This window comes from Vicugna pacos, unplaced genomic scaffold, assembly GCF_048564905.1.
Source record: "Vicugna pacos unplaced genomic scaffold, VicPac4 scaffold_19, whole genome shotgun sequence".
Classification (NCBI taxonomy): Eukaryota; Metazoa; Chordata; class Mammalia; order Artiodactyla; family Camelidae; genus Vicugna; species Vicugna pacos.
In genome coordinates, this window is record NW_027328740.1 from 19402802 (window position 1) to 19546505 (window position 143704).

Below are 143704 nucleotides of genomic sequence, written 5' to 3' on the forward strand. Positions count from 1 at the left end.
GAGTGGGGCTGCACATCTCTCCCACACCTAAGAATGTGTTCTGGAATTCTGAGTGCAGGGAAGTTCCTCCAACTGACAGCAGCGCCTGGGTTCTAATTGAATCCCTTTGCTTGTCTTCCCTGATGGAAAGCCTAGGCGGGAGTGCGGGGGAAAGTGTGGTTTGGGCTCCAAAACCAAGTATTGGCGATGACCTCTCTATGGTTTGTGGAGGTGTTTAAACTACATCCCTAACCTGGGAACACCTGTGCCCCCATAAAGATCCGTGGAGTCTGTTTCCACACCTCCAGCACACACACGAACACTTGCACAGTTATCCTGAGAGTGGGCAGCCTCCTCCAACTGAGAGCAGGGCCTTGGTTCTTATAAAATCGCTTAACTTGTCTACCCTGTTTGGTTGCCTGATACGGAGTGCTGGGGAAAGGGTGGGTTGGGCTCTAAATCCAAGTATTAGCGAGTGCTTCTCCATGGGATTTGGGGGTTATTAACCAAAAGCCCACAACATGGGAATACCTGTGCTCCTTGAAAAAAGCGTGGACTCTGTATCCCCACCACCAGAACACACATGAAGAAGTTTTCTGCTATCCTGAGTGTGGGCTGGCAATTTCAGGTGACAGAAGCGGCTGGGTTCTAATAGAATCCCTTAGCTTGTAATCCCTGAGTGTTTCCCTAGGACTGACTCTGAGAGAAACCTGGGGGTTGGGCTTTGAGGCCAAATAGTAGCGAGTGTCCCCGATGGACTGAGGAAGTATTTAGATGAATTCTCCATAAAGGGAAACACCTGAGCACCCATTCATCTGCGTGGAGTGGGGCTTCAAATCTCCCCACCACACAAGGTTGCGTTCCAGTATCCTGAGGGTGGGGTAGTTCCTCCAACTGACATCAGGGTCTTGGTTTGAATAGAATCCCTTTGCTTGTCTTCCCTGATGGTTTGCCTAGGCCAGTGTGTGGTTGAAAGTGGGATTTGGGATCTAAAACTAAGTATTAGCGTGTGCCTCTCCATGGGTAGTGGAGATGTTTAAACTACAAAACACAACTTGGGAATTACTGTGACCCCTGAAAAATGCGTGTGCTCTGTTTCCCCACGTCCAGCACACACAGGAAGAAGTGTTCTGGGTTTGTGAGTGTGGGGAGGTTCCTCCAACAGACTGCAGCACCTGGGTTGTAATAGAATCCCTTAGCTTGACTTCCCTAAGTGTTTTCCTAGGCCTAGCAGTAAGCGATGGTGGGGGATGGGCTCTAAAGCCAAGTATTAGCGAGTGCATCTCTGTGGGTAGTGGAGGGTTTTAAACTACTTCCCCAACCTTGGAACACCTGTGCCCCATAAAGATGCGTGGAATCTTTTTCCCCACCTCCAGCACACACACGGAGACGTGCTCAGGTATCCTGATTGTGGGGAGGCACCTCCAAATGACAGCAGCGCCTGGGTTCTAAAAGAATCCCTTAGCTTGTCTTCCCTGATGGCATGCCTAGGCTGGAGAGTGGGGGAAAGTGGGGGTTGGGCTCTAAACCAAGGATAAGCGAGAGCCTATCCATGGGATGTGGGTTTTTAACCTACAACCCACAACCATGGAATAAATGTGCCCCCTGAAAGATGCTTTGACTGTTTCCCTACATCCAGCACACACACGAAGAAGTGTTCTGGTATTCTGAGTGTGGGGAAGTTCCTCAAACTGACAGCAGCACCTGGATTCTATTAGTATCCCTTAGCTTCTGTTCCCTGAGTGTTCTTTTAGGCCAGGCCATGAGGGAAAGCTGGGGGTTGGGCTTGGAGGCCACGTAGCAGTGAGTGCCCCCTGATCCATTGAGGAAGTACTTAGAGGACTTCTCCCTAAAGGGAACACCTTTTCCTGCATTCATCTGGGTGCAGTGGGGCTGCACATCTCTCCCACACCTAAGAATGTGTTCTGGAATTCTGAGTGCAGGGAAGTTCCTCCAACTGACAGCAGTGCCTGGGTTCTAATTGAATCCCTTTGCTTGTCTTCCCTGATGGAAAGCCTAGGCGGGAGTGCGGGGGAAAGTGTGGTTTGGGCTCCAAAACCAAGTATTTGCGATGACCTCTCTATGGTTTGTGGAGGTGTTTAAACTACATCCCTAACCTGGGAACACCTGTGCCCCCATAAAGATCCGTGGAGTCTGTTTCCACACCTCCAGCACACACACGAACACTTGCACAGTTATCCTGAGAGTGGGCAGCCTCCTCCAACTGAGAGCAGGGCCTTGGTTCTTATAAAATCGCTTAACTTGTCTACCCTGTTTGGTTGCCTGATATGGAGTGCTGGGGAAAGGGTGGGTTGGGCTCTAAATCCAAGTATTAGCGAGTGCTTCTCCATGGGATTTGGAGGTTATTAACCAAAAGCCCACAACATGGGAATACCTGTGCTCCTTGAAAAAAGCGTGGACTCTGTATCCCCACCACCAGAACACACATGAAGAAGTTTTCTGCTATCCTGAGTGTGGGCTGGCAATTTCAGGTGACAGAAGCGGCTGGGTTCTAATAGAATCCCTTAGCTTGTAATCCCTGAGTGTTTCCCTAGGACTGACTCTGAGAGAAACCTGGGGGTTGGGCTTTGAGGCCAAATAGTAGCGAGTGTCCCCGATGGACTGAGGAAGTATTTAGATGAATTCTCCATAAAGGGAAACACCTGAGCACCCATTCATCTGCGTGGAGTGGGGCTTCAAATCTCCCCACCACACAAGGTTGCGTTCCAGTATCCTGAGGGTGGGGTAGTTCCTCCAACTGACATCAGGGTCTTGGTTTGAATAGAATCCCTTTGCTTGTCTTCCCTGATGGTTTGCCTAGGCCAGTGTGTGGTTGAAAGTGGGATTTGGGATCTAAAACTAAGTATTAGCGTGTGCCTCTCCATGGGTAGTGGAGATGTTTAAACTACAAAACACAACTTGGGAATTACTGTGACCCCTGAAAAATGCGTGTGCTATGTTTCCCCACGTCCAGCACACACAGGAAGAAGTGTTCTGGGTTTGTGAGTGTGGGGAGGTTCCTCCAACAGACTGCAGCACCTGGGTTGTAATAGAATCCCTTAGCTTGACTTCCCTAAGTGTTTTCCTAGGCCTAGCAGTAAGCGATGGTGGGGGATGGGCTCTAAAGCCAAGTATTAGCGAGTGCATCTCTGTGGGTAGTGGAGGGTTTTAAACTACTTCCCCAACCTTGGAACACCTGTGCCCCATAAAGATGCGTGGAATCTGTTTCCCCACCTCCAGCACACACACGGAGACGTGCTCAGGTATCCTGATTGTGGGGAGGCACCTCCAAATGACAGCAGCGCCTGGGTTCTAAAAGAATCCCTTAGCTTGTCTTCCCTGATGGCATGCCTAGGCTGGAGAGTGGGGGAAAGTGGGGGTTGGGCTCTAAACCAAGGATAAGCGAGAGCCTATCCATGGGATGTGGGTTTTTAACCTACAACCCACAACCATGGAATAAATGTGCCCCCTGAAAGATGCTTTGACTGTTTCCCTACATCCAGCACACACACGAAGAAGTGTTCTGGTATTCTGAGTGTGGGGAAGTTCCTCAAACTGACAGCAGCACCTGGATTCTATTAGTATCCCTTAGCTTCTGTTCCCTGAGTGTTCTTTTAGGCCAGGCCATGAGGGAAAGCTGGGGGTTGGGCTTGGAGGCCACGTAGCAGTGAGTGCCCCCTGATCCATTGAGGAAGTACTTAGAGGACTTCTCCCTAAAGGGAACACCTATTCCTGCATTCATCTGGGTGCAGTGGGGCTGCACATCTCTCCCACACCTAAGAATGTGTTCTGGAATTCTGAGTGCAGGGAAGTTCCTCCAACTGACAGCAGTGCCTGGGTTCTAATTGAATCCCTTTGCTTGTCTTCCCTGATGGAAAGCCTAGGCGGGAGTGCGGGGGAAAGTGTGGTTTGGGCTCCAAAACCAAGTATTTGCGATGACCTCTCTATGGTTTGTGGAGGTGTTTAAACTACATCCCTAACCTGGGAACACCTGTGCCCCCATAAAGATCCGTGGAGTCTGTTTCCACACCTCCAGCACACACACGAACACTTGCACAGTTATCCTGAGAGTGGGCAGCCTCCTCCAACTGAGAGCAGGGCCTTGGTTCTTATAAAATCGCTTAACTTGTCTACCCTGTTTGGTTGCCTGATACGGAGTGCTGGGGAAAGGGTGGGTTGGGCTCTAAATCCAAGTATTAGCGAGTGCTTCTCCATGGGATTTGGAGGTTATTAACCAAAAGCCCACAACATGGGAATACCTGTGCTCCTTGAAAAAAGCGTGGACTCTGTATCCCCACCACCAGAACACACATGAAGAAGTTTTCTGCTATCCTGAGTGTGGGCTGGCAATTTCAGGTGACAGAAGCGGCTGGGTTCTAATAGAATCCCTTAGCTTGTAATCCCTGAGTGTTTCCCTAGGACTGACTCTGAGAGAAACCTGGGGGTTGGGCTTTGAGGCCAAATAGTAGCGAGTGTCCCCGATGGACTGAGGAAGTATTTAGATGATTTCTCCATAAAGGGAAACACCTGAGCACCCATTCATCTGCGTGGAGTGGGGCTTCAAATCTCCCCACCACACAAGGTTGGGTTCCACTATCCTGAGGGTGGGGTAGTTCCTCCAACTGACATCAGCGTCTTGGTTTTAATAGAATCCCTTTGCTTGTCTTCCCTGATGGTTTGCCTAGGCCAGTGTGTGGTTGAAAGTGGGATTTGGGATCTAAAACTAAGTATTAGCGTGTGCCTCTCCATGGGTAGTGGAGATGTTTAAACTACAACCCACAACTTGGGAATTACTGTGACTACTGAAAAATGCGTGTGGTATGTTTCCCCACGTCCAGCACACACAGGAAGAAGTGTTCTGGGGTTCTGAGTGTGGGGAGGTTCCTCCAACAGACTGCAGCACCTGGGTTGTAGCAGAATCCCTTAGCTTGACTTCCCTAAGTGTTTTCCTAGGCCTAGCAGTAAGCGATAGTGGGGGATGGGCTCTAAAGCCAAGTATTAGCGAGTGCATCTCTGTGGGTAGTGGAGGGTTTTAAACTCATTCCCCAACCTTGGAACACCTGTGCCCCATCAAGATGCGTGGAATCTGTTTCCCCACCTCCAGCACACACATGGAGACGTGCTCAGGTATCCTGATTGTGGGGAGGCACCTCCAAATGACAGCAGCGCCTGGGTTCTAAAATAATCCCTTAGCTTGTCTTCCCTGATGGCATGCCTAGGCTGGAGAGTGGGGGAAAGTGGGGGTTGGGCTCTAAACCAAGGATAAGCGAGAGCCTATCCATGGGATGTGGGTTTTTAACCTACAACCCACAACCATGGAATAAATGTGCCCCCTGAAAGATGCTTTGACTGTTTCCCTACATCCAGCACACACACGAAGAAGTGTTCTGGTATTCTGAGTGTGGGGAAGTTCCTCAAACTGACAGCAGCACCTGGATTCTATTAGTATCCCTTAGCTTCTGTTCCCTGAGTGTTCTTTTAGGCCAGGCCATGAGGGAAAGCTGGGGGTTGGGCTTGGAGGCCACGTAGCAGTGAGTGCCCCCTGATCCATTGAGGAAGTACTTAGAGGACTTCTCCCTAAAGGGAACACCTATTCCTGCATTCATCTGGGTGCAGTGGGGCTGCACATCTCTCCCACACCTAAGAATGTGTTCTGGAATTCTGAGTGCAGGGAAGTTCCTCCAACTGACAGCAGTGCCTGGGTTCTAATTGAATCCCTTTGCTTGTCTTCCCTGATGGAAAGCCTAGGCGGGAGTGCGGGGGAAAGTGTGGTTTGGGCTCCAAAACCAAGTATTTGCGATGACCTCTCTATGGTTTGTGGAGGTGTTTAAACTACATCCCTAACCTGGGAACACCTGTGCCCCCATAAAGATCCGTGGAGTCTGTTTCCACACCTCCAGCACACACACGAACACTTGCACAGTTATCCTGAGAGTGGGCAGCCTCCTCCAACTGAGAGCAGGGCCTTGGTTCTTATAAAATCGCTTAACTTGTCTACCCTGTTTGGTTGCCTGATACGGAGTGCTGGGGAAAGGGTGGGTTGGGCTCTAAATCCAAGTATTAGCGAGTGCTTCTCCATGGGATTTGGAGGTTATTAACCAAAAGCCCACAACATGGGAATACCTGTGCTCCTTGAAAAAAGCGTGGACTCTGTATCCCCACCACCAGAACACACATGAAGAAGTTTTCTGCTATCCTGAGTGTGGGCTGGCAATTTCAGGTGACAGAAGCGGCTGGGTTCTAATAGAATCCCTTAGCTTGTAATCCCTGAGTGTTTCCCTAGGACTGACTCTGAGAGAAACCTGGGGGTTGGGCTTTGAGGCCAAATAGTAGCGAGTGTCCCCGATGGACTGAGGAAGTATTTAGATGAATTCTCCATAAAGGGAAACACCTGAGCACCCATTCATCTGCGTGGAGTGGGGCTTCAAATCTCCCCACCACACAAGGTTGGGTTCCAGTATCCTGAGGGTGGGGTAGTTCCTCCAACTGACATCAGCGTCTTGGTTTGAATAGAATCCCTTTGCTTGTCTTCCCTGATGGTTTGCCTAGGCCAGTGTGTGGTTGAAAGTGGGATTTGGGATCTAAAACTAAGTATTAGCGTGTGCCTCTCCATGGGTAGTGGAGATGTTTAAACTACAACCCACAACTTGGGAATTACTGTGACCCCTGAAAAATGCGTGTGCTATGTTTCCCCACGTCCAGCACACACAGGAAGAAGTGTTCTGGGGTTCTGAGTGTGGGGAGGTTCCTCCAACAGACTGCAGCACCTGGGTTGTAATAGAATCCCTTAGCTTGACTTCCCTAAGTGTTTTCCTAGGCCTAGCAGTAAGCGATAGTGGGGGATGGGCTCTAAAGCCAACTATTAGCGAGTGCATCTCTGTGGGTAGTGGAGGGTTTTAAACTACTTCCCCAACCTTGGAACACCTGTGCCCCATCAAGATGCGTGGAATCTGTTTCCCCACCTCCAGCACACACACGGAGACGTGCTCAGGTATCCTGATTGTGGGGAGGCTCCTCCAAATGACAGCAGCACCTGGGTTCTAAAAGAATCCCTTAGCTTGTCTTCCCTGATGGCATGCCTAGGCTGGAGAGTGGGGGAAAGTGGGGGTTGGGCTCTAAACCAAGGATAAGCGAGAGCCTATCCATGGGATGTGGGTTTTTAACCTACAACCCACAACCATGGAATAAATGTGCCCCCTGAAAGATGCTTTGACTGTTTCCCTACATCCAGCACACACACGAAGAAGTGTTCTGGTATTCTGAGTGTGGGGAAGTTCCTCAAACTGACAGCAGCACCTGGATTCTATTAGTATCCCTTAGCTTCTGTTCCCTGAGTGTTCTTTTAGGCCAGGCCATGAGGGAAAGCTGGGGGTTGGGCTTGGAGGCCACGTAGCAGTGAGTGCCCCCTGATCCATTGAGGAAGTACTTAGAGGACTTCTCCCTAAAGGGAACACCTATTCCTGCATTCATCTGGGTGCAGTGGGGCTGCACATCTCTCCCACACCTAAGAATGTGTTCTGGAATTCTGAGTGCAGGGAAGTTCCTCCAACTGACAGCAGTGCCTGGGTTCTAATTGAATCCCTTTGCTTGTCTTCCCTGATGGAAAGCCTAGGCGGGAGTGCGGGGGAAAGTGTGGTTTGGGCTCCAAAACCAAGTATTTGCGATGACCTCTCTATGGTTTGTGGAGGTGTTTAAACTACATCCCTAACCTGGGAACACCTGTGCCCCCATAAAGATCCGTGGAGTCTGTTTCCACACCTCCAGCACACACACGAACACTTGCACAGTTATCCTGAGAGTGGGCAGCCTCCTCCAACTGAGAGCAGGGCCTTGGTTCTTATAAAATCGCTTAACTTGTCTACCCTGTTTGGTTGCCTGATACGGAGTGCTGGGGAAAGGGTGGGTTGGGCTCTAAATCCAAGTATTAGCGAGTGCTTCTCCATGGGATTTGGAGGTTATTAACCAAAAGCCCACAACATGGGAATACCTGTGCTCCTTGAAAAAAGCGTGGACTCTGTATCCCCACCACCAGAACACACATGAAGAAGTTTTCTGCTATCCTGAGTGTGGGCTGGCAATTTCAGGTGACAGAAGCGGCTGGGTTCTAATAGAATCCCTTAGCTTGTAATCCCTGAGTGTTTCCCTAGGACTGACTCTGAGAGAAACCTGGGGGTTGGGCTTTGAGGCCAAATAGTAGCGAGTGTCCCCGATGGACTGAGGAAGTATTTAGATGAATTCTCCATAAAGGGAAACACCTGAGCACCCATTCATCTGCGTGGAGTGGGGCTTCAAATCTCCCCACCACACAAGGTTGGGTTCCAGTATCCTGAGGGTGGGGTAGTTCCTCCAACTGACATCAGCGTCTTGGTTTGAATAGAATCCCTTTGCTTGTCTTCCCTGATGGTTTGCCTAGGCCAGTGTGTGGTTGAAAGTGGGATTTGGGATCTAAAACTAAGTATTAGCGTGTGCCTCTCCATGGGTAGTGGAGATGTTTAAACTACAACCCACAACTTGGGAATTACTGTGACCCCTGAAAAATGCGTGTGCTATGTTTCCCCACGTCCAGCACACACAGGAAGAAGTGTTCTGGGGTTCTGAGTGTGGGGAGGTTCCTCCAACAGACTGCAGCACCTGGGTTGTAATAGAATCCCTTAGCTTGACTTCCCTAAGTGTTTTCCTAGGCCTAGCAGTAAGCGATAGTGGGGGATGGGCTCTAAAGCCAACTATTAGCGAGTGCATCTCTGTGGGTAGTGGAGGGTTTTAAACTACTTCCCCAACCTTGGAACACCTGTGCCCCATCAAGATGCGTGGAATCTGTTTCCCCACCTCCAGCACACACACGGAGACGTGCTCAGGTATCCTGATTGTGGGGAGGCTCCTCCAAATGACAGCAGCACCTGGGTTCTAAAAGAATCCCTTAGCTTGTCTTCCCTGATGGCATGCCTAGGCTGGAGTGTGGGGGAAAGTGTGGGTTGGGCTCTTAACCATGTATTAGCGAGAGCCTATCCATGGGATGTGGGTTTTTAACCTACAACCCACAACCATGGAATAAATGTGCCCCCTGAAAGATGCTTTGACTGTTTCCCTACATCCAGCACACACACGAAGATGTGTTCTGGTATTCTGAGTTTGGGGAAAATCCTCAAACTGACAGCAGCACCTGGATTCTATTAGTATCCCTTAGCTTCTGTTCCCTGAGTGTTTTCTTAGACCAGGCCATGAGGGAAAGCTGGGGGTAGGGCTTGGAGTCCACGTAGCACTGAGTGCACCCTGATCCATTGAGGAAGTACTTAGAGGACTTCTCCCTAAAGGGAACACCTTTTCCTGCATTCATCTGGGTGCAATGGGGCTGCACATCTCTCCCACACCTAAGAATGTGTTCTGGAATTCTGAGTGCAGGGAAGTTCCTCCAACTGACAGCAGCGCCTGGGTTCTAATTGAATCCCTTTGCTTGTCTTCCCTGATGGAAAGCCTAGGCGGGAGTGCGTGGGAAAGGGTGGTTTGGGCTCCAAAACCAAGTTTTTGCGATGACCTCTCTATGGTTTGTGGAGGTGTTTAAACTACATCCCTAACCTGGGAACACCTGTGCCCCCATAAAGATCCGTGGAGTCTGTTTCCACACCTCCAGCACACACACGAACACTTGCACAGTTATCCTGAGAGTGGGCAGCCTCCTCCAACTGAGAGCAGGGCCTTGGTTCTTATAAAATCGCTTAACTTGTCTACCCTGTTTGGTTGCCTGATACGGAGTGCTGGGGAAAGGGTGGGTTGGGCTCTAAATCCAAGTATTAGCGAGTGCTTCTCCATGGGATTTGGAGGTTATTAACCAAAAGCCCACAACATGGGAATACCTGTGCTCCTTGAAAAAAGCGTGGACTCTGTATCCCCACCACCAGAACACACATGAAGAAGTTTTCTGCTATCCTGAGTGTGGGCTGGCAATTTCAGGTGACAGAAGCGGCTGGGTTCTAATAGAATCCCTTAGCTTGTAATCCCTGAGTGTTTCCCTAGGACTGACTCTGAGAGAAACCTGGGGGTTGGGCTTTGAGGCCAAATAGTAGCGAGTGTCCCCGATGGACTGAGGAAGTATTTAGATGAATTCTCCATAAAGGGAAACACCTGAGCACCCATTCATCTGCGTGGAGTGGGGCTTCAAATCTCCCCACCACACAAGGTTGGGTTCCAGTATCCTGAGGGTGGGGTAGTTCCTCCAACTGACATCAGCGTCTTGGTTTGAATAGAATCCCTTTGCTTGTCTTCCCTGATGGTTTGCCTAGGCCAGTGTGTGGTTGAAAGTGGGATTTGGGATCTAAAACTAAGTATTAGCGTGTGCCTCTCCATGGGTAGTGGAGATGTTTAAACTACAACCCACAACTTGGGAATTACTGTGACCCCTGAAAAATGCGTGTGCTATGTTTCCCCACGTCCAGCACACACAGGAAGAAGTGTTCTGGGGTTCTGAGTGTGGGGAGGTTCCTCCAACAGACTGCAGCACCTGGGTTGTAATAGAATCCCTTAGCTTGACTTCCCTAAGTGTTTTCCTAGGCCTAGCAGTAAGCGATAGTGGGGGATGGGCTCTAAAGCCAACTATTAGCGAGTGCATCTCTGTGGGTAGTGGAGGGTTTTAAACTACTTCCCCAACCTTGGAACACCTGTGCCCCATCAAGATGCGTGGAATCTGTTTCCCCACCTCCAGCACACACACGGAGACGTGCTCAGGTATCCTGATTGTGGGGAGGCTCCTCCAAATGACAGCAGCACCTGGGTTCTAAAAGAATCCCTTAGCTTGTCTTCCCTGATGGCATGCCTAGGCTGGAGTGTGGGGGAAAGTGTGGGTTGGGCTCTTAACCATGTATTAGCGAGAGCCTATCCATGGGATGTGGGTTTTTAACCTACAACCCACAACCATGGAATAAATGTGCCCCCTGAAAGATGCTTTGACTGTTTCCCTACATCCAGCACACACACGAAGATGTGTTCTGGTATTCTGAGTTTGGGGAAAATCCTCAAACTGACAGCAGCACCTGGATTCTATTAGTATCCCTTAGCTTCTGTTCCCTGAGTGTTTTCTTAGACCAGGCCATGAGGGAAAGCTGGGGGTAGGGCTTGGAGTCCACGTAGCACTGAGTGCACCCTGATCCATTGAGGAAGTACTTAGAGGACTTCTCCCTAAAGGGAACACCTTTTCCTGCATTCATCTGGGTGCAATGGGGCTGCACATCTCTCCCACACCTAAGAATGTGTTCTGGAATTCTGAGTGCAGGGAAGTTCCTCCAACTGACAGCAGCGCCTGGGTTCTAATTGAATCCCTTTGCTTGTCTTCCCTGATGGAAAGCCTAGGCGGGAGTGCGTGGGAAAGGGTGGTTTGGGCTCCAAAACCAAGTTTTTGCGATGACCTCTCTATGGTTTGTAGAGGTGTTTAAATTACATCCCTAACCTGGGAACACCTGTGCCCCCATAAAGATCTGTGGAGTCTGTTTCCACACCTGCAGCACACACACGAACACTTGCACAGTTATCCTGAGAGTGGGCAGCCTCCTCCAACTGAGAGCAGGGCCTTGGTTCTTATAATATCGCTTAACTTGTCTACCCTGTTTGGTTGCCTGATACGGAGTGCTGGGGAAAGGGTGGGTTGGGCTCTAAATCCAAGTATTAGCGAGTGCTTCTCCATGGGATTTGGAGGTTATTAACCAAAAGCCCACAACATGGGAATACCTGAGCTCCTTGAAAAAAGCGTGGACTCTGTATCCCCACCACCAGAACACACATGAAGAAGTTTTCTGCTATCCTGAGTGTGGGCTGGCAATTTCAGGTGACAGAAGCGGCTGGGTTCTAATAGAATCCCTTAGCTTGTAATCCCTGAGTGTTTCCCTAGGACTGACTCTGAGAGAAACCTGGGGGTTGGGCTTTGAGGCCAAATAGTAGCGAGTGTCCCCGATGGACTGAGGAAGTATTTAGATGAATTCTCCATAAAGGGAAACACCTGAGCACCCATTCATTTGCGTGGAGTGGGGCTTCAAATCTCCCCACCACACAAGGTTGGGTTCCAGTATCCTGAGGGTGGGGTAGTTCCTCCAACTGACATCAGCGTCTTGGTTTGAATAGAATCCCTTTGCTTGTCTTCCCTGATGGTTTGCCTAGGCCAGTGTGTGGTTGAAAGTGGGATTTGGGATCTAAAACTAAGTATTAGCGTGTGCCTCTCCATGGGTAGTGGAGATGTTTAAACTACAACCCACAACTTGGGAATTACTGTGACCCCTGAAAAATGCGTGTGCTATGTTTCCCCACGTCCAGCACACACAGGAAGAAGTGTTCTGGGGTTGTGAGTGTGGGAAGTTCCTCCAACAGACAGCAGCACCTGGGTTGTAATTGAATCCCTTCGCTTGACTTCCCTAAGTGTTTTCCTAGGCCTAGCAGTAAGCGATAGTGGGGGATGGGCTCTAAAGCCAAGTATTAGCGAGTGCATCTCTGTGGGTAGTGGAGGGTTTTAAACTACTTCCCCAACCTTGGAACACCTGTGCCCCATAAAGATGCGTGGAATCTGTTTCCCCACCTCCAGCACACACACGGAGACGTGCTCAGGTATCCTGATTGTGGGGAGGCTCCTCCAAATGACAGCAGCGCCTGGGTTCTAAAATAATCCCTTAGCGTGTCTTCCCTGATGGCATGCCTAGGCTGGAGAGTGGGGGAAAGTGGGGGTTGGGCTCTAAACCAAGGATAAGCGAGAGCCTATCCATGGGATGTGGGTTTTTAACCTACAACCCACAACCATGGAATAAATGTGCCCCCTGAAAGATGCTTTGACTGTTTCCCTACATCCAGCACACACACGAAGATGTGTTCTGGTATTCTGAGTGTGGGGAAGTTCCTCAAACTGACAGCAGCACCTGGATTCTATTAGTATCCCTTAGTTTCTGTTCCCTGAATGTTCTTTTAGGCCAGGCCATGAGGGAAAGCTGGAGGTTGGGCTTGGAGGCCACGTAGCAGTGAGTGGCCCCTGATCCATTGAGGAAGTACTTAGAGGACTTCTCCGTAAAGGGAACACATTTTCCTGCATTCATCTGGGTGCAGTGGGGCTGCACAATTCTCCCACACCTAAGAATGTATTCTGGAATTCTGAGTGCAAGGAAGTTCCTCCAACTGACAGCAGCGCCTGGGTTCTAATTGAATCCCTTTGCTTGTCTTCCCTGATGGAAAGCCTAGGCGGGAGTGCGGGGGAAAGTGTGGTTTGGGCTCCAAAACCAAGTATTTGCGATGACCTCTCTATGGTTTGTGGAGGTGTTTAATTTACATCCCTAACCTGGGAACACCTGTGCCCCCATAAAGATCCGTGGAGTCTGTTTCCACACCTCCAGCACACACACGAACACTTGCACAGTTATCCTGAGAGTGGGCAGCCTCCTCCAACTGAGAGCAGGGCCTTGGTTCATATAAAATCTCTTAACTTGTCTACCCTGTTTGTTTGCCTGATACGGAGTGCTGGGGAAAGGGTGGTTTGGGCTCTAAATCCAAGTATTAGCGAGTGCTTCTCCATGGGATTTGGAGGTTATTAACCAAAAGCCCACAACATGGGAATACCTGAGCTCCTTGAAAAAAGCGTGGACTCTGTATCCCCACCACCAGAACACACATGAAGAAGTTTTCTGCTATCCTGAGTGTGGGCTGGCAATTTCAGGTGACAGAAGCGGCTGGGTTCTAATAGAATCCCTTAGCTTGTAATCCCTGAGTGTTTCCCTAGGACTGACTCTGAGAGAAACCTGGGGGTTGGGCTTTGAGGCCAAATAGTAGCGAGTGTCCCCGATGGACTGAGGAAGTATTTAGATGAATTCTCTATAAAGGGAAACACCTGAGCACCCATTCATTTGCGTGGAGTGGGGCTTCAAATCTCCCCACCACACAAGGTTGGGTTCCAGTATCCTGAGGGTGGGGTAGTTCCTCCAACTGACATCAGCGTCTTGGTTTGAATAGAATCCCTTTGCTTGTCTTCCCTGATGGTTTGCCTAGGCCAGTGTGTGGTTGAAAGTGGGATTTGGGATCTAAAACTAAGTATTAGCGTGTGCCTCTCCATGGGTAGTGGAGATGTTTAAACTACAACCCACAACTTGGGAATTACTGTGACCCCTGAAAAATGCGTGTGCTATGTTTCCCCACGTCCAGCACACACAGGAAGAAGTGTTCTGGGGTTGTGAGTGTGGGAAGTTCCTTCAAATGACAGCAGCACCTGGGTTGTAATAGAATCCCTTCGCTTGACTTCCCTAAGTGATTTCCTAGGCCTAGCAGTAAGCGATGGTGGGGGATGGGCTCTAAAGCCAAGTATTAGCGAGTGCATCTCTGTGGGTAGTGGAGGGTTATAAAATACTTCCCCAACCTTGGAACACCTGTGCCCCATAAAGATGCGTGGAATCTGTTTCCCCACCTCCAGCACACACACGGAGACGTGCTCAGGTATCCTGATTGTGGGGAGGCTCCTCCAAATGACAGCAGCGCCTGGGTTCTAAAAGAATCCCTTAGCTTGTCTTCCCTGATGGCATGCCTAGGCTGGAGAGTGGGGGAAAGTGGGGGTTGGGCTCTAAACCAAGGATTAGCGAGAGCCTATCCATGGGATGTGGGTTTTTAACCTACAACCCACAACCATGGAATAAATGTGCCCCCTGAAAGATGCTTTGACTGTTTCCCTACATCCAGCACACACACGAAGATGTGTTCTTGTATTCTGAGTGTGGGGAAGTTCCTCAAACTGACAGCAGCACCTGGATTCTATTAGTATCCCTTAGCTTCTGTTCCCTGAGTGTTCTTTTAGGCCAGGCCATGAGGGAAAGCTGGGGGTTGGGCTTGGAGGCCACGTAGCAGTGAGTGCCCCCTGATCCATTGAGGAAGTACTTAGAGGACTTCTCCCTAAAGGGAACACCTTTTCCTGCATTCATCTGGGTGCAGTGGGGCTGCACAACTCTCCCACACCTAAGAATGTGTTCTGGAATTCTGAGTGCAGGGAAGTTCCTCCAACTGACAGCAGCGCCTGGGTTCTAATTGAATCCCTTTGCTTGTCTTCCCTGATGGAAAGCCTAGGCGGGAGTGCGGGGGAAAGTGTGGTTTGGGCTCCGAAACCAAGTATTTGCGATGACCTCTCTATGGTTTGTGGAGGTGTTTAAACTACATCCCTAACCTGGGAACACCTGTGCCCCCATAAAGATCCGTGGAGTCTGTTTCCACACCTCCAGCACACACACGAACACTTGCACAGTTATCCTGAGAGTGGGCAGCCTCCTCCAACTGAGAGCAGAGCCTTGGTTCATATAAAATCTCTTAACTTGTCTACCCTGTTTGGTTGCCTGATACGGAGTGCTGGGGAAAGGTTGGGTTGGGCTCTAAATCCAAGTATTAGCGAGTGCTTCTCCATGGGATTTGGAGGTTATTAACCAAAAGCCCACAACATGGGAATACCTGTGCTCCTTGAAAAAAGCGTGGACTCTGTATCCCCACCACCAGAACACACATGAAGAAGTTTTCTGCTATCCTGAGTGTGGGCTGGCAATTTCAGGTGACAGAAGCGGCTGGGTTCTAATAGAATCCCTTAGCTTGTAATCCCTGAGTGTTTCCCTAGGACTGACTCTGAGAGAAACCTGGGGGTTGGGCTTTGAGGCCAAATAGTAGCGAGTGTCCCCGATGGACTGAGGAAGTATTTAGATGAATTCTCCATAAAGGGAAACACCTGAGCACCCATTCATCTGCGTGGAGTGGGGCTTCAAATCTCCCCACCACACAAGGTTGGGTTCCAGTATCCTGAGGGTGGGGTAGTTCCTCATATTGAAATCAGCGTCTTGGTTTGAATAGAATCCCTTTGCTTGTCTTCCCTGATGGTTTGCCTAGGCCAGTGTGTGGTTGAAAGTGGGATTTGGGATCTAAAACTAAGTATTAGCGTGTGCCTCTCCATGGGTAGTGGAGATGTTTAAACTACAACCCACAACTTGGGAATTACTGTGACCCCTGAAAAATGCGTGTGCTATGTTTCCCCACGTCCAGCACACACAGGAAGAAGTGTTCTGGGGTTGTGAGTGTGGGGAGGTTCCTCCAACAGACAGCAGCACCTGGGTTGTAATTGAATCCCTTCGCTTGACTTCCCTAAGTGTTTTCCTAGGCCTAGCAGTAAGCGATGGTGGGGGATGGGCTCTAAAGCCAAGTATTAGCGAGTGCATCTCTGTGGGTAGTGGAGGGTTTTAAACTACTTCCCCAACCTTGGAACACCTGTGCCCCATCAAGATGCGTGGAATCTGTTTCCCCACCTCCAGCACACACACGGAGACGTGCTCAGGTATCCTGATTGTGGGGAGGCTCCTCCAAATGACAGCAGCGCCTGGGTTCTAAAAGAATCCCTTAGCTTGTCTTCCCTGATGGCATGCCTAGGCTGGAGAGTGGGGGAAAGTGGGGGTTGGGCTCTAAACCAAGTATAAGCGAGAGCCTATCCATGGGATGTGGGTTTTTAACCTACAACCCCCAACCATGGAATAAATGTGCCCCCTGAAAGATGCTTTGACTGTTTCCCTACATCCAGCACACACACGAAGATGTGTTCTTCTATTCTGAGTGTGGGGAAGTTCCTCAAACTGACAGCAGCACCTGGATTCTATTAGTATCCCTTAGCTTCTGTTCCCTGAGTGTTCTCTTAGACCAGGACATGAGGGAAAGCTGGGGGTTGGGCTTGGAGGCCACGTAGCAGTGAGTGCCCCCTGATCCATTGAGGAAGTACTTAGAGGACTTCTCCCTAAAGGGAACACCTTTTCCTGCATTCATCTGGGTGCAGTTTGGCTGCACATCTCTCCCACACCTAAGAATGTGTTCTGGAATTCTGAGTGCAGGGAAGGTCCTCCAACTGACAGCAGCGCCTGGGTTCTAATTGAATCCCTTTGCATGTCTTCCCTGATGGAAAGCCTAGGCGGGAGTGCGGGGGAATGTGTGGTTTCGGCTCCAAAACCAAGTATTGGCGATGACCTCTCTATGGTTTGTGGAGGTGTTTATACTACATCCCTAACCTGGGAACACCTGTGCCCCCATAAAGATCCGTGGAGTCTGTTTCCACACCTCCAGCACACACACGAACACTTGCACAGTTATCCTGAGAGTGGGCAGCCTCCTCCAACTGAGAGAAGGGCCTTGGTTCTTATAAAATCGCTTAACTTGTCTACCCTGTTTGGTTGCCTGATACGGAGTGCTGGGGAAAGGGTGGGTTGGGCTCTAAATCCAAGTATTAGCGAGTGCTTCTCCATGGGATTTGGAGGTTATTAACCAAAAGCCCACAACATGGGAATACCTGTGCTCCTTGAAAAAAGCGTGGACTCTGTATCCCCACCACCAGAACACACATGAAGAAGTTTTCTGCTATCCTGAGTGTGGGCTGGCAATTTCAGGTGACAGAAGCGGCTGGGTTCTAATAGAATCCCTTAGCTTGTAATCCCTGAGTGTTTCCCTAGGACTGACTCTGAGAGAAACCTGGGGGTTGGGCTTTGAGGCCAAATAGTAGCGAGTGTCCCCGATGGACTGAGGAAGTATTTAGATGAATTCTCCATAAAGGGAAACACCTGAGCACCCATTCATCTGCGTGGAGTGGGGCTTCAAATCTCCCCACCACACAAGGTTGGGTTCCAGTATCCTGAGGGTGGGGTAGTTCCTCCAACTGACATCAGCGTCTTGGTTTGAATAGAATCCCTTTGCTTGTCTTCCCTGATGGTTTGCCTAGGCCAGTGTGTGGTTGAAAGTGGGATTTGGGATCTAAAACTAAGTATTAGCGTGTGCCTCTCCATGGGTAGTGGAGATGTTTAAACTACAACCCACAACTTGGGAATTACTGTGACCCCTGAAAAATGCGTGTGCTATGTTTCCCCACGTCCAGCACACACAGGAAGTAGTGTTCTAGGGTTCTGAGTGTGGGGAGGTTCCTCCAACAGACAGCAGCACCTGGGTTGTAATAGAATCCCTTAGCTTGACTTCCCTAAGTGTTTTCCTAGGCCTAGCAGTAAGCGATGGTGGGGGATGGGCTCTAAAGCCAAGTATTAGCGAGTGCATCTCTGTGGGTAGTGGAGGGTTTTAAACTACTTCCCCAAACTTGGATCACCTGTGCCCCATAAAGATGCGTGGAATCTGTTTCCCCACCTCCAGCACACACACGGAGACGTGCTCAGGTATCCTGATTGTGGGGAGGCTCCTCCAAATGACAGCAGCGCCTGGGTTCTAAAAGAATCCCTTAGCTTGTCTTCCCTGATGGCATGCCTAGGCTGGAGAGTGGGGGAAAGTGGGGGTTGGGCTCTAAAACAAGTATAAGCGAGAGCCTATCCATGGGATGTGGGTTTTTAACCTACAACCCACAACCATGGAATAAATGTGCCCCCTGAAAGATGCTTTGACTGTTTCCCTACATCCAGCACATACACGAAGATGTGTTCTTGTATTCTGAGTGTGGGGAAGTTCCTCAAACTGACAGCAGCACCTGGATACTATTAGTATCCCTTAGCTTCTGTTCCCTGAGTGTTCTTTTAGGCCAGGCCATGAGGGAAAGCTGGGGGTTGGGCTTGGAGGCCACGTAGCAGTGAGTGCCCCATGATCCATTGAGGAAGTACTTAGAGGACTTGTCCCTAAAGGGAACACCTTTTCCTGCATTCATCTGGGTGCAGTGGGGCTGCACATCTCTCCAACTCCTAAGAATGTGTTCTGGAATTCTGAGTGCAGGGAAGTTCCTCCAACTGACAGCAGCGCCTGGGTTCTAATTGAATCCCTTTGCTTGTCTTCCCTGATGGAAATCCTAGTCGGGAGTGCGGGGGAAAGTGTGGTTTGGGCTCCAAAACCAAGTATTTGCGATGACCTCTCTATGGTTTGTGGAGGTGTTTATACTACATCCCTAACCTGGGAACACCTGTGCCCCCATAAAGATCCGTGGAGTCTGTTTCCACACCTCCAGCACACACACGAACACTTGCACAGTTATCCTGAGAGTGGGCAGCCTCCTCCAACTGAGAGCAGGGCCTTGGTTCTTATAAAATCGCTTAACTTGTCTACCCTGTTTGGTTGCCTGATACGGAGTGCTGGGGAAAGGGTGGGTTGGGCTCTAAATCCAAGTATTAGCGAGTGCTTCTCCATGGGATTTGGAGGTTATTAACCAAAAGCCCACAACATGGGAATACCTGTGCTCCTTGAAAAAAGCGTGGACTCTGTATCCCCACCACCAGAACACACATGAAGAAGTTTTCTGCTATCCTGAGTGTGGGCTGGCAATTTCAGGTGACAGAAGCGGCTGGGTTCTAATAGAATCCCTTAGCTTGTAATCCCTGAGTGTTTCCCTAGGACTGACTCTGAGAGAAACCTGGGGGTTGGGCTTTGAGGCCAAATAGTAGCGAGTGTCCCCGATGGACTGAGGAAGTATTTAGATGAATTCTCCATAAAGGGAAACACCTGAGCACCCATTCATCTGCGTGGAGTGGGGCTTCAAATCTCCCCACCACACAAGGTTGGGTTCCAGTATCCTGAGGGTGGGGTAGTTCCTCCAACTGACATCAGCGTCTTGGTATGAATAGAATCCCTTTGCATGTCTTCCCTGATGGTTTGCCTAGGCCAGTGTGTGGTTGAAAGTGGGATTTGGGATCTAAAACTAAGTATTAGCGTGTGCCTCTCCATGGGTAGTGGAGATGTTTAAACTACAACCCACAACTTGGGAATTACTGTGACCCCTGAAAAATGCGTGTGCTATGTTTCCCCACGTCCAGCACACACAGGAAGAAGTGTTCTGGGGTTCTGAGTGTGGGGAGGTTCCTCCAACAGACTGCAGCACCTGGGTTGTAATAGAATCCCTTAGCTTGACTTCCCTAAGTGTTTTCCTAGGCCTAGCAGTAAGCGATAGTGGGGGATGGGCTCTAAAGCCAAGTATTAGCGAGTGCATCTCTGTGGGTAGTGGAGGGTTTTAAACTACTTCCCCAACCTTGGAACACCTGTGCCCCATCAAGATGCGTGGAATCTGTTTCCCCACCTCCAGCACACACACGGAGACGTGCTCAGGTATCCTGATTGTGGGGAGGCTCCTCCAAATGACAGCAGCACCTGGGTTCTAAAAGAATCCCTTAGCTTGTCTTCCCTGATGGCATGCCTAGGCTGGAGTGTGGGGGAAAGTGTGGGTTGGGCTCTTAACCATGTATTAGCGAGAGCCTATCCATGGGATGTGGGTTTTTAACCTACAACCCACAACCATGGAATAAATGTGCCCCCTGAAAGATGCTTTGACTGTTTCCCTACATCCAGCACACACACGAAGATGTGTTCTTGTATTCTGAGTTTGGGGAAGATCCTCAAACTGACAGCAGCACCTGGATTCTATTAGTATCCCTTAGCTTCTGTTCCCTGAGTGTTTTCTTAGACCAGGCCATGAGGGAAAGCTGGGGGTAGGGCTTGGAGTCCACGTAGCACTGAGTGCACCCTGATCCATTGAGGAAGTACTTAGAGGACTTCTCCCTAAAGGGAACACCTTTTCCTGCATTCATCTGGGTGCAATGGGGCTGCACATCTCTCCCACACCTAAGAATGTGTTCTGGAATTCTGAGTGCAGGGAAGTTCCTCCAACTGACAGCAGCGCCTGGGTTCTAATTGAATCCCTTTGCTTGTCTTCCCTGATGGAAAGCCTAGGCGGGAGTGCGTGGGAAAGGGTGGTTTGGGCTCCAAAACCAAGTTTTTGCGATGACCTCTCTATGGTTTGTAGAGGTGTTTAAATTACATCCCTAACCTGGGAACACCTGTGCCCCCATAAAGATCTGTGGAGTCTGTTTCCACACCTGCAGCACACACACGAACACTTGCACAGTTATCCTGAGAGTGGGCAGCCTCCTCCAACTGAGAGCAGGGCCTTGGTTCTTATAATATCGCTTAACTTGTCTACCCTGTTTGGTTGCCTGATACGGAGTGCTGGGGAAAGGGTGGGTTGGGCTCTAAATCCAAGTATTAGCGAGTGCTTCTCCATGGGATTTGGAGGTTATTAACCAAAAGCCCACAACATGGGAATACCTGAGCTCCTTGAAAAAAGCGTGGACTCTGTATCCCCACCACCAGAACACACATGAAGAAGCTTTCTGCTATCCTGAGTGTGGGCTGGCAATTTCAGGTGACAGAAGCGGCTGGGTTCTAATAGAATCCCTTAGCTTGTAATCCCTGAGTGTTTCCCTAGGACTGACTCTGAGAGAAACCTGGGGGTTGGGCTTTGAGGCCAAATAGTAGCGAGTGTCCCCGATGGACTGAGGAAGTATTTAGATGAATTCTCCATAAAGGGAAACACCTGAGCACCCATTCATTTGCGTGGAGTGGGGCTTCAAATCTCCCCACCACACAAGGTTGGGTTCCAGTATCCTGAGGGTGGGGTAGTTCCTCCAACTGACATCAGCGTCTTGGTTTGAATAGAATCCCTTTGCTTGTCTTCCCTGATGGTTTGCCTAGGCCAGTGTGTGGTTGAAAGTGGGATTTGGGATCTAAAACTAAGTATTAGCGTGTGCCTCTCCATGGGTAGTGGAGATGTTTAAACTACAACCCACAACTTGGGAATTACTGTGACCCCTGAAAAATGCGTGTGCTATGTTTCCCCACGTCCAGCACACACAGGAAGAAGTGTTCTGGGGTTGTGAGTGTGGGAAGTTCCTCCAACAGACAGCAGCACCTGGGTTGTAATTGAATCCCTTAGCTTGACTTCCCTAAGTGTTTTCCTAGGCCTAGCAGTAAGCGATAGTGGGGGATGGGCTCTAAAGCCAAGTATTAGCGAGTGCATCTCTGTGGGTAGTGGAGGGTTTTAAACTACTTCCCCAACCTTGGAACACCTGTGCCCCATAAAGATGCGTGGAATCTGTTTCCCCACCTCCAGCACACACACGGAGACGTGCTCAGGTATCCTGATTGTGGGGAGGCTCCTCCAAATGACAGCAGCGCCTGGGTTCTAAAATAATCCCTTAGCGTGTCTTCCCTGATGGCATGCCTAGGCTGGAGAGTGGGGGAAAGTGGGGGTTGGGCTCTAAACCAAGGATAAGCGAGAGCCTATCCATGGGATGTGGGTTTTTAACCTACAACCCACAACCATGGAATAAATGTGCCCCCTGAAAGATGCTTTGACTGTTTCCCTACATCCAGCACACACACGAAGATGTGTTCTGGTATTCTGAGTGTGGGGAAGTTCCTCAAACTGACAGCAGCACCTGGATTCTATTAGTATCCCTTAGTTTCTGTTCCCTGAATGTTCTTTTAGGCCAGGCCATGAGGGAAAGCTGGAGGTTGGGCTTGGAGGCCACGTAGCAGTGAGTGGCCCCTGATCCATTGAGGAAGTACTTAGAGGACTTCTCCGTAAAGGGAACACATTTTCCTGCATTCATCTGGGTGCAGTGGGGCTGCACAATTCTCCCACACCTAAGAATGTATTCTGGAATTCTGAGTGCAAGGAAGTTCCTCCAACTGACAGCAGCGCCTGGGTTCTAATTGAATCCCTTTGCTTGTCTTCCCTGATGGAAAGCCTAGGCGGGAGTGCGGGGGAAAGTGTGGTTTGGGCTCCAAAACCAAGTATTTGCGATGACCTCTCTATGGTTTGTGGAGGTGTTTAATTTACATCCCTAACCTGGGAACACCTGTGCCCCCATAAAGATCCGTGGAGTCTGTTTCCACACCTCCAGCACACACACGAACACTTGCACAGTTATCCTGAGAGTGGGCAGCCTCCTCCAACTGAGAGCAGGGCCTTGGTTCATATAAAATCTCTTAACTTGTCTACCCTGTTTGTTTGCCTGATACGGAGTGCTGGGGAAAGGGTGGTTTGGGCTCTAAATCCAAGTATTAGCGAGTGCTTCTCCATGGGATTTGGAGGTTATTAACCAAAAGCCCACAACATGGGAATACCTGAGCTCCTTGAAAAAAGCGTGGACTCTGTATCCCCACCACCAGAACACACATGAAGAAGTTTTCTGCTATCCTGAGTGTGGGCTGGCAATTTCAGGTGACAGAAGCGGCTGGGTTCTAATAGAATCCCTTAGCTTGTAATCCCTGAGTGTTTCCCTAGGACTGACTCTGAGAGAAACCTGGGGGTTGGGCTTTGAGGCCAAATAGTAGCGAGTGTCCCCGATGGACTGAGGAAGTATTTAGATGAATTCTCTATAAAGGGAAACACCTGAGCACCCATTCATTTGCGTGGAGTGGGGCTTCAAATCTCCCCACCACACAAGGTTGGGTTCCAGTATCCTGAGGGTGGGGTAGTTCCTCCAACTGACATCAGCGTCTTGGTTTGAATAGAATCCCTTTGCTTGTCTTCCCTGATGGTTTGCCTAGGCCAGTGTGTGGTTGAAAGTGGGATTTGGGATCTAAAACTAAGTATTAGCGTGTGCCTCTCCATGGGTAGTGGAGATGTTTAAACTACAACCCACAACTTGGGAATTACTGTGACCCCTGAAAAATGCGTGTGCTATGTTTCCCCACGTCCAGCACACACAGGAAGAAGTGTTCTGGGGTTGTGAGTGTGGGAAGTTCCTTCAAATGACAGCAGCACCTGGGTTGTAATAGAATCCCTTCGCTTGACTTCCCTAAGTGATTTCCTAGGCCTAGCAGTACGCGATGGTGGGGGATGGGCTCTAAAGCCAAGTATTAGCGAGTGCATCTCTGTGGGTAGTGGAGGGTTATAAAATACTTCCCCAACCTTGGAACACCTGTGCCCCATAAAGATGCGTGGAATCTGTTTCCCCACCTCCAGCACACACACGGAGACGTGCTCAGGTATCCTGATTGTGGGGAGGCTCCTCCAAATGACAGCAGCGCCTGGGTTCTAAAAGAATCCCTTAGCTTGTCTTCCCTGATGGCATGCCTAGGCTGGAGAGTGGGGGAAAGTGGGGGTTGGGCTCTAAACCAAGTATAAGCGAGAGCCTATCCATGGGATGTGGGTTTTTAACCTACAACCCACAACCATGGAATAAATGTGCCCCCTGAAAGATGCTTTGACTGTTTCCCTACATCCAGCACACACACGAAGATGTGTTCTTGTATTCTGAGTGTGGGGAAGTTCCTCAAACTGACAGCAGCACCTGGATTCTATTAGTATCCCTTAGCTTCTGTTCCCTGAGTGTTCTTTTAGGCCAGGCCATGAGGGAAAGCTGGGGGTTGGGCTTGGAGGCCACGTAGCAGTGAGTGCCCCCTGATCCATTGAGGAAGTACTTAGAGGACTTCTCCCTAAAGGGAACACCTTTTCCTGCATTCATCTGGGTGCAGTGGGGCTGCACAACTCTCCCACACCTAAGAATGTGTTCTGGAATTCTGAGTGCAGGGAAGTTCCTCCAACTGACAGCAGCGCCTGGGTTCTAATTGAATCCCTTTGCTTGTCTTCCCTGATGGAAAGCCTAGGCGGGAGTGCGGGGGAAAGTGTGGTTTGGGCTCCGAAACCAAGTATTTGCGATGACCTCTCTATGGTTTGTGGAGGTGTTTAAACTACATCCCTAACCTGGGAACACCTGTGCCCCCATAAAGATCCGTGGAGTCTGTTTCCACACCTCCAGCACACACACGAACACTTGCACAGTTATCCTGAGAGTGGGCAGCCTCCTCCAACTGAGAGCAGAGCCTTGGTTCATATAAAATCTCTTAACTTGTCTACCCTGTTTGGTTGCCTGATACGGAGTGCTGGGGAAAGGTTGGGTTGGGCTCTAAATCCAAGTATTAGCGAGTGCTTCTCCATGGGATTTGGAGGTTATTAACCAAAAGCCCACAACATGGGAATACCTGTGCTCCTTGAAAAAAGCGTGGACTCTGTATCCCCACCACCAGAACACACATGAAGAAGTTTTCTGCTATCCTGAGTGTGGGCTGGCAATTTCAGGTGACAGAAGCGGCTGGGTTCTAATAGAATCCCTTAGCTTGTAATCCCTGAGTGTTTCCCTAGGACTGACTCTGAGAGAAACCTGGGGGTTGGGCTTTGAGGCCAAATAGTAGCGAGTGTCCCCGATGGACTGAGGAAGTATTTAGATGAATTCTCCATAAAGGGAAACACCTGAGCACCCATTCATCTGCGTGGAGTGGGGCTTCAAATCTCCCCACCACACAAGGTTGGGTTCCAGTATCCTGAGGGTGGGGTAGTTCCTCCAACTGACATCAGCGTCTTGGTTTTAATAGAATCCCTTTGCTTGTCTTCCCTGATGGTTTGCCTAGGCCAGTGTGTGGTTGAAAGTGGGATTTGGGATCTAAAACTAAGTATTAGCGTGTGCCTCTCCATGGGTAGTGGAGATGTTTAAACTACAACCCACAACTTGGGAATTACTGTGACCCCTGAAAAATGCGTGTGCTATGTTTCCCCACGTCCAGCACACACAGGAAGTAGTGTTCTAGGGTTCTGAGTGTGGGGAGGTTCCTCCAACAGACAGCAGCACCTGGGTTGTAATAGAATCCCTTAGCTTGACTTCCCTAAGTGTTTTCCTAGGCCTAGCAGTAAGCGATGGTGGGGGATGGGCTCTAAAGCCAAGTATTAGCGAGTGCATCTCTGTGGGTAGTGGAGGGTTTTAAACTACTTCCCCAAACTTGGATCACCTGTGCCCCATAAAGATGCGTGGAATCTGTTTCCCCACCTCCAGCACACACACGGAGACGTGCTCAGGTATCCTGATTGTGGGGAGGCTCCTCCAAATGACAGCAGCGCCTGGGTTCTAAAAGAATCCCTTAGCTTGTCTTCCCTGATGGCATGCCTAGGCTGGAGAGTGGGGGAAAGTGGGGGTTGGGCTCTAAAACAAGTATAAGCGAGAGCCTATCCATGGGATGTGGGTTTTTAACCTACAACCCACAACCATGGAATAAATGTGCCCCCTGAAAGATGCTTTGACTGTTTCCCTACATCCAGCACATACACGAAGATGTGTTCTTGTATTCTGAGTGTGGGGAAGTTCCTCAAACTGACAGCAGCACCTGGATACTATTAGTATCCCTTAGCTTCTGTTCCCTGAGTGTTCTTTTAGGCCAGGCCATGAGGGAAAGCTGGGGGTTGGGCTTGGAGGCCACGTAGCAGTGAGTGCCCCATGATCCATTGAGGAAGTACTTAGAGGACTTGTCCCTAAAGGGAACACCTTTTCCTGCATTCATCTGGGTGCAGTGGGGCTGCACATCTCTCCAACTCCTAAGAATGTGTTCTGGAATTCTGAGTGCAGGGAAGTTCCTCCAACTGACAGCAGCGCCTGGGTTCTAATTGAATCCCTTTGCTTGTCTTCCCTGATGGAAAGCCTAGTCGGGAGTGCGGGGGAAAGTGTGGTTTGGGCTCCAAAACCAAGTATTTGCGATGACCTCTCTATGGTTTGTGGAGGTGTTTATACTACATCCCTAACCTGGGAACACCTGTGCCCCCATAAAGATCCGTGGAGTCTGTTTCCACACCTCCAGCACACACACGAACACTTGCACAGTTATCCTGAGAGTGGGCAGCCTCCTCCAACTGAGAGCAGGGCCTTGGTTCTTATAAAATCGCTTAACTTGTCTACCCTGTTTGGTTGCCTGATACGGAGTGCTGGGGAAAGGGTGGGTTGGGCTCTAAATCCAAGTATTAGCGAGTGCTTCTCCATGGGATTTGGAGGTTATTAACCAAAAGCCCACAACATGGGAATACCTGTGCTCCTTGAAAAAAGCGTGGACTCTGTATCCCCACCACCAGAACACACATGAAGAAGTTTTCTGCTATCCTGAGTGTGGGCTGGCAATTTCAGGTGACAGAAGCGGCTGGGTTCTAATAGAATCCCTTAGCTTGTAATCCCTGAGTGTTTCCCTAGGACTGACTCTGAGAGAAACCTGGGGGTTGGGCTTTGAGGCCAAATAGTAGCGAGTGTCCCCGATGGACTGAGGAAGTATTTAGATGAATTCTCCATAAAGGGAAACACCTGAGCACCCATTCATCTGCGTGGAGTGGGGCTTCAAATCTCCCCACCACACAAGGTTGGGTTCCAGTATCCTGAGGGTGGGGTAGTTCCTCCAACTGACATCAGCGTCTTGGTTTGAATAGAATCCCTTTGCTTGTCTTCCCTGATGGTTTGCCTAGGCCAGTGTGTGGTTGAAAGTGGGATTAGGGATCTAAAACTAAGTATTAGCGTGTGCCGTTCTATGGGTAGTGGAGATGTTTAAACTACAACCCACAACTTGGGAATTACTGTGACCCCTGAAAAATGCGTGTGCTATGTTTCCCCACGTCCAGCACACACAGGAAGATGTGTTCTGGGGTTCTGAGAGTGGGGAGGTTCCTCCAACAGACAGCAGCACCTGGGTTGTAATAGAATCCCTTAACTTCACTTCCCTAAGTGTATTCCTAGGCCTAGCAGTAAGCGATGGTGGGGGATGGGCTCTAAAGCCAAGTATTAGCGAGTGCATATCTGTGGGTAGTGGAGTGTTTTAAACAAATTCCCCAGCCTTGGAACACCTGTGCCCCATAAAGATGCGTGGAATCTCTTTCCCCACCTCCAGCACACACACGGAGACGTGCTCAGGTATCCTGATTGTGGGGAGGCTCCTCCAAATGACAGCAGCGCCTGGGTTCTAAAAGAATCCCTTAGCTTGTCTTCCCTGATGGCATGCCTAGGCTGGAGAGTGGGGGAAAGTGGGGGTTGGGCTCTAAACCAAGTATAAGCGAGAGCCTATCCATGGGATGTGGGTTTTTAACCTACAACCCACAACCATGGAATAAATGTGCCCCCTGAAAGATGCTTTGACTGTTTCCCTACATCCAGCACACACACGAAGATGTGTTCTTGTATTCTGAGTGTGGGGATGTTCCTCAAACTGACAGCAGCACCTGGATTCTATTCGTATCCCTTAGCTTCTTTTCCCTGAGTGTTCTCTTAGACCAGGCCATGAGGGAAAGCTGGGGGATGGGCTTGGAGGCCACGTAGCAGTGAGTGCCCCCTGATCCATTGAGGAAGTACTTAGAGGACTTGTCCCTAAAGGGAACACCTTTTTCTGCATTCATCTGGGTGCAGTGGGGCTGCACACATCTCCCACACCTAAGAATGTGTTCTGGAATTCTGAGTGCAGGGAAGTTCCTCCAACTGACAGCAGCGCCTGGGTTCTAATTGAATCCCTTTGCTTGTCTTCCCTGATGGAAAGCCCAGGCGGGAGTGCGGGGGAAAGTGTGGTTTGGGCTCCAAAACCAAGTATTGGCGATGACCTCTCTATGGTTTGTGGAGGTGTTTAAACTACATCCCTAACCTGGGAACACCTGTGCCCCCATAAAGATCCGTGGAGTCTGTTTCCACACCTCCAGCACACACACGAACACTTGCACAGTTATCCTGAGAGTGGGCAGCCTCCTCCAACTGAGAGCAGGGCCTTGGTTCTTATAAAATCGCTTAACTTGTCTACCCTGTTTGGTTGCCTGATACGGAGTGCTAGGGAAAGGGTGGGTTGGGCTCTAAATCCAAGTATTAGCGAGTGCTTCTCCATGGGATTTGGAGGTTATTAACCAAAAGCCCACAACATGGGAATACCTGTGCTCCTTGAAAAAAGCGTGGACTCTGTATCCCCACCACCAGAACACACATGAAGAAGTTTTCTGCTATCCTGAGTGTGGGCTGGCAATTTCAGGTGACAGAAGCGGCTGGGTCCTAATAGAATCCCTTAGCTTGTAATCCCTGAGTGTTTCCCTAGGACTGACTCTGAGAGAAACCTGGGGGTTGGGCTTTGAGGCCAAATAGTAGCGAGTGTCCCCGATGGACTGAGGAAGTATTTAGATGAATTCTCCATAAAGGGAAACACCTGAGCACCCATTCATCTGCGTGGAGTGGGGCTTCAAATCTCCCCACCACACAAGGTTGGGTTCCAGTATCCTGAGGGTGGGGTAGTTCCTCCAACTGACATCAGCGTCTTGGTTTTAATAGAATCCCTTTGCTTGTCTTCCCTGATGGTTTGCATAGGCCAGTGTGTGGTTGAAAGTGGGATTTGGAATCTAAAACTAAGTATTAGCGTGTGCCTCTCCATGGGTAGTGGAGATGTTTAAACTACAACCCACAACTTGGGAATTACTGTGACCCCTGAAAAATGCGTGTGCTATGTTTCCCCACGTCCAGCACACACAGGAAGAAGTGTTCTGGGGTTGTGAGTGTGGGGAGTTTCTTCCAACAGACAGCAGCACCTGGGTTGTAATAGAATCCCTTAGCTTGACTTCCCTAAGTGTTTTCCTAGGCCTAGCAGTAAGCGATGGTGGGGGATGGGCTCTAAAGCCAAGTATTAGCGAGTGCATCTCTGTGTGTAGTGGAGGGTTTTAAACTACTTCCCGAACCTTGGAACACCTGTGCCACATAAAGATGCGTGGAAACTGTTTATCCACCTCCAGCACACACACGGAGACGTGCTCAGGTATCCTGATTGTGGGGAGGCTCCTCCAAATGACAGCAGCACCTGGGTTCTAAAAGAATCCCTTAGCTTGTCTTCCCTGATGGCATGCCTAGGCTGGAGAGTGGGGGAAAGTGGGGGTTGGGCTCTTAACCATGTATTAGCGAGAGCCTATCCATGGGATGTGGGTTTTTAACCTACAACCCACAACCATGGAATAAATGTGCCCCCTGAAAGATGCTTTGACTGTTTCCCTACATCCAGCACACACACGAAGATGTTTTCTGGTATTCTGAGTGTGGGGAAGATCCTCAAACTGACAGCAGCACCTGGATTCTATTAGTATCCCTTAGCTTCTGTTCCCTGAGTGTTTTCTTAGACCAGGCCATGAGGGAAAGCTGGGGGTTGGGCTTGGAGGCCACGTAGCAGTGAGTGCCCCCTGATCCATTGAGGAAGTACTTAGAGGACTTCTCCCTAAAGGGAACACCTTTTCCTGCATTCATCTGGGTGCAATGGGGCTGCACAACTCTCCCACACCTAAGAATGTGTTCTGGAATTCTGAGTGCAGGGAAGTTCCTCCAACTGACAGCAGCGCCTGGGTTCTAATTGAATCCCTTTGCTTGTCTTCCCTGATGGAAAGCCTAGGCGGGAGTGCGGGGGAAAGTTTGGTTTGGGCTCCAAAACCAAGTATTTGCGATGACCTCTCTATGGTTTGTAGAGGTGTTTAAATTACATCCCTAACCTGGGAACACCTGTGCCCCCATAAAGATCTGTGGAGTCTGTTTCCACACCTCCAGCACACACACGAACACTTGCACAGTTATCCTGAGAGTGGGCAGCCTCCTCCAACTGAGAGCAGGTCCTTGGTTCTTATAAAATCGCTTAACTTGTCTACCCTGTTTGGTTGCCTGATATGGAGTGCTGGGTAAAGGGTGGGTTGGGCTCTAAATCCAAGTATTACCGAGTGCTTCTCCATGGGATTTGGAGGTTATTAACCAAAAGCCCACAACATGGGAATTCCTGTGCTCCTTGAAAAAAGCGTGGACTCTGTATCCCCACCACCAGAACACACATGAAGAAGTTTTCTGCTATCCTGAGTGTGGGCTGGCAATTTCAGGTGACAGAAGCGGCTGGGTTCTAATAGAATCCCTTAGCTTGTAATCCCTGAGTGTTTCCCTAGGACTGACTCTGAGAGAAACCTGGGGGTTGGGCTTTGAGGCCAAATAGTAGCGAGTGTCCCCGAAGGACTGAGGAAGTATTTAGATGAATTCTCCATAAAGGGAAACACCTGAGCACCCATTCATCTGCGTGGAGTGGGGCTTCAAATCTCCCCACCACACAAGGTTGGGTTCCAGTATCCTGAGGGTGGGGTAGTTCCTCCAACTGACATCAGCGTCTTGGTTTTAAAAGAATCCCTTTGCTTGTCTTCCCTGATGGTTTGCCTAGGCCAGTGTGTGGTTGAAAGTGGGATTTGGGATCTAAAACTAAGTATTAGCGTGTGCCTCTCCATGGGTAGTGGAGATGTTTAAACAACAACCCACAACTTGGGAATTACTGTGACCCCTGAAAAATGCGTGTGCTAGGTTTCCCCACGTCCAGCACACACATTAAGAAGTGTTCTGGGGTTGTGAGTGTGGGGAGGTTCCTCCAACAGACAGCAGCACCTGGGTTGTAATAGAATCCCTTCGCTTGACTTCCCTAAGTGTTTTCCTAGGCCTAGCAGTAAGCGATGGTGAGGGATGGGCTCTAAAGCCAAGTATTAGCGAGTGCATCTCTGTGGGTAGTGGAGGGTTTTAAACTACTTCCCCAACCTTGGAACACCTGTGCCCCATCAAGATGCATGGAATCTCTTTCCCCACCTGCAGCACACACACGGAGACGTGCTCAGGTATCCTGATTGTGGGGAGGCTCCTCCAAATGACAGCAGCGCCTGGGTTCTAAAAGAATCCCTTAGCTTGTCTTCCCTGATGGCATGCCTAGGCTGGACAGTGGGGGAAAGTGGGGGTTGGGCTCTAAACCAAGTATGAGCGAGAGCCTATCCATGGGATGTGGGTTTTTAACCTACAACCCACAACCATGGAATAAATGTGCCCCCTGAAAGATGCTTTGACTGTTTCCCTACATCCAGCACACACACGAAGATATGTTCTGGTATTCTGAGTGTTCGAAAGATCCTCAAACTGACAGCAGCACCTGGATTCTATTAGTATCCCTTAGCTTCTGTTCCTTGAGTCTTTTCTTAAACCAGGCCATGAGGGAAAGCTGGGGGTTGGGCTTGGAGGCCACGTAGCAGTGAGTGCCCCCTGATCCATTGAGGAAGTACTTAGAGGACTTCTCCCTAAATGGAACACCTTTTCCTGCATTCATCTGGGTGGAGTGGGGCTGCACATCTCTCCCACACCTAAGAATGTGTTCTGGAATTCTGAGTGCAGGGAAGTTCCTCCAACTGACAGCAGCGCCTGGGTTCTAATTGAATCCCTTTGCTTGTCTTCCCTGATGGAAAGCCTAGGCGGGAGTGCGGGGGAAAGTGTGGTTTGGGCTCCAAAACCAAGTATTGGCGATGACCTCTCTATGGTTTGTGGAGGTGTTTAAACTACATCCCTAACCTGGGAACACCTGTGCCCCCATAAAGATCCGTGGAGTCTGTTTCCACACCTCCAGCACACACACGAACACTTGCACAGTTATCCTGAGAGTGGGCAGCCTCCTCCAACTGAGAGCAGGGCCTTGGTTCTTATAAAATCGCTTAACTTGTCTACCCTGTTTGGTTGCCTGATACGGAGTGCTGGGGAAAGGGTGGGTTGGGCTCTAAATCCAAGTATTAGCGAGTGCTTCTCCATGGGATTTGGGGGTTATTAACCAAAAGCCCACAACATGGGAATACCTGTGCTCCTTGAAAAAAGCGTGGACTCTGTATCCCCACCACCAGAACACACATGAAGAAGTTTTCTGCTATCCTGAGTGTGGGCTGGCAATTTCAGGTGACAGAAGCGGCTGGGTTCTAATAGAATCCCTTAGCTTGTAATCCCTGAGTGTTTCCCTAGGACTGACTCTGAGAGAAACCTGGGGGTTGGGCTTTGAGGCCAAATAGTAGCGAGTGTCCCCGATGGACTGAGGAAGTATTTAGATGAATTCTCCATAAAGGGAAACACCTGAGCACCCATTCATCTGCGTGGAGTGGGGCTTCAAATCTCCCCACCACACAAGGTTGCGTTCCAGTATCCTGAGGGTGGGGTAGTTCCTCCAACTGACATCAGGGTCTTGGTTTGAATAGAATCCCTTTGCTTGTCTTCCCTGATGGTTTGCCTAGGCCAGTGTGTGGTTGAAAGTGGGATTTGGGATCTAAAACTAAGTATTAGCGTGTGCCTCTCCATGGGTAGTGGAGATGTTTAAACTACAAAACACAACTTGGGAATTACTGTGACCCCTGAAAAATGCGTGTGCTATGTTTCCCCACGTCCAGCACACACAGGAAGAAGTGTTCTGGGTTTGTGAGTGTGGGGAGGTTCCTCCAACAGACTGCAGCACCTGGGTTGTAATAGAATCCCTTAGCTTGACTTCCCTAAGTGTTTTCCTAGGCCTAGCAGTAAGCGATGGTGGGGGATGGGCTCTAAAGCCAAGTATTAGCGAGTGCATCTCTGTGGGTAGTGGAGGGTTTTAAACTACTTCCCCAACCTTGGAACACCTGTGCCCCATAAAGATGCGTGGAATCTGTTTCCCCACCTCCAGCACACACACGGAGACGTGCTCAGGTATCCTGATTGTGGGGAGGCACCTCCAAATGACAGCAGCGCCTGGGTTCTAAAAGAATCCCTTAGCTTGTCTTCCCTGATGGCATGCCTAGGCTGGAGAGTGGGGGAAAGTGGGGGTTGGGCTCTAAACCAAGGATAAGCGAGAGCCTATCCATGGGATGTGGGTTTTTAACCTACAACCCACAACCATGGAATAAATGTGCCCCCTGAAAGATGCTTTGACTGTTTCCCTACATCCAGCACACACACGAAGAAGTGTTCTGGTATTCTGAGTGTGGGGAAGTTCCTCAAACTGACAGCAGCACCTGGATTCTATTAGTATCCCTTAGCTTCTGTTCCCTGAGTGTTCTTTTAGGCCAGGCCATGAGGGAAAGCTGGGGGTTGGGCTTGGAGGCCACGTAGCAGTGAGTGCCCCCTGATCCATTGAGGAAGTACTTAGAGGACTTCTCCCTAAAGGGAACACCTTTTCCTGCATTCATCTGGGTGCAGTGGGGCTGCACATCTCTCCCACACCTAAGAATGTGTTCTGGAATTCTGAGTGCAGGGAAGTTCCTCCAACTGACAGCAGTGCCTGGGTTCTAATTGAATCCCTTTGCTTGTCTTCCCTGATGGAAAGCCTAGGCGGGAGTGCGGGGGAAAGTGTGGTTTGGGCTCCAAAACCAAGTATTTGCGATGACCTCTCTATGGTTTGTGGAGGTGTTTAAACTACATCCCTAACCTGGGAACACCTGTGCCCCCATAAAGATCCGTGGAGTCTGTTTCCACACCTCCAGCACACACACGAACACTTGCACAGTTATCCTGAGAGTGGGCAGCCTCCTCCAACTGAGAGCAGGGCCTTGGTTCTTATAAAATCGCTTAACTTGTCTACCCTGTTTGGTTGCCTGATATGGAGTGCTGGGGAAAGGGTGGGTTGGGCTCTAAATCCAAGTATTAGCGAGTGCTTCTCCATGGGATTTGGAGGTTATTAACCAAAAGCCCACAACATGGGAATACCTGTGCTCCTTGAAAAAAGCGTGGACTCTGTATCCCCACCACCAGAACACACATGAAGAAGTTTTCTGCTATCCTGAGTGTGGGCTGGCAATTTCAGGTGACAGAAGCGGCTGGGTTCTAATAGAATCCCTTAGCTTGTAATCCCTGAGTGTTTCCCTAGGACTGACTCTGAGAGAAACCTGGGGGTTGGGCTTTGAGGCCAAATAGTAGCGAGTGTCCCCGATGGACTGAGGAAGTATTTAGATGAATTCTCCATAAAGGGAAACACCTGAGCACCCATTCATCTGCGTGGAGTGGGGCTTCAAATCTCCCCACCACACAAGGTTGCGTTCCAGTATCCTGAGGGTGGGGTAGTTCCTCCAACTGACATCAGGGTCTTGGTTTGAATAGAATCCCTTTGCTTGTCTTCCCTGATGGTTTGCCTAGGCCAGTGTGTGGTTGAAAGTGGGATTTGGGATCTAAAACTAAGTATTAGCGTGTGCCTCTCCATGGGTAGTGGAGATGTTTAAACTACAAAACACAACTTGGGAATTACTGTGACCCCTGAAAAATGCGTGTGCTATGTTTCCCCACGTCCAGCACACACAGGAAGAAGTGTTCTGGGTTTGTGAGTGTGGGGAGGTTCCTCCAACAGACTGCAGCACCTGGGTTGTAATAGAATCCCTTAGCTTGACTTCCCTAAGTGTTTTCCTAGGCCTAGCAGTAAGCGATGGTGGGGGATGGGCTCTAAAGCCAAGTATTAGCGAGTGCATCTCTGTGGGTAGTGGAGGGTTTTAAACTACTTCCCCAACCTTGGAACACCTGTGCCCCATAAAGATGCGTGGAATCTGTTTCCCCACCTCCAGCACACACACGAAGACGTGCTCAGGTATCCTGATTGTGGGGAGGCACCTCCAAATGACAGCAGCGCCTGGGTTCTAAAATAATCCCTTAGCTTGTCTTCCCTGATGGCATGCCTAGGCTGGAGAGTGGGGGAAAGTGGGGGTTGGGCTCTAAACCAAGGATAAGCGAGAGCCTATCCATGGGATGTGGGTTTTTAACCTACAACCCACAACCATGGAATAAATGTGCCCCCTGAAAGATGCTTTGACTGTTTCCCTACATCCAGCACACACACGAAGAAGTGTTCTTGTATTCTGAGTGTGGGGAAGTTCCTCAAACTGACAGCAGCACCTGGATTCTATTAGTATCCCTTAGCTTCTGTTCCCTGAGTGTTCTTTTAGGCCAGGCCATGAGGGAAAGCTGGGGGTTGGGCTTGGAGGCCACGTAGCAGTGAGTGCCCCCTGATCCATTGAGGAAGTACTTAGAGGACTTCTCCCTAAAGGGAACACCTATTCCTGCATTCATCTGGGTGCAGTGGGGCTGCACATCTCTCCCACACCTAAGAATGTGTTCTGGAATTCTGAGTGCAGGGAAGTTCCTCCAACTGACAGCAGTGCCTGGGTTCTAATTGAATCCCTTTGCTTGTCTTCCCTGATGGAAAGCCTAGGCGGGATTGCGGGGGAAAGTGTGGTTTGGGCTCCAAAACCAAGTATTTGCGATGACCACTCTATGGTTTGTGGAGGTGTTTAAACTACATCCCTAACCTGGGAACACCTGTGCCCCCATAAAGATCCGTGGAGTCTGTTTCCACACCTCCAGCACACACACGAACACTTGCACAGTTATCCTGAGAGTGGGCAGCCTCCTCCAACTGAGAGCAGGGCCTTGGTTCTTATAATATCGCTTAACTTGTCTACCCTGTTTGGTTGCCTGATACGGAGTGCTGGGGAAAGGGTGGGTTGGGCTCTAAATCCAAGTATTAGCGAGTGCTTCTCCATGGGATTTGGAGGTTATTAACCAAAAGCCCACAACATGGGAATACCTGTGCTCCTTGAAAAAAGCGTGGACTCTGTATCCCCACCACCAGAACACACATGAAGAAGTTTTCTGCTATCCTGAGTGTGGGCTGGCAATTTCAGGTGACAGAAGCGGCTGGGTTCTAATAGAATCCCTTAGCTTGTAATCCCTGAGTGTTTCCCTAGGACTGACTCTGAGAGAAACCTGGGGGTTGGGCTTTGAGGCCAAATAGTAGCGAGTGTCCCCGATGGACTGAGGAAGTATTTAGATGAATTCTCCATAAAGGGAAACACCTGAGCACCCATTCATCTGCGTGGAGTGGGGCTTCAAATCTCCCCACCACACAAGGTTGGGTTCCAGTATCCTGAGGGTGGGGTAGTTCCTCCAACTGACATCAGCGTCTTGGTTTGAATAGAATCCCTTTGCTTGTCTTCCCTGATGGTTTGCCTAGGCCAGTGTGTGGTTGAAAGTGGGATTTGGGATCTAAAACTAAGTATTAGCGTGTGCCTCTCCATGGGTAGTGGAGATGTTTAAACTACAACCCACAACTTGGGAATTACTGTGACCCCTGAAAAATGCGTGTGCTATGTTTCCCCACGTCCAGCACACACAGGAAGAAGTGTTCTGGGGTTCTGAGTGTGGGGAGGTTCCTCCAACAGACTGCAGCACCTGGGTTGTAATAGAATCCCTTAGCTTGACTTCCCTAAGTGTTTTCCTAGGCCTAGCAGTAAGCGATAGTGGGGGATGGGCTCTAAAGCCAAGTATTAGCGAGTGCATCTCTGTGGGTAGTGGAGGGTTTTAAACTACTTCCCCAACCTTGGAACACCTGTGCCCCATCAAGATGCGTGGAATCTGTTTCCCCACCTCCAGCACACACACGGAGACGTGCTCAGGTATCCTGATTGTGGGGAGGCTCCTCCAAATGACAGCAGCACCTGGGTTCTAAAAGAATCCCTTAGCTTGTCTTCCCTGATGGCATGCCTAGGCTGGAGTGTGGGGGAAAGTGTGGGTTGGGCTCTTAACCATGTATTAGCGAGAGCCTATCCATGGGATGTGGGTTTTTAACCTACAACCCACAACCATGGAATAAATGTGCCCCCTGAAAGATGCTTTGACTGTTTCCCTACATCCAGCACACACACGAAGAAGTGTTCTGGTATTCTGAGTGTGGGGAAGTTCCTCAAACTGACAGCAGCACCTGGATTCTATTAGTATCCCTTAGCTTCTGTTCCCTGAGTGTTCTTTTAGGCCAGGCCATGAGGGAAAGCTGGGGGTTGGGCTTGGAGGCCACGTAGCAGTGAGTGCCCCCTGATCCATTGAGGAAGTACTTAGAGGACTTCTCCCTAAAGGGAACACCTTTTCCTGCATTCATCTGGGTGCAGTGGGGCTGCACATCTCTCCCACACCTAAGAATGTGTTCTGGAATTCTGAGTGCAGGGAAGTTCCTCCAACTGACAGCAGTGCCTGGGTTCTAATTGAATCCCTTTGCTTGTCTTCCCTGATGGAAAGCCTAGGCGGGAGTGCGGGGGAAAGTGTGGTTTGGGCTCCAAAACCAAGTATTTGCGATGACCTCTCTATGGTTTGTGGAGGTGTTTAAACTACATCCCTAACCTGGGAACACCTGTGCCCCCATAAAGATCCGTGGAGTCTGTTTCCACACCTCCAGCACACACACGAACACTTGCACAGTTATCCTGAGAGTGGGCAGCCTCCTCCAACTGAGAGCAGGGCCTTGGTTCTTATAAAATCGCTTAACTTGTCTACCCTGTTTGGTTGCCTGATATGGAGTGCTGGGGAAAGGGTGGGTTGGGCTCTAAATCCAAGTATTAGCGAGTGCTTCTCCATGGGATTTGGAGGTTATTAACCAAAAGCCCACAACATGGGAATACCTGTGCTCCTTGAAAAAAGCGTGGACTCTGTATCCCCACCACCAGAACACACATGAAGAAGTTTTCTGCTATCCTGAGTGTGGGCTGGCAATTTCAGGTGACAGAAGCGGCTGGGTTCTAATAGAATCCCTTAGCTTGTAATCCCTGAGTGTTTCCCTAGGACTGACTCTGAGAGAAACCTGGGGGTTGGGCTTTGAGGCCAAATAGTAGCGAGTGTCCCCGATGGACTGAGGAAGTATTTAGATGAATTCTCCATAAAGGGAAACACCTGAGCACCCATTCATCTGCGTGGAGTGGGGCTTCAAATCTCCCCACCACACAAGGTTGCGTTCCAGTATCCTGAGGGTGGGGTAGTTCCTCCAACTGACATCAGGGTCTTGGTTTGAATAGAATCCCTTTGCTTGTCTTCCCTGATGGTTTGCCTAGGCCAGTGTGTGGTTGAAAGTGGGATTTGGGATCTAAAACTAAGTATTAGCGTGTGCCTCTCCATGGGTAGTGGAGATGTTTAAACTACAAAACACAACTTGGGAATTACTGTGACCCCTGAAAAATGCGTGTGCTATGTTTCCCCACGTCCAGCACACACAGGAAGAAGTGTTCTGGGTTTGTGAGTGTGGGGAGGTTCCTCCAACAGACTGCAGCACCTGGGTTGTAATAGAATCCCTTAGCTTGACTTCCCTAAGTGTTTTCCTAGGCCTAGCAGTAAGCGATGGTGGGGGATGGGCTCTAAAGCCAAGTATTAGCGAGTGCATCTCTGTGGGTAGTGGAGGGTTTTAAACTACTTCCCCAACCTTGGAACACCTGTGCCCCATAAAGATGCGTGGAATCTGTTTCCCCACCTCCAGCACACACACGAAGACGTGCTCAGGTATCCTGATTGTGGGGAGGCACCTCCAAATGACAGCAGCGCCTGGGTTCTAAAATAATCCCTTAGCTTGTCTTCCCTGATGGCATGCCTAGGCTGGAGAGTGGGGGAAAGTGGGGGTTGGGCTCTAAACCAAGGATAAGCGAGAGCCTATCCATGGGATGTGGGTTTTTAACCTACAACCCACAACCATGGAATAAATGTGCCCCCTGAAAGATGCTTTGACTGTTTCCCTACATCCAGCACACACACGAAGAAGTGTTCTGGTATTCTGAGTGTGGGGAAGTTCCTCAAACTGACAGCAGCACCTGGATTCTATTAGTATCCCTTAGCTTCTGTTCCCTGAGTGTTCTTTTAGGCCAGGCCATGAGGGAAAGCTGGGGGTTGGGCTTGGAGGCCACGTAGCAGTGAGTGCCCCCTGATCCATTGAGGAAGTACTTAGAGGACTTCTCCCTAAAGGGAACACCTATTCCTGCATTCATCTGGGTGCAGTGGGGCTGCACATCTCTCCCACACCTAAGAATGTGTTCTGGAATTCTGAGTGCAGGGAAGTTCCTCCAACTGACAGCAGTGCCTGGGTTCTAATTGAATCCCTTTGCTTGTCTTCCCTGATGGAAAGCCTAGGCGGGATTGCGGGGGAAAGTGTGGTTTGGGCTCCAAAACCAAGTATTTGCGATGACCACTCTATGGTTTGTGGAGGTGTTTAAACTACATCCCTAACCTGGGAACACCTGTGCCCCCATAAAGATCCGTGGAGTCTGTTTCCACACCTCCAGCACACACACGAACACTTGCACAGTTATCCTGAGAGTGGGCAGCCTCCTCCAACTGAGAGCAGGGCCTTGGTTCTTATAATATCGCTTAACTTGTCTACCCTGTTTGGTTGCCTGATACGGAGTGCTGGGGAAAGGGTGGGTTGGGCTCTAAATCCAAGTATTAGCGAGTGCTTCTCCATGGGATTTGGAGGTTATTAACCAAAAGCCCACAACATGGGAATACCTGTGCTCCTTGAAAAAAGCGTGGACTCTGTATCCCCACCACCAGAACACACATGAAGAAGTTTTCTGCTATCCTGAGTGTGGGCTGGCAATTTCAGGTGACAGAAGCGGCTGGGTTCTAATAGAATCCCTTAGCTTGTAATCCCTGAGTGTTTCCCTAGGACTGACTCTGAGAGAAACCTGGGGGTTGGGCTTTGAGGCCAAATAGTAGCGAGTGTCCCCGATGGACTGAGGAAGTATTTAGATGAATTCTCCATAAAGGGAAACACCTGAGCACCCATTCATCTGCGTGGAGTGGGGCTTCAAATCTCCCCACCACACAAGGTTGGGTTCCAGTATCCTGAGGGTGGGGTAGTTCCTCCAACTGACATCAGCGTCTTGGTTTGAATAGAATCCCTTTGCTTGTCTTCCCTGATGGTTTGCCTAGGCCAGTGTGTGGTTGAAAGTGGGATTTGGGATCTAAAACTAAGTATTAGCGTGTGCCTCTCCATGGGTAGTGGAGATGTTTAAACTACAACCCACAACTTGGGAATTACTGTGACCCCTGAAAAATGCGTGTGCTATGTTTCCCCACGTCCAGCACACACAGGAAGAAGTGTTCTGGGGTTCTGAGTGTGGGGAGGTTCCTCCAACAGACTGCAGCACCTGGGTTGTAATAGAATCCCTTAGCTTGACTTCCCTAAGTGTTTTCCTAGGCCTAGCAGTAAGCGATAGTGGGGGATGGGCTCTAAAGCCAAGTATTAGCGAGTGCATCTCTGTGGGTAGTGGAGGGTTTTAAACTACTTCCCCAACCTTGGAACACCTGTGCCCCATCAAGATGCGTGGAATCTGTTTCCCCACCTCCAGCACACACACGGAGACGTGCTCAGGTATCCTGATTGTGGGGAGGCTCCTCCAAATGACAGCAGCACCTGGGTTCTAAAAGAATCCCTTAGCTTGTCTTCCCTGATGGCATGCCTAGGCTGGAGTGTGGGGGAAAGTGTGGGTTGGGCTCTTAACCAAGTATTAGCGAGAGCCTATCCATGGGATGTGGGTTTTTAACCTACAACCCACAACCATGGAATAAATGTGCCCCCTGAAAGATGCTTTGACTGTTTCCCTACATCCAGCACACACACGAAGATGTGTTCTGGTATTCTGAGTTTGGGGAAAATCCTCAAACTGACAGCAGCACCTGGATTCTATTAGTATCCCTTAGCTTCTGTTCCCTGAGTGTTTTCTTAGACCAGGCCATGAGGGAAAGCTGGGGGTAGGGCTTGGAGTCCACGTAGCACTGAGTGCACCCTGATCCATTGAGGAAGTACTTAGAGGACTTCTCCCTAAAGGGAACACCTTTTCCTGCATTCATCTGGGTGCAATGGGGCTGCACATCTCTCCCACACCTAAGAATGTGTTCTGGAATTCTGAGTGCAGGGAAGTTCCTCCAACTGACAGCAGCGCCTGGGTTCTAATTGAATCCCTTTGCTTGTCTTCCCTGATGGAAAGCCTAGGCGGGAGTGCGTGGGAAAGGGTGGTTTGGGCTCCAAAACCAAGTTTTTGCGATGACCTCTCTATGGTTTGTAGAGGTGTTTAAATTACATCCCTAACCTGGGAACACCTGTGCCCCCATAAAGATCTGTGGAGTCTGTTTCCACACCTGCAGCACACACACGAACACTTGCACAGTTATCCTGAGAGTGGGCAGCCTCCTCCAACTGAGAGCAGGGCCTTGGTTCTTATAATATCGCTTAACTTGTCTACCCTGTTTGGTTGCCTGATACGGAGTGCTGGGGAAAGGGTGGGTTGGGCTCTAAATCCAAGTATTAGCGAGTGCTTCTCCATGGGATTTGGAGGTTATTAACCAAAAGCCCACAACATGGGAATACCTGTGCTCCTTGAAAAAAGCGTGGACTCTGTATCCCCACCACCAGAACACACATGAAGAAGTTTTCTGCTATCCTGAGTGTGGGCTGGCAATTTCAGGTGACAGAAGCGGCTGGGTTCTAATAGAATCCCTTAGCTTGTAATCCCTGAGTGTTTCCCTAGGACTGACTCTGAGAGAAACCTGGGGGTTGGGCTTTGAGGCCAAATAGTAGCGAGTGTCCCCGATGGACTGAGGAAGTATTTAGATGATTTCTCCATAAAGGGAAACACCTGAGCACCCATTCATCTGCGTGGAGTGGGGCTTCAAATCTCCCCACCACACAAGGTTGGGTTCCAGTATCCTGAGGGTGGGGTAGTTCCTCCAACTGACATCAGCGTCTTGGTTTTAATAGAATCCCTTTGCTTGTCTTCCCTGATGGTTTGCCTAGGCCAGTGTGTGGTTGAAAGTGGGATTTGGGATCTAAAACTAAGTATTAGCGTGTGCCTCTCCATGGGTAGTGGAGATGTTTAAACTACAACCCACAACTTGGGAATTACTGTGACTACTGAAAAATGCGTGTGGTATGTTTCCCCACGTCCAGCACACACAGGAAGAAGTGTTCTGGGGTTCTGAGTGTGGGGAGGTTCCTCCAACAGACTGCAGCACCTGGGTTGTAGCAGAATCCCTTAGCTTGACTTCCCTAAGTGTTTTCCTAGGCCTAGCAGTAAGCGATAGTGGGGGATGGGCTCTAAAGCCAAGTATTAGCGAGTGCATCTCTGTGGGTAGTGGAGGGTTTTAAACTCATTCCCCAACCTTGGAACACCTGTGCCCCATCAAGATGCGTGGAATCTGTTTCCCCACCTCCAGCACACACACGGAGACGTGCTCAGGTATCCTGATTGTGGGGAGGCACCTCCAAATGACAGCAGCGCCTGGGTTCTAAAATAATCCCTTAGCTTGTCTTCCCTGATGGCATGCCTAGGCTGGAGAGTGGGGGAAAGTGGGGGTTGGGCTCTAAACCAAGGATAAGCGAGAGCCTATCCATGGGATGTGGGTTTTTAACCTACAACCCACAACCATGGAATAAATGTGCCCCCTGAAAGATGCTTTGACTGTTTCCCTACATCCAGCACACACACGAAGAAGTGTTCTGGTATTCTGAGTGTGGGGAAGTTCCTCAAACTGACAGCAGCACCTGGATTCTATTAGTATCCCTTAGCTTCTGTTCCCTGAGTGTTCTTTTAGGCCAGGCCATGAGGGAAAGCTGGGGGTTGGGCTTGGAGGCCACGTAGCAGTGAGTGCCCCCTGATCCATTGAGGAAGTACTTAGAGGACTTCTCCCTAAAGGGAACACCTATTCCTGCATTCATCTGGGTGCAGTGGGGCTGCACATCTCTCCCACACCTAAGAATGTGTTCTGGAATTCTGAGTGCAGGGAAGTTCCTCCAACTGACAGCAGTGCCTGGGTTCTAATTGAATCCCTTTGCTTGTCTTCCCTGATGGAAAGCCTAGGCGGGAGTGCGGGGGAAAGTGTGGTTTGGGCTCCAAAACCAAGTATTTGCGATGACCTCTCTATGGTTTGTGGAGGTGTTTAAACTACATCCCTAACCTGGGAACACCTGTGCCCCCATAAAGATCCGTGGAGTCTGTTTCCACACCTCCAGCACACACACGAACACTTGCACAGTTATCCTGAGAGTGGGCAGCCTCCTCCAACTGAGAGCAGGGCCTTGGTTCTTATAAAATCGCTTAACTTGTCTACCCTGTTTGGTTGCCTGATACGGAGTGCTGGGGAAAGGGTGGGTTGGGCTCTTAATCCAAGTATTAGCGAGTGCTTCTCCATGGGATTTGGAGGTTATTAACCAAAAGCCCACAACATGGGAATACCTGTGCTCCTTGAAAAAAGCGTGGACTCTGTATCCCCACCACCAGAACACACATGAAGAAGTTTTCTGCTATCCTGAGTGTGGGCTGGCAATTTCAGGTGACAGAAGCGGCTGGGTTCTAATAGAATCCCTTAGCTTGTAATCCCTGAGTGTTTCCCTAGGACTGACTCTGAGAGAAACCTGGGGGTTGGGCTTTGAGGCCAAATAGTAGCGAGTGTCCCCGATGGACTGAGGAAGTATTTAGATGAATTCTCCATAAAGGGAAACACCTGAGCACCCATTCATCTGCGTGGAGTGGGGCTTCAAATCTCCCCACCACACAAGGTTGGGTTCCAGTATCCTGAGGGTGGGGTAGTTCCTCCAACTGACATCAGCGTCTTGGTTTGAATAGAATCCCTTTGCTTGTCTTCCCTGATGGTTTGCCTAGGCCAGTGTGTGGTTGAAAGTGGGATTTGGGATCTAAAACTAAGTATTAGCGTGTGCCTCTCCATGGGTAGTGGAGATGTTTAAACTACAACCCACAACTTGGGAATTACTGTGACCCCTGAAAAATGCGTGTGCTATGTTTCCCCACGTCCAGCACACACAGGAAGAAGTGTTCTGGGGTTCTGAGTGTGGGGAGGTTCCTCCAACAGACTGCAGCACCTGGGTTGTAATAGAATCCCTTAGCTTGACTTCCCTAAGTGTTTTCCTAGGCCTAGCAGTAAGCGATAGTGGGGGATGGGCTCTAAAGCCAAGTATTAGCGAGTGCATCTCTGTGGGTAGTGGAGGGTTTTAAACTACTTCCCCAACCTTGGAACACCTGTGCCCCATCAAGATGCGTGGAATCTGTTTCCCCACCTCCAGCACACACACGGAGACGTGCCCAGGTATCCTGATTGTGGGGAGGCTCCTCCAAATGACAGCAGCACCTGGGTTCTAAAAGAATCCCTTAGCTTGTCTTCCCTGATGGCATGCCTAGGCTGGAGTGTGGGGGAAAGTGTGGGTTGGGCTCTTAACCATGTATTAGCGAGAGCCTATCCATGGGATGTGGGTTTTTAACCTACAACCCACAACCATGGAATAAATGTGCCCCCTGAAAGATGCTTTGACTGTTTCCCTACATCCAGCACACACACGAAGATGTGTTCTGGTATTCTGAGTTTGGGGAAGATCCTCAAACTGACAGCAGCACCTGGATTCTATTAGTATCCCTTAGCTTCTGTTCCCTGAGTGTTTTCTTAGACCAGGCCAAGAGGGAAAGCTGGGGGTAGGGCTTGGAGTCCACGTAGCACTGAGTGCACCCTGATCCATTGAGGAAGTACTTAGAGGACTTCTCCCTAAAGGGAACACCTATTCCTGCATTCATCTGGGTGCAGTGGGGCTGCACATCTCTCCCACACCTAAGAATGTGTTCTGGAATTCTGAGTGCAGGGAAGTTCCTCCAACTGACAGCAGCGCCTGGGTTCTAATTGAATCCCTTTGCTTGTCTTCCCTGATGGAAAGCCTAGGCGGGAGTGCGTGGGAAAGGGTGGTTTGGGCTCCAAAACCAAGTTTTTGCGATGACCTCTCTATGGTTTGTAGAGGTGTTTAAATTACATCCCTAACCTGGGAACACCTGTGCCCCCATAAAGATCTGTGGAGTCTGTTTCCACACCTGCAGCACACACACGAACACTTGCACAGTTATCCTGAGAGTGGGCAGCCTCCTCCAACTGAGAGCAGGGCCTTGGTTCTTATAATATCGCTTAACTTGTCTACCCTGTTTGGTTGCCTGATACGGAGTGCTGGGGAAAGGGTGGGTTGGGCTCTAAATCCAAGTATTAGCGAGTGCTTCTCCATGGGATTTGGAGGTTATTAACCAAAAGCCCACAACATGGGAATACCTGTGCTCCTTGAAAAAAGCGTGGACTCTGTATCCCCACCACCAGAACACACATGAAGAAGTTTTCTGCTATCCTGAGTGTGGGCTGGCAATTTCAGGTGACAGAAGCGGCTGGGTTCTAATAGAATCCCTTAGCTTGTAATCCCTGAGTGTTTCCCTAGGACTGACTCTGAGAGAAACCTGGGGGTTGGGCTTTGAGGCCAAATAGTAGCGAGTGTCCCCGATGGACTGAGGAAGTATTTAGATGATTTCTCCATAAAGGGAAACACCTGAGCACCCATTCATCTGCGTGGAGTGGGGCTTCAAATCTCCCCACCACACAAGGTTGGGTTCCAGTATCCTGAGGGTGGGGTAGTTCCTCCAACTGACATCAGCGTCTTGGTTTTAATAGAATCCCTTTGCTTGTCTTCCCTGATGGTTTGCCTAGGCCAGTGTGTGGTTGAAAGTGGGATTTGGGATCTAAAACTAAGTATTAGCGTGTGCCTCTCCATGGGTAGTGGAGATGTTTAAACTACAACCCACAACTTGGGAATTACTGTGACTACTGAAAAATGCGTGTGGTATGTTTCCCCACGTCCAGCACACACAGGAAGAAGTGTTCTGGGGTTCTGAGTGTGGGGAGGTTCCTCCAACAGACTGCAGCACCTGGGTTGTAGCAGAATCCCTTAGCTTGACTTCCCTAAGTGTTTTCCTAGGCCTAGCCGTAAGCGATAGTGGGGGATGGGCTCTAAAGCCAAGTATTAGCGAGTGCATCTCTGTGGGTAGTGGAGGGTTTTAAACTCATTCCCCAACCTTGGAACACCTGTGCCCCATCAAGATGCGTGGAATCTGTTTCCCCACCTCCAGCACACACACGGAGACGTGCTCAGGTATCCTGATTGTGGGGAGGCTCCTCCAAATGACACCAGCGCCTGGGTTCTAAAAGAATCCCTTAGCTTGTCTTCCCTGATGGCATGCCTAGGCTGGAGAGTGGGGGAAAGTGTGGGTTGGGCTCTAAACCAAGTATAAGCGAGAGCCTATCCATGGGATGTGGGTTTTTAACCTACAACCCACAACCATGGAATAAATGTGCCCCCAGAAAGATGCTTTGACTGTTTCCCTATATCCAGCACACACACGAAGATGTGTTCTTGTATTCTGAGTGTGGGGAAGTTCCTCAAACTGACAGCAGCACCTGGATTCTATTAGTATCCATTAGCTTCTGTTCCCTGAGTGTTCTTTTAGGCCAGGCCATGAGGGATAGCTGGGGGTTGGGCTTGGAGGCCACGTAGCAGTGAGTGACCCGTGATCCATTGAGGAAGTACTTAGAGGACTTCTCCCTAAAGGGAACACCTTTTCCTGCATTCATCTGGGTGCAGTGGGGCTGTACATCTCTCCCACACCTAAGAATGTGTTCTGGAATTCTGAGTGCAGGGAAGTTCCTCCAACTGACAGCAGCGCCTGGGTTCTAATTGAATCCCTTTGCTTCTCTTCCCTGATGGAAAGCCTAGGCGGGAGTGCGGGGGAAAGTGTGGTTTGGGCTCCAAAACCAAGTATTTGCGATGACCTCTCTATGGTTTGTGGAGGTGTTTAAACTACATCCCTAACCTGGGAACACCTGTGCCCCCATAAAGATCCGTGGAGTCTGTTTCCACACCTCCAGCACACACACGAACACTTGCACAGTTATCCAGAGAGTGGGCAGCCTCCTCCAACTGAGAGCACGGCCTTGGTTCTTATATAATCGTTTAACTTGTCTACCCTGTTTGGTTGCCTGATACGGAGTGCTGGGGAAAGGGTGGGTTGGGCTCTAAATCCAAGTATTAGCGAGTGCTTCTCCATGGGATTTGGAGGTTATTAACCAAAAGCCCACAACATGGGAATACCTGTGCTCCTTGAAAAAAGCGTGGACTCTGTATCCCCACCACCAGAACACACATGAAGAAGTTTTCTGCTATCCTGAGTGTGGGCTGGCAATTTCAGGTGACAGAAGCGGCTGGGTTCTAATAGAATCCCTTAGCTTGTAATCCCTGAGTGTTTCCCTAGGACTGACTCTGAGAGAAACCTGGGGGTTGGGCTTTGAGGCCAAATAGTAGCGAGTGTCCCCGAAGGACTGAGGAAGTATTTAGATGAATTCTCCATAAAGGGAAACACCTGAGCACCCATTCATCTGCGTGGAGTGGGGCTTCAAATCTCCCCACCACACAAGGTTGGGTTCCAGTATCCTGCGGGTGGGGTAGTTCCTCCAACTGACATCAGCGTCTTGGTTTGAATAGAATCCCTTTGCTTGTCTTCCCTGATGGTTTGCCTAGGCCAGTGTGTGGTTGAAAGTGGGATTTGGGATCTAAAACTAAGTATTAGCGTGTGCCTCTCCATGGGTTGTGGAGATGTTTAAACTACAACCCACAACTTGGGAATTACTGTGACCCCTGAAAAATGCGTGTGCTATGTTTCCCCACGTCCAGCACACACAGGAAGAATTGTTCTGGGGTTGTGAGTGTGGGAAGTTCCTCCAACAGATAGCAGCACCTGGGTTGTAATAGAATCCCTTCGCTTGACTTCCCTAAGTGTTTTCCTAGGCCTAGCAGTAAGCGATAGTGGGGGATCGGCTCTAAAGCCAAGTATTAGCGAGTGCATCTCTGTGGGTAGTGGAGGGTTTTAAACTACTTCCCCAACCTTGGAACACCTGTGCCCCATAAAGATGCGTGGAATCTGTTTCCCCACCTCCAGCACACACACGGAGACGTGCTCAGGTATCCTGATTGTGGGGAGGCTCCTCCAAATGACAGCAGCGCCTGGGTTCTAAAAGAATCCCTTAGCTTGTCTTCCCTGATGGCATGCCTAGGCTGGAGAGTGGGGGAAAGTGGGGGTTGGGCTCTAAACCAAGGATAAGCGAGAGCCTATCCATGGGATGTGGGTTTTTAACCTACAACCCACAACCATGGAATAAATGTGCCCCCTGAAAGATGCTTTGACTGTTTCCCTACATCCAGCACACACACGAAGATGTGTTCTGGTATTCTGAGTGTGGGGAAGTTCCTCAAACTGACAGCAGCACCTGGATTCTATTAGTATCCCTTAGTTTCTGTTCCCTGAGTGTTCTTTTAGGCCAGGCCATGAGGGAAAGCTGGAGGCTGGGCTTGGAGGCCACGTAGCAGTGAGTGGCCCCTGATCCATTGAGGAAGTACTTAGAGGACTTCTCCGTAAAGGGAACACATTTTCCTGCATTCATCTGGGTGCAGTGGGGCTGCACAATTCTCCCACACCTAAGAATGTATTCTGGAATTCTGAGTGCAAGGAAGTTCCTCCAACTGACAGCAGCGCCTGGGTTCTAATTGAATCCCTTTGCTTGTCTTCCCTGATGGAAAGCCTAGGCGGGAGTGCGGGGGAAAGTGTGGTTTGGGCTCCAAAACCAAGTATTTGCGATGACCTCTCTATGGTTTGTGGAGGTGTTTAATTTACATCCCTAACCTGGGAACACCTGTGCCCCCATAAAGATCCGTGGAGTCTGTTTCCACACCTCCAGCACACACACGAACACTTGCACAGTTATCCTGAGAGTGGGCAGCCTCCTCCAACTGAGAGCAGGGCCTTGGTTCATATAAAATCTCTTAACTTGTCTACCCTGTTTGGTTGCCTGATACGGAGTGCTGGGGAAAGGGTGGTTTGGGCTCTAAATACAAGTATTAGCGAGTGCTTCTCCATGGGATTTGGAGGTTATTAACCAAAAGCCCACAACATGGGAATACCTGAGCTCCTTGAAAAAAGCGTGGACTCTGTATCCCCACCACCAGAACACACATGAAGAAGTTTTCTGCTATCCTGAGTGTGGGCTGGCAATTTCAGGTGACAGAAGCGGCTGGGTTCTAATAGAATCCCTTAGCTTGTAATCCCTGAGTGTTTCCCTAGGACTGACTCTGAGAGAAACCTGGGGGTTGGGCTTTGAGGCCAAATAGTAGCGAGTGTCCCCGATGGACTGAGGAAGTATTTAGATGAATTCTCCATAAAGGGAAACACCTGAGCACCCATTCATTTGCGTGGAGTGGGGCTTCAAATCTCCCCACCACACAAGGTTGGGTTCCAGTATCCTGAGGGTGGGGTAGTTCCTCCAACTGACATCAGCGTCTTGGTTTGAATAGAATCCCTTTGCTTGTCTTCCCTGATGGTTTGCCTAGGCCAGTGTGTGGTTGAAAGTGGGATTTGGGATCTAAAACTAAGTATTAGCGTGTGCCTCTCCATGGGTAGTGGAGATGTTTAAACTACAACCCACAACTTGGGAATTACTGTGACCCCTGAAAAATGCGTGTGCTATGTTTCCCCACGTCCAGCACACACAGGAAGAAGTGTTCTGGGGTTGTGAGTGTGGGAAGTTCCTTCAAATGACAGCAGCACCTGGGTTGTAATAGAATCCCTTCGCTTGACTTCCCTAAGTGATTTCCTAGGCGTAGCAGTAAGCGATGGTGGGGGATGGGCTCTAAAGCCAAGTATTAGCGAGTGCATCTCTGTGGGTAGTGGAGGGTTATAAAATACTTCCCCAACCTTGGAACACCTGTGCCCCATAAAGATGCGTGGAATCTGTTTCCCCACTTCCAGCACACACACGGAGACGTGCTCAGGTATCCTGATTGTGGGGAGGCTCCTCCAAATGACAGCAGCGCCTGGGTTCTAAAAGAATCCCTTAGCTTGTCTTCCCTGATGGCATGCCTAGGCTGGAGAGTGGGGAAAGTGGGGGTTGGGCTCTAAACCAAGGATTAGCGAGAGCCTATCCATGGGATGTGGGTTTTTAACCTACAACCCACAACCATGGAATAAATGTGCCCCCTGAAAGATGCTTTGACTGTTTCCCTACATCCAGCACACACACGAAGATGTGTTCTTGTATTCTGAGTGTGGGGAAGTTCCTCAAACTGACAGCAGCACCTGGATTCTATTAGTATCCCTTAGCTTCTGTTCCCTGAGTGTTCTTTTAGGCCAGGCCATGAGGGAAAGCTGGGGGTTGGGCTTGGAGGCCACGTAGCAGTGAGTGCCCCCTGATCCATTGAGGAAGTACTTAGAGGACTTCTCCCTAAAGGGAACACCTTTTCCTGCATTCATCTGGGTGCAGTGGGGCTGCACAACTCTCCCACACCTAAGAATGTGTTCTGGAATTCTGAGTGCAGGGAAGTTCCTCCAACTGACAGCAGCGCCTGGGTTCTAATTGAATCCCTTTGCTTGTCTTCCCTGATGGAAAGCCTAGGCGGGAGTGCGGGGGAAAGTGTGGTTTGGGCTCCGAAACCAAGTATTTGCGATGACCTCTCTATGGTTTGTGGAGGTGTTTAAACTACATCCCTAACCTGGGAACACCTGTGCCCCCATAAAGATCCGTGGAGTCTGTTTCCACACCTCCAGCACACACACGAACACTTGCACAGTTATCCTGAGAGTGGGCAGCCTCCTCCAACTGAGAGCAGGGCCTTGGTTCTTATAAAATCGCTTAACATGTCTACCCTGTTTGGTTGCCTGATACGGAGTGCTGGGGAAAGGGTGGGTTGGGCTCTAAATCCAAGTATTAGCGAGTGCTTCTCCATGGGATTTGGAGGTTATTAACCAAAAGCCCACAACATGGGAATACCTGTGCTCCTTGAAAAAAGCGTGGACTCTGTATCCCCACCACCAGAACACACATGAAGAAGTTTTCTGCTATCCTGAGTGTGGGCTGGCAATTTCAGGTGACAGAAGCGGCTGGGTTCTAATAGAATCCCTTAGCTTGTAATCCCTGAGTGTTTCCCTAGGACTGACTCTGAGAGAAACCTGGGGGTTGGGCTTTGAGGCCAAATAGTAGCGAGTGTCCCCGATGGAGTGAGGAAGTATTTAGATGAATTCTCCATAAAGGGAAACACCTGAGCACGCATTCATCTGCGTGGAGTGGGGCTTCAAATCTCCCCACCACACAAGGTTGGGTTCCAGTATCCTGAGGGTGGGGTAGTTCCTCCAACTGACATCAGCGTCTTGGTTTGAATAGAATCCCTTTGCTTGTCTTCCCTGATGGTTTGCCTAGGCCAGTGTGTGGTTGAAAGTGGGATTTGGGATCTAAAACTAAGTATTAACGTGTGCCTCTCCATGGGTAGTGGAGATGTTTAAACTACAACCCACAACTTGGGAATTACTGTGACCCCTGAAAAATGCGTGTGCTATGTTTCCCCACGTCCAGCACACACAGGAAGAAGTGTTCTGGGGTTGTGAGTGTGGGGAGGTTCCTCCAACAGACAGCAGCACCTGAGTTTTAATAGAATCACTTCGCTTGACTTCCCTAAGTGTTTACCTAGGCCTAGCAGTAAGCGATGGTGGGGGATGGGCTCTAAAGCCAAGTATTAGCGAGTGCATCTCTGTGGGTAGTGGAGGGTTTTAAACTACTTCCCCAACCTTGGAACACCTGTGCCCCATAAAGATGCGTGGAATCTGTTTCCCCACCTCCAGCACACACACGGAGACGTGCTCAGGTATCCTGATTGTGGGGAGGCTCCTCCAAATGACAGCAGCGCCTGGGTTCTAAAAGAATCCCTTAGCTTGTCTTCCCTGATGGCATGCCTAGGCTGGAGAGTGGGGGAAAGTGGGGGTTGGGCTCTAAACCAAGGATAAGCGAGAGCCTATCCATGGGATGTGGGTTTTTAACCTACAACCCACAACCATGGAATAAATGTGCCCCCTGAAAGATGCTTTGACTGTTTCCCTACATCCAGCACACACACGAAGATGTGTTCTTGTATTCTGAGTGTGGGGAAGTTCCTCAAACTGACAGCAGCACCTGGATTCTATTAGTATCCCTTAGCTTCTGTTCCCTGAGTGTTCTTTTAGGCCAGGCCATGAGGGAAAGCTGGGGGTTGGGCTTGGAGGCCACGTAGCAGTGAGTGCCCCCTGATCCATTGAGGAAGTACTTAGAGGACTTGTCCCTAAAGGGAACACCTTTTCCTGCATTCATCTGGGTGCAGTGGGGCTGCACAACTCTCCCACACCTAAGAATGTGTTCTGGAATTCTGAGTGCAGGGAAGTTCCTCCAACTGACAGCAGCGCCTGGGTTCTAATTGAATCCCTTTGCATGTCTTCCCTGATGGAAAGCCTAGGCGGGAGTGCGGGGGAAAGTGTGGTTTGGGCTCCGAAACCAAGTATTTGCGATGACCTCTCTATGGTTTGTGGAGGTGTTTAAACTACATCCCTAACCTGGGAACACCTGTGCCCCCATAAAGATCCGTGGAGTCTGTTTCCACACCTCCAGCACACACACGAACACTTGCACAGTTATCCTGAGAGTGGGCAGCCTCCTCCAACTGAGAGCAGGGCCTTGGTTCATATAAAATCTCTTAACTTGTCTACCCTGTTTGGTTGCCTGATACGGAGTGCTGGGGAAAGGGTGGGTTGGGCTCTAAATCCAAGTATTAGCGAGTGCTTCTCCATGGGATTTGGAGGTTATTAACCAAAAGCCCACAACATGGGAATACCTGTGCTCCTTGAAAAAAGCGTGGACTCTGTATCCCCACCACCAGAACACACATGAAGAAGTTTTCTGCTATCCTGAGTGTGGGCTGGCAATTTCAGGTGACAGAAGCGGCTGGGTTCTAATAGAATCCCTTAGCTTGTAATCCCTGAGTGTTTCCCTAGGACTGACTCTGAGAGAAACCTGGGGGTTGGGCTTTGAGGCCAAATAGTAGCGAGTGTCCCCGATGGACTGAGGAAGTATTTAGATGAATTCTCCATAAAGGGAAACACCTGAGCACGCATTCATCTGCGTGGAGTGGGGCTTCAAATCTCCCCACCACACAAGGTTGGGTTCCAGTATCCTGAGGGTGGGGTAGTTCCTCCAACTGACATCAGCGTCTTGGTTTGAATAGAATCCCTTTGCTTGTCTTCCCTGATGGTTTGCCTAGGCCAGTGTGTGGTTGAAAGTGGGATTTGGGATCTAAAACTAAGTATTAGCGTGTGCCTCTCCATGGGTAGTGGAGATGTTTAAACTACAACCCACAACTTGGGAATTACTGTGACCCCTGAAAAATGCGTGTGCTATGTTTCCCCACGTCCAGCACACACAGGAAGAAGTGTTCTGGGGTTCTGAGTGTGGGGAGGTTCCTCCAACAGACAGCAGCACCTGGGTCGTAATAGAATCCCTTAGCTTGACTTCCCTAAGTGTTTTCCTAGGCCTAGCAGTAAGCGATGGTGGGGGATGGGCTCTAAAGCCAAGTATTAGCGATTGCATCTCTGTGGGTAGTGGAGGGTTTAAAACTACTTCCCCAACCTTTTAACACCTGTGCCCCATAAAGATGCATGGAATCTGTTTCCCCACCTCCAGCACACACACGGAGACGTGCTCAGGTATCCTGATTGTGGGGAGGCTCCTCCAAATGACAGCAGCACCTGGGTTCCAGAAGAATCCCTTAGCTTGACTTCTCTGATGGCATGCCTAGGCTGGAGCGTGGGGGAAAGTGGGGGTTGGGCTCTTAACCAAGTATTGACGAGAGCATATCCATGGGATGTGGGTTTTTAACCTACAACCCACAACCATGGAATAAATGTGCCCCCTGAAAGATGCTTTGACTGTTTCCCTACATCCAGCACACACACGAAATTGTGTTCTTGTATTCTGAGTGTGGGGAAGTTCCTCAAACTGACAGCAGCACCTGGATTCTATTAGTATCCCTTAGCTTCTGTTCCCTGAGTGTTCTTTTAGGCCAGGCCATGAGGGAAAGCTGGGGGTTGGGCTTGGAGGCCACGTAGCAGTGAGTGCCCCCTGATCCATTGAGGAAGTACTTAGAGGACTTGTCCCTAAAGGGAACACCTTTTCCTGCATTCATCTGGGTGCAGTGGGGCTGCACAACTCTCCCACACCTAAGAATGTGTTCTGGAATTCTGAGTGCAGGGAAGTTCCTCCAACTGACAGCAGCGCCTGGGTTCTAATTGAATCCCTTTGCATGTCTTCCCTGATGGAAAGCCTAGGCGGGAGTGCGGGGGAAAGTGTGGTTTGGGCTCCGAAACCAAGTATTTGCGATGACCTCTCTATGGTTTGTGGAGGTGTTTAAACTACATCCCTAACCTGGGAACACCTGTGCCCCCATAAAGATCCGTGGAGTCTGTTTCCACACCTCCAGCACACACACGAACACTTGCACAGTTATCCTGAGAGTGGGCAGCCTCCTCCAACTGAGAGCAGGGCCTTGGTTCATATAAAATCTCTTAACTTGTCTACCCTGTTTGGTTGCCTGATACGGAGTGCTGGGGAAAGGGTGGGTTGGGCTCTAAATCCAAGTATTAGCGAGTGCTTCTCCATGGGATTTGGAGGTTATTAACCAAAAGCCCACAACATGGGAATACCTGTGCTCCTTGAAAAAAGCGTGGACTCTGTATCCCCACCACCAGAACACACATGAAGAAGTTTTCTGCTATCCTGAGTGTGGGCTGGCAATTTCAGGTGACAGAAGCGGCTGGGTTCTAATAGAATCCCTTAGCTTGTAATCCCTGAGTGTTTCCCTAGGACTGACTCTGAGAGAAACCTGGGGGTTGGGCTTTGAGGCCAAATAGTAGCGAGTGTCCCCGATGGACTGAGGAAGTATTTAGATGAATTCTCCATAAAGGGAAACACCTGAGCACGCATTCATCTGCGTGGAGTGGGGCTTCAAATCTCCCCACCACACAAGGTTGGGTTCCAGTATCCTGAGGGTGGGGTAGTTCCTCCAACTGACATCAGCGTCTTGGTTTGAATAGAATCCCTTTGCTTGTCTTCCCTGATGGTTTGCCTAGGCCAGTGTGTGGTTGAAAGTGGGATTTGGGATCTAAAACTAAGTATTAGCGTGTGCCTCTCCATGGGTAGTGGAGATGTTTAAACTACAACCCACAACTTGGGAATTACTGTGACCCCTGAAAAATGCGTGTGCTATGTTTCCCCACGTCCAGCACACACAGGAAGAAGTGTTCTGGGGTTCTGAGTGTGGGGAGGTTCCTCCAACAGACAGCAGCACCTGGGTCGTAATAGAATCCCTTAGCTTGACTTCCCTAAGTGTTTTCCTAGGCCTAGCAGTAAGCGATGGTGGGGGATGGGCTCTAAAGCCAAGTATTAGCGATTGCATCTCTGTGGGTAGTGGAGGGTTTAAAACTACTTCCCCAACCTTTTAACACCTGTGCCCCATAAAGATGCATGGAATCTGTTTCCCCACCTCCAGCACACACACGGAGACGTGCTCAGGTATCCTGATTGTGGGGAGGCTCCTCCAAATGACAGCAGCACCTGGGTTCCAGAAGAATCCCTTAGCTTGTCTTCTCTGATGGCATGCCTAGGCTGGAGCGTGGGGGAAAGTGGGGGTTGGGCTCTTAACCAAGTATTGACGAGAGCATATCCATGGGATGTGGGTTTTTAACCTACAACCCACAACCATGGAATAAATGTGCCCCCTGAAAGATGCTTTGACTGTTTCCCTACATCCAGCACACACACGAAATTGTGTTCTTGTATTCTGAGTGTGGGGAAGTTCCTCAAACTGACAGCAGCACCTGGATTCTATTAGTATCCCTTAGCTTCTGTTCCCTGAGTGTTCTTTTAGGCCAGGCCATGAGGGAAAGTTGGGGGTTGGGCTTGGAGGCCACGTAGCAGTGAGTGCCCCCTGATCCATTGAGGAAGTACTTAGAGGACTTGTCCCTAAAGGGAACACCTTTTCCTGCATTCATCTGGGTGCAGTGGGGCTGCACAACTCTCCCACACCTAAGAATGTGTTCTGGAATTCTGAGTGCAGGGAAGTTCCTCCAACTGACAGCAGCGCCTGGATTCTAATTGAATCCATTTGCTTGTCTTCCCTGTTGGAAAGCCTAGGCGGGAGTGCGGGGGAAAGTGTGGTTTGGGCTCCAAAACCAAGTATTTGCCATGACCTCTCTATGGTTTGTGGAGGTGTTTAAACTACATCCCTAACCTGGGAACACCTGTGCCCCCATAAAGATCCGTGGAGTCTGTTTCCACACCTCCAGCACACACACGAACACTTGCACAGTTATCCTGAGAGTGGGCAGCCTCCTCCAACTGAGAGCAGGGCCTTGGTTCTTATAAAATCGCTTAACATGTCTACCCTGTTTGGTTGCCTGATACGGAGTGCTGGGGAAAGGGTGGGTTGGGCTCTAAATCCAAGTATTAGCGAGTGCTTCTCCATGGGATTTGGAGGTTATTAACCAAAAGCCCACAACATGGGAATACCTGTGCTCCTTGAAAAAAGCGTGGACTCTGTATCCCCACCACCAGAACACACATGAAGAAGTTTTCTGCTATCCTGAGTGTGGGCTGGCAATTTCAGGTGACAGAAGCGGCTGGGTTCTAATAGAATCCCTTAGCTTGTAATCCCTGAGTGTTTCCCTAGGACTGACTCTGAGAGAAACCTGGGGGTTGGGCTTTGAGGCCAAATAGTAGCGAGTGTCCCCGATGGAGTGAGGAACTATTTAGATGAATTCTCCATAAAGGGAAACACCTGAGCACCCATTCATCTGCGTGGAGTGGGGCTTCAAATCTCCCCACCACACAAGGTTGGGTTCCAGTATCCTGAGGGTGGGGTAGTTCCTCCAACTGACATCAGCGTCTTGGTTTGAATAGAATCCCTTTGCTTGTCTTCCCTGATGGTTTGCCTAGGCCAGTGTGTGGTTGAAAGTGGGATTTGGGATCTAAAACTAAGTATTAACGTGTGCCTCTCCATGGGTAGTGGAGATGTTTAAACTACAACCCACAACTTGGGAATTACTGTGACCCCTGAAAAATGCGTGTGCTATGTTTCCCCACGTCCAGCACACACAGGAAGAAGTGTTCTGGGGTTGTGAGTGTGGGGAGGTTCCTCCAACAGACAGCAGCACCTGAGTTTTAATAGAATCACTTCGCTTGACTTCCCTAAGTGTTTACCTAGGCCTAGCAGTAAGCGATGGTGGGGGATGGGCTCTAAAGCCAAGTATTAGCGAGTGCATCTCTGTGGGTAGTGGAGGGTTTTAAACTACTTCCCCAACCTTGGAACACCTGTGCCCCATAAAGATGCGTGGAATCTGTTTCCCCACCTCCAGCACACACACGGAGACGTGCTCAGGTATCCTGATTGTGGGGAGGCTCCTCCAAATGACAGCAGCGCCTGGGTTCTAAAAGAATCCCTTAGCTTGTCTTCCCTGATGGCATGCCTAGGCTGGAGAGTGGGGGAAAGTGGGGGTTGGGCTCTAAACCAAGGATAAGCGAGAGCCTATCCATGGGATGTGGGTTTTTAACCTACAACCCACAACCATGGAATAAATGTGCCCCCTGAAAGATGCTTTGACTGTTTCCCTACATCCAGCACACACACGAAGATGTGTTCTTGTATTCTGAGTGTGGGGAAGTTCCTCAAACTGACAGCAGCACCTGGATTCTATTAGTATCCCTTAGCTTCTGTTCCCTGAGTGTTCTTTTAGGCCAGGCCATGAGGGAAAGCTGGGGGTTGGGCTTGGAGGCCACGTAGCAGTGAGTGCCCCCTGATCCATTGAGGAAGTACTTAGAGGACTTGTCCCTAAAGGGAACACCTTTTCCTGCATTCATCTGGGTGCAGTGGGGCTGCACAACTCTCCCACACCTAAGAATGTGTTCTGGAATTCTGAGTGCAGGGAAGTTCCTCCAACTGACAGCAGCGCCTGGGTTCTAATTGAATCCCTTTGCATGTCTTCCCTGATGGAAAGCCTAGGCGGGAGTGCGGGGGAAAGTGTGGTTTGGGCTCCGAAACCAAGTATTTGCGATGACCTCTCTATGGTTTGTGGAGGTGTTTAAACTACATCCCTAACCTGGGAACACCTGTGCCCCCATAAAGATCCGTGGAGTCTGTTTCCACACCTCCAGCACACACACGAACACTTGCACAGTTATCCTGAGAGTGGGCAGCCTCCTCCAACTGTTAGCAGGGCCTTGGTTCATATAAAATCTCTTAACTTGTCTACCCTGTTTGGTTGCCTGATACGGAGTGCTGGGGAAAGGGTGGGTTGGGCTCTAAATCCAAGTATTAGCGAGTGCTTCTCCATGGGATTTGGAGGTTATTAACCAAAAGCCCACAACATGGGAATACCTGTGCTCCTTGAAAAAAGCGTGGACTCTGTATCCCCACCACCAGAACACACATGAAGAAGTTTTCTGCTATCCTGAGTGTGGGCTGGCAATTTCAGGTGACAGAAGCGGCTGGGTTCTAATAGAATCCCTTAGCTTGTAATCCCTGAGTGTTTCCCTAGGACTGACTCTGAGAGAAACCTGGGGGTTGGGCTTTGAGGCCAAATAGTAGCGAGTGTCCCCGATGGACTGAGGAAGTATTTAGATGAATTCTCCATAAAGGGAAACACCTGAGCACGCATTCATCTGCGTGGAGTGGGGCTTCAAATCTCCCCACCACACAAGGTTGGGTTCCAGTATCCTGAGGGTGGGGTAGTTCCTCCAACTGACATCAGCGTCTTGGTTTGAATAGAATCCCTTTGCTTGTCTTCCCTGATGGTTTGCCTAGGCCAGTGTGTGGTTGAAAGTGGGATTTGGGATCTAAAACTAAGTATTAGCGTGTGCCTCTCCATGGGTAGTGGAGATGTTTAAACTACAACCCACAACTTGGGAATTACTGTGACCCCTGAAAAATGCGTGTGCTATGTTTCCCCACGTCCAGCACACACAGGAAGAAGTGTTCTGGGGTTCTGAGTGTGGGGAGGTTCCTCCAACAGACAGCAGCACCTGGGTTGTAATAGAATCCCTTAGCTTGACTTCCCTAAGTGTTTTCCTAGGCCTAGCAGTAAGCGATGGTGGGGGATGGGCTCTAAAGCCAAGTATTAGCGATTGCATCTCTGTGGGTAGTGGAGGGTTTAAAACTACTTCCCCAACCTTTTAACACCTGTGCCCCATAAAGATGCATGGAATCTGTTTCCCCACCTCCAGCACACACACGGAGACGTGCTCAGGTATCCTGATTGTGGGGAGGCTCCTCCAAATGACAGCAGCACCTGGGTTCCAGAAGAATCCCTTAGCTTGTCTTCTCTGATGGCATGCCTAGGCTGGAGCGTGGGGGAAAGTGGGGGTTGGGCTCTTAACCAAGTATTGACGAGAGCATATCCATGGGATGTGGGTTTTTAACCTACAACCCACAACCATGGAATAAATGTGCCCCCTGAAAGATGCTTTGACTGTTTCCCTACATCCAGCACACACACGAAATTGTGTTCTTGTATTCTGAGTGTGGGGAAGTTCCTCAAACTGACAGCAGCACCTGGATTCTATTAGTATCCCTTAGCTTCTGTTCCCTGAGTGTTCTTTTAGGCCAGGCCATGAGGGAAAGTTGGGGGTTGGGCTTGGAGGCCACGTAGCAGTGAGTGCCCCCTGATCCATTGAGGAAGTACTTAGAGGACTTGTCCCTAAAGGGAACACCTTTTCCTGCATTCATCTGGGTGCAGTGGGGCTGCACAACTCTCCCACACCTAAGAATGTGTTCTGGAATTCTGAGTGCAGGGAAGTTCCTCCAACTGACAGCAGCGCCTGGGTTCTAATTGAATCCATTTGCTTGTCTTCCCTGTTGGAAAGCCTAGGCGGGAGTGCGGGGGAAAGTGTGGTTTGGGCTCCGAAACCAAGTATTTGCCATGAGCTCTCTATGGTTTGTGGAGGTGTTTAAACTACATCCCTAACCTGGGAACACCTGTGCCCCCATAAAGATCCGTGGAGTCTGTTTCCACACCTCCAGCACACACACGAACACTTGCACAGTTATCCTGAGAGTGGGCAGCCTCCTCCAACTGAGAGCAGGGCCTTGGTTCTTATAAAATCGCTTAACATGTCTACCCTGTTTGGTTGCCTGATACGGAGTGCTGGGGAAAGGGTGGGTTGGGCTCTAAATCCAAGTATTAGCGAGTGCTTCTCCATGGGATTTGGAGGTTATTAACCAAAAGCCCACAACATGGGAATACCTGTGCTCCTTGAAAAAAGCGTGGACTCTGTATCCCCACCACCAGAACACACATGAAGAAGTTTTCTGCTATCCTGAGTGTGGGCTGGCAATTTCAGGTGACAGAAGCGGCTGGGTTCTAATAGAATCCCTTAGCTTGTAATCCCTGAGTGTTTCCCTAGGACTGACTCTGAGAGAAACCTGGGGGTTGGGCTTTGAGGCCAAATAGTAGCGAGTGTCCCCGATGGAGTGAGGAACTATTTAGATGAATTCTCCATAAAGGGAAACACCTGAGCACCCATTCATCTGCGTGGAGTGGGGCTTCAAATCTCCCCACCACACAAGGTTGGGTTCCAGTATCCTGAGGGTGGGGTAGTTCCTCCAACTGACATCAGCGTCTTGGTTTGAATAGAATCCCTTTGCTTGTCTTCCCTGATGGTTTGCCTAGGCCAGTGTGTGGTTGAAAGTGGGATTTGGGATCTAAAACTAAGTATTAACGTGTGCCTCTCCATGGGTAGTGGAGATGTTTAAACTACAACCCACAACTTGGGAATTACTGTGACCCCTGAAAAATGCGTGTGCTATGTTTCCCCACGTCCAGCACACACAGGAAGAAGTGTTCTGGGGTTGTGAGTGTGGGGAGGTTCCTCCAACAGACAGCAGCACCTGAGTTTTAATAGAATCACTTCGCTTGACTTCCCTAAGTGTTTACCTAGGCCTAGCAGTAAGCGATGGTGGGGGATGGGCTCTAAAGCCAAGTATTAGCGAGTGCATCTCTGTGGGTAGTGGAGGGTTTTAAACTACTTCCCCAAACTTGGAACACCTGTGCCCCATAAAGATGCGTGGAATCTGTTTCCCCACCTCCAGCACACACACGGAGACGTGCTCAGGTATCCTGATTGTGGGGAGGCTCCTCCAAATGACAGCAGCACCTGGGTTCCAGAAGAATCCCTTAGCTTGTCTTCTCTGATGGCATGCCTAGGCTGGAGCGTGGGGGAAAGTGGGGGTTGGGCTCTTAACCAAGTATTGACGAGAGCATATCCATGGGATGTGGGTTTTTAACCTACAACCCACAACCATGGAATAAATGTGCCCCCTGAAAGATGCTTTGACTGTTTCCCTACATCCAGCACACACACGAAATTGTGTTCTTGTATTCTGAGTGTGGGGAAGTTCCTCAAACTGACAGCAGCACCTGGATTCTATTAGTATCCCTTAGCTTCTGTTCCCTGAGTGTTCTTTTAGGCCAGGCCATGAGGGAAAGTTGGGGGTTGGGCTTGGAGGCCACGTAGCAGTGAGTGCCCCCTGATCCATTGAGGAAGTACTTAGAGGACTTGTCCCTAAAGGGAACACCTTTTCCTGCATTCATCTGGGTGCAGTGGGGCTGCACAACTCTCCCACACCTAAGAATGTGTTCTGGAATTCTGAGTGCAGGGAAGTTCCTCCAACTGACAGCAGCGCCTGGATTCTAATTGAATCCATTTGCTTGTCTTCCCTGTTGGAAAGCCTAGGCGGGAGTGCGGGGGAAAGTGTGGTTTGGGCTCCAAAACCAAGTATTTGCCATGACCTCTCTATGGTTTGTGGAGGTGTTTAAACTACATCCCTAACCTGGGAACACCTGTGCCCCCATAAAGATCCGTGGAGTCTGTTTCCACACCTCCAGCACACACACGAACACTTGCACAGTTATCCTGAGAGTGGGCAGCCTCCTCCAACTGAGAGCAGGGCCTTGGTTCTTATAAAATCGCTTAACATGTCTACCCTGTTTGGTTGCCTGATACGGAGTGCTGGGGAAAGGGTGGGTTGGGCTCTAAATCCAAGTATTAGCGAGTGCTTCTCCATGGGATTTGGAGGTTATTAACCAAAAGCCCACAACATGGGAATACCTGTGCTCCTTGAAAAAAGCGTGGACTCTGTATCCCCACCACCAGAACACACATGAAGAAGTTTTCTGCTATCCTGAGTGTGGGCTGGCAATTTCAGGTGACAGAAGCGGCTGGGTTCTAATAGAATCCCTTAGCTTGTAATCCCTGAGTGTTTCCCTAGGACTGACTCTGAGAGAAACCTGGGGGTTGGGCTTTGAGGCCAAATAGTAGCGAGTGTCCCCGATGGAGTGAGGAACTATTTAGATGAATTCTCCATAAAGGGAAACACCTGAGCACCCATTCATCTGCGTGGAGTGGGGCTTCAAATCTCCCCACCACACAAGGTTGGGTTCCAGTATCCTGAGGGTGGGGTAGTTCCTCCAACTGACATCAGCGTCTTGGTTTGAATAGAATCCCTTTGCTTGTCTTCCCTGATGGTTTGCCTAGGCCAGTGTGTGGTTGAAAGTGGGATTTGGGATCTAAAACTAAGTATTAACGTGTGCCTCTCCATGGGTAGTGGAGATGTTTAAACTACAACCCACAACTTGGGAATTACTGTGACCCCTGAAAAATGCGTGTGCTATGTTTCCCCACGTCCAGCACACACAGGAAGAAGTGTTCTGGGGTTGTGAGTGTGGGGAGGTTCCTCCAACAGACAGCAGCACCTGAGTTTTAATAGAATCACTTCGCTTGACTTCCCTAAGTGTTTACCTAGGCCTAGCAGTAAGCGATGGTGGGGGATGGGCTCTAAAGCCAAGTATTAGCGAGTGCATCTCTGTGGGTAGTGGAGGGTTTTAAACTACTTCCCCAACCTTGGAACACCTGTGCCCCATAAAGATGCGTGGAATCTGTTTCCCCACCTCCAGCACACACACGGAGACGTGCTCAGGTATCCTGATTGTGGGGAGGCTCCTCCAAATGACAGCAGCGCCTGGGTTCTAAAAGAATCCCTTAGCTTGTCTTCCCTGATGGCATGCCTAGGCTGGAGAGTGGGGGAAAGTGGGGGTTGGGCTCTAAACCAAGGATAAGCGAGAGCCTATCCATGGGATGTGGGTTTTTAACCTACAACCCACAACCATGGAATAAATGTGCCCCCTGAAAGATGCTTTGACTGTTTCCCTACATCCAGCACACACACGAAGATGTGTTCTTGTATTCTGAGTGTGGGGAAGTTCCTCAAACTGACAGCAGCACCTGGATTCTATTAGTATCCCTTAGCTTCTGTTCCCTGAGTGTTCTTTTAGGCCAGGCCATGAGGGAAAGCTGGGGGTTGGGCTTGGAGGCCACGTAGCAGTGAGTGCCCCCTGATCCATTGAGGAAGTACTTAGAGGACTTGTCCCTAAAGGGAACACCTTTTCCTGCATTCATCTGGGTGCAGTGGGGCTGCACAACTCTCCCACACCTAAGAATGTGTTCTGGAATTCTGAGTGCAGGGAAGTTCCTCCAACTGACAGCAGCGCCTGGGTTCTAATTGAATCCCTTTGCATGTCTTCCCTGATGGAAAGCCTAGGCGGGAGTGCGGGGGAAAGTGTGGTTTGGGCTCCGAAACCAAGTATTTGCGATGACCTCTCTATGGTTTGTGGAGGTGTTTAAACTACATCCCTAACCTGGGAACACCTGTGCCCCCATAAAGATCCGTGGAGTCTGTTTCCACACCTCCAGCACACACACGAACACTTGCACAGTTATCCTGAGAGTGGGCAGCCTCCTCCAACTGAGAGCAGGGCCTTGGTTCATATAAAATCTCTTAACTTGTCTACCCTGTTTGGTTGCCTGATACGGAGTGCTGGGGAAAGGGTGGGTTGGGCTCTAAATCCAAGTATTAGCGAGTGCTTCTCCATGGGATTTGGAGGTTATTAACCAAAAGCCCACAACATGGGAATACCTGTGCTCCTTGAAAAAAGCGTGGACTCTGTATCCCCACCACCAGAACACACATGAAGAAGTTTTCTGCTATCCTGAGTGTGGGCTGGCAATTTCAGGTGACAGAAGCGGCTGGGTTCTAATAGAATCCCTTAGCTTGTAATCCCTGAGTGTTTCCCTAGGACTGACTCTGAGAGAAACCTGGGGGTTGGGCTTTGAGGCCAAATAGTAGCGAGTGTCCCCGATGGACTGAGGAAGTATTTAGATGAATTCTCCATAAAGGGAAACACCTGAGCACGCATTCATCTGCGTGGAGTGGGGCTTCAAATCTCCCCACCACACAAGGTTGGGTTCCAGTATCCTGAGGGTGGGGTAGTTCCTCCAACTGACATCAGCGTCTTGGTTTGAATAGAATCCCTTTGCTTGTCTTCCCTGATGGTTTGCCTAGGCCAGTGTGTGGTTGAAAGTGGGATTTGGGATCTAAAACTAAGTATTAGCGTGTGCCTCTCCATGGGTAGTGGAGATGTTTAAACTACAACCCACAACTTGGGAATTACTGTGACCCCTGAAAAATGCGTGTGCTATGTTTCCCCACGTCCAGCACACACAGGAAGAAGTGTTCTGGGGTTGTGAGTGTGGGGAGGTTCCTCCAACAGACAGCAGCACCTGGGTCGTAATAGAATCCCTTCGCTTGACTTCCCTAAGTGTTTTCCTAGGCCTAGCAGTAAGCGATGGTGGGGGATGGGCTCTAAAGCCAAGTATTAGCGATTGCATCTCTGTGGGTAGTGGAGGGTTTAAAACTACTTCCCCAACCTTTTAACACCTGTGCCCCATAAAGATGCATGGAATCTGTTTCCCCACCTCCAGCACACACACGGAGACGTGCTCAGGTATCCTGATTGTGGGGAGGCTCCTCCAAATGACAGCAGCACCTGGGTTCCAGAAGAATCCCTTAGCTTGTCTTCTCTGATGGCATGCCTAGGCTGGAGCGTGGGGGAAAGTGGGGGTTGGGCTCTTAACCAAGTATTGACGAGAGCATATCCATGGGATGTGGGTTTTTAACCTACAACCCACAACCATGGAATAAATGTGCCCCCTGAAAGATGCTTTGACTGTTTCCCTACATCCAGCACACACACGAAATTGTGTTCTTGTATTCTGAGTGTGGGGAAGTTCCTCAAACTGACAGCAGCACCTGGATTCTATTAGTATCCCTTAGCTTCTGTTCCCTGAGTGTTCTTTTAGGCCAGGCCATGAGGGAAAGTTGGGGGTTGGGCTTGGAGGCCACGTAGCAGTGAGTGCCCCCTGATCCATTGAGGAAGTACTTAGAGGACTTGTCCCTAAAGGGAACACCTTTTCCTGCATTCATCTGGGTGCAGTGGGGCTGCACAACTCTCCCACACCTAAGAATGTGTTCTGGAATTCTGAGTGCAGGGAAGTTCCTCCAACTGACAGCAGCGCCTGGGTTCTAATTGAATCCATTTGCTTGTCTTCCCTGTTGGAAAGCCTAGGCGGGAGTGCGGGGGAAAGTGTGGTTTGGGCTCCGAAACCAAGTATTTGCCATGACCTCTCTATGGTTTGTGGAGGTGTTTAAACTACATCCCTAACCTGGGAACACCTGTGCCCCCATAAAGATCCGTGGAGTCTGTTTCCACACCTCCAGCACACACACGAACACTTGCACAGTTATCCTGAGAGTGGGCAGCCTCCTCCAACTGAGAGCAGGGCCTTGGTTCTTATAAAATCGCTTAACATGTCTACCCTGTTTGGTTGCCTGATACGGAGTGCTGGGGAAAGGGTGGGTTGGGCTCTAAATCCAAGTATTAGCGAGTGCTTCTCCATGGGATTTGGAGGTTATTAACCAAAAGCCCACAACATGGGAATACCTGTGCTCCTTGAAAAAAGCGTGGACTCTGTATCCCCACCACCAGAACACACATGAAGAAGTTTTCTGCTATCCTGAGTGTGGGCTGGCAATTTCAGGTGACAGAAGCGGCTGGGTTCTAATAGAATCCCTTAGCTTGTAATCCCTGAGTGTTTCCCTAGGACTGACTCTGAGAGAAACCTGGGGGTTGGGCTTTGAGGCCAAATAGTAGCGAGTGTCCCCGATGGAGTGAGGAACTATTTAGATGAATTCTCCATAAAGGGAAACACCTGAGCACCCATTCATCTGCGTGGAGTGGGGCTTCAAATCTCCCCACCACACAAGGTTGGGTTCCAGTATCCTGAGGGTGGGGTAGTTCCTCCAACTGACATCAGCGTCTTGGTTTGAATAGAATCCCTTTGCGTGTCTTCCCTGATGGTTTGCCTAGGCCAGTGTGTGGTTGAAAGTGGGATTTGGGATCTAAAACTAAGTATTAACGTGTGCCTCTCCATGGGTAGTGGAGATGTTTAAACTACAACCCACAACTTGGGAATTACTGTGACCCCTGAAAAATGCGTGTGCTATGTTTCCCCACGTCCAGCACACACAGGAAGAAGTGTTCTGGGGTTGTGAGTGTGGGGAGGTTCCTCCAACAGACAGCAGCACCTGAGTTTTAATAGAATCACTTCGCTTGACTTCCCTAAGTGTTTACCTAGGCCTAGCAGTAAGCGATGGTGGGGGATGGGCTCTAAAGCCAAGTATTAGCGAGTGCATCTCTGTGGGTAGTGGAGGGTTTTAAACTACTTCCCCAACCTTGGAACACCTGTGCCCCATAAAGATGCGTGGAATCTGTTTCCCCACCTCCAGCACACACACGGAGACGTGCTCAGGTATCCTGATTGTGGGGAGGCTCCTCCAAATGACAGCAGCGCCTGGGTTCTAAAAGAATCCCTTAGCTTGTCTTCCCTGATGGCATGCCTAGGCTGGAGAGTGGGGGAAAGTGGGGGTTGGGCTCTAAACCAAGGATAAGCGAGAGCCTATCCATGGGATGTGGGTTTTTAACCTACAACCCACAACCATGGAATAAATGTGCCCCCTGAAAGATGCTTTGACTGTTTCCCTACATCCAGCACACACACGAAGATGTGTTCTTGTATTCTGAGTGTGGGGAAGTTCCTCAAACTGACAGCAGCACCTGGATTCTATTAGTATCCCTTAGCTTCAGTTCCCTGAGTGTTCTTTTAGGCCAGGCCATGAGGGAAAGCTGGGGGTTGGGCTTGGAGGCCACGTAGCAGTGAGTGCCCCCTGATCCATTGAGGAAGTACTTAGAGGACTTGTCCCTAAAGGGAACACCTTTTCCTGCATTCATCTGGGTGCAGTGGGGCTGCACAACTCTCCCACACCTAAGAATGTGTTCTGGAATTCTGAGTGCAGGGAAGTTCCTCCAACTGACAGCAGCGCCTGGGTTCTAATTGAATCCCTTTGCATGTCTTCCCTGATGGAAAGCCTAGGCGGGAGTGCGGGGGAAAGTGTGGTTTGGGCTCCGAAACCAAGTATTTGCGATGACCTCTCTATGGTTTGTGGAGGTGTTTAAACTACATCCCTAACCTGGGAACACCTGTGCCCCCATAAAGATCCGTGGAGTCTGTTTCCACACCTCCAGCACACACACGAACACTTGCACAGTTATCCTGAGAGTGGGCAGCCTCCTCCAACTGAGAGCAGGGCCTTGGTTCATATAAAATCTCTTAACTTGTCTACCCTGTTTGGTTGCCTGATACGGAGTGCTGGGGAAAGGGTGGGTTGGGCTCTAAATCCAAGTATTAGCGAGTGCTTCTCCATGGGATTTGGAGGTTATTAACCAAAAGCCCACAACATGGGAATACCTGTGCTCCTTGAAAAAAGCGTGGACTCTGTATCCCCACCACCAGAACACACATGAAGAAGTTTTCTGCTATCCTGAGTGTGGGCTGGCAATTTCAGGTGACAGAAGCGGCTGGGTTCTAATAGAATCCCTTAGCTTGTAATCCCTGAGTGTTTCCCTAGGACTGACTCTGAGAGAAACCTGGGGGTTGGGCTTTGAGGCCAAATAGTAGCGAGTGTCCCCGATGGACTGAGGAAGTATTTAGATGAATTCTCCATAAAGGGAAACACCTGAGCACGCATTCATCTGCGTGGAGTGGGGCTTCAAATCTCCCCACCACACAAGGTTGGGTTCCAGTATCCTGAGGGTGGGGTAGTTCCTCCAACTGACATCAGCGTCTTGGTTTGAATAGAATCCCTTTGCTTGTCTTCCCTGATGGTTTGCCTAGGCCAGTGTGTGGTTGAAAGTGGGATTTGGGATCTAAAACTAAGTATTAGCGTGTGCCTCTCCATGGGTAGTGGAGATGTTTAAACTACAACCCACAACTTGGGAATTACTGTGACCCCTGAAAAATGCGTGTGCTATGTTTCCCCACGTCCAGCACACACAGGAAGAAGTGTTCTGGGGTTCTGAGTGTGGGGAGGTTCCTCCAACAGACAGCAGCACCTGGGTCGTAATAGAATCCCTTAGCTTGACTTCCCTAAGTGTTTTCCTAGGCCTAGCAGTAAGCGATGGTGGGGGATGGGCTCTAAAGCCAAGTATTAGCGATTGCATCTCTGTGGGTAGTGGAGGGTTTAAAACTACTTCCCCAACCTTTTAACACCTGTGCCCCATAAAGATGCATGGAATCTGTTTCCCCACCTCCAGCACACACACGGAGACGTGCTCAGGTATCCTGATTGTGGGGAGGCTCCTCCAAATGACAGCAGCACCTGGGTTCCAGAAGAATCCCTTAGCTTGTCTTCTCTGATGGCATGCCTAGGCTGGAGCGTGGGGGAAAGTGGGGGTTGGGCTCTTAACCAAGTATTGACGAGAGCATATCCATGGGATGTGGGTTTTTAACCTACAACCCACAACCATGGAATAAATGTGCCCCCTGAAAGATGCTTTGACTGTTTCCCTACATCCAGCACACACACGAAATTGTGTTCTTGTATTCTGAGTGTGGGGAAGTTCCTCAAACTGACAGCAGCACCTGGATTCTATTAGTATCCCTTAGCTTCTGTTCCCTGAGTGTTCTTTTAGGCCAGGCCATGAGGGAAAGTTGGGGGTTGGGCTTGGAGGCCACGTAGCAGTGAGTGCCCCCTGATCCATTGAGGAAGTACTTAGAGGACTTGTCCCTAAAGGGAACACCTTTTCCTGCATTCATCTGGGTGCAGTGGGGCTGCACAACTCTCCCACACCTAAGAATGTGTTCTGGAATTCTGAGTGCAGGGAAGTTCCTCCAACTGACAGCAGCGCCTGGATTCTAATTGAATCCATTTGCTTGTCTTCCCTGTTGGAAAGCCTAGGCGGGAGTGCGGGGGAAAGTGTGGTTTGGGCTCCAAAACCAAGTATTTGCCATGACCTCTCTATGGTTTGTGGAGGTGTTTAAACTACATCCCTAACCTGGGAACACCTGTGCCCCCATAAAGATCCGTGGAGTCTGTTTCCACACCTCCAGCACACACACGAACACTTGCACAGTTATCCTGAGTGTGGGCAGCCTCCTCCAACTGAGAGCAGGGCCTTGGTTCTTATAAAATCGCTTAACATGTCTACCCTGTTTGGTTGCCTGATACGGAGTGCTGGGGAAAGGGTGGGTTGGGCTCTAAATCCAAGTATTAGCGAGTGCTTCTCCATGGGATTTGGAGGTTATTAACCAAAAGCCCACAACATGGGAATACCTGTGCTCCTTGAAAAAAGCGTGGACTCTGTATCCCCACCACCAGAACACACATGAAGAAGTTTTCTGCTATCCTGAGTGTGGGCTGGCAATTTCAGGTGACAGAAGCGGCTGGGTTCTAATAGAATCCCTTAGCTTGTAATCCCTGAGTGTTTCCCTAGGACTGACTCTGAGAGAAACCTGGGGGTTGGGCTTTGAGGCCAAATAGTAGCGAGTGTCCCCGATGGAGTGAGGAACTATTTAGATGAATTCTCCATAAAGGGAAACACCTGAGCACCCATTCATCTGCGTGGAGTGGGGCTTCAAATCTCCCCACCACACAAGGTTGGGTTCCAGTATCCTGAGGGTGGGGTAGTTCCTCCAACTGACATCAGCGTCTTGGTTTGAATAGAATCCCTTTGCTTGTCTTCCCTGATGGTTTGCCTAGGCCAGTGTGTGGTTGAAAGTGGGATTTGGGATCTAAAACTAAGTATTAGCGTGTGCCTCTCCATGGGTAGTGGAGATGTTTAAACTACAACCCACAACTTGGGAATTACTGTGACCCCTGAAAAATGCGTGTGCTATGTTTCCCCACGTCCAGCACACACAGGAAGAAGTGTTCTGGGGTTCTGAGTGTGGGGAGGTTCCTCCAACAGACAGCAGCACCTGGGTTGTAATAGAATCCCTTAGCTTGACTTCCCTAAGTGTTTTCCTAGGCCTAGCAGTAAGCGATGGTGGGGGATGGGCTCTAAAGCCAAGTATTAGCGAGTGCATCTCTGTGGGTAGTGGAGGGTTTAAAACTACTTCCCCAACCTTTTAACACCTGTGCCCCATAAAGATGCATGGAATCTGTTTCCCCACCTCCAGCACACACACGGAGACGTGCTCAGGTATCCTGATTGTGGGGAGGCTCCTCCAAATGACAGCAGCGCCTGGGTTCTTAAAGAATCCCTTAGCTTGTCTTCCCTGATGGCATGCCTAGGCTGGAGAGTGGGGGAAAGTGGGGGTTGGGCTCTAAACCAAGGATAAGCGAGAGCCTATCCATGGGATGTGGGTTTTTAACCTACAACCCACAACCATGGAATAAATGTGCCCCCTGAAAGATGCTTTGACTGTTTCCCTACATCCAGCACACACACGAAGATGTGTTCTTGTATTCTGAGTGTGGGGAAGTTCCTCAAACTGACAGCAGCACCTGGATTCTATTAGTATCCCTTAGCTTCTGTTCCCTGAGTGTTCTTTTAGGCCAGGCCATGAGGGAAAGCTGGGGGTTGGGCTTGGAGGCCACGTAGCAGTGAGTGCCCCCTGATCCATTGAGGAAGTACTTAGAGGACTTCTCCCTAAAGGGAACACCTTTTCCTGCATTCATCTGGGTGCAGTGGGGCTGCACAACTCTCCCACACCTAAGAATGTGTTCTGGAATTCTGAGTACAGGGAAGTTCCTCCAACTGACAGCAGTGCCTGGGTTCTAATTGAATCCCTTTGCTTGTCTTCCCTGATGGAAAGCCTAGGCGGGAGTGCGGGGGAAAGTGTGGTTTGGGCTCCGAAACCAAGTATTTGCGATGACCTCTCTATGGTTTGTGGAGGTGTTTAAACTACATCCCTAACCTGGGAACACCTGTGCCCCCATAAAGATCCGTGGAGTCTGTTTCCACACCTCCAGCACACACACGAACACTTGCACAGTTATCCTGAGAGTGGGCAGCCTCCTCCAACTGAGAGCAGGGCCTTGGTTCATATAAAATCTCTTAACTTGTCTACCCTGTTTGGTTGCCTGATACGGAGTGCTGGGGAAAGGGTGGGTTGGGCTCTAAATCCAAGTATTAGCGAGTGCTTCTCCATGGGATTTGGAGGTTATTAACCAAAAGCCCACAACATGGGAATACCTGTGCTCCTTGAAAAAAGCGTGGACTCTGTATCCCCACCACCAGAACACACATGAAGAAGTTTTCTGCTATCCTGAGTGTGGGCTGGCAATTTCAGGTGACAGAAGCGGCTGGGTTCTAATAGAATCCCTTAGCTTGTAATCCCTGAGTGTTTCCCTAGGACTGACTCTGAGAGAAACCTGGGGGTTGGGCTTTGAGGGCAAATAGTAGTGAGTGTCCCCGATGGACTGAGGAAGTATTTAGATGAATTCTCCATAAAGGGAAACACCTGAGCACCCATTCATCTGCGTGGATTGGGGCTTCAAATCTCCCCACCACACAAGGTTGCGTTCCAGTATCCTGAGGGTGGGGTAGTTCCTCCAACTGACATCAGCGTCTTGGTTTGAATAGAATCCCTTTGCTTGTCTTCCCTGATGGTTTGCCTAGGCCAGTGTGTGGTTGAAAGTGGGATTTGGGATCTAAAACTAAGTATTAACGTGTGCCTCTCCATGGGTAGTGGAGATGTTTAAACTACAACCCACAACTTGGGAATTACTGTGACCCCTGAAAAATGCGTGTGCTGTGTTTCCCCACGTCCAGCACACACAGGAAGAAGTGTTCTGGGGTTGTGAGTGTGGGGAGGTTCCTCCAACAGACAGCAGCACCTGAGTTTTAATAGAATCACTTCGCTTGACTTCCCTAAGTGTTTTCCTAGGCCTAGCAGTAAGCGATGGTGGGGGATGGGCTCTAAAGCCAAGTATTAGCGAGTGCATCTCTGTGGGTAGTGGAGGGTTTTAAACTACTTCCCCAACCTTGGAACACCTGTGCCCCATAAAGATGCGTGGAATCTGTTTCCCCACCTCCAGCACACACACGGAGACGTGCTCAGGTATCCTGATTGTGGGGAGGCTCCTCCAAATGACAGCAGCGCCTGGGTTCTAAAAGTATCCCTTAGCTTGTCTTCCCTGATGGCATGCCTAGGCTGGAGAGTGGGGGAAAGTGGGGGTTGGGCTCTAAACCAAGGATAAGCGAGAGCCTATCCATGGGATGTGGGTTTTTAACCTACAACCCACAACCATGTAATAAATGTGCCCCCTGAAAGATGCTTTGACTGTTTCCCTACATCCAGCACACACACGAAGATGTGTTCTTGTATTCTGAGTGTGGGGAAGTTCCTCAAACTGACAGCAGCACCTGGATTCTATTAGTATCCCTTAGCTTCTGTTCCCTGAGTGTTTTCTAAGGGCAGGCCATGAGGAAAAGCTGGGGGTTGGGCTTGGAGGCCACGTAGCAGTGAGTGCCCCCTGATCCATTGAGGAAGTCCTTAGAGGACTTCTCCCTAAAGGGAACCCCTTTTCCTCCATTCATCTGGGTGCAGTGGGGCTGCACATCTCTCCCACACCTAAGAATGTGTTCTGGAATTCTGAGTGCAGGGAAGTTCCTCCAACTGACAGCAGCGCCTGGGTTCTAATTGAATCCCTTTGCTTGTCTTCCCTGATGGAAAGCCTAGGCGGGATTGCGGGGGATAGTGTGGTTTGGGCTCCAAAACCAAGTATTTGCGATGACCTCTCTATGGTTTGTGGAGGTGTTTAAACTACATCCCTAACCTGGGAACACCTGTGCCCCCATAAAGATCCGTGGAGTCTGTTTCCACACCTCCAGCACACACACGAACACTTGCACAGTTATCCTGAGAGTGGGCAGCCTCCTCCAACTGAGAGCAGGGCCTTGGTTCTTATAAAATCGCTTAACTTGTCTACCCTGTTTGGTTGCCTGATACGGAGTGCTGGGGAAAGGGTGGGTTGGGCTCTAAATCCAAGTATTAGCGAGTGCTTCTCCATGGGATTTGGAGGTTATTAACCAAAAGCCCACAACATGGGAATACCTGTGCTCCTTGAAAAAAGCGTGGACTCTGTATCCCCACCACCAGAACACACATGAAGAAGTTTTCTGCTATCCTGAGTGTGGGCTGGCAATTTCAGGTGACAGAAGCGGCTGGGTTCTAATAGAATCCCTTAGCTTGTAATCCCTGAGTGTTTCCCTAGGACTGACTCTGAGAGAAACCTGGGGGTTGGGCTTTGAGGCCAAATAGTAGCGAGTGTCCCCGATGGACTGAGGAAGTATATAGATGAATTCTCCATAAAGGGAAACACCTGAGCACCCATTCATCTGCGTGGAGTGGGGCTTCAAATCTCCCCACCACACAAGGTTGGGTTCCAGTATCCTGAGGGTGGGGTAGTTCCTCCAACTGACATCAGCGTCTTGGTTTGAATAGAATCCCTTTGCTTGTCTTCCCTGATGGTTTGCCTAGGCCAGTGTGTGGTTGAAAGTGGGATTTGGGATCTAAAACTAAGTATTAGCGTGTGCCTCTCCATGGGTAGTGGAGATGTTTAAACTACAACCCACAACTTGGGAATTACTGTGACCCCTGAAAAATGCGTGTGCTATGTTTCCCCACGTCCAGCACACACAGGAAGAAGTGTTCTGGGGTTCTGAGTGTGGGGAGGTTCCTCCAACAGACAGCAGCACCTGGGTTGTAATAGAATCCCTTAGCTTGACTTCCCTAAGTGTTTTCCTAGGCCTAGCAGTAAGCGATGGTGGGGGATGGGCTCTAAAGCCAAGTATTAGCGATTGCATCTCTGTGGGTAGTGGAGGGTTTAAAACTACTTCCCCAACCTTTTAACACCTGTGCCCCATAAAGATGCATGGAATCTGTTTCCCCACCTCCAGCACACACACGGAGACGTGCTCAGGTATCCTGATTGTGGGGAGGCTCCTCCAAATGACAGCAGCACCTGGGTTCCAGAAGAATCCCTTACCTTGTCTTCTCTGATGGCATGCATAGGCTGGAGCGTGGGGGAAAGTGGGGGTTGGGCTCTTAACCAAGTATTGACGAGAGCATATCCATGGGATGTGGGTTTTTAACCTACAACCCACAACCATGGAATAAATGTGCCCCCTGAAAGATGCTTTGACTGTTTCCCTACATCCAGCACACACACGAAATTGTGTTCTGGTATTCTGAGTGTGGGGAAGTTCCTCAAACTGACAGCAGCACCTGGATTCTATTAGTATCCCTTAGCTTCTGTTCCCTGAGTGTTCTTTTAGGCCAGGCCATGAGGGAAAGTTGGGGGTTGGGCTTGGAGGCCACGTAGCAGTGAGTGCCCCCTGATCCATTGAGGAAGTACTTAGAGGACTTCTCCCTAAAGGGAACACCTTTTCCTGCATTCATCTGGGTGCAGTGGGGCTGCACAACTCTCCCACACCTAAGAATGTGTTCTGGAATTCTGAGTGCAGGGAAGTTCCTCCAACTGACAGCAGCGCCTGGATTCTAATTGAATCCATTTGCTTGTCTTCCCTGTTGGAAAGCCTAGGCGGGAGTGCGGGGGAAAGTGTGGTTTGGGCTCCAAAACCAAGTATTTGCCATGACCTCTCTATGGTTTGTGGAGGTGTTTAAACTACATCCCTAACCTGGGAACACCTGTGCCCCCATAAAGATCCGTGGAGTCTGTTTCCACACCTCCAGCACACACACGAACACTTGCACAGTTATCCTGAGAGTGGGCAGCCTCCTCCAACTGAGAGCAGGGCCTTGGTTCTTATAAAATCGCTTAACATGTCTACCCTGTTTGGTTGCCTGATACGGAGTGCTGGGGAAAGGGTGGGTTGGGCTCTAAATCCAAGTATTAGCGAGTGCTTCTCCATGGGATTTGGAGGTTATTAACCAAAAGCCCACAACATGGGAATACCTGTGCTCCTTGAAAAAAGCGTGGACTCTGTATCCCCACCACCAGAACACACATGAAGAAGTTTTCTGCTATCCTGAGTGTGGGCTGGCAATTTCAGGTGACAGAAGCGGCTGGGTTCTAATAGAATCCCTTAGCTTGTAATCCCTGAGTGTTTCCCTAGGACTGACTCTGAGAGAAACCTGGGGGTTGGGCTTTGAGGCCAAATAGTAGCGAGTGTCCCCGATGGAGTGAGGAACTATTTAGATGAATTCTCCATAAAGGGAAACACCTGAGCACCCATTCATCTGCGTGGAGTGGGGCTTCAAATCTCCCCACCACACAAGGTTGGGTTCCAGTATCCTGAGGGTGGGGTAGTTCCTCCAACTGACATCAGCGTCTTGGTTTTAATAGAATCCCTTTGCGTGTCTTCCCTGATGGTTTGCCTAGGCCAGTGTGTGGTTGAAAGTGGGATTTGGGATCTAAAACTAAGTATTTGCGTGTGCCTCTCCATGGGTAGTGGAGATGTTTAAACTACAACCCACAACTTGGGAATTACTGTGACCCCTGAAAAATGCATGTGCAATGTTTCCCCACGTCCAGCACACACAGGAAGAAGTGTTCTGGGGTTCTGAGTGTGGATAGGTTCCTCCAACAGACAGCAGCACCTGGGTTGTAATAGAATCCCTTAGCTTGACTTCCCTAAGTGTTTTCCTAGGCCTAGCAGTAAGCGATGGTGGGGGATGGGCTCTAAAGCCAAGTATTAGCGATTGCATCTCTGTGGGTAGTGGAGGGTTTAAAACTACTTCCCCAACCTTTTAACACCTGTGCCCCATAAAGATGCATGGAATCTGTTTCCCCACCTCCAGCACACACACGGAGACGTGCTCAGGTATCCTGATTGTGGGGAGGCTCCTCCAAATGACAGCAGCGCCTGGGTTCTTAAAGAATCCCTTAGCTTGTCTTCCCTGATGGCATGCCTAAGCTGGAGAGTGGGGGAAAGTGGGGGTTGGGCTCTAAACCAAGGATAAGCGAGAGCCTATCCATGGGATGTGGGTTTTTAACCTACAACCCACAACCATGGAATAAATGTGCCCCCTGAAAGATGCTTTGACTGTTTCCCTACATCCAGCACACACACGAAGATGTGTTCTGGTATTCTGAGTGTGGGGAAGTTCCTCAAACTGACAGCAGCACCTGGATTCTATTAGTATCCCTTAGCTTCTGTTCCCTGAGTGTTCTTTTAGGCCAGGCCATGAGGGAAAGCTGGGGGTTGGGCTTGGAGGCCACGTAGCAGTGAGTGCCCCCTGATCCATTGAGGAAGTACTTAGAGGACTTCTCCCTAAAGGGAACACCTTTTCCTGCATTCATCTGGGTGCAGTGGGGCTGCACAACTCTCCCACACCTAAGAATGTGTTCTGGAATTCTGAGTGCAGGGAAGTTCCTCCAACTGACAGCAGTGCCTGGGTTCTAATTGAATCCCTTTGCTTGTCTTCCCTGATGGAAAGCCTAGGCGGGAGTGCGGGGGAAAGTGTGGTTTGGGCTCCGAAACCAAGTATTTGCGATGACCTCTCTATGGTTTGTGGAGGTGTTTAAACTACATCCCTAACCTGGGAACACCTGTGCCCCCATAAAGATCCGTGGAGTCTGTTTCCACACCTCCAGCACACACACGAACACTTGCACAGTTATCCTGAGAGTGGGCAGCCTCCTCCAACTGAGAGCAGGGCCTTGGTTCATATAAAATCTCTTAACTTGTCTACCCTGTTTGGTTGCCTGATACGGAGTGCTGGGGAAAGGGTGGGTTGGGCTCTAAATCCAAGTATTAGCGAGTGCTTCTCCATGGGATTTGGAGGTTATTAACCAAAAGACCACAACATGGGAATACCTGTGCTCCTTGAAAAAAGCGTGGACTCTGTATCCCCACCACCAGAACACACATGAAGAAGTTTTCTGCTATCCTGAGTGTGGGCTGGCAATTTCAGGTGACAGAAGCGGCTGGGTTCTAATAGAATCCCTTAGCTTGTAATCCCTGAGTGTTTCCCTAGGACTGACTCTGAGAGAAACCTGGGGGTTGGGCTTTGAGGGCAAATAGTAGTGAGTGTCCCCGATGGACTGAGGAAGTATTTAGATGAATTCTCCATAAAGGGAAACACCTGAGCACCCATTCATCTGCGTGGAGTGGGGCTTCAAATCTCCCCACCACACAAGGTTGCGTTCCAGTATCCTGAGGGTGGGGTAGTTCCTCCAACTGACATCAGCGTCTTGGTTTGAATAGAATCCCTTTGCTTGTCTTCCCTGATGGTTTGCCTAGGCCAGTGTGTGGTTGAAAGTGGTATTTGGGATCTAAAACTAAGTATTAACGTGTGCCTCTCCATGGGTAGTGGAGATGTTTAAACTACAACCCACAACTTGGGAATTACTGTGACCCCTGAAAAATGCGTGTGCTATGTTTCCCCACGTCCAGCACACACAGGAAGAAGTGTTCTGGGGTTGTGAGTGTGGGGAGGTTCCTCCAACAGACAGCAGCACCTGAGTTTTAATAGAATCACTTCGCTTGACTTCCCTAAGTGTTTTCCTAGGCCTAGCAGTAAGCGATGGTTGGGGATGGGCTCTAAAGCCAAGTATTAGCGAGTGCATCTCTGTGGGTAGTGGAGGGTTTTAAACTACTTCCCCAACCTTGGAACACCTGTGCCCCATAAAGATGCGTGGAATCTGTTTCCCCACCTCCAGCACACACACGGAGACGTGCTCAGGTATCCTGATTGTGGGGAGGCTCCTCCAAATGACAGCAGCGCCTGGGTTCTAAAAGAATCCCTTAGCTTGTCTTCCCTGATGGCATGCCTAGGCTGGAGAGTGGGGGAAAGTGGGGGTTGGGCTCTAAACCAAGGATAAGCGAGAGCCTATCCATGGGATGTGGGTTTTTAACCTACAACCCACAACCATGGAATAAATGTGCCCCCTGAAAGATGCTTTGACTGTTTCCCTACATCCAGCACACACACGAAGATGTGTTCTTGTATTCTGAGTGTGGGGAAGTTCCTCAAACTGACAGCAGCACCTGGATTCTATTAGTATCCCTTAGCTTCTGTTCCCTGAGTGTTCTTTTAGGCCAGGCCATGAGGGAAAGCTGGGGGTTGGGCTTGGTGGCCACGTAGAAGTGAGTGCCCCCTGATCCATTGAGGAAGTACTTAGAGGACTTGTCCCTAAAGGGAACACCTTTTCCTGCATTCATCTGGGTGCAGTGGGGCTGCACACCTCTCCCACACCTAAGAATGTGTTCTGGAATTCTGAGTGCAGGGAAGTTCCTCCAACTGACAGCAGCGCCTGGGTTCTAATTGAATCCCTTTGCTTGTCTTCCCTGATGGAAAGCCTAGGCGGGAGTGCGGGGGAAAGTGTGGTTTGGGCTCCGAAACCAAGTATTTGCGATGACCTCTCTATGGTTTGTGGAGGTGTTTAAACTACATCCCTAACCTGGGAACACCTGTGCCCCCATAAAGATCCGTGGAGTCTGTTTCCACACCTCCAGCACACACACGAACACTTGCACTGTTATCCTGAGAGTGGGCAGCCTCCTCCAACTGAGAGCAGGGCCTTGGTTCATATAAAATCTCTTAACTTGTCTACCCTGTTTGGTTGCCTGATACGGAGTGCTGGGGAAAGGGTGGGTTGGGCTCTAAATCCAAGTATTAGCGAGTGCTTCTCCATGGGATTTGGAGGTTATTAACCAAAAGCCCACAACATGGGAATACCTGTGCTCCTTGAAAAAAGCGTGGACTCTGTATCCCCACCACCAGAACACACATGAAGAAGTTTTCTGCTATCCTGAGTGTGGGCTGGCAATTTCAGGTGACAGAAGCGGCTGGGTTCTAATAGAATCCCTTAGCTTGTAATCCCTGAGTGTTTCCCTAGGACTGACTCTGAGAGAAACCTGGGGGTTGGGCTTTGAGGCCAAATAGTAGCGAGTGTCCCCGATGGAGTGAGGAACTATTTAGATGAATTCTCCATAAAGGGAAACACCTGAGCACCCATTCATCTGCGTGGAGTGGGGCTTCAAATCTCCCCACCACACAAGGTTGGGTTCCAGTATCCTGAGGGTGGGGTAGTTCCTCCAACTGACATCAGCGTCTTGGTTTTAATAGAATCCCTTTGCGTGTCTTCCCTGATGGTTTGCCTAGGCCAGTGTGTGGTTGAAAGTGGGATTTGGGATCTAAAACTAAGTATTTGCGTGTGCCTCTCCATGGGTAGTGGAGATGTTTAAACTACAACCCACAACTTGGGAATTACTGTGACCCCTGAAAAATGCATGTGCAATGTTTCCCCACGTCCAGCACACACAGGAAGAAGTGTTCTGGGGTTCTGAGTGTGGATAGGTTCCTCCAACAGACAGCAGCACCTGGGTTGTAATAGAATCCCTTAGCTTGACTTCCCTAAGTGTTTTCCTAGGCCTAGCAGTAAGCGATGGTGGGGGATGGGCTCTAAAGCCAAGTATTAGCGAGTGCATCTCTGTGGGTAGTGGAGGGTTTAAAACTACTTCCCCAACCTTTTAACACCTGTGCCCCATAAAGATGCATGGAATCTGTTTCCCCACCTCCAGCACACACACGGAGACGTGCTCAGGTATCCTGATTGTGGGGAGGCTCCTCCAAATGACAGCAGCGCCTGGGTTCTTAAAGAATCCCTTAGCTTGTCTTCCCTGATGGCATGCCTAAGCTGGAGAGTGGGGGAAAGTGGGGGTTGGGCTCTAAACCAAGGATAAGCGAGAGCCTATCCATGGGATGTGGGTTTTTAACCTACAACCCACAACCATGGAATAAATGTGCCCCCTGAAAGATGCTTTGACTGTTTCCCTACATCCAGCACACACACGAAGATGTGTTCTGGTATTCTGAGTGTGGGGAAGTTCCTCAAACTGACAGCAGCACCTGGATTCTATTAGTATCCCTTAGCTTCTGTTCCCTGAGTGTTCTTTTAGGCCAGGCCATGAGGGAAAGCTGGGGGTTGGGCTTGGAGGCCACGTAGCAGTGAGTGCCCCCTGATCCATTGAGGAAGTACTTAGAGGACTTCTCCCTAAAGGGAACACCTTTTCCTGCATTCATCTGGGTGCAGTGGGGCTGCACAACTCTCCCACACCTAAGAATGTGTTCTGGAATTCTGAGTGCAGGGAAGTTCCTCCAACTGACAGCAGTGCCTGGGTTCTAATTGAATCCCTTTGCTTGTCTTCCCTGATGGAAAGCCTAGGCGGGAGTGCGGGGGAAAGTGTGGTTTGGGCTCCGAAACCAAGTATTTGCGATGACCTCTCTATGGTTTGTGGAGGTGTTTAAACTACATCCCTAACCTGGGAACACCTGTGCCCCCATAAAGATCCGTGGAGTCTGTTTCCACACCTCCAGCACACACACGAACACTTGCACAGTTATCCTGAGAGTGGGCAGCCTCCTCCAACTGAGAGCAGGGCCTTGGTTCATATAAAATCTCTTAACTTGTCTACCCTGTTTGGTTGCCTGATACGGAGTGCTGGGGAAAGGGTGGGTTGGGCTCTAAATCCAAGTATTAGCGAGTGCTTCTCCATGGGATTTGGAGGTTATTAACCAAAAGCCCACAACATGGGAATACCTGTGCTCCTTGAAAAAAGCGTGGACTCTGTATCCCCACCACCAGAACACACATGAAGAAGTTTTCTGCTATCCTGAGTGTGGGCTGGCAATTTCAGGTGACAGAAGCGGCTGGGTTCTAATAGAATCCCTTAGCTTGTAATCCCTGAGTGTTTCCCTAGGACTGACTCTGAGAGAAACCTGGGGGTTGGGCTTTGAGGGCAAATAGTAGTGAGTGTCCCCGATGGACTGAGGAAGTATTTAGATGAATTCTCCATAAAGGGAAACACCTGAGCACCCATTCATCTGCGTGGAGTGGGGCTTCAAATCTCCCCACCACACAAGGTTGCGTTCCAGTATCCTGAGGGTGGGGTAGTTCCTCCAACTGACATCAGCGTCTTGGTTTGAATAGAATCCCTTTGCTTGTCTTCCCTGATGGTTTGCCTAGGCCAGTGTGTGGTTGAAAGTGGTATTTGGGATCTAAAACTAAGTATTAACGTGTGCCTCTCCATGGGTAGTGGAGATGTTTAAACTACAACCCACAACTTGGGAATTACTGTGACCCCTGAAAAATGCGTGTGCTATGTTTCCCCACGTCCAGCACACACAGGAAGAAGTGTTCTGGGGTTGTGAGTGTGGGGAGGTTCCTCCAACAGACAGCAGCACCTGAGTTTTAATAGAATCACTTCGCTTGACTTCCCTAAGTGTTTTCCTAGGCCTAGCAGTAAGCGATGGTGGGGGATGGGCTCTAAAGCCAAGTATTAGCGAGTGCATCTCTGTGGGTAGTGGAGGGTTTTAAACTACTTCCCCAACCTTGGAACACCTGTGCCCCATAAAGATGCGTGGAATCTGTTTCCCCACCTCCAGCACACACACGGAGACGTGCTCAGGTATCCTGATTGTGGGGAGGCTCCTCCAAATGACAGCAGCGCCTGGGTTCTAAAAGAATCCCTTAGCTTGTCTTCCCTGATGGCATGCCTAGGCTGGAGAGTGGGGGAAAGTGGGGGTTGGGCTCTAAACCAAGGATAAGCGAGAGCCTATCCATGGGATGTGGGTTTTTAACCTACAACCCACAACCATGGAATAAATGTGCCCCCTGAAAGATGCTTTGACTGTTTCCCTACATCCAGCACACACACGAAGATGTGTTCTTGTATTCTGAGTGTGGGGAAGTTCCTCAAACTGACAGCAGCACCTGGATTCTATTAGTATCCCTTAGCTTCTGTTCCCTGAGTGTTCTTTTAGGCCAGGCCATGAGGGAAAGCTGGGGGTTGGGCTTGGTGGCCACGTAGCAGTGAGTGCCCCCTGATCCATTGAGGAAGTACTTAGAGGACTTGTCCCTAAAGGGAACACCTTTTCCTGCATTCATCTGGGTGCAGTGGGGCTGCACACCTCTCCCACACCTAAGAATGTGTTCTGGAATTCTGAGTGCAGGGAAGTTCCTCCAACTGACAGCAGCGCCTGGGTTCTAATTGAATCCCTTTGCTTGTCTTCCCTGATGGAAAGCCTAGGCGGGAGTGCGGGGGAAAGTGTGGTTTGGGCTCCAAAACCAAGTATTTGCGATGACTTCTCTATGGTTTGTGGAGGTGTTTAAACTACATCCCTAACCTGGGAACACCTGTGCCCCCATAAAGATCCGTGGAGTCTGTTTCCACACCTCCAGCACACACACGAACACTTGCACAGTTATCCTGAGAGTGGGCAGCCTCCTCCAACTGAGAGCAGGGCCTTGGTTCTTATAAAATCGCTTAACTTGTCTACCCTGTTTGGTTGCCTGATACGGAGTGCTGGGGAAAGGTTGGGTTGGGCTCTAAATCCAAATATTAGCGAGTGCTTCTCCATGGGATTTGGAGGTTATTAACCAAAAGCCCACAACATGGGAATACCTGTGCTCCTTGAAAAAAGCGTGGACTCTGTATCCCCACCACCAGAACACACATGAAGAAGTTTTCTGCTATCCTGAGTGTGGGCTGGCAATTTCAGGTGACAGAAGCGGCTGGGTTCTAATAGAATCCCTTAGCTTGTAATCCCTGAGTGTTTCCCTAGGACTGACTCTGAGAGAAACCTGGGGGTTGGGCTTTGAGGCCAAATAGTAGCGAGTGTCCCCGATGGACTGAGGAAGTATATAGATGAATTCTCCATAAAGGGAAACACCTGAGCACCCATTCATCTGCGTGGAGTGGGGCTTCAAATCTCCCCACCACACAAGGTTGGGTTCCAGTATCCTGAGGGTGGGGTAGTTCCTCCAACTGACATCAGCGTCTTGGTTTTAATAGAATCCCTTTGCTTGTCTTCCCTGATGGTTTGCCTAGGCCAGTGTGTGGTTGAAAGTGGGATTTGGGATCTAAAACTAAGTATTAGCGTGTGCCTCTCCATGGGTAGTGGAGATGTTTAAACTACAACCCACAACTTGGGAATTACTGTGACCCCTGAAAAATGCGTGTGCTATGTTTCCCCACGTCCAGCACACACAGGAAGAAGTGTTCTGGGGTTCTGAGTGTGGGGAGGTTCCTCCAACAGACAGCAGCACCTGGGTTGTAATAGAATCCCTTAGCTTGACTTCCCTAAGTGTTTTCCTAGGCCTAGCAGTAAGCGATGGTGGGGGATGGGCTCTAAAGCCAAGTATTAGCGATTGCATCTCTGTGGGTAGTGGAGGGTTTAAAACTACTTCCCCAACCTTTTAACACCTGTGCCCCATAAAGATGCATGGAATCTGTTTCCCCACCTCCAGCACACACACGGAGACGTGCTCAGGTATCCTGATTGTGGGGAGGCTCCTCCAAATGACAGCAGCACCTGGGTTCCAGAAGAATCCCTTAGCTTGTCTTCTCTGATGGCATGCCTAGGCTGGAGCGTGGGGGAAAGTGGGGGTTGGGCTCTTAACCAAGTATTGACGAGAGCATATCCATGGGATGTGGGTTTTTAACCTACAACCCACAACCATGGAATAAATGTGCCCCCTGAAAGATGCTTTGACTGTTTCCCTACATCCAGCACACACACGAAATTGTGTTCTGGTATTCTGAGTGTGGGGAAGTTCCTCAAACTGACAGCAGCACCTGGATTCTATTAGTATCCCTTAGCTTCTGTTCCCTGAGTGTTCTTTTAGGCCAGGCCATGAGGGAAAGTTGGGGGTTGGGCTTGGAGGCCACGTAGCAGTGAGTGCCCCCTGATCCATTGAGGAAGTACTTAGAGGACTTCTCCCTAAAGGGAACACCTTTTCCTGCATTCATCTGGGTGCAGTGGGGCTGCACAACTCTCCCACACCTAAGAATGTGTTCTGGAATTCTGAGTGCAGGGAAGTTCCTCCAACTGACAGCAGCGCCTGGATTCTAATTGAATCCATTTGCTTGTCTTCCCTGATGGAAAGCCTAGGCGGGAGTGCGGGGGAAAGTGTGGTTTGGGCTCCAAAACCAAGTATTTGCCATGACCTCTCTATGGTTTGTGGAGGTGTTTAAACTACATCCCTAACCTGGGAACACCTGTGCCCCCATAAAGATCCGTGGAGTCTGTTTCCACACCTCCAGCACACACACGAACACTTGCACAGTTATCCTGAGGGTGGGCAGCCTCCTCCAACTGAGAGCAGGGCCTTGGTTCTTATAAAATCGCTTAACATGTCTACCCTGTTTGGTTGCCTGATACGGAGTGCTGGGGAAAGGGTGGGTTGGGCTCTAAATCCAAGTATTAGCGAGTGCTTCTCCATGGGATTTGGAGGTTATTAACCAAAAGCCCACAACATGGGAATACCTGTGCTCCTTGAAAAAAGCGTGGACTCTGTATCCCCACCACCAGAACACACATGAAGAAGTTTTCTGCTATCCTGAGTGTGGGCTGGCAATTTCAGGTGACAGATGCGACTGGGTTCTAATAGAATCCCTTAGCTTGTAATCCCTGAGTGTTTCCCTAGGACTGACTCTGAGAGAAACCTGGGGGTTGGGCTTTGAGGCCAAATAGTAGCGAGTGTCCCCGATGGAGTGAGGAACTATTTAGATGAATTCTCCATAAAGGGAAACACCTGAGCACCCATTCATCTGCGTGGAGTGGGGCTTCAAATCTCCCCACCACACAAGGTTGGGTTCCAGTATCCTGAGGGTGGGGTAGTTCCTCCAACTGACATCAGCGTCTTGGTTTTAATAGAATCCCTTTGCGTGTCTTCCCTGATGGTTTGCCTAGGCCAGTGTGTGGTTGAAAGTGGGATTTGGGATCTAAAACTAAGTATTTGCGTGTGCCTCTCCATGGGTAGTGGAGATGTTTAAACTACAACCCACAACTTGGGAATTACTGTGACCCCTGAAAAATGCGTGTGCTATGTTTCCCCACGTCCAGCACACACAGGAAGAAGTGTTCTGGGGTTCTGAGTGTGGGGAGGTTCCTCCAACAGACAGCAGCACCTGGGTTGTAATAGAATCCCTTAGCTTGACTTCCCTAAGTGTTTTCCTAGGCCTAGCAGTAAGCGATGGTGGGGGATGGGCTCTAAAGCCAAGTATTAGCGATTGCATCTCTGTGGGTAGTGGAGGGTTTAAAACTACTTCCCCAACCTTTTAACACCTGTGCCCCATAAAGATGCATGGAATCTGTTTCCCCACCTCCAGCACACACACGGAGACGTGCTCAGGTATCCTGATTGTGGGGAGGCTCCTCCAAATGACAGCAGCACCTGGGTTCCAGAAGAATCCCTTAGCTTGTCTTCTCTGATGGCATGCCTAGGCTGGAGCGTGGGGGAAAGTGGGGGTTGGGCTCTTAACCAAGTATTGACGAGAGCATATCCATGGGATGTGGGTTTTTAACCTACAACCCACAACCATGGAATAAATGTGCCCCCTGAAAGATGCTTTGACTGTTTCCCTACATCCAGCACACACACGAAGATGTGTTCTTGTATTCTGAGTGTGGGGAAGTTCCTCAAAATGACAGCAGCACCTGGATTCTATTATTATCCCTTAGCTTCTGTTCCCTGAGTGTTCTTTTAGGCCAGGCCATGAGGGAAAGCTGGGGGTTGGGCTTGGAGACCACGTAACAGTGAGTGCACCCTGATCCATTGAGGAAGTACTTAGAGGACTTCTCCCTAAAGGGAACACCTTTTCCAGCATTCATCTGGGTGCAGTGGGGCTGCAAATCTCTCCCACACCTAAGAATGTGTTCTGGAATTCTGAGTGCAGGGAAGTTCCTCCAACTGACAGCAGCGCCTGGGTTCTAATTGAATCCCTTTGCTTGTCTTCCCTGATGGAAAGCCTAGGCGGGAGTGCGGGGGAAAGTGTGGTTTGGGCTCCAAAACCAAGTATTTGCGATGACCTCTCTATGGTTTGTGGAGGTGTGTAAACTACATCCCTAACCTGGGAACACCTGTACCCCCATAAAGATCCGTGGAGTCTGTTTCCACACCTCCAGCACACACACGAACACTTGCACAGTTATCCTGAGAGTGGGCAGCCTCCTCCAACTGAGAGCAGGGCCTTGGTTCTTATAAAATCGCTTAACTTGTCTACCCTGTTAGGTTGCCTGATACGGAGTGCTGGGGAAAGGGTGGGTTGGGCTCTAAATCCAAGTATTAGCGAGTGCTTCTCCATGGGATTTGGAGGTTATTAACCAAAAGCCCACAACATGGGAATACCTGTGCTCCTTGAAAAAAGCGTGGACTCTGTATCCCCACCACCAGAACACACATGAAGAAGTTTTCTGCTATCCTGAGTGTGGGCTGGCAATTTCAGGTGACAGAAGCGGCTGGGTTCTAATAGAATCCCTTAGCTTGTAATCCCTGAGTGTTTCCCTAGGACTGACTCTGAGAGAAACCTGGGGGTTGGGCTTTGAGGCCAAATAGTAGCGAGTGTCCCCGATGGACTGAGGAAGTATTTAGATGAATTCTCCATAAAGGGAAAAACCTGAGCTCCCATTCATCTGCGTGGAGTGGGGCTTCAAATCTCCCCACCACACAAGGTTGGGTTCCAGTATCCTGAGGGTGGGGTAGTTCCTCCAACTGACATCAGCGTCTTGGTTTTAATAGAATCCCTTTGCGTGTCTTCCCTGATGGTTTGCCTAGGCCAGTGTGTGGTTGAAAGTGGGATTTGGGATCTAAAACTAAGTATTTGCGTGTGCCTCTCCATGGGTAGTGGAGATGTTTAAACTACAACCCACAACTTGGGAATTACTGTGACCCCTGAAAAATGCGTGTGCTATGTTTCCCCACGTCCAGCACACACAGGAAGAAGTGTTCTGGGGTTCTGAGTGTGGGGAGGTTCCTCCAACAGACAGCAGCACCTGGGTTGTAATAGAATCCCTTAGCTTGACTTCCCTAAGTGTTTTCCTAGGCCTAGCAGTAAGCGATGGTGGGGGATGGGCTCTAAAGCCAAGTATTAGCGATTGCATCTCTGTGGGTAGTGGAGGGTTTAAAACTACTTCCCCAACCTTTTAACACCTGTGCCCCATAAAGATGCATGGAATCTGTTTCCCCACCTCCAGCACACACACGGAGACGTGCTCAGGTATCCTGATTGTGGGGAGGCTCCTCCAAATGACAGCAGCACCTGGGTTCCAGAAGAATCCCTTAGCTTGTCTTCTCTGATGGCATGCCTAGGCTGGAGCGTGGGGGAAAGTGGGGGTTGGGCTCTTAACCAAGTATTGACGAGAGCATATCCATGGGATGTGGGTTTTTAACCTACAACCCACAACCATGGAATAAATGTGCCCCCTGAAAGATGCTTTGACTGTTTCCCTACATCCAGCACACACACGAAATTGTGTTCTGGTATTCTGAGTGTGGGGAAGTTCCTCAAACTGACAGCAGCACCTGGATTCTATTAGTATCCCTTAGCTTCTGTTCCCTGAGTGTTCTTTTAGGCCAGGCCATGAGGGAAAGTTGGGGGTTGGGCTTGGAGGCCACGTAGCAGTGAGTGCCCCCTGATCCATTGAGGAAGTACTTAGAGGACTTCTCCCTAAAGGGAACACCTTTTCCTGCATTCATCTGGGTGCAGTGGGGCTGCACAACTCTCCCACACCTAAGAATGTGTTCTGGAATTCTGAGTGCAGGGAAGTTCCTCCAACTGACAGCAGCGCCTGGATTCTAATTGAATCCATTTGCTTGTCTTCCCTGATGGAAAGCCTAGGCGGGAGTGCGGGGGAAAGTGTGGTTTGGGCTCCAAAACCAAGTATTTGCCATGAGCTCTCTATGGTTTGTGGAGGTGTTTAAACTACATCCCTAACCTGGGAACACCTGTGCCCCCATAAAGATCCGTGGAGTCTGTTTCCACACCTCCAGCACACACACGAACACTTGCACAGTTATCCTGAGAGTGGGCAGCCTCCTCCAACTGAGAGCAGGGCCTTGGTTCTTATAAAATCGCTTAACATGTCTACCCTGTTAGGTTGCCTGATACGGAGTGCTGGGGAAAGGGTGGGTTGGGCTCTAAATCCAAGTATTAGCGAGTGCTTCTCCATGGGATTTGGAGGTTATTAACCAAAAGCCCACAACATGGGAATACCTGTGCTCCTTGAAAAAAGCGTGGACTCTGTATCCCCACCACCAGAACACACATGAAGAAGTTTTCTGCTATCCTGAGTGTGGGCTGGCAATTTCAGGTGACAGAAGCGGCTGGGTTCTAATAGAATCCCTTAGCTTGTAATCCCTGAGTGTTTCCCTAGGACTGACTCTGAGAGAAACCTGGGGGTTGGGCTTTGAGGCCAAATAGTAGCGAGTGTCCCCGATGGACTGAGGAAGTATTTAGATGAATTCTCCATAAAGGGAAAAACCTGAGCTCCCATTCATCTGCGTGGAGTGGGGCTTCAAATCTCCCCACCACACAAGGTTGGGTTCCAGTATCCTGAGGGTGGGGTAGTTCCTCCAACTGACATCAGCGTCTTGGTTTTAATAGAATCCCTTTGCGTGTCTTCCCTGATGGTTTGCCTAGGCCAGTGTGTGGTTGAAAGTGGGATTTGGGATCTAAAACTAAGTATTTGCGTGTGCCTCTCCATGGGTAGTGGAGATGTTTAAACTACAACCCACAACTTGGGAATTACTGTGACCCCTGAAAAATGCGTGTGCTATGTTTCCCCACGTCCAGCACACACAGGAAGAAGTGTTCTGGGGTTCTGAGTGTGGGGAGGTTCCTCCAACAGACAGCAGCACCTGGGTTGTAATAGAATCCCTTAGCTTGACTTCCCTAAGTGTTTTCCTAGGCCTAGCAGTAAGCGATGGTGGGGGATGGGCTCTAAAGCCAAGTATTAGCGATTGCATCTCTGTGGGTAGTGGAGGGTTTAAAACTACTTCCCCAACCTTTTAACACCTGTGCCCCATAAAGATGCATGGAATCTGTTTCCCCACCTCCAGCACACACACGGAGACGTGCTCAGGTATCCTGATTGTGGGGAGGCTCCTCCAAATGACAGCAGCACCTGGGTTCCAGAAGAATCCCTTAGCTTGTCTTCTCTGATGGCATGCCTAGGCTGGAGCGTGGGGGAAAGTGGGGGTTGGGCTCTTAACCAAGTATTGACGAGAGCATATCCATGGGATGTGGGTTTTTAACCTACAACCCACAACCATGGAATAAATGTGCCCCCTGAAAGATGCTTTGACTGTTTCCCTACATCCAGCACACACACGAAATTGTGTTCTGGTATTCTGAGTGTGGGGAAGTTCCTCAAACTGACAGCAGCACCTGGATTCTATTAGTATCCCTTAGCTTCTGTTCCCTGAGTGTTCTTTTAGGCCAGGCCATGAGGGAACGTTGGGGGTTGGGCTTGGAGGCCACGTAGCAGTGAGTGCCCCCTGATCCATTGAGGAAGTACTTAGAGGACTTCTCCCTAAAGGGAACACCTTTTCCTGCATTCATCTGGGTGCAGTGGGGCTGCACATCTCTCCCACACCTAAGAATGTGTTCTGGAATTCTGAGTGCAGGGAAGTTCCTCCAACTGACAGCAGCGCCTGGATTCTAATTGAATCCATTTGCTTGTCTTCCCTGATGGAAAGCCTAGGCGGGAGTGCGGGGGAAAGTGTGGTTTGGGCTCCAAAACCAAGTATTTGCCATGACCTCTCTATGGTTTGTGGAGGTGTTTAAACTACATCCCTAACCTGGGAACACCTGTGCCCCCATAAAGATCCGTGGAGTCTGTTTCCACACCTCCAGCACACACACGAACACTTGCACAGTTATCCTGAGAGTGGGCAGCATCCTCCAACTGAGAGCAGGGCCTTGGTTCTTATAAAATCGCTTAACATGTCTACCCTGTTTGGTTGCCTGATACGGAGTGCTGGGGAAAGGGTGGGTTGGGCTCTAAATCCAAGTATTAGCGAGTGCTTCTCCATGGGATTTGGAGGTTATTAACCAAAAGCCCACAACATGGGAATACCTGTGCTCCTTGAAAAAAGCGTGGACTCTGTATCCCCACCACCAGAACACACATGAAGAAGTTTTCTGCTATCCTGAGTGTGGGCTGGCAATTTCAGGTGACAGAAGCGGCTGGGTTCTAATAGAATCCCTTAGCTTGTAATCCCTGAGTGTTTCCCTAGGACTGACTCTGAGAGAAACCTGGGGGTTGGGCTTTGAGGCCAAATAGTAGCGAGTGTCCCCGATGGACTGAGGAAGTATTTAGATGAATTCTCCATAAAGGGAAACACCTGAGCACCCATTCATCTGCGTGGAGTGGGGCTTCAAATCTCCCCACCACACAAGGTTGGGTTCCAGTATCCTGAGGGTGGGGTAGTTCCTCCAACTGACATCAGCGTCTTGGTTTTAATAGAATCCCTTTGCGTGTCTTCCCTGATGGTTTGCCTAGGCCAGTGTGTGGTTGAAAGTGGGATTTGGGATCTAAAACTAAGTATTTGCGTGTGCCTCTCCATGGGTAGTGGAGATGTTTAAACTACAACCCACAACTTGGGAATTACTGTGACCCCTGAAAAATGCGTGTGCTATGTTTCCCCACGTCCAGCACACACAGGAAGAAGTGTTCTGGGGTTCTGAGTGTGGGGAGGTTCCTCCAACAGACAGCAGCACCTGGGTTGTAATAGAATCCCTTAGCTTGACTTCCCTAAGTGTTTTCCTAGGCCTAGCAGTAAGCGATGGTGGGGGATGGGCTCTAAAGCCAAGTATTAGCGATTGCATCTCTGTGGGTAGTGGAGGGTTTAAAACTACTTCCCCAACCTTTTAACACCTGTGCCCCATAAAGATGCATGGAATCTGTTTCCCCACCTCCAGCACACACACGGAGACGTGCTCAGGTATCCTGATTGTGGGGAGGCTCCTCCAAATGACAGCAGCGCCTGGGTTCTTAAAGAATCCCATAGGTTGTTTTCCCTGATGGCATGCCTAAGCTGGAGAGTGGGGAAAGTGGGGGTTGGGCTCTAAACCAAGGATAAGCGAGAGCCTATCCATGGGATGTGGGTTTTTAACCTACAACCCACAACCATGGAATAAATGTGCCCCCTGAAAGATGCTTTGACTGTTTCCCTACATCCAGCACACACACGAAGATGTGTTCTTGTATTCTGAGTGTGGGGAAGTTCCTCAAAATGACAGCAGCACCTGGATTCTATTATTATCCCTTAGCTTCTGTTCCCTGAGTGTTCTTTTAGGCCAGGCCATGAGGGAAAGCTGGGGGTTGGGCTTGGAGACCACGTAACAGTGAGTGCACCCTGATCCATTGAGGAATTACTTAGAGGACTTCTCCCTAAAGGGAACACCTTTTCCAGCATTCATCTGGGTGCAGTGGGGCTGCAAATCTCTCCCACACTTAAGAATGTGTTCTGGAATTCTGAGTGCAGGGAAGTTCCTCCAACTGACAGCAGCGCCTGGGTTCTAATTGAATCCCTTTGCTTGTCTTCCCTGATGGAAAGCCTAGGCGGGAGTGCGGGGGAAAGTGTGGTTTGGGCTCCAAAACCAAGTATTTGCGATGACCTCTCTATGGTTTGTGGAGGTGTGTAAACTACATCCCTAACCTGGGAACACCTGTACCCCCATAAAGATCCGTGGAGTCTGTTTCCACACCTCCAGCACACACACGAACACTTGCACAGTTATCCTGAGAGTGGGCAGCCTCCTCCAACTGAGAGCAGGGCCTTGGTTCTTATAAAATCGCTTAACTTGTCTACCCTGTTTGGTTGCCTGATACGGAGTGCTGGGGAAAGGGTGGGTTGGGCTCTAAATCCAAGTATTAGCGAGTGCTTCTCCATGGGATTTGGAGGTTATTAACCAAAAGCCCACAACATGGGAATACCTGTGCTCCTTGAAAAAAGCGTGGACTCTGTATCCCCACCACCAGAACACACATGAAGAAGTTTTCTGCTATCCTGAGTATGGGCTGGCAATTTCAGGTGACAGAAGCGGCTGGGTTCTAATAGAATCCCTTAGCTTGTAATCCCTGAGTGTTTCCCTAGGACTGACTCTGAGAGAAACCTGGGGGTTGGGCTTTGAGGCCAAATAGTAGCGAGTGTCCCCGATGGACTGAGGAAGTATTTAGATGAATTCTCCATAAAGGGAAAAACCTGAGCTCCCATTCATCTGCGTGGAGTGGGGCTTCAAATCTCCCCACCACACAAGGTTGGGTTCCAGTATCCTGAGGGTGGGGTAGTTCCTCCAACTGACATCAGCGTCTTGGTTTTAATAGAATCCCTTTGCGTGTCTTCCCTGATGGTTTGCCTAGGCCAGTGTGTGGTTGAAAGTGGGATTTGGGATCTAAAACTAAGTATTTGCGTGTGCCTCTCCATGGGTAGTGGAGATGTTTAAACTACAACCCACAACTTGGGAATTACTGTGACCCCTGAAAAATGCGTGTGCTATGTTTCCCCACGTCCAGCACACACAGGAAGAAGTGTTCTGGGGTTCTGATTGTGGGGAGGTTCCTCCAACAGACAGCAGCACCTGGGTTGTAATAGAATCCCTTAGCTTGACTTCCCTAAGTGTTTTCCTAGGCCTAGCAGTAAGCGATGGTGGGGGATGGGCTCTAAAGCCAAGTATTAGCGATTGCATCTCTGTGGGTAGTGGAGGGTTTAAAACTACTTCCCCCACCTTTTAACACCTGTGCCCCATAAAGATGCATGGAATCTGTTTCCCCACCTCCAGCACACACACGGAGACGTGCTCAGGTATCCTGATTGTGGGGAGGCTCCTCCAAATGACAGCAGCACCTGGGTTCCAGAAGAATCCCTTAGCTTGTCTTCTCTGATGGCATGCCTAGGCTGGAGCGTGGGGGAAAGTGGGGGTTGGGCTCTTAACCAAGTATTGACGAGAGCATATCCATGGGATGTGGGTTTTTAACCTACAACCCACAACCATGGAATAAATGTGCCCCCTGAAAGATGCTTTGACTGTTTCCCTACATCCAGCACACACACGAAATTGTGTTCTGGTATTCTGAGTGTGGGGAAGTTCCTCAAACTGACAGCAGCACCTGGATTCTATTAGTATCCCTTAGCTTCTGTTCCCTGAGTGTTCTTTTAGGCCAGGCCATCAGGGAAAGTTGGGGGTTGGGCTTGGAGGCCACGTAGCAGTGAGTGCCCCCTGATCCATTGAGGAAGTACTTAGAGGACTTCTCCCTAAAGGGAACACCTTTTCCTGCATTCATCTGGGTGCAGTGGGGCTGCACAACTCTCCCACACCTAAGAATGTGTTCTGGAATTCTGAGTGCAGGGAAGTTCCTCCAACTGACAGCAGCGCCTGGATTCTAATTGAATCCATTTGCTTGTCTTCCCTGATGGAAAGCCTAGGCGGGAGTGCGGGGGAAAGTGTGGTTTGGGCTCCAAAACCAAGTATTTGCCATGACCTCTCTATGGTTTGTGGAGGTGTTTAAACTACATCCCTAACCTGGGAACACCTGTGCCCCCATAAAGATCCGTGGAGTCTGTTTCCACACCTCCAGCACACACACGAACACTTGCACAGTTATCCTGAGAGTGGGCAGCCTCCTCCAACTGAGAGCAGGGCCTTGGTTCTTATAAAATCGCTTAACATGTCTACCCTGTTTGGTTGCCTGATACGGAGTGCTGGGGAAAGGGTGGGTTGGGCTCTAAATCCAAGTATTAGCGAGTGCTTCTCCATGGGATTTGGAGGTTATTAACCAAAAGCCCACAACATGGGAATACCTGTGCTCCTTGAAAAAAGCGTGGACTCTGTATCCCCACCACCAGAACACACATGAAGAAGTTTTCTGCTATCCTGAGTGTGGGCTGGCAATTTCAGGTGACAGAAGCGGCTGGGTTCTAATAGAATCCCTTAGCTTGTAATCCCTGAGTGTTTCCCTAGGACTGACTCTGAGAGAAACCTGGGGGTTGGGCTTTGAGGCCAAATAGTAGCGAGTGTCCCCGATGGAGTGAGGAACTATTTAGATGAATTCTCCATAAAGGGAAACACCTGAGCACCCATTCATCTGCGTGGAGTGGGGCTTCAAATCTCCCCACCACACAAGGTTGGGTTCCAGTATCCTGAGGGTGGGGTAGTTCCTCCAACTGACATCAGCGTCTTGGTTTTAATAGAATCCCTTTGCGTGTCTTCCCTGATGGTTTGCCTAGGCCAGTGTGTGGTTGAAAGTGGGATTTGGGATCTAAAACTAAGTATTTGCGTGTGCCTCTCCATGGGTAGTGGAGATGTTTAAACTACAACCCACAACTTGGGAATTACTGTGACCCCTGAAAAATGCGTGTGCTATGTTTCCCCACGTCCAGCACACACAGGAAGAAGTGTTCTGGGGTTGTGAGTGTGGGGAGGTTCCTCCAACAGACAGCAGCACCTGGGTTGTAATAGAATCCCTTAGCTTGACTTCCCTAAGTGTTTTCCTAGGCCTAGCAGTAAGCGATGGTGGGGGATGGGCTCTAAAGCCAAGTATTAGCGATTGCATCTCTGTGGGTAGTGGAGGGTTTAAAACTACTTCCCCAACCTTTTAACACCTGTGCCCCATAAAGATGCATGGAATCTGTTTCCCCACCTCCAGCACACACACGGAGACGTGCTCAGGTATCCTGATTGTGGGGAGGCTCCTCCAAATGACAGCAGCACCTGGGTTCCAGAAGAATCCCTTAGCTTGTCTTCTCTGATGGCATGCCTAGGCTGGAGCGTGGGGGAAAGTGGGGGTTGGGCTCTTAACCAAGTATTGACGAGAGCATATCCATGGGATGTGGGTTTTTAACCTACAACCCACAACCATGGAATAAATGTGCCCCCTGAAAGATGCTTTGACTGTTTCCCTACATCCAGCACACACACGAAATTGTGTTCTGGTATTCTGAGTGTGGGGAAGTTCCTCAAACTGACAGCAGCACCTGGATTCTATTAGTATCCCTTAGCTTCTGTTCCCTGAGTGTTCTTTTAGGCCAGGCCATGAGGGAACGTTGGGGGTTGGGCTTGGAGGCCACGTAGCAGTGAGTGCCCCCTGATCCATTGAGGAAGTACTTAGAGGACTTGTCCCTAAAGGGAACACCTTTTCCTGCATTCATCTGGGTGCAGTGGGGCTGCACAACTCTCCCACACCTAAGAATGTGTTCTGGAATTCTGAGTGCAGGGAAGTTCCTCCAACTGACAGCAGCGCCTGGATTCTAATTGAATCCATTTGCTTGTCTTCCCTGATGGAAAGCCTAGGCGGGAGTGCGGGGGAAAGTGTGGTTTGGGCTCCAAAACCAAGTATTTGCCATGACCTCTCTATGGTTTGTGGAGGTGTTTAAACTACATCCCTAACCTGGGAACACCTGTGCCCCCATAAAGATCCGTGGAGTCTGTTTCCACACCTCCAGCACACACACGAACACTTGCACAGTTATCCTGAGAGTGGGCAGCCTCCTCCAACTGAGAGCAGGGCCTTGGTTCTTATAAAATCGCTTAACATGTCTACCCTGTTTGGTTGCCTGATACGGAGTGCTGGGGAAAGGGTGGGTTGGGCTCTAAATCCAAGTATTAGCGAGTGCTTCTCCATGGGATTTGGAGGTTATTAACCAAAAGCCCACAACATGGGAATACCTGTGCTCCTTGAAAAAAGCGTGGACTCTGTATCCCCACCACCAGAACACACATGAAGAAGTTTTCTGCTATCCTGAGTGTGGGCTGGCAATTTCAGGTGACAGAAGCGGCTGGGTTCTAATAGAATCCCTTAGCTTGTAATCCCTGAGTGTTTCCCTAGGACTGACTCTGAGAGAAACCTGGGGGTTGGGCTTTGAGGCCAAATAGTAGCGAGTGTCCCCGATGGAGTGAGGAACTATTTAGATGAATTCTCCATAAAGGGAAACACCTGAGCACCCATTCATCTGCGTGGAGTGGGGCTTCAAATCTCCCCACCACACAAGGTTGGGTTCCAGTATCCTGAGGGTGGGGTAGTTCCACCAACTGACATCAGCGTCTTGGTTTTAATAGAATCCCTTTGCGTGTCTTCCCTGATGGTTTGCCTAGGCCAGTGTGTGGTTGAAAGTGGGATTTGGGATCTAAAACTAAGTATTTGCGTGTGCCTCTCCATGGGTAGTGGAGATGTTTAAACTACAACCCACAACTTGGGAATTACTGTGACCCCTGAAAAATGCGTGTGCTATGTTTCCCCACGTCCAGCACACACAGGAAGAAGTGTTCTGGGGTTCTGAGTGTGGGGAGGTTCCTCCAACAGACAGCAGCACCTGGGTTGTAATAGAATCCCTTAGCTTGACTTCCCTAAGTGTTTTCCTAGGCCTAGCAGTAAGCGATGGTGGGGGATGGGCTCTAAAGCCAAGTATTAGCGAGTGCATCTCTGTGGGTAGTGGAGGGTTTAAAACTACTTCCCCAACCTTTTAACACCTGTGCCCCATAAAGATGCATGGAATCTGTTTCCCCACCTCCAGCACACACACGGAGACGTGCTCAGGTATCCTGATTGTGGGGAGGCTCCTCCAAATGACAGCAGCGCCTGGGTTCTTAAAGTATCCCATAGGTTGTTTTCCCTGATGGCATGCCTAAGCTGGAGAGTGGGGAAAGTGGGGGTTGGGCTCTAAACCAAGGATAAGCGAGAGCCTATCCATGGGATGTGGGTTTTTAACCTACAACCCACAACCATGGAATAAATGTGCCCCCTGAAGGATGCTTTGACTGTTTCCCTACATCCAGCACACACACGAAGATGTGTTCTTGTATTCTGAGTGTGGGGAAGTTCCTCAAAATGACAGCAGCACCTGGATTCTATTATTATCCCTTAGCTTCTGTTCCCTGAGTGTTCTTTTAGGCCAGGCCATGAGGGAAAGCTGGGGGTTGGGCTTGGAGACCACGTAACAGTGAGTGCACCCTGATCCATTGAGGAAGTACTTAGAGGACTTCTCCCTAAAGGGAACACCTTTTCCAGCATTCATCTGGGTGCAGTGGGGCTGCACAACTCTCCCACACCTAAGAATGTGTTCTGGAATTCTGAGTGCAGGGAAGTTCCTCCAACTGACAGCAGCGCCTGGGTTCTAATTGAATCCCTTTGCTTGTCTTCCCTGATGGAAAGCCTAGGCGGGAGTGCGGGGGAAAGTGTGGTTTGGGCTCCAAAACCAAGTATTTGCGATGACCTCTCTATGGTTTGTGGAGGTGTGTAAACTACATCCCTAACCTGGGAACACCTGTACCCCCATAAAGATCCGTGGAGTCTGTTTCCACACCTCCAGCACACACACGAACACTTGCACAGTTATCCTGAGAGTGGGCAGCCTCCTCCAACTGAGAGCAGGGCCTTGGTTCTTATAAAATCGCTTAACTTGTCTACCCTGTTTGGTTGCCTGATACGGAGTGCTGGGGAAAGGGTGGGTTGGGCTCTAAATCCAAGTATTAGCGAGTGCTTCTCCATGGGATTTGGAGGTTATTAACCAAAAGCCCACAACTTGGGAATACCTGTGCTCCTTGAAAAAAGCGTGGACTCTGTATCCCCACCACCAGAACACACATGAAGAAGTTTTCTGCTATCCTGAGTGTGGGCTGGCAATTTCAGGTGACAGAAGCGGCTGGGTTCTAATAGAATCCCTTAGCTTGTAATCCCTGAGTGTTTCCCTAGGACTGACTCTGAGAGAAACCTGGGGGTTGGGCTTTGAGGCCAAATAGTAGCGAGTGTCCCCGATGGACTGAGGAAGTATTTAGATGAATTCTCCATAAAGGGAAAAACCTGAGCTCCCATTCATCTGCGTGGAGTGGGGCTTCAAATCTCCCCACCACACAAGGTTGGGTTCCAGTATCCTGAGGGTGGGGTAGTTCCTCCAACTGACATCAGCGTCTTGGTTTGAATAGAATCCCTTTGCTTGTCTTCCCTGATGGTTTGCCTAGGCCAGTGTGTGGTTGAAAGTGGGATTTGGGATCTAAAACTAAGTATTAGCGTGTGCCTCTCCATGGGTAGTGGAGATGTTTAAACTACAACCCACAACTTGGGAATTACTGTGACCCCTGAAAAATGCGTGTGCTATGTTTCCCCACGTCCAGCACACACAGGAAGAAGTGTTCTGGGGTTGTGAGTGTGGGGAGGTTCCTCCAACAGACAGCAGCACCTGGGTTGTAATAGAATCCCTTAGCTTGACTTCCCTAAGTGTTTTCCTAGGCCTAGCAGTAAGCGATGGTGGGGGATGGGCTCTAAAGCCAAGTATTAGCGAGTGCATCTCTGTGGGTAGTGGAGGGTTTTAAACTACTTCCCCAACCTTGGAACACCTGTGCCCCATAAAGATGCGTGGAATCTGTTTCCCCACCTCCAGCACACACACGGAGACGTGCTCAGGTATCCTGATTGTGGGGAGGCTCCTCCAAATGACAGCAGCGCCTGGGTTCTAAAAGAATCCCTAAGCTTGTCTTCCCTGATGGCATGCCTAGGCTGGAGAGTGGGGGAAAGTGGGGGTTGGGCTCTAAACCAAGGATAAGCGAGAGCCTATCCATGGGATGTGGGTTTTTAACCTACAACCCACAACCATGGAATAAATGTGCCCCCTGAAAGATGCTTTGACTGTTTCCCTACATCCAGCACACACACGAAGATGTGTTCTTGTATTCTGAGTGTGGGGAAGTTCCTCAAACTGACAGCAGCACCTGGATTCTATTAGTATCCCTTAGCTTCTGTTCCCTGAGTGTTCTTTTAGGCCAGGCCATGAGGGAAAGCTGGGGGTTGGGCTTGGAGGCCACGTAGCAGTGAGTGCCCCGTGATCCATTGAGGAAGTACTTAGAGGACTTCTCCCTAAAGGGAACACCTTTTCCTGCATTCATCTGGGTGCAGTGGGGCTGCACACCTCTCCCACACCTAAGAATGTGTTCTGGAATTCTGAGTGCAGGGAAGTTCCTCCAACTGACAGCAGTGCCTGGGTTCTAATTGAATCCCTTTGCTTGTCTTCCCTGATGGAAAGCCTAGGCGGGAGTTCGGGGGAAAGTGTGGTTTGGGCTCCGAAACCAAGTATTTGCGATGACCTCTCTATGGTTTGTGGAGGTGTTTAAACTACATCCCTAACCTGGGAACACCTGTGCCCCCATAAAGATCCGTGGAGTCTGTTTCCACACCTCCAGCACACACACGAACACTTGCACAGTTATCCTGAGAGTGGGCAGCCTCCTCCAACTGAGAGCAGGGCCTTGGTTCATATATAATCTCTTAACTTGTCTACCCTGTTTGGTTGCCTGATGCGGAGTGCTGGGGAAAGGGTGGGTTGGGCTCTAAATCCAAGTATTAGCGAGTGCTTCTCCATGGGATTTGGAGGTTATTAACCAAAAGCCCACAACATGGGAATACCTGTGCTCCTTGAAAAAAGCGTGGACTCTGTATCCCCACCACCAGAACACACATGAAGAAGTTTTCTGCTATCCTGAGTGTGGGCTGGCAATTTCAGGTGACAGAAGCGGCTGGGTTCTAATAGAATCCCTTAGCTTGTAATCCCTGAGTGTTTCCCTAGGACTGACTCTGAGAGAAACCTGGGGGTTGGGCTTTGAGGGCAAATAGTAGTGAGTGTCCCCGATGGACTGAGGAAGTATTTAGATGAATTCTCCATAAAGGGAAACACCTGAGCACCCATTCATCTGCGTGGAGTGGGGCTTCAAATCTCCCCACCACACAAGGTTGCGTTCCAGTATCCTGAGGGTGGGGTAGTTCCTCCAACTGACATCAGCGTCTTGGTTTGAATAGAATCCCTTTGCTTGTCTTCCCTGATGGTTTGCCTAGGCCAGTGTGTGGTTGAAAGTGGGATTTGGGATCTAAAACTAAGTATTAGCGTGTGCCTCTCCATGGGTAGTGGAGATGTTTAAACTACAACCCACAACTTGGGAATTACTGTGACCCCTGAAAAATGCGTGTGCTATGTTTCCCCACGTCCAGCACACACAGGAAGAAGTGTTCTGGGGTTGTGAGTGTGGGGAGGTTCCTCCAACAGACAGCAGCACCTGGGTTGTAATAGAATCCCTTAGCTTGACTTCCCTAAGTGTTTTCCTAGGCCTAGCAGTAAGCGATGGTGGGGGATGGGCTCTAAAGCCAAGTATTAGCGAGTGCATCTCTGTGGGTAGTGGAGGGTTTTAAACTACTTCCCCAACCTTGGAACACCTGTGCCCCATAAAGATGCGTGGAATCTGTTTCCCCACCTCCAGCACACACACGGAGACGTGCTCAGGTATCCTGATTGTGGGGAGGCTCCTCCAAATGACAGCAGCGCCTGGGTTCTAAAAGAATCCCTTAGCTTGTCTTCCCTGATGGCATGCCTAGGCTGGAGAGTGGGGGAAAGTGGGGGTTGGGCTCTAAACCAAGGATAAGCGAGAGCCTATCCATGGGATGTGGGTTTTTAACCTACAACCCACAACCATGGAATAAATGTGCCCCCTGAAAGATGCTTTGACTGTTTCCCTACATCCAGCACACACACGAAGATGTGTTCTTGTATTCTGAGTGTGGGGAAGTTCCTCAAACTGACAGCAGCACCTGGATTCTATTAGTATCCCTTAGCTTCTGTTCCCTGAGTGTTCTTTTAGGCCAGGCCATGAGGGAAAGCTGGGGGTTGGGCTTGGAGGCCACGTAGCAGTGAGTGCCCCCTGATCCATTGAGGAAGTACTTAGAGGACTTGTCCCTAAAGGGAACACTTTTCCTGCATTCATCTGGGTGCAGTGGGGCTGCACACCTGTCCCACACCTAAGAATGTGTTCTGGAATTCTGAGTGCAGGGAAGTTCCTCCAACTGACAGCAGCGCCTGGGTTCTAATTGAATCCCTTTGCATGTCTTCCCTGATGGAAAGCCTAGGCGGGAGTGCGGGGGAAAGTGTGGTTTGGGCTCCGAAACCAAGTATTTGCGATGACCTCTCTATGGTTTGTGGAGGTGTTTAAACTACATCCCTAACCTGGGAACACCTGTGCCCCCATAAAGATCCGTGGAGTCTGTTTCCACACCTCCAGCACACACACGAACACTTGCACAGTTATCCTGAGAGTGGGCAGCCTCCTCCAACTGAGAGCAGGGCCTTGGTTCATATAAAATCTCTTAACTTGTCTACCCTGTTTGGTTGCCTGATACGGAGTGCTGGGGAAAGGGTGGGTTGGGCTCTAAATCCAAGTATTAGCGAGTGCTTCTCCATGGGATTTGGAGGTTATTAACCAAAAGCCCACAACATGGGAATACCTGTGCTCCTTGAAAAAAGCGTGGACTCTGTATCCCCACCACCAGAACACACATGAAGAAGTTTTCTGCTATCCTGAGTGTGGGCTGGCAATTTCAGGTGACAGAAGCGGCTGGGTTCTAATAGAATCCCTTAGCTTGTAATCCCTGAGTGTTTCCCTAGGACTGACTCTGAGAGAAACCTGGGGGTTGGGCTTTGAGGCCAAATAGTAGCGAGTGTCCCCGATGGACTGAGGAAGTATTTAGATGAATTCTCCATAAAGGGAAACACCTGAGCACGCATTTATCTGCGTGGAGTGGGGCTTCAAATCTCCCCACCACACAAGGTTGGGTTCCAGTATCCTGAGGGTGGGGTAGTTCCTCCAACTGACATCAGCGTCTTGGTTTGAATAGAATCCCTTTGCGTGTCTTCCCTGATGGTTTGCCTAGGCCAGTGTGTGGTTGAAAGTGGTATTTGGGATCTAAAACTAAGTATTAACGTGTGCCTCTCCATGGGTAGTGGAGATGTTTAAACTACAACCCACAACTTGGGAATTACTGTGACCCCTGAAAAATGCGTGTGCTATGTTTCCCCACGTCCAGCACACACAGGAAGAAGTGTTCTGGGGTTGTGAGTGTGGGGAGGTTCCTCCAACAGACAGCAGCACCTGGGTTGTAATAGAATCCCTTCGCTTGACTTCCCTAAGTGTTTTCCTAGGCCTAGCAGTAAGCGATGGTGGGGGATGGGCTCTAAAGCCAAGTATTAGCGAGTGCATCTCTGTGGGTAGTGGAGGGTTTTAAACTACTTCCCCAACCTTGGAACACCTGTGCCCCATAAAGATGCGTGGAATCTGTTTCCCCACCTCCAGCACACACACGGAGACGTGCTCAGGTATCCTGATTGTGGGGAGGCTCCTCCAAATGACAGCAGCGCCTGGGTTCTAAAAGAATCCCTTAGCTTGTCTTCCCTGATGGCATGCCTAGGCTGGAGAGTGGGGGAAAGTGGGGATTGGTCTCTAAACCAAGTTTTCGCGAGAGCCTATCCATGGGATGTGGGTTTTTAACCTACAACCCACAACCATGGAATAAATGTGCCCCCTGAAAAATGCTTTTTCTGTTTCCCTACATCCAGCACACACACGAAGATGTGTTCTGGTATTCTGAGTGTGGGGAAGTTCCTCAAACTGACAGCAGCACCTGGATTCTATTAGTATCCCTTAGCTTCTGTTCCCTGAGTGTTTTCTAAGGGCAGGCCATGAGGGAAAGCTGGGGGTTGGGCTTGGAGGCCACGTAGCAGTGAGTGCCCCCTGATCCATTGAGGAAGTCCTTAGAGGACTTCTCCCTAAAGGGAACCCCTTTTCCTCCATTCATCTGGGTGCAGTGGGGCTGCACATCTCTCCCACACCTAAGAATGTGTTCTGGAATTCTGAGTGCAGGGAAGTTCCTCCAACTGACAGCAGCGCCTGGGTTCTAATTGAATCCCTTTGCTTGTCTTCCCTGATGGAAAGCCTAGGCGGGAGTGCGGGGGAAAGTGTGGTTTGGGCTCCAAAACCAAGTATTTGCGATGACTTCTCTATGGTTTGTGGAGGTGTTTAAACTACATCCCTAAACTGGGAACACCTGTGCCCCCATAAAGATCCGTGGAGTCTGTTTCCACACCTCCAGCACACACACGAACACTTGCACAGTTATCCTGAGAGTGGGCAGCCTCCTCCAACTGAGAGCAGGGCCTTGGTTCTTATAAAATCGCTTAACTTGTCTACCCTGTTTGGTTGCCTGATACGGAGTGCTGGGGAAAGGTTGGGTTGGGCTCTAAATCCAAGTATTAGCGAGTGCTTCTCCATGGGATTTGGAGGTTATTAACCAAAAGCCCACAACATGGGAATACCTGTGCTCCTTGAAAAAAGCGTGGACTCTGTATCCCCACCACCAGAACACACATGAAGAAGTTTTCTGCTATCCTGAGTGTGGGCTGGCAATTTCAGGTGACAGAAGCGGCTGGGTTCTAATAGAATCCCTTAGCTTGTAATCCCTGAGTGTTTCCCTAGGACTGACTCTGAGAGAAACCTGGGGGTTGGGCTTTGAGGCCAAATAGTAGCGAGTGTCCCCGATGGACTGAGGAAGTATATAGATGAATTCTCCATAAAGGGAAACACCTGAGCACCCATTCATCTGCGTGGAGTGGGGCTTCAAATCTCCCCACCACACAAGGTTGGGTTCCAGTATCCTGAGGGTGGGGTAGTTCCTCCAACTGACATCAGCGTCTTGGTTTTAATAGAATCCCTTTGCTTGTCTTCCCTGATGGTTTGCCTAGGCCAGTGTGTGGTTGAAAGTGGGATTTGGGATCTAAAACTAAGTATTAGCGTGTGCCTCTCCATGGGTAGTGGAGATGTTTAAACTACAACCCACAACTTGGGAATTACTGTGACCCCTGAAAAATGCGTGTGCTATGTTTCCCCACGTCCAGCACACACAGGAAGAAGTGTTCTGGGGTTCTGAGTGTGGGGAGGTTCCTCCAACAGACAGCAGCACCTGGGTTGTAATAGAATCCCTTAGCTTGACTTCCCTAAGTGTTTTCCTAGGCCTAGCAGTAAGCGATGGTGGGGGATGGGCTCTAAAGCCAAGTATTAGCGATTGCATCTCTGTGGGTAGTGGAGGGTTTAAAACTACTTCCCCAACCTTTTAACACCTGTGCCCCATAAAGATGCATGGAATCTGTTTCCCCACCTCCAGCACACACACGGAGACGTGCTCAGGTATCCTGATTGTGGGGAGGCTCCTCCAAATGACAGCAGCACCTGGGTTCCAGAAGAATCCCTTAGCTTGTCTTCTCTGATGGCATGCCTAGGCTGGAGCGTGGGGGAAAGTGGGGGTTGGGCTCTTAACCAAGTATTGACGAGAGCATATCCATGGGATGTGGGTTTTTAACCTACAACCCACAACCATGGAATAAATGTGCCCCCTGAAAGATGCTTTGACTGTTTCCCTACATCCAGCACACACACGAAATTTTGTTCTGGTATTCTGAGTGTGGGGAAGTTCCTCAAACTGACAGCAGCACCTGGATTCTATTAGTATCCCTTAGCTTCTGTTCCCTGAGTGTTCTTTTAGGCCAGGCCATGAGGGAACGTTGGGGGTTGGGCTTGGAGGCCACGTAGCAGTGAGTGCCCCCTGATCCATTGAGGAAGTACTTAGAGGACTTGTCCCTAAAGGGAACACCTTTTCCTGCATTCATCTGGGTGCAGTGGGGCTGCACAACTCTCCCACACCTAAGAATGTGTTCTGGAATTCTGAGTGCAGGGAAGTTCCTCCAACTGACAGCAGCGCCTGGATTCTAATTGAATCCATTTGCTTGTCTTCCCTGATGGAAAGCCTAGGCGGGAGTGCGGGGGAAAGTGTGGTTTGGGCTCCAAAACCAAGTATTTGCCATGAGCTCTCTATGGTTTGTGGAGGTGTTTAAACTACATCCCTAACCTGGGAACACCTGTGCCCCCATAAAGATCCGTGGAGTCTGTTTCCACACCTCCAGCACACACACGAACACTTGCACAGTTATCCTGAGAGTGGGCAGCCTCCTCCAACTGAGAGCAGGGCCTTGGTTCTTATAAAATCGCTTAACATGTCTACCCTGTTTGGTTGCCTGATACGGAGTGCTGGGGAAAGGGTGGGTTGGGCTCTAAATCCAAGTATTAGCGAGTGCTTCTCCATGGGATTTGGAGGTTATTAACCAAAAGCCCACAACATGGGAATACCTGTGCTCCTTGAAAAAAGCGTGGACTCTGTATCCCCACCACCAGAACACACATGAAGAAGTTTTCTGCTATCCTGAGTGTGGGCTGGCAATTTCAGGTGACAGAAGCGGCTGGGTTCTAATAGAATCCCTTAGCTTGTAATCCCTGAGTGTTTCCCTAGGACTGACTCTGAGAGAAACCTGGGGGTTGGGCTTTGAGGCCAAATAGTAGCGAGTGTCCCCGATGGAGTGAGGAACTATTTAGATGAATTCTCCATAAAGGGAAACACCTGAGCACCCATTCATCTGCGTGGAGTGGGGCTTCAAATCTCCCCACCACACAAGGTTGGGTTCCAGTATCCTGAGGGTGGGGTAGTTCCTCCAACTGACATCAGCGTCTTGGTTTGAATAGAATCCCTTTGCGTGTCTTCCCTGATGGTTTGCCTAGGCCAGTGTGTGGTTGAAAGTGGGATTTGGGATCTAAAACTAAGTATTAGCGTGTGCCTCTCCATGGGTAGTGGAGATGTTTAAACTACAACCCACAACTTGGGAATTACTGTGACCCCTGAAAAATGCGTGTGCTATGTTTCCCCACGTCCAGCACACACAGGAAGAAGTGTTCTGGGGTTCTGAGTGTGGGGAGGTTCCTCCAACAGACAGCAGCACCTGGGTTGTAATAGAATCCCTTAGCTTGACTTCCCTAAGTGTTTTCCTAGGCCTAGCAGTAAGCGATGGTGGGGGATGGGCTCTAAAGCCAAGTATTAGCGATTGCATCTCTGTGGGTAGTGGAGGGTTTAAAACTACTTCCCCAACCTTTTAACACCTGTGCCCCATAAAGATGCATGGAATCTGTTTCCCCACCTCCAGCACACACACGGAGACGTGCTCAGGTATCCTGATTGTGGGGAGGCTCCTCCAAATGACAGCAGCACCTGGGTTCCAGAAGAATCCCTTAGCTTGTCTTCTCTGATGGCATGCCTAGGCTGGAGCGTGGGGGAAAGTGGGGGTTGGGCTCTTAACCAAGTATTGACGAGAGCATATCCATGGGATGTGGGTTTTTAACCTACAACCCACAACCATGGAATAAATGTGCCCCCTGAAAGATGCTTTGACTGTTTCCCTACATCCAGCACACACACGAAATTGTGTTCTGGTATTCTGAGTGTGGGGAAGTTCCTCAAACTGACAGCAGCACCTGGATTCTATTAGTATCCCTTAGCTTCTGTTCCCTGAGTGTTCTTTTAGGCCAGGCCATGAGGGAACGTTGGGGGTTGGGCTTGGAGGCCACGTAGCAGTGAGTGCCCCCTGATCCATTGAGGAAGTACTTAGAGGACTTCTCCCTAAAGGGAACACCTTTTCCTGCATTCATCTGGGTGCAGTGGGGCTGCACAACTCTCCCACACCTAAGAATGTGTTCTGGAATTCTGAGTGCAGGGAAGTTCCTCCAACTGACAGCAGCGCCTGGATTCTAATTGAATCCATTTGCTTGTCTTCCCTGATGGAAAGCCTAGGCGGGAGTGCGGGGGAAAGTGTGGTTTGGGCTCCAAAACCAAGTATTTGCCATGACCTCTCTATGGTTTGTGGAGGTGTTTAAACTACATCCCTAACCTGGGAACACCTGTGCCCCCATAAAGATCCGTGGAGTCTGTTTCCACACCTCCAGCACACACACGAACACTTGCACAGTTATCCTGAGAGTGGGCAGCCTCCTCCAACTGAGAGCAGGGCCTTGGTTCTTATAAAATCGCTTAACATGTGTACCCTGTTTGGTTGCCTGATACGGAGTGCTGGGGAAAGAGTGGGTTGGGCTCTAAATCCAAGTATTAGCGAGTGCTTCTCCATGGGATTTGGAGGTTATTAACCAAAAGCCCACAACATGGGAATACCTGTGCTCCTTGAAAAAAGCGTGGACTCTGTATCCCCACCACCAGAACACACATGAAGAAGTTTTCTGCTATCCTGAGTGTGGGCTGGCAATTTCAGGTGACAGAAGCGGCTGGGTTCTAATAGAATCCCTTAGCTTGTAATCCCTGAGTGTTTCCCTAGGACTGACTCTGAGAGAAACCTGGGGGTTGGGCTTTGAGGCCAAATAGTAGCGAGTGTCCCCGATGGAGTGAGGAACTATTTAGATGAATTCTCCATAAAGGGAAACACCTGAGCACCCATTCATCTGCGTGGAGTGGGGCTTCAAATCTCCCCACCACACAAGGTTGGGTTCCAGTATCCTGAGGGTGGGGTAGTTCCTCCAACTGACATCAGCGTCTTGGTTTTAATAGAATCCCTTTGCGTGTCTTCCCTGATGGTTTGCCTAGGCCAGTGTGTGGTTGAAAGTGGGATTTGGGATCTAAAACTAAGTATTTGCGTGTGCCTCTCCATGGGTAGTGGAGATGTTTAAACTACAACCCACAACTTGGGAATTACTGTGACCCCTGAAAAATGCGTGTGCTATGTTTCCCCACGTCCAGCACACACAGGAAGAAGTGTTCTGGGGTTCTGAGTGTGGGGAGGTTCCTCCAACAGACAGCAGCACCTGGGTTGTAATAGAATCCCTTAGCTTGACTTCCCTAAGTGTTTTCCTAGGCCTAGCAGTAAGCGATGGTGGGGGATGGGCTCTAAAGCCAAGTATTAGCGATTGCATCTCTGTGGGTAGTGGAGGGTTTAAAACTACTTCCCCAACCTTTTAACACCTGTGCCCCATAAAGATGCATGGAATCTGTTTCCCCACCTCCAACACACACACGGAGACGTGCTCAGGTATCCTGATTGTGGGGAGGCTCCTCCAAATGACAGCAGCGCCTGGGTTCTTAAAGAAACCCATAGGTTGTTTTCCCTGATGGCATGCCTAAGCTGGAGAGTGGGGAAAGTGAGGGTTGGGCTCTAAACCAAGGATAAGACAGAGCATATCCATGGGATGTGGGTTTTTAACCTACAACCCACAACCATGGAATAAATGTGCCCCCTGAAAGATGCTTTGACTGTTTCCCTACATCCAGCACACACACGAAGATGTGTTCTTGTATTCTGAGTGTGGGGAAGTTCCTCAAAATGACAGCAGCACCTGGATTCTATTATTATCCCTTAGATTCTGTTCCCTGAGTGTTCTTTTAGGCCAGGCCATGAGGGAAAGCTGGGGGTTGGGCTTGGAGGCCAAGTAGCAGTGAGTGCACCCTGATCCATTGAGGAAGTACTTAGAGGACTTCTCCCTAAAGGGAACACCTTTTCCAGCATTCATCTGGGTGCAGTGGGGCTGCAAATCTCTCCCACACCTAAGAATGTGTTCTGGAATTCTGAGTGCAGGGAAGTTCCTCCAACTGACAGCAGCGCCTGGGTTCTAATTGAATCCCTTTGCTTGTCTTCCCTGATGGAAAGCCTAGGCGGGAGTGCGGGGGAAAGTGTGGTTTGGGCTCCAAAACCAAGTATTTGCGATGACCTCTCTATGGTTTGTGGAGGTGTGTAAACTACATCCCTAACCTGGGAACACCTGTACCCCCATAAAGATCCGTGGAGTCTGTTTCCACACCTCCAGCACACACACGAACACTTGCACAGTTATCCTGAGAGTGGGCAGCCTCCTCCAACTGAGAGCAGGGCCTTGGTTCTTATAAAATCGCTTAACTTGTCTACCCTGTTTGGTTGCCTGATACGGAGTGCTGGGGAAAGGGTGGGTTGGGCTCTAAATCCAAGTATTAGCGAGTGCTTCTCCATGGGATTTGGAGGTTATTAACCAAAAGCCCACAACATGGGAATACCTGTGCTCCTTGAAAAAAGCGTGGACTCTGTATCCCCACCACCAGAACACACATGAAGAAGTTTTCTGCTATCCTGAGTGTGGGCTGGCAATTTCAGGTGACAGAAGCGGCTGGGTTCTAATAGAATCCCTTAGCTTGTAATCCCTGAGTGTTTCCCTAGGACTGACTCTGAGAGAAACCTGGGGGTTGGGCTTTGAGGCCAAATAGTAGCGAGTGTCCCCGATGGACTGAGGAAGTATTTAGATGAATTCTCCATAAAGGGAAAAACCTGAGCTCCCATTCATCTGCGTGGAGTGGGGCTTCAAATCTCCCCACCACACAAGGTTGGGTTCCAGTATCCTGAGGGTGGGGTAGTTCCTCCAACTGACATCAGCGTCTTGGTTTTAATAGAATCCCTTTACGTGTCTTCCCTGATGGTTTGCCTAGGCCAGTGTGTGGTTGAAAGTGGGATTTGGGATCTAAAACTAAGTATTAGCGTGTGCCTCTCCATGGGTAGTGGAGATGTTTAAACTACAACCCACAACTTGGGAATTACTGTGACCCCTGAAAAATGCGTGTGCTATGTTTCCCCACATCCAGCACACACAGGAAGAAGTGTTCTGGGGTTGTGAGTGTGGGGAGGTTCCTCCAACAGACAGCAGCACCTGGGTTGTAATAGAATCCCTTAGCTTGACTTCCCTAAGTGTTTTCCTAGGCCTAGCAGTAAGCGATGGTGGGGGATGGGCTCTAAAGCCAAGTATTAGCGAGTGCATCTCTGTGGGTAGTGGAGGGTTTTAAACTACTTCCCCAACCTTGGAACACCTGTGCCCCATAAAGATGCGTGGAATCTGTTTCCCCACCTCCAGCACACACACGGAGACGTGCTCAGGTATCCTGATTGTGGGGAGGCTCCTCCAAATGACAGCAGCGCCTGGGTTCTAAAAGAATCCCTTAGCTTGTCTTCCCTGATGGCATGCCTAGGCTGGAGAGTGGGGGAAAGTGGGGGTTGGGCTCTAAACCAAGGATAAGCGAGAGCCTATCCATGGGATGTGGGTTTTTAACCTACAACCCACAACCATGGAATAAATGTGCCCCCTGAAAGATGCTTTGACTGTTTCCCTACATCCAGCACACACACGAAGATGTGTTCTTGTATTCTGAGTGTGGGGAAGTTCCTCAAACTGACAGCAGCACCTGGATTCTATTAGTATCCCTTAGCTTCTGTTCCCTGAGTGTTCTTTTAGGCCAGGCCATGAGGGAAAGCTGGGGGTTGGGCTTGGAGACCACGTAACAGTGAGTGCACCCTGATCCATTGAGGAAGTACTTAGAGGACTTCTCCCTAAAGGGAACACCTTTTCCAGCATTCATCTGGGTGCAGTGGGGCTGCACAACTCTCCCACACCTAAGAATGTGTTCTGGAATTCTGAGTGCAGGGAAGTTCCTCCAACTGACAGCAGCGCCTGGGTTCTAATTGAATCCCTTTGCTTGTCTTCCCTGATGGAAAGCCTAGGCGGGAGTGCAGGGGAAAGTGTGGTTTGGTCTCCAAAACCAAGTATTGGCGATGACCTCTCTATGGTTTGTGGAGGTGTGTAAAGTACATCCCTAACCTGGGAACACCTGTGCCCCCATAAAGATCCGTGGAGTCTGTTTCCACACCTCCAGCACACACACGAACACTTGCACAGTTATCCTGAGAGTGGGCAGCCTCCTCCAACTGAGAGCAGGGCCTTGGTTCTTATAAAATCGCTTAACTTGTCTACCCTGTTTGGTTGCCTGATACGGAGTGCTGGGGAAAGGGTGGGTTGGGCTCTAAATCCAAGTATTAGCGAGTGCTTCTCCATGGGATTTGGAGGTTATTAACCAAAAGCCCACAACATGGGAATACCTGTGCTCCTTGAAAAAAGCGTGGACTCTGTATCCCCACCACCAGAACACACATGAAGAAGTTTTCTGCTATCCTGAGTGTGGGCTGGCAATTTCAGGTGACAGAAGCGGCTGGGTTCTAATAGAATCCCTTAGCTTGTAATCCCTGAGTGTTTCCCTAGGACTGACTCTGAGAGAAACCTGGGGGTTGGGCTTTGAGGCCAAATAGTAGCGAGTGTCCCCGATGGACTGAGGAAGTATTTAGATGAATTCTCCATAAAGGGAAAAACCTGAGCTCCCATTCATCTGCGTGGAGTGGGGCTTCAAATCTCCCCACCACACAAGGTTTGGTTCCAGTATCCTGAGGGTGGGGTAGTTCCTCCAACTGACATCCGCGTCTTGGTTTGAATAGAATCCCTTTGCGTGTCTTCCCTGATGGTTTGCCTAGGCCAGTGTGTGGTTGAAAGTGGGATTTGGGATCTAAAACTAAGTATTAGCGTGTGCCTCTCCATGGGTAGTGGAGATGTTTAAACTACAACCCACAACTTGGGAATTACTGTGACCCCTGAAAAATGCGTGTGCTATGTTTCCCCACGTCCAGCACACACAGGAAGAAGTGTTCTGGGGTTCTGAGTGTGGGGAGGTTCCTCCAACAGACAGCAGCACCTGGGTTGTAATAGAATCCCTTAGCTTGACTTCCCTAAGTGTTTTCCTAGGCCTAGCAGTAAGCGATGGTGGGGGATGGGCTCTAAAGCCAAGTATTAGCGAGTGCATCTCTGTGGGTAGTGGAGGGTTTTAAACTACTTCCCCAAACTTGGAACACCTGTGCCCCATAAAGATGCGTGGAATCTGTTTCCCCACCTCCAGCACACACACGGAGACGTGCTCAGGTATCCTGATTGTGGGGAGGCTCCTCCAAATGACAGCAGCGCCTGGGTTCTAAAAGAATCCCTTAGCTTGTCTTCCCTGATGGCATGCCTAGGCTGGAGAGTGGGGGAAAGTGGGGGTTGGGCTCTAAACCAAGGATAAGCGAGAGCCTATCCATGGGATGTGGGTTTTTAACCTACAACCCACAACCATGGAATAAATGTGCCCCCTGAAAGATGCTTTGACTGTTTCCCTACATCCAGCACACACACGAAGATGTGTTCTGGTATTCTGAGTGTGGGGAAGTTCCTCAAACTGACAGCAGCACCTGGATTCTATTAGTATCCCTTAGCTTCTGTTCCCTGAGTGTTTTCTTAGGCCAGGCCATGAGGGAAAGCTGGGGGTTGGGCTTGGAGGCCACGTAGCAGTGAGTGCCCCCTGATCCATTGAGGAAGTACTTAGAGGACTTCTCCCTAAAGGGAACACCTTTTCCTCCATTCATCTGGGTGCAGTGGGGCTGCACATCTCTCCCACACCTAAGAATTTGTTCTGGAATTCTGAGTGCAGGGAAGTTCCTCCAACTGACAGCAGCGCCTGGGTTCTAATTGAATCCCTTTGCTTGTCTTCCCTGATGGAAAGCCTAGGCGGGAGTGCGGGGGAAAGTGTGGTTTGGGCTCCAAAACCAAGTATTGGCGATGACCTCTCTATGGTTTGTGGAGGTGTTTAAACTACATCCCTAACCTGGGAACACCTGTGCCCCCATAAAGATCCGTGGAGTCTGTTTCCACACCTCCAGCACACACACGAACACTTGCACAGTTATCCTGAGAGTGGGCAGCCTCCTCCAACTGAGAGCAGGGCCTTGGTTCTTATAAAATCGCTTAACTTGTCTACCCTGTTTGGTTGCCTGATACGGAGTGCTGGGGAAAGGGTGGGTTGGGCTCTAAATCCAAGTATTAGCGAGTGCTTCTCCATGGGATTTGGAGGTTATTAACCAAAAGCCCACAACATGGGAATACCTGTGCTCCTTGAAAAAAGCGTGGACTCTGTATCCCCACCACCAGAACACACATGAAGAAGTTTTCTGCTATCCTGAGTGTGGGCTGGCAATTTCAGGTGACAGAAGCGGCTGGGTTCTAATAGAATCCCTTAGCTTGTAATCCCTGAGTGTTTCCCTAGGACTGACTCTGAGAGAAACCTGGGGGTTGGGCTTTGAGGCCAAATAGTAGCGAGTGTCCCCGATGGACTGAGGAAGTATTTAGATGAATTCTCCATAAAGGGAAATACCTGAGCTCCCATTCATCTGCGTGGAGTGGGGCTTCAAATCTATCCACCACACAAGGTTGGGTTCCAGTATCCTGAGGGTGGGGTAGTTCCTCCAACTGACATCAGCGTCTTGGTTTGAATAGAATCCCTTTGCGTGTCTTCCCTGATGGTTTCCTAGGCCAGTGTGTGGTTGAAAGTGGGATTTGGGATCTAAAACTAAGTATTAGCGTGTGCCTCTCCATGGGTAGTGGAGATGTTTAAACTACAACCCACAACTTGGGAATTACTGTGACCCCTGAAAAATGCGTGTGCTATGTTTCCCCACGTCCAGCACACACAGGAAGAAGTGTTCTGGGGTTCTGAGTGTGGGGAGGTTCCTCCAACAGACAGCAGCACCTGGGTTGTAATAGAATCCCTTAGCTTGACTTCCCTAAGTGTTTTCCTAGGCCTAGCAGTAAGCGATGGTGGGGGATGGGCTCTAAAGCCAAGTATTAGCGAGTGCATCTCTGTGGGTAGTGGAGGGTTTTAAACTACTTCCCCAACCTTGGAACACCTGTGCCCCATAAAGATGCGTGGAATCTGTTTCCCCACCTCCAGCACACACACGGAGACGTGCCCAGGTATCCTGATTGTGGGGAGGCTCCTCCAAATGACAGCAGCGCCTGTGTTCTAAAAGAATCCCTTAGCTTGTCTTCCCTGATGGCATGCCTAGGCTGGAGAGTGGGTGAAAGTGGGGGTTGGGCTCTAAACCAAGGATAAGCGAGAGCCTATCCATGGGATGTGGGTTTTTAACCTACAACCCACAACCATGGAATAAATGTGCCCCCTGAAAGATGCTTTGACTGTTTCCCTACATCCAGCACACACACGAAGATGTGTTCTTGTATTCTGAGTGTGGGGAAGTTCCTCAAACTGACAGCAGCACCTGGATTCTATTAGTATCCCTTAGCTTCTGTTCCCTGAGTGTTTTCTTAGGCCAGGCCATGAGGGAAAGCTGGGGGTTGGGCTTGGAGGCCACGTAGCAGTGAGTGCCCCCTGATCCATTGAGGAAGTACTTAGAGGACTTCTCCCTAAAGGGAACACCTTTTCCTCCATTCATCTGGGTGCAGTGGGGCTGCACATCTCTCCCACACCTAAGAATGTGTTCTGGAATTCTGAGTGCAGGGAAGTTCCTCCAACTGACAGCAGCGCCTGGGTTCTAATTGAATCCCTTTGTTTGTCTTCCCTGATGGAAAGCCTAGGCGGGAGTGCGGGGGAAAGTGTGGTTTGGGCTCCAAAACCAAGTATTTGCGATGACCTCTCTATGGTTTGTGGAGGTGTTTAAACTACATCCCTAACCTGGGAACACCTGTGCCCCCATAAAGATCCGTGGAGTCTGTTTCCACACCTCCAGCACACACACGAACACTTGCACAGTTATCCTGAGAGTGGGCAGCCTCCTCCAACTGAGAGCAGGGCCTTGGTCCTTATAAAATCGCTTAACTTGTCTACCCTGTTTGGTTGCCTGATACGGAGTGCTGGGGAAAGGGTGGGTTGGGCTCTAAATCCAAGTATTAGCGAGTGCTTCTCCATGGGATTTGGAGGTTATTAACCAAAAGCCCACAACATGGGAATACCTGTGCTACTTGAAAAAAGCGTGGACTCTGTATCCCCACCACCAGAACACACATGAAGAAGTTTTCTGCTATCCTGAGTGTGGGCTGGCAATTTCAGGTGACAGAAGCGGCTGGGTTCTAATAGAATCCCTTAGCTTGTAATCCCTGAGTGTTTCCCTAGGACTGACTCTGAGAGAAACCTGGGGGTTGGGCTTTGAGGCCAAATAGTAGCGAGTGTCCCCGATGGACTGAGGAAGTATTTAGATGAATTCTCCATAAAGGGAAACACCTGAGCACCCATTCATCTGCGTGGAGTGGGGCTTCAAATCTCCCCACCACACAAGGTTGGGTTCCAGTATCCTGAGGGTGGGGTAGTTCCTCCAACTGACATCAGCGTCTTGGTTTGAATAGAATCCCTTTGCTTGTATTCCCTGATGGTTTGCCTAGGCCAGTGTGTGGTTGAAAGTGGGATTTGGGATCTAAAACTAAGTATTAGCGTGTGCCTCTCCATGGGTAGTGGAGATGTTTAAACTACAACCCACAACTTGGGAATTACTGTGACCCCTGAAAAATGCGTGTGCTATGTTTCCCCACGTCCAGCACACACAGGAAGAAGTGTTCTGGGGTTGTGAGTGTGGGGAGGTTCCTCCAACAGACAGCAGCGCCTGGGTTGTAATAGAATCCCTTAGCTTGACTTCCCTAAGTGTTTTCCTAGGCCTAGCAGTAAGCGATGGTGGGGGATGGGCTCTAAAGCCAAGTATTAGCGACTGCATCTCTGTGGGTAGTGGAGGGTTTAAAACTACTTCCCCAACCTTTTAACACCTGTGCCCCATAAAGATGCATGGAATCTGTTTCCCCACCTCCAGCACACACACGGAGACGTGCTCAGGTATCCTGATTGTGGGGAGGCTCCTCCAAATGACAGCAGCGCCTGGGTTCTTAAAGAAACCCATAGGTTGTTTTCCCTGATGGCATGCCTAAGCTGGAGAGTGGGGAAAGTGGGGGTTGGGCTCTAAACCAAGGATAAGCCAGAGCCTATCCATGGGATGTGGGTTTTTAACCTACACCCCACAACCATGGAATAAATGTGCCCCCTGAAAGATGCTTTGACTGTTTCCCTACATCCAGCACACACACGAAGATGTGTTCTTGTATTCTGAGTGTGGGGAAGTTCCTCAAAATGACAGCAGCACCTGGATTCTATTATTATCCCTTAGCTTCTGTTCCCTGAGTGTTCTTTTAGGCCAGGCCATGAGGGAAAGCTGGGGGTTGGGCTTGGAGGCCAAGTAGCAGTGAGTGCGCCCTGATCCATTGAGGAAGTACTTAGAGGACTTCTCCCTAAAGGGAACACCTTTTCCAGCATTCATCTGGGTGCAGTGGGGCTGCAAATCTCTCCCACACCTAAGAATGTGTTCTGGAATTCTGAGTGCAGGGAAGTTCCTCCAACTGACAGCAGCGCCTGGGTTCTAATTGAATCCCTTTGCTTGTCTTCCCTGATGGAAAGCCTAGGCGGGAGTGCGGGGGAAAGTGTGGTTTGGGCTCCAAAACCAAGTATTTGCGATGACCTCTCTATGGTTTGTGGAGGTATGTAAACTACATCCCTAACCTGGGAACACCTGTACCCCCATAAAGATCCGTGGAGTCTGTTTCCACACCTCCAGCACACACACGAACACTTGCACAGTTATCCTGAGAGTGGGCAGCCTCCTCCAACTGAGAGCAGGGCCTTGGTTCTTATAAAATCTCTTAACTTGTCTACCCTGTTTGGTTGCCTGATACGGAGTGCTGGGGAAAGGGTGGGTTGGGCTCTAAATCCAAGTATTAGCGAGTGCTTCTCCATGGGATTTGGAGGTTATTAACCAAAAGCCCACAACATGGGAATACCTGTGCTCCTTGAAAAAAGCGTGGACTCTGTATCCCCACCACCAGAACACACATGAAGAAGTTTTCTGCTATCCTGAGTGTGGGCTGGCAATTTCAGGTGACAGAAGCGGCTGGGTTCTAATAGAATCCCTTAGCTTGTAATCCCTGAGTGTTTCCCTAGGACTGACTCTGAGAGAAACCTGGGGGTTGGGCTTTGAGGCCAAATAGTAGCGAGTGTCCCCGATGGACTGAGGAAGTATTTAGATGAATTCTCCATAAAGGGAAAAACCTGAGCTCCCATTCATCTGCGTGGAGTGGGGCTTCAAATCTCCCCACCACACAAGGTTGGGTTCCAGTATCCTGAGGGTGGGGTAGTTCCTCCAACTGACATCAGCGTCTTGGTTTTAATAGAATCCCTTTACGTGTCTTCCCTGATGGTTTGCCTAGGCCAGTGTGTGGTTGAAAGTGGGATTTGGGATCTAAAACTAAGTATTAGCGTGTGCCTCTCCATGGGTAGTGGAGATGTTTAAACTACAACCCACAACTTGGGAATTACTGTGACCCCTGAAAAATGCGTGTGCTATGTTTCCCCACATCCAGCACACACAACAAGAAGTGTTCTGGGGTTGTGAGTGTGGGGAGGTTCCTCCAACAGACAGCAGCACCTGGGTTGTAATAGAATCCCTTAGCTTGACTTCCCTAAGTGTTTTCCTAGGCCTAGCAGTAAGCGATGGTGGGGGATGGGCTCTAAAGCCAAGTATTAGCGAGTGCATCTCTGTGGGTAGTGGAGGGTTTTAAACTACTTCCCCAACCTTGGAACACCTGTGCCCCATAAAGATGCGTGGAATCTGTTTCCCCACCTCCAGCACACACACGGAGACGTGCTCAGGTATCCTGATTGTGGGGAGGCTCCTCCAAATGACAGCAGCGCCTGGGTTCTAAAAGAATCCCTTAGCTTGTCTTCCCTGATGGCATGCCTAGGCTGGAGAGTGGGGGAAAGTGGGGGTTGGGCTCTAAACCAAGGATAAGCGAGAGCCTATCCATGGGATGTGGGTTTTTAACCTACAACCCACAACCATGGAATAAATGTGCCCCCTGAAAGATGCTTTGACTGTTTCCCTACATCCAGCACACACACGAAGATGTGTTCTTGTATTCTGAGTGTGGGGAAGTTCCTCAAACTGACAGCAGCACCTGGATTCTATTAGTATCCCTTAGCTTCTGTTCCCTGAGTGTTCTTTTAGGCCAGGCCATGAGGGAAAGCTGGGGGTTGGGCTTGGAGACCACGTAACAGTGAGTGCACCCTGATCCATTGAGGAAGTACTTAGAGGACTTCTCCCTAAAGGGAACACCTTTTCCAGCATTCATCTGGGTGCAGTGGGGCTGCACAACTCTCCCACACCTAAGAATGTGTTCTGGAATTCTGAGTGCAGGGAAGTTCCTCCAACTGACAGCAGCGCCTGGGTTCTAATTGAATCCCTTTGCTTGTCTTCCCTGATGGAAAGCCTAGGCGGGAGTGCAGGGGAAAGTGTGGTTTGGTCTCCAAAACCAAGTATTGGCGATGACCTCTCTATGGTTTGTGGAGGTGTGTAAAGTACATCCCTAACCTGGGAACACCTGTGCCCCCATAAAGATCCGTGGAGTCTGTTTCCACACCTCCAGCACACACACGAACACTTGCACAGTTATCCTGAGAGTGGGCAGCCTCCTCCAACTGAGAGCAGGGCCTTGGTTCTTATAAAATCGCTTAACTTGTCTACCCTGTTTGGTTGCCTGATACGGAGTGCTGGGGAAAGGGTGGGTTGGGCTCTAAATCCAAGTATTAGCGAGTGCTTCTCCATGGGATTTGGAGGTTATTAACCAAAAGCCCACAACATGGGAATACCTGTGCTCCTTGAAAAAAGCGTGGACTCTGTATCCCCACCACCAGAACACACATGAAGAAGTTTTCTGCTATCCTGAGTGTGGGCTGGCAATTTCAGGTGACAGAAGCGGCTGGGTTCTAATAGAATCCCTTAGCTTGTAATCCCTGAGTGTTTCCCTAGGACTGACTCTGAGAGAAACCTGGGGGTTGGGCTTTGAGGCCATATAGTAGCGAGTGTCCCCGATGGACTGAGGAAGTATTTAGATGAATTCTCCATAAAGGGAAAAACCTGAGCTCCCATTCATCTGCGTGGAGTGGGGCTTCAAATCTCCCCACCACACAAGGTTTGGTTCCAGTATCCTGAGGGTGGGGTAGTTCCTCCAACTGACATCAGCGTCTTGGTTTGAATAGAATCCCTTTGCGTGTCTTCCCTGATGGTTTGCCTAGGCCAGTGTGTGGTTGAAAGTGGGATTTGGGATCTAAAACTAAGTATTAGCGTGTGCCTCTCCATGGGTAGTGGAGATGTTTAAACTACAACCCACAACTTGGGAATTACTGTGACCCCTGAAAAATGCGTGTGCTATGTTTCCCCACGTCCAGCACACACAGGAAGAAGTGTTCTGGGGTTGTGAGTGTGGGGAGGTTCCTCCAACAGACAGCAGCACCTGGGTTGTAATAGAATCCCTTAGCTTGACTTCCCTAAGTGTTTTCCTAGGCCTAGCAGTAAGCGATGGTGGGGGATGGGCTCTAAAGCCAAGTATTAGCGAGTGCATCTCTGTGGGTAGTGGAGGGTTTTAAACTACTTCCCCAACCTTGGAACACCTGTGCCCCATAAAGATGCGTGGAATCTGTTTCCCCACCTCCAGCACACACACGGAGACGTGCTCAGGTATCCTGATTGTGGGGAGGCTCCTCCAAATGACAGCAGCGCCTGTGTTCTAAAAGAATCCCTTAGCTTGTCTTCCCTGATGGCATGCCTAGGCTGGAGAGTGGGGGAAAGTGGGGGTTGGGCTCTAAACCAAGGATAAGCGAGAGCCTATCCATGGGATGTGGGTTTTTAACCTACAACCCACAACCATGGAATAAATGTGCCCCCTGAAAGATGCTTTGACTGTTTCCCTACATCCAGCACACACACGAAGATGTGTTCTTGTATTCTGAGTGTGGGGAAGTTCCTCAAAATGACAGCAGCACCTGGATTCTATTAGTATCCCTTAGCTTCTGTTCCCTGAGTGTTCTTTTAGGCCAGGCCATGAGGGAAAGCTGGGGGTTGGGCTTGGAGACCACGTAACAGTGAGTGCACCCTGATCCATTGAGGAAGTACTTAGAGGACTTCTCCCTAAAGGGAACACCTTTTCCTGCATTCATCTGTGTGCAGTGGGGCTGCACAACTCTCCCACACCTAAGAATGTGTTCTGGAATTCTGAGTGCAGGGAAGTTCCTCCAACTGACAGCAGCGCCTGGGTTCTAATTGAATCCCTTTGCTTGTCTTCCCTGATGGAAAGCCTAGGCGGGAGTGCGGGGGAAAGTGTGGTTTGGGCTCCAAAACCAAGTATTTGCGATGACCTCTCTATGGTTTGTGGAGGTGTTTAAACTACATCCCTAACCTGGGAACACCTGTGCCCCCATAAAGATCCGTGGAGTCTGTTTCCACACCTCCAGCACACACACGAACACTTGCACAGTTATCCTGAGAGTGGGCAGCCTCCTCCAACTGAGAGCAGGGCCTTGGTTCTTATAAAATCGCTTAACTTGTCTACCCTGTTTGGTTGCCTGATACGGAGTGCTGGGGAAAGGGTGGGTTGGGCTCTAAATCCAAGTATTAGCGAGTGCTTCTCCATGGGATTTGGAGGTTATTAACCAAAAGCCCACAACATGGGAATACCTGTGCTCCTTGAAAAAAGCGTGGACTCTGTATCCCCACCACCAGAACACACATGAAGAAGTTTTCTGCTATCCTGAGTGTGGGCTGGCAATTTCAGGTGACAGAAGCGGCTGGGTTCTAATAGAATCCCTTAGCTTGTAATCCCTGAGTGTTTCCCTAGGACTGACTCTGAGAGAAACCTGGGGGTTGGGCTTTGAGGCCAAATAGTAGCGAGTGTCCCCGATGGACTGAGGAAGTATTTAGATGAATTCTCCATAAAGGGAAAAACCTGAGTTCCCATTCATCTGCGTGGAGTGGGGCTTCAAATCTCCCCACCACACAAGGTTTGGTTCCAGTATCCTGAGGGTGGGGTAGTTCCTCCAACTGACATCAGCGTCTTGGTTTGAATAGAATCCCTTTGCGTGTCTTCCCTGATGGTTTGCCTAGGCCAGTGTGTGGTTGAAAGTGGGATTTGGGATCTAAAACTAAGTATTAGCGTGTGCCTCTCCATGGGTAGTGGAGATGTTTAAACTACAACCCACAACTTGGGAATTACTGTGACCCCTGAAAAATGCGTGTGCTATGTTTCCCCACGTCCAGCACACACAGGAAGAAGTGTTCTGGGGTTCTGAGTGTGGGGAGGTTCCTCCAACAGACAGCAGCACCTGGGTTGTAATAGAATCCCTTAGCTTGACTTCCCTAAGTGTTTTCCTAGGCCTAGCAGTAAGCGATGGTGGGGGATGGGCTCTAAAGCCAAGTATTAGCGAGTGCATCTCTGTGGGTAGTGGAGGGTTTTAAACTACTTCCCCAAACTTGGAACACCTGTGCCCCATAAAGATGCGTGGAATCTGTTTCCCCACCTCCAGCACACACACGGAGACGTGCTCAGGTATCCTGATTGTGGGGAGGCTCCTCCAAATGACAGCAGCGCCTGGGTTCTAAAAGAATCCCTTAGCTTGTCTTCCCTGATGGCATGCCTAGGCTGGAGAGTGGGGGAAAGTGGGGGTTGGGCTCTAAACCAAGGATAAGCGAGAGCCTATCCATGGGATGTGGGTTTTTAACCTACAACCCACAACCATGGAATAAATGTGCCCCCTGAAAGATGCTTTGACTGTTTCCCTACATCCAGCACACACACGAAGATGTGTTCTGGTATTCTGAGTGTGGGGAAGTTCCTCAAACTGACAGCAGCACCTGGATTCTATTAGTATCCCTTAGCTTCTGTTCCCTGAGTGTTTTCTTAGGCCAGGCCATGAGGGAAAGCTGGGGGTTGGGCTTGGAGGCCACGTAGCAGTGAGTGCCCCCTGATCCATTGAGGAAGTACTTAGAGGACTTCTCCCTAAAGGGAACACCTTTTCCTCCATTCATCTGGGTGCAGTGGGGCTGCACATCTCTCCCACACCTAAGAATGTGTTCTGGAATTCTGAGTGCAGGGAAGTTCCTCCAACTGACAGCAGCGCCTGGGTTCTAATTGAATCCCTTTGCTTGTCTTCCCTGATGGAAAGCCTAGGCGGGAGTGCGGGGGAAAGTGTGGTTTGGGCTCCAAAACCAAGTATTGGCGATGACCTCTCTATGGTTTGTGGAGGTGTTTAAACTACATCCCTAACCTGGGAACACCTGTGCCCCCATAAAGATCCGTGGAGTCTGTTTCCACACCTCCAGCACACACACGAACACTTGCACAGTTATCCTGAGAGTGGGCAGCCTCCTCCAACTGAGAGCAGGGCCTTGGTTCTTATAAAATCGCTTAACTTGTCTACCCTGTTTGGTTGCCTGATACGGAGTGCTGGGGAAAGGGTGGGTTGGGCTCTAAATCCAAGTATTAGCGAGTGCTTCTCCATGGGATTTGGAGGTTATTAACCAAAAGCCCACAACATGGGAATACCTGTGCTCCTTGAAAAAAGCGTGGACTCTGTATCCCCACCACCAGAACACACATGAAGAAGTTTTCTGCTATCCTGAGTGTGGGCTGGCAATTTCAGGTGACAGAAGCGGCTGGGTTCTAATAGAATCCCTTAGCTTGTAATCCCTGAGTGTTTCCCTAGGACTGACTCTGAGAGAAACCTGGGGGTTGGGCTTTGAGGCCAAATAGTAGCGAGTGTCCCCGATGGACTGAGGAAGTATTTAGATGAATTCTCCATAAAGGGAAAAACCTGAGCTCCCATTCATCTGCGTGGAGTGGGGCTTCAAATCTCCCCACCACACAAGGTTGGGTTCCAGTATCCTGAGGGTGGGGTAGTTCCTCCAACTGACATCAGCGTCTTGGTTTGAATAGAATCCCTTTGCGTGTCTTCCCTGATGGTTTCCTAGGCCAGTGTGTGGTTGAAAGTGGGATTTGGGATCTAAAACTAAGTATTAGCGTGTGCCTCTCCATGGGTAGTGGAGATGTTTAAACTACAACCCACAACTTGGGAATTACTGTGACCCCTGAAAAATGCGTGTGCTATGTTTCCCCACGTCCAGCACACACAGGAAGAAGTGTTCTGGTGTTCTGAGTGTGGGGAGGTTCCTCCAACAGACAGCAGCACCTGGGTTGTAATAGAATCCCTTAGCTTGACTTCCCTAAGTGTTTTCCTAGGCCTAGCAGTAAGCGATGGTGGGGGATGGGCTCTAAAGCCAAGTATTAGCGAGTGCATCTCTGTGGGTAGTGGAGGGTTTTAAACTACTTCCCCAACCTTGGAACACCTGTGCCCCATAAAGATGCGTGGAATCTGTTTCCCCACCTCCAGCACACACACGGAGACGTGCCCAGGTATCCTGATTGTGGGGAGGCTCCTCCAAATGACAGCAGCGCCTGTGTTCTAAAAGAATCCCTTAGCTTGTCTTCCCTGATGGCATGCCTAGGCTGGAGAGTGGGGGAAAGTGGGGGTTGGGCTCTAAACCAAGGATAAGCGAGAGCCTATCCATGGGATGTGGGTTTTTAACCTACAACCCACAACCATGGAATAAATGTGCCCCCTGAAAGATGCTTTGACTGTTTCCCTACATCCAGCACACACACGAAGATGTGTTCTTGTATTCTGAGTGTGGGGAAGTTCCTCAAACTGACAGCAGCACCTGGATTCTATTAGTATCCCTTAGCTTCTGTTCCCTGAGTGTTTTCTTAGGCCAGGCCATGAGGGAAAGCTGGGGGTTGGGCTTGGAGGCCACGTAGCAGTGAGTGCCCCCTGATCCATTGAGGAAGTACTTAGAGGACTTCTCCCTAAAGGGAACACCTTTTCCTCCATTCATCTGGGTGCAGTGGGGCTGCACATCTCTCCCACACCTAAGAATGTGTTCTGGAATTCTGAGTGCAGGGAAGTTCCTCCAACTGACAGCAGCGCCTGGGTTCTAATTGAATCCCTTTGTTTGTCTTCCCTGATGGAAAGCCTAGGCGGGAGTGCGGGGGAAAGTGTGGTTTGGGCTCCAAAACCAAGTATTTGCGATGACCTCTCTATGGTTTGTGGAGGTGTTTAAACTACATCCCTAACCTGGGAACACCTGTGCCCCCATAAAGATCCGTGGAGTCTGTTTCCACACCTCCAGCACACACACGAACACTTGCACAGTTATCCTGAGAGTGGGCAGCCTCCTCCAACTGAGAGCAGGGCCTTGGTCCTTATAAAATCGCTTAACTTGTCTACCCTGTTTGGTTGCCTGATACGGAGTGCTGGGGAAAGGGTGGGTTGGGCTCTAAATCCAAGTATTAGCGAGTGCTTCTCCATGGGATTTGGAGGTTATTAACCAAAAGCCCACAACATGGGAATACCTGTGCTCCTTGAAAAAAGCGTGGACTCTGTATCCCCACCACCAGAACACACATGAAGAAGTTTTCTGCTATCCTGAGTGTGGGCTGGCAATTTCAGGTGACAGAAGCGGCTGGGTTCTAATAGAATCCCTTAGCTTGTAATCCCTGAGTGTTTCCCTAGGACTGACTCTGAGAGAAACCTGGGGGTTGGGCTTTGAGGCCAAATAGTAGCGAGTGTCCCCGATGGACTGAGGAACTATTTAGATGAATTCTCCATAAAGGGAAACACCTGAGCACCCATTCATCTGCGTGGAGTGGGGCTTCAAATCTCCCCACCACACAAGGTTGGGTTCCAGTATCCTGAGGGTGGGGTAGTTCCTCCAACTGACATCAGCGTCTTGGTTTTAATAGAATCCCTTTGCTTGTATTCCCTGATGGTTTGCCTAGGCCAGTGTGTGGTTGAATGTGGGATTTGGGATCTGAAACTAAGTATTAGCGTGTGCCTCTCCATGGGTAGTGGAGATGTTTAAACTACAACCCACAACTTGGGAATTACTGTGACCCCTGAAAAATGCGTGTGCTATATTTCCCCACGCCCAGCACACACAGGAAGAATTGTTCTGGGGTTCGGAGTGTGGGGAGGTTCCTCCAACAGACAACAGCACCTGGCTATTAATTGAATCCCTTAGCTTGACTTCCCTAAGTGTTTTCCTAGGCCCAGCAGTAAGCGATGGTTGGGGATGGGCTCTAAAGCCAAGTATTAGCGAGTGCATCTCTGTGGGTAGTGGAGGGTTTTAAACTACTTCCCCCAACTTGGAACACCTGTGCCCCATAAAGATGTGTGGAATCTGTTTCCCCGCCTCCAGCACACACATGAAGAATTGTTCTGGTATCCTGAGTGTGGTGAGGGCCTCCCACTGACAGCAGCATCTGTGATCTAATAGGATCCCTTAGGTTATCTTCCCTGAGTGTTTTCCAAGGACGGGATGGAACGAAGATGGGGGTTGGGCTCTAAAGCCAAGTAATAGCGAGTGCCTCTCTATGGACAGTGGAGTTGTTTAAAGTACATTCCCTCCCTGGGAACACCTGTGCCCCATATAAATGCGTGGACTATGTATCTCCAACAACAGCACACACACAACGACTTGTTCAGGTATCCTGAGTGTGGGGAGTCTCCTCCAAGTGACAGCAGCACCTGGGTTCTAATAGAATTCCTTAGCTTGTCTTACCTGATGGCATGCCTAGGCTGAAGAGTGGGGGAAAGTGGGGGTTGGGTTTGAAGTCCAAGTAGCAACGAGTGCCCCCCGATTTACTGTGGAAGTACTTAGAGGATTTCACGCTAATGTGGAACACCTGTGCCCACATTCATCTGTGTGGACTGGGTATCCACAACTCCACCACACACAAGGCTGGGATCCGGAATCTTCAGTGTGTGGAAGATCCTCCAACTGACAGCAGCACCTGCGTTCTAATAGAATAACTCAGCTTGACTTCCCTAAGTTTCTTCCTAGACCTAGCAGTGAGCGATGGTGGGGAATGGGCTCTAAAGCCAAGAATAAGCGAGTGCATCTCTGTGGGCAGTGGAGGATTTGAAACTTCTTCCCCAACCTTGGAACAACTGTGCCCCCATAAAGATGCGTGGACTCTGATTCCCAACCTCCAGCACACAAACGGAGACGTGCTCAGGTATCCTGACTGTGGGGAGGCTCCTCCAAATGACAGCAGCGCCTGGGTTCTAATAGAATCCCTTAGCTTGTATTCCTTGAGTGTTTCCCTATGCCGGGCTGAGAGGGAAATCTGGGAGTTTGGCTTGGAGGCCAAGTAGCAGCAACTGCCCAACGATGGAATATGGAATAATTTAGAGGACCTCTCCCTAATGGGAAACAAGTGTGACCCCATTCATCTACTTGGATTGTGGCTCCACATCTCGCCGCCACACAAGGTTGGCTTCCGGAATTCTGAGAATGGGAAAGTTCCTCCAACTGAGAGCATTGCCAGTGTTCTAGTAGAATCCTTAAGCTTCTCTTCCCTGATGGATTGCATAAGCTGGAGTGCGGTTCAAAGTGGGATTCGGGCTCTAAATCCAAGTATTAGTGAGTGCCTCTCCATGGGAAGTTGAGGTGTTTAACCAACAACCCCCAACAAGGGAATAACTTTGCCCCCTGGAATATGCATGGACACTATTTATCCACAAACAGCACACACACGAAGAAGTTTTCTGGAATCCTGAGCATGGGGAGGCTACTCCAAATGACAGCAGCACCTGGGTTCTATTAGTATCCCTTAGCTTCTGTTCCCTGAGTGTTCCTTTAGGACAGGCCATGAGGGAAAGCTGGGGGTTGGGCTTGGAGGCCAAGTAGCAGTGATTGCCCCCTAATCCACTGAGGAAGTACTTAGAGGACTTCTCCCTAAACGGTACACCTTTTCCTCCATTCATCTGGGTGAAGTGGGGCTGCACAACTCTCCCACTCCTAAGAATGTGTTCTGGAATTCTGAGTGCAGGGAAGTTCCTCCAACTGACAGCAGCGCCTGGGTTCTAATTGAATCCCTTTGCTTGTCTTCCCTGATGGAAAGCCTAGGAGGGAGTGCGGGGGAAAGTGTGGTTTGGGCTCCGAACCCAAGTATTTGCGATGACCTCTCTATGGTTTGTGGAGGTGTTTAAACTACATCCCTAACGTGGGAACACTTGTGCCCACATAAAGATCCGTGGAGTCTGTTTCCACACCTCCAGCACACACACGAACACTTGCACAGTTATCCTGAGTGTGGGCAGCCTCCTCCAACTGAGAGCAGGGCCTTGGTTCTTATAAAATCGCTTAACTTGTCTACCCTGTTTGGTTGCCTGATACGGAGTGCTGGGGAAAGGGTGGGTCGGGCTCTAAATCCAAGTATTAGCGAGTGCTTCTCCATGGGATTTGGAGGTTATTAACCAAAAGCCCACAACATGGGAATACCTGTGCTCCTTGAAAAAAGCGTGGACTCTGTATCCCCACCACCAGAACACACATGAAGAAGTTTTCTGCTATCCTGAGTGTGGGCTGGCAATTTCAGGTGACAGAAGCGGCTGGGTTCTAATAGAATCCCTTAGCTTGTAATCCCTGAGTGTTTCCCTAGGACTGACTCTGAGAGAAACCTGGGGGTTGGGCTTTGAGGCCAAATAGTAGCGAGTGTCCCCGATGGAGTGAGGAACTATTTAGATGAATTCTCCATAAAGGGAAACACCTGAGCACCCATTCATCTGCGTGGAGTGGGGCTTCAAATCTCCCCACCACACAAGGTTGGGTTCCAGTATCCTGAGGGTGGGGTAGTTCCTCCAACTGACATCAGCGTCTTGGTTTTAATAGAATCCCTTTGCTTGTATTCCCTGATGGTTTGCCTAGGCCAGTGTGTGGTTGAATGTGGGATTTGGGATCTGAAACTAAGTATTAGCGTGTGCCTCTCCATGGGTAGTGGAGATGTTTAAACTACAACCCACAACTTGGGAATTACTGTGACCCCTGAAAAATGCGTGTGCTATATTTCCCCACGCCCAGCACACACAGGAAGAAATGTTCTGGGGTTCGGAGTGTGGGGAGGTTCCTCCAACAGACAACAGTACCTGGCTATTAATTGAATCCCTTAGCTTGACTTCCCTAAGTGTTTTCCTAGGCCCAGCAGTAAGCGATGGTTGGGGATGGGCTCTAAAGCCAAGTATTAGCGAGTGCATCTCTGTGGGTAGTGGAGGGTTTTAAACTACTTCCCCAAACTTGGAACACCTGTGCCCCATAAAGATGTGTGGAATCTGTTTCCCCGCCTCCAGCACACACATGAAAAATTGTTCTGGTATCCTGAGTGTGGTGAGGGCCTCCCACTGACAGCAGCATCTGTGATCTAATAGGATCCCTTAGGTTATCTTCCCTGAGTGTTTTCCAAGGACGGGATGGAACGAAGATGGGGGTTGGGCTCTAAAGCCAAGTAATAGCGAGTGCCTCTCTATGGACAGTGGAGTTGTTTAAAGTACATTCCCTCCCTGGGAACACCTGTGCCCCATATATATGCGTGGACTATGTATCTCCAACAACAGCACACACACAACGACTTGTTCAGGTATCCTGAGTGTGGGGAGTCTCCTCCAAGTGACAGCAGCACCTGGGTTCTAATAGAATTCCTTAGCTTGTCTTACCTGATGGCATGCCTAGGCTGAAGAGTGGGGGAAAGTGGGGGTTGGGTTTGAAGTCCAAGTAGCAACGAGTGCCCCCCGATTTACTGTGGAAGTACTTAGAGGATTTCACGCTAATGTGGAACACCTGTGCCCACATTCATCTGTGTGGACTGGGTATCCACAACTCCACCACACACAAGGCTGGGATCCGGAATCTTCAGTGTGTGGAAGATCCTCCAACTGACAGCAGCGCCTGCGTTCTAATAGAATAACTCAGCTTGACTTCCCTAAGTTTCTTCCTAGACCTAGCAGTGAGCGATGGTGGGGAATGGGCTCTAAAGCCAAGAATAAGCGAGTGCATCTCTGTGGGCAGTGGAGGATTTGAAACTTCTTCCCCAACCTTGGAACACCTGTGCCCCCATAAAGATGCGTGGACTCTGATTCCCCACCTCCAGCACACAAACGGAGACGTGCTCATGTATCCTGACTGTGGGGAGGCTCCTCCAAATGACAGCAGCGCCTGGGTTCTAATAGAATCCCTTAGCTTGTATTCCTTGAGTGTTTCCCTATGCCGGGCTGAGAGGGAAATCTGGGAGTTTGGCTTGGAGGCCAAGTAGCAGCAACTGCCCAACGATGGAATATGGAATAATTTAGAGGACCTCTCCCTAATGGGAAACAAGTGTGACCCCATTCATCTACTTGGATTGTGGCTCCACATCTCGCCGCCACACAAGGTTGGCTTCCGGAATTCTGAGAATGGGAAAGTTCCTCCAACTGAGAGCATTGCCAGTGTTCTAGTAGAATCCTTAAGCTTCTCTTCCCTGATGGATTGCATAAGCTGGAGTGCGGTTCAAAGTGGGATTCGGGCTCTAAATCCAAGTATTAGTGAGTGCCTCTCCATGGGAAGTTGAGGTGTTTAACCAACAACACCCAACAAGGGAATAACTTTGCCCCCTGGAATATGCATGGACACTATTTATCCACAAACAGCACACACACGAAGAAGTTTTCTGGAATCCTGAGCATGGGGAGGCTACTCCAAATGACAGCAGCACCTGGGTTCTATTAGAATCCCTTAGCTTGTGTTCCCTGAGTGTTTACATAGGCCAGGCTTTGATCTAATGTGGGGTTTGGTCTCTATAGCTAGGTTTTAGCGAGTGCCTCTCTATGGGCATGGAGGTTTTTAAAACTACATCCCTAACCTTTAAACACCTGCCCCCCATATAAATGCGTGGTCTCTCTTTCCCCACCTCCAGCACACCCACGAAGAATAGTTCTGGTATACTGAGTGTGGGTAGGCACCTCCAAATGACAGCAGCACCTGGGAACTTATAATATCATTTGGCTTGTTTTCCCTGAGTGTTTCCATTGGACAGGCTGTGATCGTAGTTGGGTGTAATAGACTAGTAATAGCGAGTGCCTCTCTATGGGCAGTGCAGGTGTTTAAAATACATCCCCAAACTTGGAACAACTGTGCCCCAAAAATGCGTCGACTCTGTTTCCCCAACTCCAGCACACACACGAAGACGGGTTGAGGTTTCCTGAGTGTGGGGAGGCACCTACAACTGACAGCAGGTCCTGGGTTCTAATAGAATCCATTAACTTGTCTTCACTGATGGCTAGCCTAGGCGAGATTGCAGGGGAATGTGAGGGATGGGCTCTAAAACCAAGTATAATTGAGTGCGTCTCCACGGGATTTGAAGTGGATTAAACTACAACAAAATATTTGGGAATACCTGTGCCCCCTGAAATTTCAAGGACACTGTTTCCCCACCTTCAGCACACACACGATGTGTTGTTCTGGTATCCTGAGTGTGGGGAGACTCCTCCAAATGACAGCAGCACCTGGGATCTAATATAATCCCTATGTTTGACAAGCTTCAGTGTTTTCCTAGGCCGGGCTCTGAGCCTAGGTGGGGGTTGGGCTCTAAAGCCAAGTATTAGCATGTGCCTCTCTATGTTCAGTGGAGGTGTTTAAACTACATCCAAACCTGGGAACACCTGTGCCCTCATGAAGATGCGTGGACACTCTTTCACCACCTCCAGCACACACACGAAAATGTGTTCAGGTATCCTGAGAGTGGGGAAGATCTTCCAAATGACAGCAGTGCCTGGGTTCCAATAAAATCCCTTAGCTTGTATTTCCTGTGTGTTTCCCTTCGCCGGACTGCGAGGGAAAGCTGGGGGTTGGGACTGGAGGCCAAGTAGCATCGAGTGCCTCCAATGGACTGAGGAAATATTTTGAGGAATTCTCCCTAACGTGGAACACCTGTGCCCCCATTCTTCTGCGTGGGGTGGGTCTCCACACATCCCCCACACTAAAGGCTGGATTCCGGATTCTGAGTGTGGGGAAGATTCTCCAACTGACAACAGCGACTGAGTTCTAATACAATCCCTAAATTTGCCTTCCCTGATGACTTCTCTATGCCAGAGTGCGGGGGAATGTGGGGTTCAGCCTCGACAAACAAGTACAATCGAGTGCCTCTCCACGGGATGTGGAGGTTTTAAACTGCAATCCACAGCCTTTGAATACCTTTGCCCCTTGCAAGATGTGTAGATCTGTTTCCCCAACTCCAGCACACACACGAATAACTCTTCGGCTATCCTAAGTGTGGGGAGGTTCCTCAAACTGACGGCAGCACCTGGGATCTAATACAATCTCTTGGATTGACATCCCTGAATGTTTCCTTTGACCGCGATGTGAGTTAAGGTGGGGTTGGGCACTAAACCAAAGTAATAGCGAGTGCCTCTCTATGAGCAGTGGAAGTGTTTACCTTCATCCCCAACCTGGGAACACCTGTGATCCAATATATAAACATGGACTTTGTTTCCCAACTTCCAGGACACACATGAAGAACTTTTCTGGTATCCTGAGTGTGGGGAGGCACCTCCAACTGACAGCAGCACCTGGGATCTAATAGAATCACTTGGCTTGAAATCCCTGAGTGTTTCCATATGCCGGGCTGTGAGCGAAGGTGTGGTTGGACACTAAACCAAAGTAATAGCGAGTGCCTCTCTATGAGCAGTGGAAGTGTTTAACTACATCCCCAACCTGGGAACACCTGTGCCCCCATAAAGATCCGTGGAGTCTGTTTCCACACCTCCAGCACACACACGAACACTTGCACAGTTATCCTGAGAGTGGGCAGCCTCCTCCAACTGAGAGCAGGGCCTTGGTTCTTATAAAATCGCTTAACTTGTCTACCCTGTTTGGTTGCCTGATACGGAGTGCTGGGGAAAGGGTGGGTTGGGCTCTAAATCCAAGTATTAGCGAGTGCTTCTCCATGGGATTTGGAGGTTATTAACCAAAAGCCCACAACATGGGAATACCTGTGCTCCTTGAAAAAAGCGTGGACTCTGTATCCCCACCACCAGAACACACATGAAGAAGTTTTCTGCTATCCTGAGTGTGGGCTGGCAATTTCAGGTGACAGAAGCGGCTGGGTTCTAATAGAATCCCTTAGCTTGTAATCCCTGAGTGTTTCCCTAGGACTGACTCTGAGAGAAACCTGGGGGTTGGGCTTTGAGGCCAAATAGTAGCGAGTGTCCCCGATGGACTGAGGAAGTATTTAGATGAATTCTCCATAAAGGGAAACACCTGAGCACCCATTCATCTGCGTGGAGTGGGGCTTCAAATCTCCCCACCACACAAGGTTGGGTTCCAGTATCCTGAGGGTGGGGTAGTTCCTCCAACTGACATCAGCGTCTTGGTTTGAATAGAATCCCTTTGCCTGTCTTCCCTGATGGTTTGCCTAGGCCAGTGTGTGGTTGAAAGTGGGATTTGGGATCTAAAACTAAGTATTAGCGTGTGCCTCTCCATGGGTAGTGGAGATGTTTAAACTACAACCCACAACTTGGGAATTACTGTGACCCCTGAAAAATGCATGTGCTATGTTTCCCCACGTCCAGCACACACAGGAAGAAGTGTTCTGGGGTTGTGAGTGTGGGGAGGTTCCTCCAACAGACAGCAGCACCTGGGTTGTAATAGAATCCCTTCGCTTGACTTCCCTAAGTGTTTTCCTAGGCCTAGCAGTAAGCGATGGTGGGGGATGGGCTCTAAAGCCAAGTATTAGCGAGTGCATCTCTGTGGGTAGTGGAGGGTTTTAAACTACATCCCCAACCTTGGAACACCTGTGCCCCATAAAGATGCGTGGAATCTGTTTCCCCACCTCCAGCACACACACGGAGACGTGCTCAAGTATTATGATTGTGGGGAGGCTCCTCCAAATGACAGCAGCGCCTGGGTTCTAAATGAATCCCTTAGGTTGTCTTCCCTGATGGCATGCCTAGGCTGGAGAGTGGGGAAATTGGGGGTTGGGCTCTAAACCAAGGATAAGCGAGAGCCTATCCATGGGATGTGGGTTTTTAACCTACAACCCACAACCATGGAATAAATGTGCCCCCTGAAAGATGCTTTGACTGTTTCCCTACATCCAGCACACACACGAAGATGTGTTCTGGTATTCTGAGTGTGGGGAAGTTCCTCAAACTGACAGCAGCACCTGGATTCTATTAGTATCCCTTAGCTTCTGTTCCCTGAGTGTTCTTTTAGGCCAGGCCATCAGGGAAAGTTGGGGGTTGGGCTTGGAGGCCACGTAGCAGTGAGTGCCCCCTGATCCATTGAGGAAGTACTTAGAGGACTTCTCCCTAAAGGGAACACCTTTTCCTGCATTCATCTGGGTGCAGTGGGGCTGCACAACTCTCCCACACCTAAGAATGTGTTCTGGAATTCTGAGTGCAGGGAAGTTCCTCCAACTGACAGCAGCGCCTGGATTCTAATTGAATCCATTTGCTTGTCTTCCCTGATGGAAAGCCTAGGCGGGAGTGCGGGGGAAAGTGTGGTTTGGGCTCCAAAACCAAGTATTTGCCATGACCTCTCTATGGTTTGTGGAGGTGTTTAAACTACATCCCTAACCTGGGAACACCTGTGCCCCCATAAAGATCCGTGGAGTCTGTTTCCACACCTCCAGCACACACACGAACACTTGCACAGTTATCCTGAGAGTGGGCAGCCTCCTCCAACTGAGAGCAGGGCCTTGGTTCTTATAAAATCGCTTAACATGTCTACCCTGTTTGGTTGCCTGATACGGAGTGCTGGGGAAAGGGTGGGTTGGGCTCTAAATCCAAGTATTAGCGAGTGCTTCTCCATGGGATTTGGAGGTTATTAACCAAAAGCCCACAACATGGGAATACCTGTGCTCCTTGAAAAAAGCGTGGACTCTGTATCCCCACCACCAGAACACACATGAAGAAGTTTTCTGCTATCCTGAGTGTGGGCTGGCAATTTCAGGTGACAGAAGCGGCTGGGTTCTAATAGAATCCCTTAGCTTGTAATCCCTGAGTGTTTCCCTAGGACTGACTCTGAGAGAAACCTGGGGGTTGGGCTTTGAGGCCAAATAGTAGCGAGTGTCCCCGATGGAGTGAGGAACTATTTAGATGAATTCTCCATAAAGGGAAACACCTGAGCACCCATTCATCTGCGTGGAGTGGGGCTTCAAATCTCCCCACCACACAAGGTTGGGTTCCAGTATCCTGAGGGTGGGGTAGTTCCTCCAACTGACATCAGCGTCTTGGTTTTAATAGAATCCCTTTGCGTGTCTTCCCTGATGGTTTGCCTAGGCCAGTGTGTGGTTGAAAGTGGGATTTGGGATCTAAAACTAAGTATTTGCGTGTGCCTCTCCATGGGTAGTGGAGATGTTTAAACTACAACCCACAACTTGGGAATTACTGTGACCCCTGAAAAATGCGTGTGCTATGTTTCCCCACGTCCAGCACACACAGGAAGAAGTGTTCTGGGGTTGTGAGTGTGGGGAGGTTCCTCCAACAGACAGCAGCACCTGGGTTGTAATAGAATCCCTTCGCTTGACTTCCCTAAGTGTTTTCCTAGGCCTAGCAGTAAGCGATGGTGGGGGATGGGCTCTAAAGCCAAGTATTAGCGAGTGCATCTCTGTGGGTAGTGGAGGGTTTTAAACTACATCCCCAACCTTGGAACACCTGTGCCCCATAAAGATGCGTGGAATCTGTTTCCCCACCTCCAGCACACACACGGAGACGTGCTCAAGTATTATGATTGTGGGGAGGCTCCTCCAAATGACAGCAGCGCCTGGGTTCTAAATGAATCCCTTAGGTTGTCTTCCCTGATGGCATGCCTAGGCTGGAGAGTGGGGAAATTGGGGGTTGGGCTCTAAACCAAGGATAAGCGAGAGCCTATCCATGGGATGTGGGTTTTTAACCTACAACCCACAACCATGGAATAAATGTGCCCCCTGAAAGATGCTTTGACTGTTTCCCTACATCCAGCACACACACGAAGATGTGTTCTGGTATTCTGAGTGTGGGGAAGTTCCTCAAACTGACAGCAGCACCTGGATTCTATTAGTATCCCTTAGCTTCTGTTCCCTGAGTGTTCTTTTAGGCCAGGCCATCAGGGAAAGTTGGGGGTTGGGCTTGGAGGCCACGTAGCAGTGAGTGCCCCCTGATCCATTGAGGAAGTACTTAGAGGACTTCTCCCTAAAGGGAACACCTTTTCCTGCATTCATCTGGGTGCAGTGGGGCTGCACAACTCTCCCACACCTAAGAATGTGTTCTGGAATTCTGAGTGCAGGGAAGTTCCTCCAACTGACAGCAGCGCCTGGATTCTAATTGAATCCATTTGCTTGTCTTCCCTGATGGAAAGCCTAGGCGGGAGTGCGGGGGAAAGTGTGGTTTGGGCTCCAAAACCAAGTATTTGCCATGACCTCTCTATGGTTTGTGGAGGTGTTTAAACTACATCCCTAACCTGGGAACACCTGTGCCCCCATAAAGATCCGTGGAGTCTGTTTCCACACCTCCAGCACACACACGAACACTTGCACAGTTATCCTGAGAGTGGGCAGCCTCCTCCAACTGAGAGCAGGGCCTTGGTTCTTATAAAATCGCTTAACATGTCTACCCTGTTTGGTTGCCTGATACGGAGTGCTGGGGAAAGGGTGGGTTGGGCTCTAAATCCAAGTATTAGCGAGTGCTTCTCCATGGGATTTGGAGGTTATTAACCAAAAGCCCACAACATGGGAATACCTGTGCTCCTTGAAAAAAGCGTGGACTCTGTATCCCCACCACCAGAACACACATGAAGAAGTTTTCTGCTATCCTGAGTGTGGGCTGGCAATTTCAGGTGACAGAAGCGGCTGGGTTCTAATAGAATCCCTTAGCTTGTAATCCCTGAGTGTTTCCCTAGGACTGACTCTGAGAGAAACCTGGGGGTTGGGCTTTGAGGCCAAATAGTAGCGAGTGTCCCCGATGGAGTGAGGAACTATTTAGATGAATTCTCCATAAAGGGAAACACCTGAGCACCCATTCATCTGCGTGGAGTGGGGCTTCAAATCTCCCCACCACACAAGGTTGGGTTCCAGTATCCTGAGGGTGGGGTAGTTCCTCCAACTGACATCAGCGTCTTGGTTTTAATAGAATCCCTTTGCGTGTCTTCCCTGATGGTTTGCCTAGGCCAGTGTGTGGTTGAAAGTGGGATTTGGGATCTAAAACTAAGTATTTGCGTGTGCCTCTCCATGGGTAGTGGAGATGTTTAAACTACAACCCACAACTTGGGAATTACTGTGACCCCTGAAAAATGCGTGTGCTATGTTTCCCCACGTCCAGCACACACAGGAAGAAGTGTTCTGGGGTTGTGAGTGTGGGGAGGTTCCTCCAACAGACAGCAGCACCTGGGTTGTAATAGAATCCCTTAGCTTGACTTCCCTAAGTGTTTTCCTAGGCCTAGCAGTAAGCGATGGTGGGGGATGGGCTCTAAAGCCAAGTATTAGCGATTGCATCTCTGTGGGTAGTGGAGGGTTTAAAACTACTTCCCCAACCTTTTAACACCTGTGCCCCATAAAGATGCATGGAATCTGTTTCCCCACCTCCAGCACACACACGGAGACGTGCTCAGGTATCCTGATTGTGGGGAGGCTCCTCCAAATGACAGCAGCACCTGGGTTCCAGAAGAATCCCTTAGCTTGTCTTCTCTGATGGCATGCCTAGGCTGGAGCGTGGGGGAAAGTGGGGGTTGGGCTCTTAACCAAGTATTGACGAGAGCATATCCATGGGATGTGGGTTTTTAACCTACAACCCACAACCATGGAATAAATGTGCCCCCTGAAAGATGCTTTGACTGTTTCCCTACATCCAGCACACACACGAAATTGTGTTCTGGTATTCTGAGTGTGGGGAAGTTCCTCAAACTGACAGCAGCACCTGGATTCTATTAGTATCCCTTAGCTTCTGTTCCCTGAGTGTTCTTTTAGGCCAGGCCATGAGGGAACGTTGGGGGTTGGGCTTGGAGGCCACGTAGCAGTGAGTGCCCCCTGATCCATTGAGGAAGTACTTAGAGGACTTCTCCCTAAAGGGAACACCTTTTCCTGCATTCATCTGGGTGCAGTGGGGCTGCACAACTCTCCCACACCTAAGAATGTGTTCTGGAATTCTGAGTGCAGGGAAGTTCCTCCAACTGACAGCAGCGCCTGGATTCTAATTGAATCCATTTGCTTGTCTTCCCTGATGGAAAGCCTAGGCGGGAGTGCGGGGGAAAGTGTGGTTTGGGCTCCAAAACCAAGTATTTGCCATGACCTCTCTATGGTTTGTGGAGGTGTTTAAACTACATCCCTAACCTGGGAACACCTGTGCCCCCATAAAGATCCGTGGAGTCTGTTTCCACACCTCCAGCACACACACGAACACTTGCACAGTTATCCTGAGAGTGGGCAGCCTCCTCCAACTGAGAGCAGGGCCTTGGTTCTTATAAAATCGCTTAACATGTCTACCCTGTTTGGTTGCCTGATACGGAGTGCTGGGGAAAGGGTGGGTTGGGCTCTAAATCCAAGTATTAGCGAGTGCTTCTCCATGGGATTTGGAGGTTATTAACCAAAAGCCCACAACATGGGAATACCTGTGCTCCTTGAAAAAAGCGTGGACTCTGTATCCCCACCACCAGAACACACATGAAGAAGTTTTCTGCTATCCTGAGTGTGGGCTGGCAATTTCAGGTGACAGAAGCGGCTGGGTTCTAATAGAATCCCTTAGCTTGTAATCCCTGAGTGTTTCCCTAGGACTGACTCTGAGAGAAACCTGGGGGTTGGGCTTTGAGGCCAAATAGTAGCGAGTGTCCCCGATGGAGTGAGGAACTATTTAGATGAATTCTCCATAAAGGGAAACACCTGAGCACCCATTCATCTGCGTGGAGTGGGGCTTCAAATCTCCCCACCACACAAGGTTGGGTTCCAGTATCCTGAGGGTGGGGTAGTTCCACCAACTGACATCAGCGTCTTGGTTTTAATAGAATCCCTTTGCGTGTCTTCCCTGATGGTTTGCCTAGGCCAGTGTGTGGTTGAAAGTGGGATTTGGGATCTAAAACTAAGTATTTGCGTGTGCCTCTCCATGGGTAGTGGAGATGTTTAAACTACAACCCACAACTTGGGAATTACTGTGACCCCTGAAAAATGCGTGTGCTATGTTTCCCCACGTCCAGCACACACAGGAAGAAGTGTTCTGGGGTTGTGAGTGTGGGGAGGTTCCTCCAACAGACAGCAGCACCTGGGTTGTAATAGAATCCCTTAGCTTGACTTCCCTAAGTGTTTTCCTAGGCCTAGCAGTAAGCGATGGTGGGGGATGGGCTCTAAAGCCAAGTATTAGCGATTGCATCTCTGTGGGTAGTGGAGGGTTTAAAACTACTTCCCCAACCTTTTAACACCTGTGCCCCATAAAGATGCATGGAATCTGTTTCCCCACCTCCAGCACACACACGGAGACGTGCTCAGGTATCCTGATTGTGGGGAGGCTCCTCCAAATGACAGCAGCACCTGGGTTCCAGAAGAATCCCTTAGCTTGTCTTCTCTGATGGCATGCCTAGGCTGGAGCGTGGGGGAAAGTGGGGGTTGGGCTCTTAACCAAGTATTGACGAGAGCATATCCATGGGATGTGGGTTTTTAACCTACACCCCACAACCATGGAATAAATGTGCCCCCTGAAAGATGCTTTGACTGTTTCCCTACATCCAGCACACACACGAAGATGTGTTCTTGTATTCTGAGTGTGGGGAAGTTCCTCAAAATGACAGCAGCACCTGGATTCTATTATTATCCCTTAGCTTCTGTTCCCTGAGTGTTCTTTTAGGCCAGGCCATGAGGGAAAGCTGGGGGTTAGGCTTGGAGACCACGTAACAGTGAGTGCACCCTGATCCATTGAGGAAGTACTTAGAGGACTTCTCCCTAAAGGGAACACCTTTTCCAGCATTCATCTGGGTGCAGTGGGGCTGCAAATCTCTCCCACACCTAAGAATGTGTTCTGGAATTCTGAGTGCAGGGAAGTTCCTCCAACTGACAGCAGCGCCTGGGTTCTAATTGAATCCCTTTGCTTGTCTTCCCTGATGGAAAGCCTAGGCGGGAGTGCGGGGGAAAGTGTGGTTTGGGCTCCAAAACCAAGTATTTGCGATGACCTCTCTATGGTTTGTGGAGGTGTGTAAACTACATCCCTAACCTGGGAACACCTGTACCCCCATAAAGATCCGTGGAGTCTGTTTCCACACCTCCAGCACACACACGAACACTTGCACAGTTATCCTGAGAGTGGGCAGCCTCCTCCAACTGAGAGCAGGGCCTTGGTTCTTATAAAATCGCTTAACTTGTCTACCCTGTTTGGTTGCCTGATACGGAGTGCTGGGGAAAGGGTGGGTTGGGCTCTAAATCCAAGTATTAGCGAGTGCTTCTCCATGGGATTTGGAGGTTATTAACCAAAAGCCCACAACATGGGAATACCTGTGCTCCTTGAAAAAAGCGTGGACTCTGTATCCCCACCACCAGAACACACATGAAGAAGTTTTCTGCTATCCTGAGTGTGGGCTGGCAATTTCAGGTGACAGAAGCGGCTGGGTTCTAATAGAATCCCTTAGCTTGTAATCCCTGAGTGTTTCCCTAGGACTGACTCTGAGAGAAACCTGGGGGTTGGGCTTTGAGGCCAAATAGTAGCGAGTGTCCCCGATGGACTGAGGAAGTATTTAGATGAATTCTCCATAAAGGGAAAAACCTGAGCTCCCATTCATCTGCGTGGAGTGGGGCTTCAAATCTCCCCACCACACAAGGTTGCGTTCCAGTATCCTGAGGGTGGGGTAGTTCCTCCAACTGACATCAGCGTCTTGGTTTTAATAGAATCCCTTTGCGTGTCTTCCCTGATGGTTTGCCTAGGCCAGTGTGTGGTTGAATGTGGGATTTGGGATCTAAAACTAAGTATTTGCGTGTGCCTCTCCATGGGTAGTGGAGATGTTTAAACTACAACCCACAACTTGGGAATTACTGTGACCCCTGAAAAATGCGTGTGCTATGTTTCCCCACGTCCAGCACACACAGGAAGAAGTGTTCTGGGGTTCTGAGTGTGGGGAGGTTCCTCCAACAGACAGCAGCACCTGGGTTGTAATAGAATCCCTTAGCTTGACTTCCCTAAGTGTTTTCCTAGGCCTAGCAGTAAGCGATGGTGGGGGATGGGCTCTAAAGCCAAGTATTAGCGATTGCATCTCTGTGTGTAGTGGAGGGTTTAAAACTACTTCCCCAACCTTTTAACACCTGTGCCCCATAAAGATGCATGGAATCTGTTTCCCCACCTCCAGCACACACACGGAGACGTGCTCAGGTATCCTGATTGTGGGGAGGCTCCTCCAAATGACAGCAGCACCTGGGTTCCAGAAGAATCCCTTAGCTTGTCTTCTCTGATGGCATGCCTAGGCTGGAGCATGGGGGAAAGTGGGGGTTGGGCTCTTAACCAAGTATTGACGAGAGCATATCCATGGGATGTGGGTTTTTAACCTACAACCCACAACCATGGAATAAATGTGCCCCCTGAAAGATGCTTTGACTGTTTCCCTACATCCAGCACACACACGAAATTGTGTTCTGGTATTCTGAGTGTGGGGAAGTTCCTCAAACTGACAGCAGCACCTGGATTCTATTAATATCCCTTAGCTTCTGTTCCCTGAGTGTTCTTTTAGGCCAGGCCATGAGGGAAAGTTGGGGGTTGGGCTTGGAGGCCACGTAGCAGTGAGTGCCCCCTGATCCATTGAGGAAGTACTTAGAGGACTTCTCCCTAAAGGGAACACCTTTTCCTGCATTCATCTGGGTGCAGTGGGGCTGCACAACTCTCCCACACCTAAGAATGTGTTCTGGAATTCTGAGTGCAGGGAAGTTCCTCCAACTGACAGCAGCGCCTGGATTCTAATTGAATCCATTTGCTTGTCTTCCCTGATGGAAAGCCTAGGCGGGAGTGCGGGGGAAAGTGTGGTTTGGGCTCCAAAACCAAGTATTGGCGATGACCTCTCTATGGTTTGTGGAGGTGTTTAAACTACATCCCTAACCTGGGAACACCTGTGCCCCCATAAAGATCCGTGGAGTCTGTTTCCACACCTCCAGCACACACACGAACACTTGCACAGTTATCCTGAGAGTGGGCAGCCTCCTCCAACTGAGAGCAGGGCCTTGGTTCTTATAAAATCGCTTAACATGTCTACCCTGTTTGGTTGCCTGATACGGAGTGCTGGGGAAAGGGTGGGTTGGGCTCTAAATCCAAGTATTAGCGAGTGCTTCTCCATGGGATTTGGAGGTTATTAACCAAAAGCCCACAACATGGGAATACCTGTGCTCCTTGAAAAAAGCGTGGACTCTGTATCCCCACCACCAGAACACACATGAAGAAGTTTTCTGCTATCCTGAGTTTGGGCTGGCAATTTCAGGTGACAGAAGCGGCTGGGTTCTAATAGAATCCCTTAGCTTGTAATCCCTGAGTGTTTCCCTAGGACTGACTCTGAGAGAAACCTGGGGGTTGGGCTTTGAGGCCAAATAGTAGCGAGTGTCCCCGATGGAGTGAGGAACTATTTAGATGAATTCTCCATAAAGGGAAACACCTGAGCACCCATTCATCTGCGTGGAGTGGGGCTTCAAATCTCCCCACCACACAAGGTTGGGTTCCAGTATCCTGAGGGTGGGGTAGTTCCTCCAACTGACATCAGCGTCTTGGTTTTAATAGAATCCCTTTGCGTGTCTTCCCTGATGGTTTGCCTAGGCCAGTGTGTGGTTGAAAGTGGGATTTGGGATCTAAACTAAATATTTGCGTGTGCCTCTCCATGGGTAGTGGAGATGTTTAAACTACAACCCACAACTTGGGAATTACTGTGACCCCTGAAAAATGCGTGTGCTATGTTTCCCCACGTCCAGCACACACAGGAAGAAGTGTTCTGGGGTTCTGAGTGTGGGGAGGTTCCTCCAACAGACAGCAGCACCTGGGTTGTAATAGAATCCCTTAGCTTGACTTCCCTAAGTGTTTTCCTAGGCCTAGCAGTAAGCGATGGTGGGGGATGGGCTCTAAAGCCAAGTATTAGCGATTGCATCTCTGTGGGTAGTGGAGGGTTTAAAACTACTTCCCCAACCTTTTAACACCTGTGCCCCATAAAGATGCATGGAATCTGTTTCCCCACCTCCAGCACACACACGGAGACGTGCTCAGGTATCCTGATTGTGGGGAGGCTCCTCCAAATGACAGCAGCGCCTGGGTTCTTAAAGAATCCCATAGGTTGTTTTCCCTGATGGCATGCCTAAGCTGGAGAGTGGGGAAAGTGGGGGTTGGGCTCTAAACCAAGGATAAGCGAGAGCCTATCCATGGGATGTGGGTTTTTAACCTACAACCCACAACCATGGAATAAATGTGCCCCCTGAAGGATGCTTTGACTGTTTCCCTACATCCAGCACACACACGAAGATGTGTTCTTGTATTCTGAGTGTGGGGAAGTTCCTCAAAATGACAGCAGCACCTGGATTCTATTATTATCCCTTAGCTTCTGTTCCCTGAGTGTTCTTTTAGGCCAGGCCATGAGGGAAAGCTGGGGGTTGGGCTTGGAGACCACGTAACAGTGAGTGCACCCTGATCCATTCAGGAAGTACTTAGAGGACTTCTCCCTAAAGGGAACACCTTTTCCAGCATTCATCTGGGTGCAGTGGGGCTGCAAAACTCTCCCACACCTAAGAATGTGTTCTGGAATTCTGAGTGCAGGGAAGTTCCTCCAACTGACAGCAGCGCCTGGGTTCTAATTGAATCCCTTTGCTTGTCTTCCCTGATGGAAAGCCTAGGCGGGAGTGCGGGGGAAAGTGTGGTTTGGGCTCCAAAACCAAGTATTTGCGATGACCTCTCTATGGTTTGTGGAGGTGTGTAAACTACATCCCTAAACTGGGAACACCTGTACCCCCATAAAGATCCGTGGAGTCTGTTTCCACACCTCCAGCACACACACGAACACTTGCACAGTTATCCTGAGAGTGGGCAGCCTCCTCCAACTGAGAGCAGGGCCTTGGTTCTTATAAAATCGCTTAACTTGTCTACCCTGTTTGGTTGCCTGATACGGAGTGCTGGGGAAAGGGTGGGTTGGGCTCTAAATCCAAGTATTAGCGAGTGCTTCTCCATGGGATTTGGAGGTTATTAACCAAAAGCCCACAACTTGGGAATACCTGTGCTCCTTGAAAAAAGCGTGGACTCTGTATCCCCACCACCAGAACACACATGAAGAAGTTTTCTGCTATCCTGAGTGTGGGCTGGCAATTTCAGGTGACAGAAGCGGCTGGGTTCTAATAGAATCCCTTAGCTTGTAATCCCTGAGTGTTTCCCTAGGACTGACTCTGAGAGAAACCTGGGGGTTGGGCTTTGAGGCCAAATAGTAGCGAGTGTCCCCGATGGACTGAGGAAGTATTTAGATGAATTCTCCATAAAGGGAAAAACCTGAGCTCCCATTCATCTGCGTGGAGTGGGGCTTCAAATCTCCCCACCACACAAGGTTGGGTTCCAGTATCCTGAGGGTGGGGTAGTTCCTCCAACTGACATCAGCGTCTTGGTTTGAATAGAATCCCTTTGCTTGTCTTCCCTGATGGTTTGCCTAGGCCAGTGTGTGGTTGAAAGTGGGATTTGGGATCTAAAACTAAGTATTAGCGTGTGCCTCTCCATGGGTAGTGGAGATGTTTAAACTACAACCCACAACTTGGGAATTACTGTGACCCCTGAAAAATGCGTGTGCTATGTTTCCCCACGTCCAGCACACACAGGAAGAAGTGTTCTGGGGTTGTGAGTGTGGGGAGGTTCCTCCAACAGACAGCAGCACCTGGGTTGTAATAGAATCCCTTAGCTTGACTTCCCTAAGTGTTTTCCTAGGCCTAGCAGTAAGCGATGGTGGGGGATGGGCTCTAAAGCCAAGTATTAGCGAGTGCATCTCTGTGGGTAGTGGAGGGTTTTAAACTACTTCCCCAACCTTGGAACACCTGTGCCCCATAAAGATGCGTGGAATCTGTTTCCCCACCTCCAGCACACACACGGAGACGTGCTCAGGTATCCTGATTGTGGGGAGGCTCCTCCAAATGACAGCAGCGCCTGGGTTCTAAAAGAATCCCTAAGCTTGTCTTCCCTGATGGCATGCCTAGGCTGGAGAGTGGGGGAAAGTGGGGGTTGGGCTCTAAACCAAGGATAAGCGAGAGCCTATCCATGGGATGTGGGTTTTTAACCTACAACCCACAACCATGGAATAAATGTGCCCCCTGAAAGATGCTTTGACTGTTTCCCTACATCCAGCACACACACGAAGATGTGTTCTTGTATTCTGAGTGTGGGGAAGTTCCTCAAACTGACAGCAGCACCTGGATTCTATTAGTATCCCTTAGCTTCTGTTCCCTGAGTGTTCTTTTAGGCCAGGCCATGAGGGAAAGCTGGGGGTTGGGCTTGGAGGCCACGTAGCAGTGAGTGCCCCCTGATCCATTGAGGAAGTACTTAGAGGACTTCTCCCTAAAGGGAACACCTTTTCCTGCATTCATCTGGGTGCAGTGGGGCTGCACACCTCTCCCACACCTAAGAATGTGTTCTGGAATTCTGAGTGCAGGGAAGTTCCTCCAACTGACAGCAGTGCCTGGGTTCTAATTGAATCCCTTTGCTTGTCTTCCCTGATGGAAAGCCTAGGCGGGAGTTCGGGGGAAAGTGTGGTTTGGGCTCCGAAACCAAGTATTTGCGATGACCTCTCTATG